General features: G+C 41.1%; 7 protein-coding genes and 2 non-coding genes across 14 annotated transcripts; 6 read left to right on the top strand and 3 right to left on the bottom strand.

Annotated features, from left to right (window-relative positions):
• Positions 1-6,861: 6,861 nt before the first annotated feature.
• On the top strand, positions 6,862-11,134 carry LOC113140453 (cytochrome P450 2K1-like). The gene is made up of 9 exons (XM_026324255.1): positions 6,862-7,219; positions 7,387-7,549; positions 7,626-7,775; positions 8,100-8,260; positions 9,780-9,959; positions 10,051-10,192; positions 10,284-10,468; positions 10,553-10,694; positions 10,775-11,134. The coding sequence occupies exons 1-9, from the start codon at positions 7,028-7,030 to the stop codon at positions 10,960-10,962; spliced, it is 1,503 nt and encodes a 500-aa protein (XP_026180040.1). The 5' UTR covers positions 6,862-7,027; the 3' UTR covers positions 10,963-11,134.
• A 4,884-nt stretch (positions 11,135-16,018) lies between these two features.
• On the bottom strand, positions 16,019-36,866 carry LOC113140518 (piggyBac transposable element-derived protein 3-like). The gene is made up of 4 exons (XM_026324365.2): positions 36,610-36,866; positions 26,197-27,550; positions 24,606-24,648; positions 16,019-16,140 (listed from the first exon to the last, which is right to left on the bottom strand). Exons 1-4 carry the CDS (start codon positions 36,864-36,866, stop codon positions 16,019-16,021), a joined length of 1,776 nt encoding a protein of 591 aa, XP_026180150.2.
• LOC113141710 (U4 spliceosomal RNA) lies at positions 25,361-25,501 on the bottom strand. The gene has a single exon (XR_003296787.1). It is a non-coding gene; the product is annotated as a U4 spliceosomal RNA (small nuclear RNA).
• Positions 29,955-30,095, top strand: LOC113141705 (U4 spliceosomal RNA). Its single transcript, XR_003296782.1, has one exon. It is a non-coding gene; the product is annotated as a U4 spliceosomal RNA (small nuclear RNA).
• A 17,764-nt stretch (positions 36,867-54,630) lies between the features above and the next one.
• On the top strand, positions 54,631-75,250 carry LOC113140514 (mediator of RNA polymerase II transcription subunit 15-like). The gene is made up of 15 exons (XM_026324361.1): positions 54,631-54,739; positions 55,163-55,222; positions 55,399-55,489; positions 55,706-55,748; positions 59,341-59,392; positions 59,817-59,840; positions 60,007-60,171; positions 60,395-60,627; positions 62,183-62,263; positions 62,306-62,569; positions 69,712-69,830; positions 70,008-70,135; positions 70,361-70,495; positions 70,765-70,825; positions 70,928-75,250. Exons 1-15 carry the CDS (start codon positions 54,631-54,633, stop codon positions 71,022-71,024), a joined length of 1,662 nt encoding a protein of 553 aa, XP_026180146.1. The 3' UTR covers positions 71,025-75,250.
• Positions 75,251-78,922: 3,672 nt separating this feature from the next.
• Positions 78,923-84,735, top strand: LOC113140446 (mediator of RNA polymerase II transcription subunit 15-like). Of its 2 annotated transcripts, XM_026324245.1 has the most exons (7): positions 78,923-79,301; positions 80,490-80,577; positions 81,509-81,532; positions 81,699-81,863; positions 83,861-83,986; positions 84,095-84,261; positions 84,552-84,735. In XM_026324245.1, the coding sequence occupies exons 4-7, from the start codon at positions 81,704-81,706 to the stop codon at positions 84,552-84,554; spliced, it is 456 nt and encodes a 151-aa protein (XP_026180030.1). In that variant the 5' UTR covers positions 78,923-79,301; positions 80,490-80,577; positions 81,509-81,532; positions 81,699-81,703; the 3' UTR covers positions 84,555-84,735. The 2 variants fall into 2 exon arrangements, with proteins under 2 accessions (XP_026180030.1, XP_026180029.1); XM_026324244.2 differs by lacking the exons at positions 78,923-79,301; positions 80,490-80,577 and adding an exon at positions 80,867-81,025.
• Positions 84,736-85,651: 916 nt separating this feature from the next.
• On the top strand, positions 85,652-99,601 carry med15 (mediator complex subunit 15). Of its 4 annotated transcripts, none has more exons than XM_026324176.1 (18): positions 85,652-85,798; positions 87,171-87,258; positions 87,445-87,496; positions 88,194-88,217; positions 88,384-88,548; positions 88,772-89,040; positions 90,705-91,193; positions 91,706-91,819; positions 92,619-92,777; positions 94,343-94,461; positions 94,642-94,769; positions 96,026-96,160; positions 96,424-96,487; positions 96,590-96,656; positions 96,892-97,049; positions 97,138-97,304; positions 97,407-97,505; positions 98,397-99,601. In XM_026324176.1, the coding sequence occupies exons 1-18, from the start codon at positions 85,731-85,733 to the stop codon at positions 98,531-98,533; spliced, it is 2,502 nt and encodes an 833-aa protein (XP_026179961.1). In that variant the 5' UTR covers positions 85,652-85,730; the 3' UTR covers positions 98,534-99,601. The 4 variants fall into 4 exon arrangements, with proteins under 4 accessions (XP_026179961.1, XP_026179960.1, XP_026179962.1 ...); XM_026324175.1 differs by having other exon boundaries at positions 91,703-91,819; XM_026324177.1 differs by lacking the exon at positions 91,706-91,819.
• A 243-nt stretch (positions 99,602-99,844) lies between these two features.
• thoc6 (THO complex 6) lies at positions 99,845-106,461 on the bottom strand. Its single transcript, XM_026324231.2, has 13 exons — positions 106,323-106,461; positions 105,185-105,276; positions 105,033-105,097; positions 104,411-104,514; positions 103,775-103,812; positions 103,626-103,674; positions 102,809-102,880; positions 102,477-102,579; positions 102,339-102,388; positions 102,152-102,214; positions 101,237-101,347; positions 100,174-100,302; positions 99,845-100,025 (listed from the first exon to the last, which is right to left on the bottom strand). Exons 1-13 carry the CDS (start codon positions 106,335-106,337, stop codon positions 99,945-99,947), a joined length of 972 nt encoding a protein of 323 aa, XP_026180016.1. The 5' UTR covers positions 106,338-106,461; the 3' UTR covers positions 99,845-99,944.
• Positions 106,462-108,713: 2,252 nt separating this feature from the next.
• Positions 108,714-138,290, top strand: LOC113140415 (zinc finger protein 850). Of its 2 annotated transcripts, none has more exons than XM_026324166.2 (5): positions 108,714-108,869; positions 116,414-119,219; positions 124,475-125,584; positions 126,731-127,590; positions 134,905-138,290. In XM_026324166.2, the coding sequence occupies exons 2-5, from the start codon at positions 116,641-116,643 to the stop codon at positions 135,327-135,329; spliced, it is 4,974 nt and encodes a 1,657-aa protein (XP_026179951.1). In that variant the 5' UTR covers positions 108,714-108,869; positions 116,414-116,640; the 3' UTR covers positions 135,330-138,290. The 2 variants fall into 2 exon arrangements, with proteins under 2 accessions (XP_026179951.1, XP_026179952.1); XM_026324167.1 differs by lacking the exon at positions 108,714-108,869 and adding an exon at positions 113,430-113,470.
• Positions 138,291-143,726: the final 5,436 nt, after the last annotated feature.

Raw genomic sequence — 143,726 nt, 5'->3', positions numbered from 1 at the left:
GCCAATGAGTTGTTAATGTATTTTGGGCCCTCACCACTTGGGGGCAGTATGTGGACATAGGGTTTTTAAGTCGGTGTTTTATCCACGTAGAGGGAGTAGGCTTGGGGGTGGGGAATGCACACAGTTTTTACCACACTTTGGGAAGTTAAGGCATCCACTATTCATCATTGCAAGTATGTATTTTCATTATGTTTAATAAAGCAAAACCTGTGATGCTTCATCAACAGTAAGCAGTGAAATAGGACCTGATGACAGTATTTCAAACGTGTCTACAAAATCCCAATGTAGCAAAGTGTCAAAAGGTTCAGCAAGTACTTGAAAAGACTTAAGAGACAAAAGGAACAACTTATGATGAATGTAAAAATAGCAGCCAACGATGCAAAGTTGTCAGTTTTAAACCCCAGTGATGTTGGAAGCAGTAAAAAGGCATCATGTAATGACTCAAAGCGTAAAAACCCACATTCATTGAACTCTGATTTACAAGTACATCTTCCTGGTAATTCTACTCAAGTTGCAGTGCACCGTACAACTACACAACAAGCTGCAGGCGTACAGGATGGCACAGCTGATGTTCAAAATAATCCCGTCTCACATTAACAAGTACAAGTTTATTCTTTGCAATCTCATGTCCATCAACAAACTGATACAGGACAAAGTATTTTGTATTTGAGTAATGCTCTTGTTACTTTGCAGATCTATGCTCATATTGGGGCCAGAGAACAGGATTGTTCTTTGTCCATTGTGCCAGTACAGGTAAAATCTAAGCTTGGAGATTTTACAGTAACAACATATGCTTTCTTGGATCCAGGGAGCACTGCCACTTTTTGCACCGAAGGCCTTATGCGGAAGCTGAAGATGACCGGGACAAAGAAGTGCATATTGCTTCGAACAATGGGGCACGAAAATGTAGCAAACACAACTGTGCTCACTGGGCTGGAGATCTCAGTGTTATCTGAAGCTAAATTCATGGATTTGCCAGAAGTCTTTGCTCAGAAGACACTACCTGTAAGTAAAGATAATGTGCTTAATCCAGATGATTTATGAAAATGGAGCTATTTGGATAATGTAAAAATTCCCAAACTGGATGCTGAAATTGAATTGTTAATTGGCACAAATGCTCCAAAGCTCTTGGAACCATGGGAGATCATCAATAGTGAAGGTGATGGACCCTATGCCGTCAAGACCATATTGCGGTGGGTCCTAAACGGTCTTGTGAAGGAAACAGATGACAGGAGGAAGATTGGCTTTCAATCAGTCACTGCTAATAGGATTTCTGTTACCAAGCTGGAAGAACTATTGGTTGCTCAGTACAATCATGATTTTGATGAGAAATCTTCAGAGGATGATTTCAAAATGTCTAGAGAAGATCAGAGGTTTATGAAGATAATGGAACAGTCAATTAGCATTGAAAATGGTCACTATGGTATAGACCTACCCTTCAGAAAGACTGATGTCATCATGCCTAATAATAGGTGCGTTGCAGAACAACGTTTAAAGAGCTTGAAAAGGAAGTTCAGTTGCAACCAGGAGTTTCAAGAAGAGTACACTGCTTTTCTTGCTGATGTTATCGATAAGGGGTATGCTGAAGCAGTACCACAAAATCAGTTACTTCGAGATGATAGTAAAGTGTGGTATATCCCACATCATGGGGTATACCATCCTAAAAAGAAGACCATTAGAGTTGTGTTTGATTGCAGTGCAGTTTTCAAAGGAGTGTCCTTGAATTCACAATTGCTACAAGGCCCAAATCTTACCAACACATTGTTGGGTGTTTTGACTAGATTTAGGCAAGAACATGTGACTTTGATGGCAGACATTCAGGCCATGTTCCACCAAGTAAAAGTATCAAAGAAGAACGTGGATTTTCTTTGTTTTTTATAGTGGCCCAACGGTGATACTACGCAAAGCTTCAAAGAATACAGAATGAAAGTCTATTTGTTTGGAGCTATTTAATCACCAGCTTGCAGCAATTTTGCTTTGAGAAAACTTGCCGAAGATCACAAGGATTGCTTTAAAAATAAAGTCTTGAATTCTATCCTGCATAGCTTTTATGTAGATGATTGTTTAATATCTGTTCCCACAGAAGAGGAGGCGCTTCAAATGGTTAAAGACTTAACTACAGTTTGTTCCAAAGGAGGATTTCAGTTATCCAAATGGATAAGTAATAGCCATTAAGTGCTAGCAAATGTTCCAGAAGAACGTCTGTCAAAATCGACGAAAGATCTCAATCTGGAAAAAGACAACCTGCCTGTGGAAAGAGCGCTTGGCTTGCACTGGTGTGTGGAATCTGATGCATTCATGTTCAAGATTGCTTGTTATGACCCTGGGTCATTATGTGTGAGGTTTGTTGTGATTTGTTTGTTGTTAGCTCTCATCCCCAGTTCTTGGTGTGTGTATGTGAGAGAGAGAAAGGAGTGTGCATGGAGTCTAGGTGGATCCATGGGGTTGGTCCATTCAAACGGAATTGATGTTCCAGGATTGGTCCTGTTCTTCCAGGTCGGAAGACTATATGAAGTTCCAACTAACTGCACCCTGAGAGCTCTTCTCCATCTCTGCCACTCCCAAACCAGCACTCTTTGTTGTAGAACTCTGTATTGGTAAAGAAGCCTATCGATGTGTGGAACAAATTGTAACTTTAGAGAAAGGACTTTGTGACTTTAATTGCACTGTAAATATTGAGCACCAGGCAGCATTTTCTTTTAGTAAGAAGCCCAGTTATTTGATTTACATTTTCTCCTGTTTTTGTTAGGAGACCAGGGTAGAATACCTGTCTTTTTGTTGGTTTTTGTTTGGTTAGGTAATAGCAGGGTTGCCTTGGAGTTTTGGTTGTTATTTTGGGCATTGAGTATTTAAAAATGTGGCAAAATAAATTGCTACCTTTACTTGTATTTGGTGTGCTGCTGGTTCTGTTGAGAGTGGGAAAAGCTTGGAGAAAGCTCACATCGTGTTACGTCCCGGTATCCCCTAGGCCGGGCGTAACATGCTGTAAGTGAAAGACCATATACAAGACGAGGTGTTTTGTCAGTTGTTGGTTCTATTTATGATCCCTTGGGATTTCTTTCCCCACTAATACTTCCTTCCAAGTTGCTGTTACAGGAATTGTGCAAAAGAAACATTGGATGGGATAATGAAATGCCACAAACCCTTTCACGCCAATGGTCTGAGTGGCTGCAAGATCTCAACAAGGTAGCTATGGTGAAAGTTGACAGATGTCTCAGGCCAAAGGATTTTGGAACTATCAGGACAGCTCAACTGCATCACTTTTCAAATGCAAGTCAATGTGGTTATGAAACTGTTTCTTACTTGCGTCTGGAAGATGAAAATAAAATGTTAAGACTTTCCTTCATGCTTGGAAAATCCAGAGTTACTCCTTTGAAACAGATAACTATACCAAGACTTGAACTTGCTGCTGCTGTTTTAGCAGTCAGAATTGACAAGATGCTTAAGAAGTTAACTTCAATGGGATCTAGATAAGTCAGTGTTTTGGACAGACAGCCAGACTGTATAGAAGTATATTGCCAATGATGCCAAAAGGTTTCATACATTTGTAGAGTGTCGTTCATCAGGGATGTAACAGACGTTGTACAGTGGAGACATATTGGTACAAAATTGAATCCGGCTGATGATGCCTCTAGAGCAGGGGTATTCAACTAAAATGTAAAGAGGTCCAGTTAGAGAAAATGTCTTGAAGCAATGGTCCAGAAGATCATAATGTCTGACTAGTTAGTGTGATATATATTTAAGTAGCCTAGTAGTTTTATCAACATCTGCATGTAATCAATACCTGACTGTCAAATCAGATGAAGTCATAATCTTTATGTTGTGTCTCATAATGGCGTTTCACATTGGCACTTTTAATAAGTGCCACGGTTTCTGAATATATGAGACACACTGGTTTAGTGTTCCCAGTGGGAAGTATGAACAGAAACTTTTCGTTTTTTGGAGGGCGCCATTTGTTCCTTATTTTTCTCTCCCTTTCTCCGTCTCACTCGGCTGTTTCTCTCCCTTTGTTTTCAACATGTATCGCCTTTTTTCTTTTTCTTTGTAACCGTCTTTTCATGTGTAACTTGCCTCTAGCTCTGTTTACACTGTAGCGTCGTAATGTTTACTGCTGGGAATGCACAGACTTGATTGGCTGAGTGGTATCACGTGGGATGGCTCAACTCGCATGCAATTGGTCTGTGCATTTCCACTACCATGAAGTCTACAAAAGCCGGTGGACATAAAAGCGTCCCGTTAGGTTTTAAATCATAACCTTCTCTAGGTACGGGTCCGTATGGGGCAGCTTTTGGGTCCGCACCCGGACCGCGGTCCGCCTGTTAGTGACCTAGGCTCTAGAGGCATGTCTATTGAAAACTTCTTGAAGTCCAGCAGATGGATACAGGGTCCAGATTTTCTGTTAGAATCTTGAGGATGGCTACAATCCTCTTTTGACCGAGCCTTGATGGATGATCCCGAGGTAAAAAAAGATACAGTGGTAAACGCTGCCATTTCAAACTGTTCTGACAGTGCTACTCATCAACTCCTGAACTATTTTTCTGATTGGACAAAACTGAAAACTGCAGTGGCATGGATTTTAAAGTTCAAAGAAGTTCTTTTGAAGCTCAAGCAACAAAGAAAACACATTCAGTCCTCATTTACTTCTGGAACGAGCAATTCCACTGTAAAGCAGGACAGAGTTAAGGAGGAAATGAGAAGGTTTCGAACTAGATTCTATGGTCAAAGTCTTACACCACATGATCTTTCTCAAGCGGAATCAGCAATTATTGGATTTTCTCAATATGAAGCACTCAAACAAGAAATTTCTTCCTTGCAAAGTGGAACATCTGGAGTTTAAAGGTCTAGTAACATCTACAAGCTTGATCCAGTATTGATGGATGGTTTACTTAGAGTGAGTGGAAGACTGGTAGAGCAGCAATGCCCGAGGAAACAAAACACCAGTTATCTTACCAAAAGAACATCATGTACCTTAGACAGAAAGAACATCATGTATCCAAACATATTATGAAACATGTTCATAAACAACTGGGTCATGCAGGGAGAAATCACATGTTGTCAACATTACGAAAGAGGTACTGGATTATTGATGCAAACTCTGCTTGTAGAAAGGTAATCTCTGAATGTGTTGTGTGTTGACGTTTTCAAGGCAAAATTGGAGAACAGAAAATGGCTGACTTGCCAAAAGAAAGGATCATGCCGGATTTGCCTCCTTTTTCCAACACAGGTGTGGATTACTTTGGACCTGTTGATGTGAAGAAAGGTTGCAGTGTTGTTAAAAGATATGGAGTTTTGTTTACCTGCATGACCAGTCGAGCAGTACACCTTGTACACATCCTACTCTCTGGATACAAATTCCTGCATAAATTGCAGTCGTCGTTTTATGTGCCGTCGTGGCCAAGTATTGCATTTAAGATCTGACAATGGCACAAATTTTATTGGAGCAGAGAGAGAGCTTAGAAATGCTTTAAAGAGTTTGGATCATGATAAAATTCAACGTACTAAACAGCTATAGGTCACACATCAAGGGAAGTGTTATAGAGCAGGTTGAACAAATGTCTGTGCAATATTTAAGTGAATATTATAGACATGTAAAGGTTCTCAAAAAAATAAAGACCTTTTTATTTGAACTATCAACTAAGAATGTTCATTGCTTATTCTGTGACCAGAGCAGGTTCAGGAGGAGCAGACCAGGGTGATCGGAACCGTCAGGTCTGTGTAGATGACCAGAAAAAACATCCTTACACTGATGCTGTCATCCATGAGACACAGAGACTGGCTAATAATGTCTCCATAGCCATTCCTCACAAAACACAATATCCAATTTTGCAACATTTTGTCTTTTCAGGACGTTGGGTGTGTCTTGGAAAGAGTTTGGCAAAGATGGAATTATTCCTTTTTTATGTCTCTCCTCCAGCATTTTTGCTTCACTTTTCCACCTGGAGTCATACAGGATAAACTGCATCTGACACCAGACCACAATGACTTGTGGGCTGTCAGTTGCTAATGAGAAAGAGAGCTGGAGGAGGTACACCATTATTTAGTATGACTTTGTGGCTTTTCATAGGTTGTATCTCTAACCTAATGCTGCTTAATTCAACTCAAATTCAATTCAGTTTTATTTGTATAGTACCAAATCACAATACAATCATCTCAAGGCACTTTACAAAGAAACAAAAACAAAAGCCAACAGCAGCACTTTATGAGCAAGCACTTGGTGACAGTGGAGAGGAAAAACTGCCTTTAACCAAACCTCCTTAGTTTGGGCAGGCACCTGCCTCAACTGGTTCATGAAGCTGTGAGTAAATCACATAAAATTTGCTCCTGACCAAATCTGACTGAAACATAACAGAGTTGTAAAAGAGGATACTCAGGAGACTACATTGGAAAGTAAAGATGAATTCATAACCAAAATGTTTAGAACTGCTGCAGTGGTTGACATTAGTTTCCTAACTCGAAGGCTATTTAGGTTTTTGCATAGGCGGCAATTTGTTGAGTCACTGAATAAACTGCCCAGTTTATCCAGGACTTGTATTAAATAAAAGAACCATCATTCTGCTTACATTAACAATAGATGTGTAGATGTCTTTCAGTGGGTGGATACAGTTGGTAAGGCTGATGTGCAAAGGGTCCAGTTTTTGTGACATTCCACACAAGACAAATATAAAATTTCAGAAAATGTTTTGTTGAGAAAGTAATGAAAATGAGATGGTTTCTTAATCAAGGCTAACAACTAGTGGTACTTTCCACAGTTTCACAAGATCTGTGATTGGCTGGCACAGGAGCTCATTCACACCTACTCAGGACATGACAATCATGTCATTAATATGATTGATGATGATGTGACTGGCCAAGGTATTTCTGAAAGGAGGTGCCAACTCTTGGTTGATAGTTCCGCCCAAATGCAAACTCCTAAATATCTGCAACAATTTTAAACCAAGACATAATAGAAAGTTCTGCCTGGCAACTGCCTTTCATTTCAGCGAAGAGATCTTTGGACTCCCAGTTAGGGCAGCTGTCAGACGTCTGTATGATCATGTTGGAAGTTCTTTTCCAGTCCTCCCTATTTTGGGTCACCGTGTGCCTTCTCGTCTTCCTCTTTCTTCACTCCAACTTCAGCTCCCAAAAAAAGAGGACAGATCCTCCAGGACCCAAACCTCTTGCCCTGCTTGGTAACCTGCTTCATGTGGATTTCAAGAGACTCGACAGTTCGCTTTTTGATGTGAGAAATGTGTTGTCTACAAAAAATGTCATCCTTCCATTGCTCTAATAGGAATGTATTGGTTTTTTTGAGTATATAAGTTACATATACAAACGTGTTCATTATGATTCAGTAAACCTTTTATCTAGTACTGTGACTCTCACTTTTACCTGCCTCTGTGTTTTTAGCTGTCCAAGAAATATGGGCCAGTGTTCACAGTCCACTTTGGACTTAAGAAGGTGTTGGTCCTGGCAGGATACAGAACCGTCAAGCAGGCTCTGATCAACCATGCCAAAGAGTTTGGAGACAGAGAGGTCACACCCATTTTTCATGATTTCAGCAAAGAACATGGTAAGAAAATGTTTTGGGAGTTTTCTTTTACCTGTTTTCGTGCTCATTAAAGCAGTTCGCCCACTTTTGTTTCCAGGCATATTATTTTCCAATGGTGACCTGTGGAAAGAAATGAGACGTTTTGCTCTAACGACACTGAGAAATTTTGGGATGGGCAAGAAGTTAAGTGAAGGGAAAATCATTGAGGAATGTCACTACCTGATTGAAGAATTTGAAAAACAAGAAGGTAACAGAAAGTACTACAGAGATTTCTATACATATCAGCACCCAGTTTAACATTTGAGGTATTTACCCAAATTAAACAGTATATGGCAAAATAATTATACATTATTCTAATACATTCAAACTTTTGTAAAACTTCAATTCCAGGATTTGTCACTAATTGATTACAATAACTACAGTAATTGAAAAAACTTAGTAACACTCCAAACAAGCCACTGTCATCAGCCCTTGACACAAACGCAGCCAGCTTTGAACACATTTCTTAACTATTTAATTAACTCATGTACAGTTTGTGTCTAACTCATGTCCACTACTCTGTTTCTCTCAGGTAAAGCCTTCGACAACACCAAGACAATTGATTACGCAGTTTCAAACATAATATCAGCGATCATGTTTGGAAAGCGGTTTGAATACAAAGACCCTGCATTTCAAACTATGTTGAAAAGAAACCGTGAATCCATCCATCTGACTGGATCAACTTCCATCCTGGTACTATAAACATCAGATGATTATATAAAAACAATTTACATTGCTCTGTATTAAGAACTTGGTAACTGATGGCTTGTGAAATTAAATATACTGCTGTGATAGTCCATTAAATAGTGAATCTTTATTTTAAAGAGCCTAAGTGACAAAACATTACTGAAATAATAGCTTCATAGAGTTGATGTGTAGATGTTTACAATTTGCTCTAACATTTAATATAATATTTAAGTACAAGTACCAGGAATTCATTCAGTGCTGTGGTTAGCACTGACACCTCACAGCAATAAGGTTTCAATCCTATTCGAGCCCAGGAATTATCTGTGTGGACTTTGTTTTTTCCAGGTCTGTGTGTTTCATCTGGGTGCTCTGGCTTCCTAACAGAATCCAAAGCCATGCAGAATGGGTTTAGGGTGACTCTGAATCACTGTGTTAGGGTTTGATTTTTGTGACGTCCGGTATTGGACTTTTATTTTGGTTTATAAGGTAGGTAGCTTTATGTTGATTAGTTAGGATTGGCAGGACACTTGGGTCCTCGCTTCATCCTTCAGTCACCTCCACATAACACTGTGGGTGTGAGTGTTTGTCTGTCTCCTCGTCAACACTGGAATAGACTAGTGATCCGTCTAGGGCAAGGGTCGGCAACCTTAAACACTCAAAGAGCCATTTGGACCCATTTTCCACAGAAAAGAAAACACCGCGAGCCGCAAAACCCTTTTGAAATCTAAAATAAAATAACACAGGATAAAACGTTTCTTGCCTTTATTCTATGTCTTTTAAATATTCTCCGTCTGTGAACGGTTTCCCGAGCCTGGACATTTCATGAGCGGCCACAAAACTAGCGGATGTGGTTGAATTTGCAGATTTCATCCACTTCTTACATTTTTTTTTTGCTCATATCAACCTTCCTCATCAGTTCTGAAACGGCTTTTTTCTCTCATCTCCATCGGGATATTTTTGAGCAAAGGCTGTGTGTTTATTCTGGAAATGTCTTGCAACATTAGACTTTTTGTTGTTTGCCAGTTTCTCATCACATATTAAGCAGACTGGTAAACCAGTCTCGTCAGCGGTGAAAGCAAATGAATGTGCCCACGTAGCATTAAACGTTGTTTTCTTCAGACACTTTTCTTTTCTTAGAGTTCTCCATAGTTGGTTTACCTGGGGTCTAAAAATGACAGAGATCGCGCGCAGGCAGCTGTCGCACATTGGCGGTTGTGACGAATATTAAGAGCGAATTTTTTTATCATGTTTTATTTAGATTTTACAAGATCACCATAATTTTCTAATTTGGAATTACATTTTAAAAACTAACTAAACTAAAATACATTTTAATTAAATACTCGTTTTTTATTTTCCAAGGCCGTAGGGAGCCGCAGCAGAGAGACAAAAGAGCCGCGGGTTTCCGACCCCTGGTCTAGGGTGTAGCCCGCCACCTCTTGCCCAGTGTGAGCTGCGAGTTCATGACTCTCACAAATGAATTTCACAATGAATTTTACAATTTGTTTTGTATTTTGCGTTATTACAGATCTACAACCTGTTTCCTTGGCTGGGCCCTTGTATTAAAAACTGGAGGCGTTTGATGGAGTTTTTGGAGGACTACGAAGTGCAAGTTAAAGGCATAATAGAGGATCTGAAGCAAACTCAGAACCCTGAGTTGTGCAGATGCTTTGTTGATGCGTTCCTGACCCATAAGCAAAATCTGGAGGTAAGGTTTTAGAACTCCAGTGAATCCACTCATAGACTGAAATTACCCATAAGTCAAACAATCATTATCTGTTTTCTGTGTGATTCAATAGGAGTCTGGCATCAAGAATTTACACTACAATGATGACAACCTGCTCTACAGTGTGATGGATTTAATGTTGGCTGGATCTGAGACCACAGGAACTACAATTCAGTGGTGTCTACTTTTCATGGCCAAGTACCCTCATATTCAAGGTGCCAAAAACATGGCAGAATGGTCATCTCAGATAACATGAAATCTGAGTTACATGTTTATCAGATTAACGTCTTATTTCTGTGCCATCAGATAAAGTTCAGGAGGAGCTGGACAGGGTAGTTGGAAGCCGTCAGGTCCAAGTAGAGGACAGGAGGAACCTCCCGTACACTGACGCTGTCATCCATGAGACACAGAGAATGGCCAACATTGGCCCCATGGCCATTCCGCACAAAACCAACCAAGATGTCATGTTCCAAGGATACTTCATCAAAAAAGTCAGAGGACTGTTGGATATGTTCGTCCTTGTGAACAGTTCATTCTAAAACGTATAAGTTATAGTTTTCTTCTTTTGCATACAGGGGACGACAGTGTTTCCTCTTCTCACTTCTGTACTGTATGATGAGAGCGAATGGAAGACCCCATACACTTTTAACCCTTCTCATTTCCTGGATAAAGAGGGCAGATTTATCAGGAGTGATGTCTTCATGGCCTTCTCTGCAGGTAGAACTTTTTTAGGCTTTTGCTCTTTTACTTTACAGATTTTACTGTTGCCCGCACACGACCCAGCTTGTGTCTTGCAGGTCGCAGGATGTGTATTGGAGAGAGTCTGGCCAGAATGGAGCTCTTCCTCTTCATCACGTCCCTCCTCCAGCGCTTTCGTTTCGCTCCTCCACCTGGAGTTTCAGAGGATGAACTGGATGTGACACCACTTGTGGGTTTCACCCTCACTCCTTTACCTCACAAACTGTGTGCTGTTAGTCGCCAGTGAGAACTGGGACCATTATTGTGGCTGAAAATAAGCTTCTCTGGTTGAGTCAAAACTTGTGTCTTCTGCAATAGTTCATTGTAATCTGATCTGCAGAACAGAGAGCAGTATGCTGGCCTGATTAGAAAACAGTTCACATGCTTCCTTAAATATTTTTGCCTTCACTCATGTTGACACGTTTACTTGTTTACTTTGATAAGTGCTTTTATTCATTATATAACTTCATGTTTGAAATGCACCAAACAAATTTCTCTTTATTTCACTGAAAATATGAACAGTCTTAAATTTATGTAAACACCTGCTTCTTTGTAATAACACACGGTACACTATTAATGGTTACACCTTCATTTATTGTATTAAATATGACCAAAAATGACAGAAGCAGCTGATGCGATCGCAGTTTAGTTGTGTGTCGAACTGCCGTGTTTGTGCGTCCTGCATCCATTCCTGTGTTTTCATGTTCATCTCGTTAGAGATTTGAACCATGTAAATAAAGTCTGAATACAAATGTCACATTATAGGTTTTCTTTCTAGTCTGTCAGTTTGTTGTCATGTTTTTCCAAGACTGTATGTTTTCGGATAAAACAGCACATTGTTAGAAAATACACTCAATGACAAAATTTTACAGTGACAGGAAACTGCAGAAGCAGCTGAGTTTTCTCGGTGTGTGAGTGAGAGACAGAGCCTTCCTTATTAAACAGCTGCACTTTCTCTCCTTAAATCTGAACTGAAAACTCTGTTTTCCTCCACATTGTGATTACTTCAACTGAAAACTGACACACTGTGTGGCGGGTTCAGTATTTGATGCTCTGGTTGACTTTCAGTTCGTAATCACCTGCAGAAAACCTCCAAGGTCTGTGCGTAAAAGCAGCGCGGACACGTTTGCGCCCAGGCTGACCCATCGAATCTGTACTGACGTGTTTGTGGGTCTGCGCCCGTTACTGTGTTTTCATGTTCACCCACAAATGATGTTTAATCCAAGTAAATAAGGTTTTAATAAAAATGGCCCAATATACATTTTTTATCTAGTTTGTCATTTTGTTTAATGTTGTAAAGGAAAAACAAACCAACAATATTTCCACATTTTATTCAATGTTTCGTTGACAGAAACAGGTTCCAACATGAGCTCTCACTTTATTCAAGACTGTGTTTCTTAGGAGAAAACAGCTCATTGTTCTAAAATATATTCAGTGACTGAAGTTTACAAAGAGACAGAAGCAGCCGATCTGATCGCAGTTTAGTTGTGTGTGTCTCCTGCTGTCACCGTCATCCGCAGTAAACAAAGTGTGTGTGTTCATGTTGTCGTTGAGGTGGTGAACACGGAGCTTAAAGTCCAGTTCGCTCGGCTCCTCGTCCGTCAGCACAGTGAGTGTTTCATCATATGACAGACTCAGTCTCCGCACAGTCTCTCTCTCTGAAGATGTTCGTGGCAGCAAAGCTCTCACAGAGCGAACACACCGTCCGCGCAGCGACTACAGGCTCCTGCTCTGCTGCTGGAAGACACGCTGCTTCTGGTGCTGCTTTCACACTTTGGTCTGTGTGCGGAAACAGTGGAGCCAATCGCGTTGGAGCAAGTCGCCGCCCCGTTCAGCTCGAAGGGAGACAGCACACACAGATCACTGCGTTGACGCTGCTACTCTGCTCTGTTGCTGTCGAAGATCCTCCTCAGCAGCGGATCGACAGGAGATCACAAGGAGCCTCACTCCGTTGTAGTAAATGACGACAACATAGCGGTTAGGTTCTTCGTAGTCCGGCTGGAGGTGAAACCGGGAGAAGAAGCTCCAGAGAGTCCGCAGGGCAGCGATCATTTTCCCGATGAGTTCACTACTCAGTGTGAGAAAGTGAGATTGACTCTGGATTCAAAATGAGCGACAGCCTGTGTTTCGGAGATTTAGTCAAAACTCTTCGGTCTTAAGTTCGGGACCTTCTTGGCGCGATGCGATTGAAGTGCTGATACAAAATTAGATTGATTAGATTTATGAAGAACTCTTAGCCCAGTTTCTTCGTGCACTCAGACAATCGATGTTTGGTCGGATGAGTTGTCATTGTTGACCAGCACTCTTCACATCCGTCCGACCAACAGTCTTCACATCCGTCCGACCAGCACTCTTCACATCCGTCCGACCAACAGTCTTCACATCCGTCCGACCAGCACTCTTCACATCCGTCCGACCAACAGTCTTCACATCCGTCCGACCAGCACTCTTCACATCCGTCCGACCAGCACTCTTCACATCCGTCCGACCAGCACTCTTCACATCCGTCCGACCAGCAGTCTTCACATCCGTCCGACCAACAGTCTTCACATCCGTCCGACCAGCACTCTTCACATCCGTCCGACCAGCACTCTTCACATCCGTCCGACCAACAGTCTTCACATCCGTCCGACCAACAGTCTTCACATCCGTCCGACCAGCACTCTTCACATCCGTCCGACCAGCACTCTTCACATCCGTCCGACCAGCAGTCTTCACATCCGTCCGACCAGCACTCTTCACATCCGTCCGACCAGCACTCTTCACATCCGTCCGACCAGCACTCTTCACATCCGTCCGACCAACAGTCTTCACATCCGTCCGACCAGCACTCTTCACATCCGTCCGACCAGCACTCTTCACATCCGTCCGACCACAGTCTTCACATCCCACTCTTCACATCCGTCCGACCAGCACTCTTCACATCCGTCCGACCAGCAGTCTTCACATCCGTCCGACCAGCCCTCTTCACATCCGTCCGACCAACACTCTTCACATCCGTCCGACCAACAGTCTTCACATCTGTCCGACCAACACTCTTCGTGTCCCAATGAATTCACTACTCACTGTGAGAAAAAAGCAGACTGACTCTGGATTCAAAATGAGCGACAGCCTGTGTGCCGACGTTTTATTGTAAAAATCTTCGGTCTTCCGAAAATTCCTGACATTCTTGCTGCGATCCGGCCTCCGATCGCCGATTGATGTGCTGAGGTGAATCTTCAACAGTAACAGAGCAGAGTAGCAGAGTGAAGGCAGGGATCTGTGCGAAGGTATCGTCCTTCTCGCTCCACTGTTTCCGCACACAGACCAGTCTTCGTACCTGCTGCTCGATAATAATCGTGTACTTTGAAAAACAAACCTGCGATTGAACCTTCGAGTGAGAGACAGAGCCTTCCTTATTAAACAGCTACACTTTCTCTCTTTAAATCTGACCCGAAAACTCTGTCTTAACAACATTTCCTGTTTTTCTCCACATCCTCTTTGTGATTAATTCAACTGAAAACTGAGACACTGTGTTAGATTTCTTCATTTGTGTCTTTAATAACAAACTGACATGAAATATTTTCTTAGCTATTTTAACTGTGATCTGTAATGATAATTGCCACATTGTGGAGATATTTGAATTAGTTTTCCCCAGAGTTCAGGGTGTCATTCATGCTTCCAGTCTCCGCCTCCAGCCTCCAGTCTGAACCTACACTGCTCCATTGCGGAAGTTGAACCTCAGTCTTCAGCAGCCGCGTTATGAGGATCACCAAGAAGTCCGCGCTGCTCCTCGTAGGTCAGTCTTGTTCAGAGCCGAGCGGAGACATTTCAGAGAGTGTGTCGGAGAAACTGTGTTAGGATGTGTGTCCTCTTTAAAACTCAATAAAACTCGAACTACCGTGTTTGTGCCTCCTGCATCAATTCATGTGGAGTAAATAAGGTTTTAATAAAAATGGCACATTATACATATTTTATCTAGTTTGTCATTTTGAAACAAACTGAACACGTTTGAAATTTTCAAAACAAACCAACTATATTTCAACATTTTATTCAGTGTTTCGTTTTTTAATCACATGTCCTGGTTTTGATCTAATGTAAAAGAACTTCTGCACTGCAGAACTGGGCAGCAGTTTCACAGGATTCATGTTTTCTCACATGGATCAGTAACTGATCTCTTCTTACAAGGGTTTTTGGACAGTAAGGGCAGTGAAAGTGAGAAGATGTCGACAGGACTGTAGACCACATTTAAAAATGGTGAATTCTGCAACATCCAAACAGAAGATAAATTAATATCTTGTTGACATATTGATGCCTGCAAGCAGTGAGCTCACACTTCAAATATGAAAAGGGCAAAACATTATAGTTCTGTCAGCTAAAAGTTAATTCATACTGAAAGACCAATAGTCTATATTAACAACACACTGAACTAGCACGTCGACAGTTTTATAATCACTTGCTATTCCTCACATTTAGTTTCACACAACTTTATGTTGAATCCGAGCATGATTCTTAATGTGGTTCTCAAATTTTGACATCCAGCTCCGTCCATCCAGTCCCGCCCATCCAGCTCCGCCCAATCACATCCAGCGCAGCTCAATGTGTCTCTGTATAACTTCACGTTACATACACACACACACAGTGAACCTGAACTGGCTGTGGCTGTGGTTCCTTGATGGGGTTTCATTATTAATATGTTCTTTTTTTCCGCGAACACAACACATAAACGGATGTTGCAGGACGCACAACCCGCCACATTGTGTCATAGGCCAATGTTAGTGTTGTGATTTTGTAGGTACTTAAATGCAACCTTACCACAATAATAATAATAATTCTTATTAATAATAATAATAATAATAATAATAATATGTATTAATAAATTGATGATATACATTATTATTATGGTTCTCATTATTAATAATTATATTGCCATTAATAATACGTAATAATAATAATTATTATTATCTGTATGTGTAGGGCAGTTTTCGAATCAAAGTGACAAAGTTCTGCACAAGATGTTAAAAACAATGAATAAACTCATGTAACTATAAACCTACAAACAAAAGTAAAGTGCAGTATTATAGATACAGCCACAGCCAAGTACTCATATCAAACCCCACCCAGTTTAAAATGCGACTTTAAAATGCGCCTCGCGTGGAGGCGCCCGCGCCCGCCTCCACGCGAGGCGGCCCGTGAGCGGCTCTGACGGGCGCTGCGGACGCTTCCGTGCGGGGCAGACGCGCCCTCCTCTCGAGGGCCGGCGTCACCAGCGCCTTGCCCAGCTGCTCCAGGAAGAGCATCCTCTTGATGCGCATGCCCGTGAGTCATCCGGGGCTGAGCTCTCGCCATATCAGGAAGGCGTTGTAGCAGGGCACGACAACGACGTTAAGATGAAGGCGAACTGGGGGAGAAGACCTTTCGGTGTACTGCCTGAAAGGACAACGACCTGGTAAAATGGGTGAAGAGAGGAAGACTTAGCGCTGACACGGTTTTCATTCATTTTCAAAAACCACCCTTGGTTCGTCCAAAAACACTGTAATTCAGCTTCACTGGAGAGATAAAGTGTAATCTACCATTTTCATATTTTCTTTATTGTTGTCAGATCATTGTTTCATCAAATAAATGCACATGTTTAAAAGCGTTAAACCGTTTGCAGGCGTTTTTCTTTCTGTCGTATTCTTTGTACCGTGTCTCATCATCTGACATGTAAATTTCTTGGAGTTTTACTCTGAAGCTGTTGGAAGCAGCAGATGATATTTGGAGTCACGAGGTTTCCGTCGCTCTCCGCTCGGTTCAGAAAATCAGGGTGAGTAGTTGCCAAATTTTCCTCCTCTGCAGGATGTGCAGTGAACGATCAGTCCAGTTACAGGATTTTTCTAAGCTTAAGGGGAGGGACTAATTCTAAGAGGCTAGGCGGAGCAGGCCCGGTATTTTGTCCCTTCCTCTTCCTGATTTTCTTTTAAATGATGTTCTTATCAAAATGACGCACCTGGAGACAAACCATAGCAACCGTGGAATCCTTGACCTCCATTTTGTCACATGTGTGTTTCCAGACACATCTGGGATTAAAGTTGGATCCAGTCAGCCCAGAGCTGAGATCAGCTCCATATAGTTACAGATCTGACTGGTCCTCACTCACACTTCCTCCTCATATTATACTGGACCAGCGGATTCTGTTTTCATGGCTCAGCAACAATTATACACCTGATGTGTCTGAATGATCGGCTGGAAAAGAAGAAATCAAACGGTTCAAATTACAGATGTGGCTGCGTCCTCGGTCATATTCTCTGCTAGAAAATTGGTGTCAGTCTTCGTGTGAACATCTGGATTCACAGGCTACGAGTTTTGACAGTGTTTTCATAGAGCAGCTAAACTGCAGCTCATCTGTTACAGACTGGTCATCGGGTATTTTCCATTTTCACTGTATCTGCGTCAGAGTTTCCAGCGTTCAGGTTTATTTTCACCAAACAAACGTCACCGTGTCAGACACGAAGAGAAAACTAGTCCAGGATTCAAAGTTTGGACTTTATTGGTTTTAAAGGTTGTTTCCGCAGACAAGACGCCAGATGTTCTTCCAGCACAGACACTGGTCCATAAACATCACAGAGCGCGCAAAAGCCAATTTGGAGGCTTTAAGTGAAGGAGGCGCGGACACACACACACCAACACTTCTCCAAAACTCCCACAGCACAGGTCATATATGTTCAGTTTAGGCTCTTCCGCTTTGCTCTACAATGATCGGCCTCTGTCCATTTAAATAACTGGTCAGAAAACAACGACATTAATGAGAATTAGCGACACTGTCTTTCACACACTGAGCGTTGTCCGTTTGTTTCCTGCGACTGTTTCTATGAAGTTTTCTTTCCTTTGTGTTTGTCAAACTCTGGCAGCAGCTGGACTGATACAGTGTGTGCGTCTCCGCACTGAGAGAGGCGCCGTGCGCATTTTACGCACGTGGCACAGCACCTATAGGCGACGCATATGAATCATTTCACCCTGCTGCATCAGTGCGGATCTAAACGCGACTGAACAAATGATTATCAATAACATGTTTGTCTGAATGATCAGATAGAAATTTCATTTGTCGCAATAATAATTTGCCTGTTTGGTCATTATCTTATCAAACAGGCAGAACACAGCTCCATAAAAGCTGCATGTGTGCAGTTCGTTTATAGTCGGATCTGTTTTATCGCAGTTCAAGCTTCACTCTAGTTAAAACCATCATCTACATCCAATGCTCTGTGTTAGTCCAGGAGACCTGGCTGTGTGGACAAATAATGAAACTACCCTATAAAGTCTCTTGTGAGAGAACATGAGCAAATTGATGTGCTGACTCCATCAGAAACAAATATTAATGTGTCTTTTTGCTTGCACACTGATATCCAGCTTGTCTACATACACACATGGATGTTTGTTGTGACAGTGGACTCGTTTCTTCATTCTGAAGTGATGAAGAGGAATCATGTTTTTCGTGTAAAGTACTTTTTTTGCAGAGAATTGACCTTTTGTGGACACAGTTGATTTCTATGGACGATAAAACCAAGAGAAAAGTGTTGGGTGATTATGAACAGTTCTCCTCTGGACCAGGTTCACTCAGTGCTGTGGAGAAAACCCCTGGGACTTTACTGAGTCTGTGCTGTTGCATTGACTGGTGTCACTGATGGTCATTGCTCCTCTGGTCCAGGTGGAGGCGCTGTGGGACCAACAAACATGAAGCTGTTGTATCGTGTCCCCACATAAAGTTTGACCGTGAGCGTCGTGTCGGTTGTTTGTTGACCCGTATAAAGAGACCGGGTCCCGCTGTATCACTCAGGCTGCACTACAGCGTCTATTTACAGGCGCGATTCCACTACTGAGCGGCACGGGAGCTTTGACCTGCTTTGTTTCCCACCTGGGCCGGTGCACCCCTCCTTAGACGACCTGGTGGTCCCGGGCTCTCCCAGGAGCACCATATCGATACCGAACTTAGTGCGGACACCCGATCGGCACAGTCCGCTGCAGCTCAGAGCTCCTGAGCTCAAACGATCCTCCAGCCTCAGCCTCCCGTAGCTTGGATTACAGGCGCGCGCCACCGCCCCCGGCGGGAGCTGTCTTCATTCATAGCGGCTGTGAGGGTCACGCACGTGACGTCATCAGGCGTGACCGAGGGTCTCTGGTCCTCTAGTCCAGATGGAGGTGGGTCGGTGTCACCAACAAACAGCTGGTTTCTGAAGGTTTTCACAGAAATAGAGAAACAGCGATGAAGCTGAAGTGTCATGTAAATCCATCAGGGTTCAACCTGTGTCAGGTGTCACAGCTGTTACTGCAGCATCACACTGATGAGCTTTAAAAAGCCCTTTGAAGCTTTTCAGGATTCAGACCTTCTTAGGTGTTGATCAGACTCAGCCTCTGCTTTATTTCCTGTGTGTGTTTGACTCAGGACTGTGTTTGTGTCCACACCAAGCTGCACTAACATCTTCTCACTCCTGTTTCCTTCAGTCTGATCAGCTGCTCCAACTCACAGCTTTAGGGTTTTTGAACCTGCTGTTATGTTGAATAGAAGTTTCCATCCACTATGGCTCAAACTGAGCTGCACTGTTAAATACACTCACAACAACACAAAGACTTTTGAAGTCAGGACATTTTTATTATGGCTTCTTCCAAAACTCAAACTTCACTATACTAAGGATATATCTATATCAAAAAATGAAGTACAAGTATAGTCCAGATACACTGTTGTACAAGCCAAGTACACCTGAATATAAGGAAAAGCACAGGCTGAATGCATTTCAATTTTTTCTGTATACCTGTCAGTATAAGTCAAGTATACTTGAGTATAATTTTGTTTAGTTTATCTCTGACATGTACAAACAAAGTACACGTGAATAATCGTCTTTTTTGTGGGGATGCTCTGATAAATACACTGACAAAAAGAAAGAATCTTCTTAAATCAGAAACACAAAGAGAAGAACTATAAGAAGCAATGATACACAATCTGCACTATATCTGACAACTCTGTTGTTAAACCGTGACAGTTTCATAATTCTATCACCTTAATGACCTTAAACCTTTCTAAAGTGTTCCATCCATCCATCCATTTTGGAGCCTATCCCAGCTCTCTCTCGGGTGGAAGGCAGGGGTACACCCTGGACAGGTCACCAGTCCAGCCACATGTAGACAGACAATCTCACACACTCACTCCTACGGGCAATTTTAGAGTCACCAATCAACCTGACATGCATGTTTTTGGACTGTGGGAGGAAACCGGAGTGCCTGGAGTAAACCCACGCAAGCACAGGGAGAACATGCAAACTCCACACAGAAAGGCCGGGATGCGCACCCACGACCTTCTTGCTGTTAGGCAACAGTGCTAAACTACTAAACTGTTCCATGTTTTCTCATATATTATTGAGTCTGATTAATACATCTGGAGTTGTAAAGTTTCACTGTGGATACATTCATCATAGGTGTTTCTCTGGCATCTACATCCCTTCTCTCGTCCACTGCCCGTGACAGATGTGTGGAAATCACACGTAAATGCCCAACTGGCCTAAGTGGCGGCAAGCGTAACGAAATTGTGGAGGCCACGACCACTGGCCTAAAGAGTTGAACTCGGACCAAAGCAACAAATCAGGTCAATAAGTATTTATCATTATCATTATATATCATTATTATATCTGATATATTACAGCAATAGTCTGTTTGTTCAGGCTGAATCACCAATATTTGATCAAATGAAGCGGGAGAATGTCAGACTGTGAAACTAACTGAAATATTCAAAACCAGCCCGTGAGTCTCCCTGTAGCTGAGCTGCACTTCAAACGCATAGATCACATCCAGGACAGACAGCAGGGTCCGGCGCAGTGCGGCCCTGACAGGTCCTCTGTTCCCATCCATAGTTTGAATGTGCGTAGAAGAAACAGGAATAAACTGTGGCAGGTGTAGAGTTGATCTCAGATGATGTCTGCTCATGAGGAGCTCCAGTGCAGTATACAGGACAGCACGCTTTAGGACGAGCCTTTTATACTAAGTTTCTAAGTTTGATTTTTTAGCGCCATAGGTTGAGCCTATGACATCCCGCTTCCCCGAGTGACTCACACATGCACAACAAGTCGCATTTTAAACTGGGTGGGGTTTGATATGAGTACTTGGCTGTGGCTGTATCTATAATACTGCACTTTACTTTTGTTTGTATGTCTATAGTTACATGAGTTTATTCATTGTTTTTAACGTCTTGTGCAGAACTTTGTCACTTTGATTCGAAAACTGCCCTACACATACAGATAATAATAATTATTATTATTACAACTTGTTAATGACAATATAATTATTAATAATGAGAACCATAATAATAACGTATATCATCAGATTATTAATAAGTATTATTATTGTTATTGTTATTATTGTTGTTCTCATTATCATTATCATTGTCATTGTCATTTAAGCACCTACAAAATCACAACACTAACATTGGCCTATGACACAATATGGCGGGTTGTGCGTCCTGCAACATCCGTTTATATGTTGTGTTCGCGGAAAAAACGAACATATTGATAATGAAACCCCATCAAGAAACCACAGCCAGTTCATGTTCACTGTGTGTGACTGTGTATGTAACGTGACTATACAGAGACATATTGAGCTACGCCGGAAGTGATTGAAATTTGAGAACCACATTAAGAATCATTCTCGGATTCAACATAAAGTTGTGTGAAACTAAATGTGAAGAATAGCAAGTGATTATAAAACTGTCGACGTGAGTCACTTTCCTAGTTAATACTAGTTCAGTGTGTTGTTAATATAGACTATTGGTCTTTCAGTATGAATGAACTTTTAGCTGACAGAACTATAATGTTTTGCCCTTTTCATATTTGAAGTGTGAGCTCACTGCTTGCAGGCATCAATATCTCAACAAGATATTAATTTATCTTCTGTTTGGATGTTGCAGAATTCACCATTTATAAATGTGGTCTACAGTCCTGTCGACAGTCTTCTCACTTTCACTGCCCTTACTGTCCAAAAACCCTTGTAAGAAGAGATCAGTTACTGATCCATGTGAGAAAACATGAATCCTGTGAAACTGCTGCCCACCCAGCGACCACCCTTTAGTCAGTGGAGAAGGAGACCATTACTCTGCCTGACTCCCATGGAAAAACCTCCATGATCCGCGCGATATTTTTAAATTCACAAAATCATTTATAAATATTAAAAACAGCCTCCGTGAGCAGGATCATTTTTGACCTTCCTGCACAAAAGCACAAGCACTATACAGCCATGATTTATCCAATACTGCCCCCCAGTGACTGTACAGTGAAATAACATGTGAAGACATAGAGCTGTAAGTCAGTGGGACATTCTGAACTCTTCTATAAATTTAAAATCAGCCACGGAGGAGCAGAACTATTTATATTTTTATCCCAACATTTCTAACTTAAAAATGTACTGCAGGTGTTTTTATTCATGATGTACAGCACTTTGAGATTTTTTAAATGTAAAGTGCATTACAAATGCACATCTGCATCATCTGCAACTAATTAGGTTAATTGGCAACAGGTCAGTAACATGATTGGGTATGAAAAGTCAAAGATAGACATAGGTTCACCAGTCTGTGAAAAGCTGCATCTACAAATTGCCATAATAATGTTTTTCAACAGAAAACTGCAAAGACTAAATATATCATCATCTACAGTACATAATATCATCAAAAGATTCAGAGAATCTGGGGAAGTCTGTGAAGGGACAAGGCTGAAACACAAGACTGGGTCCTCAGATGGCCCTGCATTAAAAACAGTCATGGTTCTGTGATGGACATCACTGCATGGGCTCAGGAACACTTCCAGAAATCACTGTCTGTGAACACAGTTCACTTTGCCATCCAGAAATGCAAGTTCAAGCTCTATCATGCAAAGAAGCAGCCGTACATGGACCTGATCCAGAAACACCTCCATCTTCTCTGGGCCAGGGCTCATGTAAAATGGTCTGTTTTAAAGTGGAAAATTGTTCTGTGGTCATAGGAATCAAAATCTGACATTCTTTATGGCAACCATGGGCGCTGTGACCTCTGGACTAAAGAGGAGAGGAACCTTAAAGCTTGTTCTCTCAGATCAAAAGCCTGCATCTCTGATGGTATAGGGGGTTCATTAGTGCACGTCTGGAACGGTACCATCAATGCTGAAAGATATATCAGCTTTTAGAGCAGCATATGCTCCAAGTCCTTTTTCAAAGATGGCCTTGGATATTTTAGCAGGACAAAGTTTAACTGCACACTGCATCTGTGACAACAACATGGCTGTGTAGTGGAAGAGTCTGGACCGATTCTATACCACTTTAGAAATATATTCACAATTTCATCCTCCTGCTTCACCGACCTCACGCTTCAGACAGCCAGCAGTTGCAAACATAGTGTTGTTTTTCAGAAGTAGGTCCTTCAGTGACTCCAATGAGGATACATGCTTTACCTAAACACACAGGAGCCCAATACAGGCATATATGGGTGTTGTTCCACATCATTCTGATCAGTCAGACAAACATTTCAAGCTGTGGTACATAAGAGTTGCAGTTTCAGTGAAATGTACAAGACTATGAGTAACACACTGGCCTACAGGTACACTCATTTAATAGTGGAGACATTTTCTGTGTATTTCATCTCTAAAATAAATATAATACTACTACTAATAATATGTATATTAATATATTATATAACTCTCTCCTCTATTCACTCACCCCAAACCACCGTCACCAAGTGCATGCTCATAAGGGGTTTGTTGGGTTTCTGTGGAAAGTGTCTTGAGATGATTGTACTGTGATTTGGTGCTATACAAATAAACTGAATTTAAAATTGAATTGAAATCTGCTGACATTCTTGTGATCTATGCAAACTGCCAGATTTGCAGTTATCTCAGATGTCGACAAAGATTGGTCCTAATGATAGAGATAGAGAATTATGAAATGAAGTTGAAGAGTAGTCCATTCATTTGTGACACCTTTCACAATGTAATTACATTCCCTGAGTCAACATGACTTTTACAAGAGCCCTCATCTGAGTCATCGACCATAGCTGCATATAACTGTGTGTATTTCCTGTAAAATAAAAGCAAAGAAAACATATTGCCTGCATTTGAAACTATACATGAAAAATGAAAAGTACCTATAACGTGTTTCCCTTGCAAAACTAGCTGATATGGAAGATATTTCCTAGTTGTGATTATAGGCAGTAACATCTGTGTTATGGAGATGAATTACTAATCTCACGTTTGCACTTGTGTAAACGGACTAGACATAATCTCAGTTATTCTCTGTGTAACTTCTGTTAAATCCTCCATCCCAGATGACCTGCAGGAAACCTCAGTCCTCTCAGCTTTTGTTAATGTATCATTTTAAAGAATTTGTTTTTTCAGTGGCCTATTAACAGGCCTATGTGTGAACTTTGTCATATCTGCTTGTATTGTAAAAAGGTTTCATGTGAAATCTCAGCTAGCTGCAAATCTAAATATTGTTGAATGGCAGCCAGTCACACAGCGCGTCGTTCTCGGATTGAACGTGTTTCTTGGGAAAAAAAACTGACTTTGGTTTCACACCTTCTCGTTGAAAGAGTTAAAAGTCTGCAGCAGAAACAAATCGACATCTGTCACAGACAAATGTGGTTTTTCCTTTGACAAAGTGGTCCTGGGATGAGTCACATTTGTAGAGACGTTTTCTCTTCTCAGTGTCTATTGTGTCACTTTTCTGCGCTTTCTGCCTGCAGCAAAGTGCTGCCTAATGACTGTGCACACGGATTTTTAAGGCTTTAATTTTCCCTCTCGGTATAACACTAAATTGTCTTAATGGGACATATGTGGCAACTTTGATATAGTTTGACATGTTCAACAATAAAAAGGTTTATGGAATTGCACCTGCATAATATGTTTGCACACAGTGTAGTTACTAACTTACCTTCAGGAGAGGGGAAAACACGCACATACATCACAACACCTATCTGGAGATCAAACGTGAGCACGTTAATCCCTCACACTTTGGTACTCACTGCCAGCAGGAATAATCTCCAGCTTCACAAATTGGTCCAACTTGCCTACACCCCTGTTTGACGCCAGTTCCTCCGCGCCGGTATCTCCACGCGCCGTCTGTCCATCAGACGTAAAACTTTCTCCAGCCCGACAAAAACTCATTATCACTGCTTTCAGACAGAGACGGCGTCCAAGCGACCGCCTCAGTCTAATATTAGTCACAAACTTACCTGGACAGTCAGTTGGCAGAAATGAGGCCTTGTCGTTGACTTGCGGGCAGTATGTGTTTAAGTTTAAAAGTGGTGAAGAAGTGAATCAGCAGAGTCTGATGTTTGGCTCCCTGACACAGACATGGCTTCCATAAACACAGTGTGATCATTTAAACATCTTTTTTCCAGCTACTGATGTGTTTTGGGCAGCAGGTAAAACTGACATGTCTAAGTAAACACAGAAATGGTCAGAGAGGCCAATGTTCTTGACAATAATGTTTGAAATAACATCTTTTGTTAAAACTAAATCCAATGTGTGACCGTGAGTGTGTGTGGGCCTCTCACATGTTGTAGGAAAGTTTGAAGCTCTGCACAGAAATCTGTTGTGAGTTTGTCTTCAGGGTGATCAAGATGGATTTTAAAGTCACCTGTTATCAGAATATGTGACAGAGCTTGATGTTCAGCACATCATCAGTCTCCTTAGAGACCATCAAAAATTGCCATCACCGACTATGTTTCAAGTCGTCAAGGCGGGGTATTGGGTAAAGTTTTCAACTAGCAACAATCGCGCCTCGGACAAACCTCATAGGCTACGATACTGCCACTGAGAAAGGATGAAGAACTAAGACAAACAACAATGGGGTGTCTCAGGGCCGGACCCCTCTCTGTTAGGGTCTGATCTCTTCAACTTAGACTTTGAACTGGTTTATCCTCTTGAGACCCAGAAAAAAAAAAGTGTTGCAATTTCTGTTTTTCCTGGATTAAATACTTGTCTTGGGTGAAAACAGCATGCCACACCAATTTTTTTTCATAGACATTTTTTTATTTTTGTTTTATGAAATGTCCTTTGCAGTAGACAGTGGGACTTTCTTAGAACTGACAAACTGTCTTTTATCCATCATCTTTTATTCCATTTTGCAGAGAGAAACATGAAGTTTTTTTGTAATTAAAACAAAACATAAATCATTTACAACTTAAAACATAGCTTGTAATAATTGTAGCTTTTTGTAATCCTATTTTCAGGTTTATGAACCTCATCAAATGTGGAAAAAACATGGAAAACGTAACACTGAACTTGGACTGAGCGTGTCATAGTTTTGACATTTTGCAATTCTCTTGACGCACTTTTGAACTCTTTTCATATCATGAATGATACTTCAAGAAGCATTTTTTTTTCTTTGACACACACAGATACATGTGACATTTGACACATTTCACAAAGGTTTTGCCACTGCAGCCTGCATTTCTGCATCTAGATGCATTTGTTGCATCAACCATCATTGGCAAATGAACTGAGCCATATTTTTTTACACTGCTGTCAGGGTGTGGCTTCACAAATCTTCTCTTCCGTGGAGAAGGCCTCTCTTCTTCATCATCAGTGCCCTTCACATCACTTTCTTGGCTTGCACCAGATTGTGCCTGGGCAATCAGTTTCTCAGCTAACAGCACCTTAAATTCGATATACTGCAGGATGTCCTTCCTCTGTCTGCCAAAGGCTTGGCTGTCTGACCTGTACTGGATCCAGCTGTTAGTGGCAGACAGATCAACAAAATGGAGTATCGTGCGGATAGTCCACTTTTTAGTTCTGCCTGACATCCGGTAGTAACTGATCATGCGGTCACACAGATCCACTCCTCCCATGTTGTGATTGTACTCAGATACAACTGCAGGTCTCATAACACTGATGTAGCGCTTTTCTTTACTGGACCATCTCATACAACTGCTCTGTGGTTCTGTTCCATGGACTGTAGAAGCCATGACAACTGGTTTGTTGTCCAGCCACTTTGTCACTGCAATTTCCACAGGTTTCCTCACAATCATTTCACAGGTTCCTCTTCCCTTCTTCTGCAGCTGACGATCATTGGACATTTTTGCCTGACATTCTGCTGGGATCCTGTTTTTCATTAAAGTTCCTGTTGCAGGTATACCTTTTGCCTGTAAGACATCAAGTAATTTGACTGAAGTGAAGTACCTGTCGAAGTACAGATGAGTTCCTTTTGGAATAGACTCAGTCATCCGAAGCACTGCATTTCCTCCAATCCCTAACTTCTCATCTTTGAATGTGTTTTTTCCTGCATAGACCTCAAAGTCCAACACCAAGCCACTTGGACTGGCAAGAACAAAGACTTTCAATCCGGTTGGGTTTGGTTTCCCAGGGACAAACTGACGTACAGGACAGCGGCCAGTAAAAGGGATCATTTGTTCATCTATGGACACATTTCTAGGTCTTGGCAGATTCAGACACTCTTGTTGAACTCTTTTCAGCAGAGGCCTAATTTTCCACAGAATGTCATTTTTTACATCCTCCTCAGGCACATCAAGATCATTTGTGACTTTGAGTGAGCTTCTGAGCTTGAAGAAGCAATCTCTTGACATTGACTCAGCAATGATCGGGACCCTGGTCTTTGCAGACCAATACATTCTCAGTCTTGGATATCCAAGGCAAGACATGTACATTGACACGTCAAAGAATGTTTTTATTTCTTCAGGAGTGGTACTGAGGCTGGCACCAGTGACCAGCACCTCTCGCTGGTTTGTAAGTTCAGAGATATCTTCAAAAACTTTGTTATCAATGTACTGCTCAAAGTACTTCCAGAACATCCAGTCTTTGCGGGTTTGGGCACTGTCATCTTGCATAGTTCTCTGCTCCACAGTAGGAATGAATCTTACAGAGAAAAATGAATGTTAAAAGAATGAATGCATAAAGCTAATAAAACATTATAAGAAATAGGACAATGGCAACTAAACAAAATTCAAGGCAGAATACCTACATACAAACTACTTTAGCCCTAAAAGTGGATGAAGATAAACAAAAAACACAGACTTGCATGACAATACATGGTGCTTAATTGCTACGCCGTACATGTTACTCCTAACCCAAAATGGACTACACTGGGCTTCATTTTCCTCATGATTTTCATCCTTCTCATCATCTTCCTCCTCTGAGCTCTCATCCTCATCCTCTATTTCATTTCTGTCTTCCTCATCATCTTCGGAGAGCTCCAGATCTGACCCTCCATCCACAATCCTTAACAAGATTCTTTCTGCTTCTGTCAATCCCCTGTCACCTGAAGTGCCTTGCATTTTATATGAAAACAGATTTAGTAAGTCCCCATGTCCACCACGAAGGACATTGGAAAAAACTGTTGTATTCAGTAAGTTTAAAAAATTTGTATGACACCAAAACACCTCAAAATATAGCTTAAACACTTATGTTTTAAAAAACATCCAATATTCAGCTTTAAAAGCACAACATCTAGATAAATCTGGTAACTTACCTGTCTTGTGCCCATAAAACAAAGTTGTCGGTATGGCAGCCATTTTAGAAAGACGGATCTTCGGTTTAATTGGATGAAATCCCAACAAATCAGATATCACTGGAAAGCCCAGGATGTCCTCTACTTAGCACAAAAGGTTTTATGCTTGCAGACCATTTAGTTTTTTTAGATAAATCTTTGTAAATCATGTCCCCTCCAGAGGACAAAAATACATTGCTCGGTCTCAAGAGGTTATGGGGTGTTTCCCTTTTGAAGGTCCCTGCACTCTAATCTGTGATTAGACGTTTCAGATGTCATATGACTTTAATCACAAAACATCACAGCTTTGTGCTATAACTCATGGTTTCATTGTCCTTCATTAGTTTTAGGAAAACTTACAGGCATTAGAGCTGAAATGTCCCACATTAGGCAGCTACACACTTTAGGACAATTCATTCTATACATAATATTATAGATACTAAAATATAAAACAGACTTTATCATACCCTATGGAAATATACAACATTCCCAGCCATGTATGGCTGTATCGTTGCTTGTGCTTTTGTGCAGGAAGGTCAAAAATGATCCTGCTCACAGAGGCTGTTCTTAATATTTAGAAATGATTTATTGAATTTAGCGTTTTGTCAGAAATATCAGCATATATTATTTCAGAATTAACACAAAAACTAACTTTTTGCTATTTTTGTGTTGACTTGTGTTTCCACAAAACACAGTTTGCAGGTGAGAAATGACCTGTGGCCAACGTTTTTCTAATGAATGAATCATTTTCCAGTGACTGTACAGTGAAATAACATGTGAAGACAATTCTCTGTGTGGCAAAGTCAATATTCAAAACCAGCCCGTGAGTCTCCCTGTAGCTGAGCTGCACTTCAAACGCATAGATCACATCCAGGACAGACAGCAGGGTCCGGCGCAGTGCGGCCCTGACAGGTCCTCTGTTCCCATCCATAGTTTGAATGTGCGTAGAAGAAACAGGAATAAACTGTGGCAGGTGTAGAGTTGATCTCAGATGATGTCTGCTCATGAGGAGCTCCAGTGCAGTATACAGGACAGCACGCTTTAGGACGAGCCTTTTATACTAAGTTTCTAAGTTTGATTTTTTAGCGCCATAGGTTGAGCCTATGATATTAATAATAATAATTATTATTACGGCTTGTTTATAACGATATAATTATTAATAATGAGAACCATAATAATAATGCATATCATCAGATTAATAATAATAATAATAATAATAAATAGTATTATTATTACTATTACTATTATTATTCTTATTATTATTACTATTATTATTATAAGAGTAAGAAGAGATCAGTTACTGGCCCATGTGAGAAAACACGAATCCTGTGAAACTGCTGCCCAGTTCTGCAGTGCAGAAGTTCTTTTACATTAGATCAAAACTAGTACATGTGATTAAAAAACGAAGCTCTGAATAAAATTTTGAAAAATAGTCGGTTTGTTTTTCGTTTATAATCTTAAACAAAATGACAAACTAGAAAAAAATGTATAATGCGCCATTTTTATTAAAACCTAATTTACTCCACATGAATGCCTGTAAGTTTTCCTAAAACTAATGAAGGACAATGAAACCATGAGTTATAGCACAAAGCTGTGATGTTTTGTGATTAAAGTCATATGACATCTGAAACGTCCAATCACAGATTAGAGTGCAGGGACCTTCAAAAGGGAAACACCCCATAAACCAGTTCAAAGTCTAAGTTGAAGAGATCAGACCCTAACAGAGAGGGGTCCGGCCCTGAGAGACCCCATTGTTGTTTGTCTTAGTTCTCCATCCTTTCGCAGTGGTAGTATCGTAGCCTATGAGGTTTGTCCGAGGCGCGATTATTGCTAGTTGAAAACTTTACCCAATACCCCGCCTTGACGACTTGAAACATAGTCGGTGATGGCAATTTTTGATGGTCTCTAAGGAGACTGATGATGTGCTGAACATCAAGCTCTGTCACATATTCTGATAACAGGTGACTTTAACATCCATGTTGATCATCCTGAAGACAAACTCACAACAGATTTCTGTGCAGAGCTTCAAACACTTCTGCAACATGTGAGAGGCCCACACACACTCACGGTCACACACTGGATTTAGTTTTAACAAAAGATGTTATTTCAAACATTATTGTCAAGAACATTGGCCTCTCTGACCATTTCTGTGTTTTCTTTGACATGTCAGTTTTACCTGCTGCCCAAAACACATCAGTAGCTGGAAAAAAGATATTTAAATGATCACACTGTGTTTATGGAAGCCATGTCTGTGTCAGGGAGCCAAACATCAGACTCTGCTGATTCACTTCTTCACCACTTTTAAACTTAAACACATACTGCCCGCAAGTCAACGACAAGGCCTCATTTCTGCCAACTGACTGTCCAGGTAAGTTTGTGACTAATATTAGACTGAGGCGGTCGCTTGGACGCCGTCTCTGTCTGAAAGCAGTGATAATGAGTTTTTGTCGGGCTGGAGAAAGTTTTACGTCTGATGGACAGACGGCGCGTGGAGATACCGGCGCGGAGGAACTGGCGTCAAACAGGGGTGTAGGCAAGTTGGACCAATTTGTGAAGCTGGAGATTATTCCTGCTGGCAGTGAGTACCAAAGTGTGAGGGATTAACGTGCTCACGTTTGATCTCCAGATAGGTGTTGTGATGTATGTGCGTGTTTTCCCCTCTCCTGAAGGTAAGTTAGTAACTACACTGTGTGCAAACATATTATGCAGGTGCAATTCCATAAACCTTTTTATTGTTGAACATGTCAAACTATATCAAAGTTGCCACATATGTCCCATTAAGACAATTTAGTGTTATACCGAGAGGGAAACTTAAAGCCTTAAAAATCCGTGTGCACAGTCATTAGGCAGCACTTTGCTGCAGGCAGAAAGCGCAGAAAAGTGACACAATAGACACTGAGAAGAGAAAACGTCTCTACAAATGTGACTCATCCCAGGACCACTTTGTCAAAGGAAAAACCACATTTGTCTGTGACAGATGTCGATTTGTTTCTGCTGCAGACTTTTAACTCTTTCAACGAGAAGGTGTGAAACCAAAGTCAGTTTTTTTTCCCCAGAAACACGTTCAATCCGAGAACGACGCGCTGTGTGACTGGCTGCCATTCAACAATATTTAGATTTGCAGCTAGCTGAGATTTCACATGAAACCTTTTTACAATACAAGCAGATATGACAAAGTTCACACATAGGCCTGTTAATAGGCCACTGAAAAAACAAATTCTTTAAAATGATACATTAACAAAAGCTGAGAGGACTGAGGTTTCCTGCAGGTCATCTGGGATGGAGGATTTAACAGAAGTTACACAGAGAATAACTGAGATTATGTCTAGTCCGTTTACACAAGTGCAAACGTGAGATTAGTAATTCATCTCCATAACACAGATGTTACTGCCTATAATCACAACTAGGAAATATCTTCCATATCAGCTAGTTTTGCAAGGGAAACACGTTATAGGTACTTTTCATTTTTCATGTATAGTTTCAAATGCAGGCAATATGTTTTCTTTGCTTTTATTTTACAGGAAATACACACAGTTATATGCAGCTATGGTCGATGACTCAGATGAGGGCTCTTGTAAAAGTCATGTTGACTCAGGGAATGTAATTACATTGTGAAAGGTGTCACAAATGAATGGACTACTCTTCAACTTCATTTCATAATTCTCTATCTCTATCATTAGGACCAATCTTTGTCGACATCTGAGATAACTGCAAATCTGGCAGTTTGCATAGATCACAAGAATGTCAGCAGATTTCAATTCAATTTTAAATTCAGTTTATTTGTATAGCACCAAATCACAGTACAATCATCTCAAGACACTTTCCACAGAAACCCAACAAACCCCTTATGAGCATGCACTTGGTGACGGTGGTTTGGGGTGAGTGAATAGAGGAGAGAGTTATATAATATATTAATATACATATTATTAGTAGTAGTATTATATTTATTTTAGAGATGAAATACACAGAAAATGTCTCCACTATTAAATGAGTGTACCTGTAGGCCAGTGTGTTACTCATAGTCTTGTACATTTCACTGAAACTGCAACTCTTATGTACCACAGCTTGAAATGTTTGTCTGACTGATCAGAATGATGTGGAACAACACCCATATATGCCTGTATTGGGCTCCTGTGTGTTTAGGTAAAGCATGTATCCTCATTGGAGTCACTGAAGGACCTACTTCTGAAAAACAACACTATGTTTGCAACTGCTGGCTGTCTGAAGCGTGAGGTCGGTGAAGCAGAAGGATGAAATTGTGAATATATTTCTAAAGTGGTATAGAATCGGTCCAGACTCTTCCACTACACAGCCATGTTGTTGTCACAGATGCAGTGTGCAGTTAAACTTTGTCCTGCTAAAATATCCAAGGCCATCTTTGAAAAAGGACTTGGCGCATATGCTGCTCTAAAAGCTGATATATCTTTCAGCATTGATGGTACCGTTCCAGACGTGCACTAATGAACCCCCTATACCATCAGAGATGCAGGCTTTTGATCTGAGAGAACAAGCTTTAAGGTTCCTCTCCTCTTTAGTCCAGAGGTCACAGCGCCCATGGTTGCCATAAAGAATGTCAGATTTTGATTCCTATGACCACAGAACAATTTTCCACTTTAAAACAGACCATGAGCCCTGGCCCAGAGAAGATGGAGGTGTTTCTGGATCAGGTCCATGTACGGCTGCTTCTTTGCATGATAGAGCTTGAACTTGCATTTCTGGATGGCAAAGTGAACTGTGTTCACAGACAGTGATTTCTGGAAGTGTTCCTGAGCCCATGCAGTGATGTCCATCACAGAACCATGACTGTTTTTAATGCAGTGCCATCTGAGGACCCAGTCTTGTGCTTCAGCCTTGTCCCTTCACAGACTTCCCCAGATTCTCTGAATCTTTTGATGATATTATGTACTGTAGATGATGATATATTTAGTCTTTGCAGTTTTCTGTTGAAAAACATTATTATGGCAATTTGTAGATGCAGCTTTTCACAGACTGGTGAACCTATGTCTATCTTTGACTTTTCATACCCAATCATGTTACTGACCTGTTGCCAATTAACCTAATTAGTTGCAGATGATGCAGATGTGCATTTGTAATGCACTTTACATTTAAAAAATCTCAAAGTGCTGTACATCATGAATAAAAACACCTGCAGTACATTTTTAAGTTAGAAATGTTGGGATAAAAATATAAATAGTTCTGCTCCTCCGTGGCTGATTTTAAATTTATAGAAGAGTTCAGAATGTCCCACTGACTTACAGCTCTATGTCTTCACATGTTATTTCACTGTACAGTCACTGGGGGGCAGTATTGGATAAATCATGGCTGTATAGTGCTTGTGCTTTTGTGCAGGAAGGTCAAGAATGATCCTGCTCACAAAGGCTGTTTTTCATATTTATAAATGATGAATTTAAAAATATCACACGGATCATGGAGGTTTTTCCATGGGAGTCAGGCAGAGTAATGGTCTCCTTCTCCACTGACTAAAGGGTGGTCGCTGGGTGGGCAGCAGTTTCACAGGATTCATGTTTTCTCACATGGATCAGTAACTGATCTCTTCTTACAAGGGTTTTTGGACAGTAAGGGCAGTGAAAGTGAGAAGATGTCGACAGGACTGTAGACCACATTTAAAAATGGTGAATTCTGCAACATCCAAACAGAAGATAAATTAATATCTTGTTGACATATTGATGCCTGCAAGCAGTGAGCTCACACTTCAAATATGAAAAGGGCAAAACATTATAGTTCTGTCAGCTAAAAGTTAATTCATACTGAAAGACCAATAGTCTATATTAACAACACACTGAACTAGCACGTCGACAGTTTTATAATCACTTGCTATTCCTCACATTTAGTTTCACACAACTTTATGTTGAATCCGAGCATGATTCTTAATGTGGTTCTCAAATTTTGACATCCAGCTCCGTCCATCCAGTCCCGCCCATCCAGCTCCGCCCAATCACATCCAGCGCAGCTCAATGTGTCTCTGTATAACTTCACGTTACATACACAGTCACACACAGTGAACCTGAACTGGCTGTGGCTGTGGTTTCTTGATGGGGTTTCGTTATTAATATGTTCTTTTTTTCCGCGAACACAACACATAAACGGATGTTGCAGGACGCACAACCCGCCACATTGTGTCATAGGCCAATGTTAGTGTTGTGATTTTGTAGGTACTTAAATGCAACTATACCACAATAATAATAATAATTCTTATTAATAATAATAATAGTAGTAATAGTAATAATAATAATAATATGTAATAATAAATTGATGATATACATTATAATTATGGTTCTCATTATTAATAATTATATTGTCATTAACAAGTTGTAATAATAATAATTATTATTATCTGTATGTGTAGGGCAGTTTTCGAATCAAAGTGACAAAGTTCTGCACAAGACGTTAAAAACAATGAATAAACTCATGTAACTATAGACATACAAACAAAAGTAAAGTGCAGTATTATAGATACAGCCACAGCCAAGTACTCATATCAAACCCCACCCAGTTTAAAATGCGACTTGTTGTGCATGTGTGAGTCACTCGGGGAAGCGGGATGTCATAGGCTCAACCTATGGCGCTAAAAAATCAAACTTAGAAACTTAGTATAAAAGGCTCGTCCTAAAGCGTGCTGTCCTGTATACTGCACTGGAGCTCCTCATGAGCAGACATCATCTGAGATCAACTCTACACCTGCCACAGTTTATTCCTGTTTCTTCTACGCACATTCAAACTATGGATGGGAACAGAGGACCTGTCAGGGCCGCACTGCGCCGGACCCTGCTGTCTGTCCTGGATGTGATCTATGCGTTTGAAGTGCAGCTCAGCTACAGGGAGACTCACGGGCTGGTTTTGAATATTTCAGTTAGTTTCACAGTCTGACATTCTCCCGTTTCATTTGATCAAATATTGGTGATTCAGCCTGAACAAACAGACTATTGCTGTAATATATCAGATATAATAATGATATATAATGATAATGATAAATACTTATTGACCTGATTTGTTGCTTTGGTCCGAGTTCAACTCTTTAGGCCAGTGGTCGTGGCCTCCACAATTTCGTTACGCTTGCCGCCACTTAGGCCAGTTGGGCATTTACATGTGATTTCCACACATCTGTCACGGGCAGTGGACGAGAGAAGGGATGTAGATGCCAGAGAAACACCTATGATGAATGTATCCACAGTGAAACTTTACAGCTCCAGATGTATTAATCAGACTCTTTCATTGTCAAATTCAAGTGAGCTATGGATGCAGGGCGGATTGTCTTTAATTGTTAACTCAAGAAGGTTTATTCTCTGCAGGAAGCAACAGTCTGCACATGATTTACAAGGTGGATAAGAGACACAGTGTTTCTTAAATCAGTAACATTTGAAAAAATATGTTTTCAAATGCTTAAGCAAATAAAGCCAATGGATCTGCATGCCTGCCGAAATTTGCATGCCGAGATTTGCATGCCCTATTCGGGAATAATGTGTTTTAAAGTCGCTTTGGGAAGGGGATGCATAAAATGGCAAGGCTGATTTCTAACTTGCTTCTGAGACTGAGTCTGTCATATGATGAAACACTCACTGTGCTGACGGACGAGGAGCCGAGCGAACTGGACTTTAAGCTCCGTGTTCACCACCTCAACGACAACATGAACACACACACTTTGTTTACTGCGGATGACGGTGACAGCAGGAGACACACACAACTAAACTGCGATCAGATCGGCTGCATCTGTCTCTTTGTAAACTTCAGTCACTGAATATATTTTAGAACAATGAGCTGTTTTCTCCTAAGAAATACAGTCTTGAATAAAGTGAGAGCTCATGTTGGAACCTGTTTCTGTCAACGAAACACTGAATAAAATGTTGAAATATTGTTGGTTTGTTTTTCCTTTATAACATTAAACAAAATGACAAACTAGGAAAAAATGTATAATGTGCCATTTTTATTAAAACCTTATTTACTTGGTTTAAACATCATTTGTGGGTGAACATGAAAACACAGTAACGGACGCAGACGCACAAACACGTCAGTACAGATTCGATGGGTCAGCCTGGGCGCAAACGTGTCCGCGCTGCTTTTACGCACAGACCTTGGAGGTTTTCTGCAGGTGATTACGAACTGAAAGTCAACCAGAGCATCAAATACTGAACCCGCCACACAGTGTCTCAGTTTTCAGTTGAAGTAATCACAATGTGGAGGAAAAGCAGGAAATCGTGTGAAGACAGAGTTTTCAGTTCAGATTTAAGGAATTCAAGCTCGCCTAGTCCTCACTCTCTTGCTAAACAATATTCCAATACACTTTCTAGTTACTATAAATGAACTTCAGTGAGAACAAAATGTGATGTAGAAAGATAGCGATAATGAGAGAGGTGGCTGCTGTTCGTTTGGTTTCGTTATAAAGCGACTATCTTGAAATGCGCGTTCCCACGACGGGGTACTTTTCACGGATAAGAAAACGCAGGTAAGGACTCGGGCGCGAGCGGAGACTGGGCCCAGGGCTGCTGCTGCTGCGACGAAGGAACACGCGGGCTCCCGGAGCCGGTCATCACACGAGTCAGCCCCGTGAGCGGCTCTGACGAGCCCCGCGGACGCTTCCGTGCTGGGCAGACGCACCCTCCTCTCGAGGGCCGGCGACACCAGCGCCTTGCCCAGCTGCTCCAGGAAGAGCCTCCTCTTGATGCGCATGCCCGTGAGTCAGTCGGGGCTGAGATCTCGCCATATCAGGAAGGCGCGAAACACGGATAAGAACCGCCACTGCGAGGGTAAACGCGGGCTCCCGGGGCTCTTGTTCTGCTCCGCCTAGCCTCTTAGAATTAGTCCCTCCCCTTAAGCTTATAAAAATCGTGTAACGGGACTGATCGTTCGTTGCACATCCTGCAGAGGAGGAGAACTTCGCAATTGCTTACCCTGATTTTCTGAACCGTGCGTAGAGCGACGGAAACCGCGTAACTGGTCACCCTGGTCTTTGGAAGCGTGTGAAGAGCGAAGGAAATCGCGTAACTGGTCAACCTGGTCTTTGGAACCGTGCGAAGAGCGAAGGAAACCGCGTAACTGGTCACCCTGGTCTTTGGAAGCGTGCGAAGAGCGAAGGAAACCGCGTAACTGGTCACCCTGGTCTTTGGAAGCGTGCGAAGAGCGAAGGAAACCGCGTAACTGGTCACCCTGGTCTTTGGAAGCGTGCGAAGAGCGAAGGAAACCGCGTAACTGGTCACACTGGTCTTTGGAACCGTGCAAAGAGCGAAGGAAACCGCGTAACTGGTCACACTGGTCTTTGGAACCGTGCGAAGAGCGAAGGAAACCGCGTAACTGGTCACCCTGGGTTTCGGAACCGAGCGGAGAGCAAAGCTCCACAGCCGTCAGACTTCACGACGACGAAAATGTCTTCGAGACCCGTCCGTCCAGCTCCAACGTACGCCATCATACCGTCGCCTGAGTCGGACCGGACACTGCTGTCTGTCCTGAATGTTGAGCTCAGCTACGGGGAGACTCACGGGCTGGTTTTGACTATCGACGTGGCCAGACAGAGAATTGCTGTGGTGTCCATCAGCAGATTGTTGATGCTGATATTCAACAACATCAGACCAGCGTAGCTCTGTACGCTCGCACCGTCATCTGCCGCTTCCAACAGCTGCAGAGTAAAACTCTGAGAGTGGGAGGAGGGCTGAGCTACGAAGCTCCACCTGCCAGATGATGAAACACAGTATAAAGAATACGACGTAAAGCGAAACGCACTGAAAACGCTTCAACGTCATTAAACATAAATTTACTTGATAGAATAATAGTTTGAAACCAATAAAGACGTTATGAAAATGTCTGTGGTTCCTTAACGTTTAAGTTTACGCACAGGTACGGAGGCTGTGCGGCCCCCTCTGGAGGAGTCGACGGTAAAGGCGGGAAACACGGATACGGACTCGGGCTGAGCGGAGACTGGGACGAAGACTGAGATCGGGATGAGGGTTGAAGACATCCCCGTTGAGGCTGGCTTCACTGTCCGCTCGGTTAACCCTCGTGTTGTCCTTGCATTCCGCACACGGGTCATGTGCTGCGCATCCTCATGAAACGCTGCTGGTGCCGCCGCTGAGAGGGAACGCGCGGGCTCCTGGAGCCGGCCATCACGCGAGGCGGCCCCGTGAGCAGCTCTGACGGGCGCCGCGGACGCTTCCGTGCGGGGCAGACGCGCCCTCCTCTCGAGGGCCGGCGTCACCAGCGCCTTGCCCAGCTGCTCCAGGAAGAGTCTCCTCTTGATGCGCATGCCCGTGAGTCAGTCGGGGCTGAGCTCTCGCCATATCAGGAAGGCGTTGTAGCAGGGCACGACAACCACGTTAAGATGAAGGCGAACTTCGGAGAGAAGACCTTTCGGTGTACTGCCTGAAAGGACAACGACCTGGTAAAATGGGTGAAGAGAGGAAGACTTAGCGCTGACACGGTTTTCATTCATTTATGTCATTCATTTTCAAAAACCACCATCGGTTCTCCAAAAACACTGTAATTCAGCTTCACTGGAGAGATACAGTCTAATCTACCATTTTCATATTTTCTTTATTGTTGTCAGATCATTGTTTCATCAAATAAATGCACATGTTTAAAAGCGTTAAACCGTTTGCAGGCGTTTTTCTTTCTGTCGTATTCTTTGTACCGTGTCTCATCATCTGACATGTACATTTCCTGGAGTTTTACTCTGAAGCTGTTGGAAGCAGCAGATGATATTTGGAGTCACGAGGTTTCCGTCGCTCTCCGCTCGGTTCAGAAAATCAGGGTGAGTAGTTGCCAAGTTTTCCTCCTCTGCAGGATGTGCAGTGAACGATCAGTCCAGTTACAGGATTTTTCTAAGCTTAAGGGGGAGGGACTAATTCTAAGAGGCTAGGCGGAGCAGGCCCGGTATTTTGTCCCTTCCTCTTCCTGATTTTGTTTTAATCGAGCGGAGAGTGAATCCTGCCGTCAAACCTCGAAGGGGATGTCTCCAGCCGTGATCCGAATCTTAGCCCATCCATCCATTTTCTATACCCGCTTTTTCCTGAATCAGGGTCACGGGGATCTGCTGGAGACTATCCCGGCTCTGTCTGGGTGGAAGGCAGGGGTACACCCTGGACAGGTCCGAGTCTTAGCCGTCGTCCTATTTTCCGTCTCTAAACTGCGATTACATCAGCTGCTTCTGTCACTCTGCAAATTGCTCCCATGGAATATATTTTATAACAATATGCTACTTCATCCTAATCAATACAGTCCTGCCCTTGTCCAACGATACTGTGTCATTTTATAAAAAGTTATTTACATGGTTCAAACCCTGTTTCCTCGTGAACATGAAAACACAGTAACGGACACAGACGCACAAACACGTCAGCACAGATTCGATGGGTCAGCCTGGGCGCAAACGTGTCCGCGCTGCTTTTACGCACAGACCATGGAGGTTTTCTGCAGGTGATTACGAACTGAAAGTCAACCAGAGCATCAAATACTGAACCCGCCACACAGTGTGTCAGTTTTCAGTTGAAGTAATCACAATGTGGAGGAAAACAGAGTTTTCAGTTCACATTTAAGGAGAGAAAGTGTAGCTGTTTAATAAGGAAGGCTCTGTCTCTCACTCACACACCGAGAAAACTCAGCTGCTTCTGCAGTTTCCTGTCACTGTAAAATTTTGTCATTGAGTGTATTTTCTAACAATGTGCTGTTTTATCTAAAAACTTACAGTCTTGGAAAAACATGGTCAGCCCAAGAAATGTAATGTTTTTTCCCATTACTATAAATAATACTACTATTGAAATTGTACCAAAATACAAATATCTTGGTACAACTATGTTTGGTGTCCAAACTGACAAACACCAATGTCAAATTCACCACAGCTCAACAGCATCTTTATTTTTGAGAGAAGCTGAATTATACAGGAATTTCTGACAAAATGCTAAATTCAATAAATCATTTATAAATATTAAAAACATCCTCTATGAGCAGGTTCATTTTGACCTTCCTGCACAACAGCACAAGCACTTCTGCCAACGATACCGCCATGATTTATCCAATAGAGCCCCCCAGTGACTGTACAGGGAAACAATCAGCTACAGAGGAGTGGAATCAAACGAATCATCTATTCATTTCTCATTTCTCATTCATATTGTGAATATATCCACAGTATATCAGTATTGATATCCAGCCCCGCCCAATCACATCAACATGCCTCTGCTTGACATCCTGCCTGCATCCACTGCGTCCAGTACGCGGGAGCGCGCACGGTGAAATAGGCAAAGATCAGTGATGATTTTATCAGTGATGATAACTGATCCGATGTTAATTCCTGTCTCTGGAAGTTTAGAGTCATCTGGGTTTTATGGTCCAAACTCTGTTCCAAGTAGCTTTTCCTCCTTAAGATGTGTTTGTTTCAGAAGCCAGACTCTTTGGTGCTTATTAAAATGAGCACAGAAAAGTGTTATCCTATAATCTTTATAGTCAAAGAGGTTTACATGCGGATCATTGAAAGTTTAGGGTCAAATTCACTCTGTGATGTCAAATATGAAAAATATCAACTGATAACACATGATATTGATATTGATAACACATGAACTGATATTAACAATGAAAGAGTCTGATTAATACATCTGGAGCTGTAAAGTTTCACTGTGGATGCATTCATCATAGGTGTTTCTCTGGCATCTACATCCCTTCTCTCGTCCACTGCCCGTGACAGATGTGTGGAAATCACACGTAAATGCCCAACTGGCCTAAAGTGGCGGCAAGCGTAACGAAATTGTGGAGGCCACGACCACTGGCCTAAAGAGTTGAACTCGGACCAAAGCAACAAATCAGGTCAATAAGTATTTATCATTATCATTATATATCATTATTATATCTGATATATTACAGCAATAGTCTGTTTGTTCAGGCTGAATCACCAATATTTGATCAAATGAAGCGGGAGAATGTCAGACTGTGAAACTAACTGAAATATTCAAAACCAGCCCGTGAGTCTCCCTGTAGCTGAGCTGCACTTCAAACGCATAGATCACATCCAGGACAGACAGCAGGGTCCGGCGCAGTGCGGCCCTGACAGGTCCTCTGTTCCCATCCATAGTTTGAATGTGCGTAGAATAAACAGGAATAAACTGTGGCAGGTGTAGAGTTGATCTCAGATGATGTCTGCTCATGAGGAGCTCCAGTGCAGTATACAGGACAGCACGCTTTAGGACGAGCCTTTTATACTAAGTTTCTAAGTTTGATTTTTTAGCGCCATAGGTTGAGCCTATGACATCCCGCTTCCCCGAGTGACTCACACATGCACAACAAGTCGCATTTTAAACTGGGTGGGGTTTGATATGAGTACTTGGCTGTGGCTGTATCTATAATACTGCACTTTACTTTTGTTTGTATGTCTATAGTTACATGAGTTTATTCATTGTTTTTAACGTCTTGTGCAAAACTTTGTCACTTTGATTCGAAAACTGCCCTACACATACAGATAATAATAATTATTATTATTACAACTTGTTAATGACAATATATTTATTAATAATGAGAACCATAATAATAACGTATATCATCAGATTATTAATAAGTATTATTATTGTTATTGTTATTATTGTTGTTCTCATTATCATTGTCATTATCATTTAAGCACCTACAAAATCACAACACTAACATTGGCCTATGACACAATATGGCGGGTTGTGCGTCCTGCAACATCCGTTTATGTGTTGTGTTCGCGGAAAAAACGAACATATTGATAATGAAACCCCATCAAGAAACCACAGCCAGTTCATGTTCACTGTGTGTGACTGTGTATGTAACGTGACTATACAGAGACATATTGAGCTACGCCGGAAGTGATTGAAATTTGAGAACCACATTAAGAATCATTCTCGGATTCAACATAAAGTTGTGTGAAACTAAATGTGAAGAATAGCAAGTGATTATAAAACTGTCGACGTGAGTCACTTTCCTAGTTAATACTAGTTCAGTGTGTTGCTAATATAGACTATTGGTCTTTCAGTATGAATGAACTTTTAGCTGACAGAACTATAATGTTTTGCCCTTTTCATATTTGAAGTGTGAGCTCACTGCTTGCAGGCATCAGTATGTCAACAAGATATTAATTTATCTTCTGTTTGGATGTTGCAGAATTCACCATTTATAAATGTGGTCTACAGTCCTGTCGACATCTTCTCACTTTCACTGCCCTTACTGTCCAAAAACCCTTGTAAGAAGAGATCAGTTACTGATCCATGTGAGAAAACATGAATCCTGTGAAACTGCTGCCCACCCAGCGACCACCCTTTAGTCAGTGGAGAAGGAGACCATTACTCTGCCTGACTCCCATGGAAAAACCTCCATGATCCGTGTGATATTTTTAAATTCACAAAATCATTTATAAATATTAAAAACAGCCTTTGTGAGCAGGATCATTTTTGACCTTCCTGCACAAAAGCACAAGCACTATACAGCCATGATTTATCCAATACTGCCCCCCAGTGACAGTACAGTGAAATAACATGTGAAGACATAGAGCTGTAAGTCAGTGGGACATTCTGAACTCTTCTATAAATTTAAAATCAGCCACGGAGGAGCAGAACTATTTATATTTTTATCCCAACATTTCTAACTTAAAAATGTACTGCAGGTGTTTTTATTCATGATGTACAGCACTTTGAGATTTTTTAAATGTAAAGTGCATTACAAATGAAATGTATTATTATTGTAACCAAACTACAACCCCAATTCCAAAAAAGTTGGGACGCTGTGTAAACTCTACATAAAATCAGAATGCAATGATTTGTAAATCCCATAAACCCATATTTCATTCACAGTAGAACATAGCAAACATATCAAATGTTTAAAGTGACCAAATGTAGTTTGAAGAAAAAATAAGCTAATTTTGAAATTGATGGCAGCAACATGTCTCAAAAATTTGGGACAGAAGCAACAAAAGGCTGGAAAAGGAAGTGGCACTAACAAGGAAGAGCTGGAAGAACATCTGCAACTAATTAGGTTAATTGGCAACAGGTCAGTAACATGATTGGGTATGAAAAGTCAAAGATAGACATAGGTTCACCAGTCTGTGAAAAGCTGCATCTACAAATTGCCATAATAATGTTTTTCAACAGAAAACTGCAAAGACTAAATATATCATCATCTACAGTACATAATATCATCAAAAGATTCAGAGAATCTGGGGAAGTCTGTGAAGGGACAAGGCTGAAACACAAGACTGGGTCCTCAGATGGCCCTGCATTAAAAACAGTCATGGTTCTGTGATGGACATCACTGCATGGGCTCAGGAACACTTCCAGAAATCACTGTCTGGGAACACAGTTCACTTTGCCATCCAGAAATGCAAGTTCAAGCTCTATCATGCAAAGAAGCAGCCGTACATGGACCTGATCCAGAAACACCTCCATCTTCTCTGGGCCAGGGCTCATGTAAAATGGTCTGTTTTAAAGTGGAAAATTGTTCTGTGGTCAGAGGAATCAAAATCTGACATTCTTTATGGCAACCATGGGCGCTGTGACCTCTGGACTAAAGAGGAGAGGAACCTTAAAGCTTGTTCTCTCAGATCAAAAGCCTACATCTCTGATGGTATAGGGGGTTCATTAGTGCACGTCTGGAACGGTACCATCAATGCTGAAAGATATATCAGCTTTTAGAGCAGCATATGCTCCAAGTCCTTTTTCAAAGATGGCCTTGGATATTTTAGCAGGACAAAGTTTAACTGCACACTGCATCTGTGACAACAACATGGCTGTGTAGTGGAAGAGTCTGGACCGATTCTATACCACTTTAGAAATATATTCACAATTTCATCCTCCTGCTTCACCGACCTCACGCTTCAGACAGCCAGCAGTTGCAAACATAGTGTTGTTTTTCAGAAGTAGGTCCTTCAGTGACTCCAATGAGGATACATGCTTTACCTAAACACACAGGAGCCCAATACAGGCATATATGGGTGTTGTTCCACATCATTCTGATCAGTCAGACAAACATTTCAAGCTGTGGTACATAAGAGTTGCAGTTTCAGTGAAATGTACAAGACTATGAGTAACACACTGGCCTACAGGTACACTCATTTAATAGTGGAGACATTTTCTGTGTATTTCATCTCTAAAATAAATATAATACTACTACTAATAATATGTATATTAATATATTATATAACTAATAATATAATAATAAGAAAAGAAGAGATCTAAACGGATGTTTTCATCTTCTGCTGATTGGTTTGCTTTTTCTTGCCTTCTGAAACATTCACCAATCAATTATTGTTGCTGACATTGCACACCCAACTCATAACCTGTATACCTCATTCTGTACTTTCCCTACGTCTTCATCTTCAATGTCTATGATAGTTGCACTGAAGGTCAATTTCACCAACATATGACTGATGAGATCCTTTGACAGGAAATGTGGACCAGACCCTCGTGCACCATGGACAATCATTTTCCCTGCCAGATAGTGCTCATCCTCTCTGACTGCTGCTCACATATAATGTAGTTTAAATTAGTAATTTGCATTAAACAAGTACCAATCCAACACACTGAAAGAAGCACCATACAAAACATTGTACCTGAGGCATTGTAGTCAGGGATAGGGCACAGTAGGCATGACTCTGTGGAGGTGCTTCAAAGATTTGCCAATGTTGCAAGCACTTCACCGGGAGTGTGAGGAACTCTGTTTTAGGCCCGCCTGTATCAATCCCCTCTTCAAATCTGTCAATATCATCAGTGAACTTCACAAGCAAGTCCTTAGACTCAGAAGATGTACTTAGCTTAAATCCTCTGATGGCCCCACCCCAGACATCTGAATGCCTAATTTTGTACCTTCTCTCTCCCGTAGTTTGTCCTCTCTCTCTCACTGTAGCTTCTGCAGGTGTCCCTGGTCCTGGAGCTGAAGTGCAGTTACTGGCCCCACCAACCTGCTCAGTGTTAAGTTGTTGTTTATTGTTGTTGTTCTTTTCTCTCTCTCCTCTATTCACTCACCCCAAACCACCGTCACCAAGTGCATGCTCATAAGGGGTTTGTTGGGTTTCTGTGGAAAGTGTCTTGAGATGATTGTACTGTGATTTGGTGCTATACAAATAAACTGAATTTAAAATTGAATTGAAATCTGCTGACATTCTTGTGATCTATGCAAACTGCCAGATTTGCAGTTATCTCAGATGTCGACAAAGATTGGTCCTAATGATAGAGATAGAGAATTATGAAATGAAGTTGAAGAGTAGTCCATTCATTTGTGACACCTTTCACAATGTAATTACATTCCCTGAGTCAACATGACTTTTACAAGAGCCCTCATCTGAGTCATCGACCATAGCTGCATATAACTGTGTGTATTTCCTGTAAAATAAAAGCAAAGAAAACATATTGCCTGCATTTGAAACTATACATGAAAAATGAAAAGTACCTATAACGTGTTTCCCTTGCAAAACTAGCTGATATGGAAGATATTTCCTAGTTGTGATTATAGGCAGTAACATCTGTGTTATGGAGATGAATTACTAATCTCACGTTTGCACTTGTGTAAACGGACTAGACATAATCTCAGTTATTCTCTGTGTAACTTCTGTTAAATACTCCATCCCAGATGACCTGCAGGAAACCTCAGTCCTCTCAGCTTTTGTTAATGTATCATTTTAAAGAATTTGTTTTTTCAGTGGCCTATTAACAGGCCTATGTGTGAACTTTGTCATATCTGCTTGTATTGTAAAAAGGTTTCATGTGAAATCTCAGCTAGCTGCAAATCTAAATATTGTTGAATGGCAGCCAGTCACACAGCGCGTCGTTCTCGGATTGAACGTGTTTCTGGGGAAAAAAAACTGACTTTGGTTTCACACCTTCTCGTTGAAAGAGTTAAAAGTCTGCAGCAGAAACAAATCGACATCTGTCACAGACAAATGTGGTTTTTCCTTTGACAAAGTGGTCCTGGGATGAGTCACATTTGTAGAGACGTTTTCTCTTCTCAGTGTCTATTGTGTCACTTTTCTGCGCTTTCTGCCTGCAGCAAAGTGCTGCCTAATGACTGTGCACACGGATTTTTAAGGCTTTAAGTTTCCCTCTCGGTATAACACTAAATTGTCTTAATGGGACATATGTGGCAACTTTGATATAGTTTGACATGTTCAACAATAAAAAGGTTTATGGAATTGCACCTGCATAATATGTTTGCACACAGTGTAGTTACTAACTTACCTTCAGGAGAGGGGAAAACACGCACATACATCACAACACCTATCTGGAGATCAAACGTGAGCACGTTAATCCCTCACACTTTGGTACTCACTGCCAGCAGGAATAATCTCCAGCTTCACAAATTGGTCCAACTTGCCTACACCCCTGTTTGACGCCAGTTCCTCCGCGCCGGTATCTCCACACGCCGTCTGTCCATCAGACGTAAAACTTTCTCCAGCCCGACAAAAACTCATTATCACTGCTTTCAGACAGTTTGAAGTGCAGCTCAGCTACAGGGAGACTCACGGGCTGGTTTTGAATATTGACTTTGCCACACAGAGAATTGCTGCGGTGTCCATCAGCAGATTGTGGACGCTGATATTCAACAACGACAGAGCGGAGTAGCTCGGTGCGCTCCCAGCATGACCTGCGGTTGGTCTGTGTGGATTATCTGCTGCTTCCAACAACTTCAGAGTAAAACTCTACGAAAGTGAACCGGCCTGATGATGACAAGCAGCCCAGCAGCAGGGACAGCACGGGACACACACAGCTGTGATCAGATCAGCTACTTCTGTCACTCTGTAAATTTCTGTCCAAACTACTTTGAGTATGTTTTAGAACAATGTGCCGCTCGTCCTTATAAGTCTTGAAAAACCGAATTCTCATGTTGGACCAGATTCTGTCAACAAAACATTAAATAAAATGTTGAAATATTAATATTAAAATATTCTCATTCTTTTACTTTGAACTGAAAACGGAAAATATAAAACTGCATTAATTAGGTCTATTACTGCAACATTTAACACATTTCAGCTTGTTTCACAGTCTGACATTCTCCCGTTTCATTTGATCAAATATTGGTGATTCAGCCTGAACAGACTATTGCTGTAATATATCACAATAGTCATTATTTGTATAATGAATTTATTTATTTATTTAATAACTTATATTATTATTACCTTTTGACTGCCAATAGTTTTATAATGATATATACTTATTGACGTGATATATTGCTTTGGTCCGAGCTCCAGCTGTAGCCATAGGCCATAGGCCAGTGGTCGTGGCCTCCACAGTTTCATTACACTTGCCGGTTCAGCTTTCACATGTGATTTCCACACATCTAAAAGTCACTTGCAGTGGATGAGAAAAATTATGTAGAGGTCAGATAAACACCTACTGACGAACAGATCCACAGTGAAACTTTTTAACTTCAGATTTATGAGGCAAACGCTGTCATTAATAATATAAGATTTTTTGTCGCGACTGAATTTCATAAATTTAGCCTATTGAGTATTCTGCCTCATAGCACCTACCATCAGCCCTGCATCCATAGCTCACACGCCTACTCATACTGAGATTCTTTGATTGTCTTTGCTTCAGACAGAGCGTGTCTCCGCCCCCTGGACGCCCCATATCAAGGGGGCGGAGACACGGGCGGAGACAAATTGAGACTGTACAGATGAAATAATTCTCTCAAAATTCCGTGTCAGCTGAGGGAGGAAGCAAAGGAACTTGGTCATTTAAGTATATTGGACCAGATGGGAACCAACGTCAAAGGCAAGAAAAATGGGCGAACGGTATGTACGAAACCATGAAACAATGTGATGCTTGACATGTTGGAATCACTTGAACTTCCTATTAACACAAAATGTTGATGTTCAGCAGCAGCTAGTTAATGCTAACTGTAGCATGTAGCCTTAGTATCCAAAGTGTTGTTAGGTTACTTTTCATACTTATCTCTGATAACTAATATCATCATGCACTTATTGTAACAGCTGCGGAGTCTATTCCGGCTTGTTATGCCGAGTTCAGCCTGCCGCGATTTGCCCGCACCTCGCCGGAGCGCACTTCACCAAAGCGAAAACTCCCAACCAATAAATTCTGAGGCAAAGGACTGTTTACAGGCATAAGTTGCTTTTTTAGGTTTATCAGCAATGATAACAGATCCCAGCATAATTGTAGTTTCTGAATGTTTAATGTCATCTGTGTTTTATTAGGCTAAACTCTGTTTTAAGTCGTGTTTCCGCGTTAAGAACTCAGGATTTGCCTGAAATCTGCTCGCTTTCCAAAGGCTGCTTGTTGTTAAGAAAAGCGTTATAGACTGATCGTTATGGTAGGATGAGGCTTTTAGGGATGGTCAGTGAATGTTTTGTGTTTAATTCGCATGTAAATATCTGCTCATGAAACACATGTTCAGTTTAAGTGCGAGAGGTGGATGCAGGACAGATTGTTGATATGAGGCTGGATATTATCAAATGTATGAAATGAAGTCATGGTGTCGTACCAAAGTAGTTATCGCCTACAGGAATTGTATCCCCCGCATTCAGAGTGACGGTGGACCTGCGTTGTTGGGCTTGAATTTTAGCTAAACTAACGAAAAAGTAGTTCTTTCTCTCCGCGATGTTTTCTAATGTGTCTTTTAGTTTGTTTATCTTTCTGTCAAAAGTTATTCTAGCCATTGTCAGCGTTATGTCAGGCTGTATCCTATTTGATGTGTTTGTCGAGTTTCTCCAAAGCACTGAGATTGTTAGGTCACTGTTTGGAAGCTACATTCAAACAGGCTGTGATCTGATCTTTCTTTCAATAGAATATACTGAATCAAACAACCTGCACGTTAGACAGCTACAGTAAAATCGAGGTTGACAGGAAGTGTAAACAAGCATAAAATACACTCATCACATTGTCAACAACAATTGTTTGTATAACCGACTTTTAATTGCAAAATAAATGGAGGTCTAGTTTTGGATACTGTTATGAATTACTCTGAATGATCACAATGATCATATTATTGCATAGTATGACGTACAGGGGGATACACATTATTTCAGATGCAGTTTCCCACCTGACGTGAATTGTAACCACCCCCCATGATGTCAAATGATACTCAAACATCCTGAATGTGCTTCACAACACTGGAGAGTTTGGCTACTTTCCTCCACTACAACTAAAGTTACAGGGGGATACACATTATTTCAGAATGGTTTTACAACACCCCTCCATCTACACTACCATAGTGTGTTTATACCCCTTCATATTTCTGATCATGCCATCACCACTGATGAATTTGAACAGATATAAAGTGACACAAAATATTTTAAACTGCATTTTACCTTCCATAATGACAAATTAGGGTGTTTTGTACAGGAATTTTAAGGACAATTTTTTTTGATAGCCAAAATATATAATACTACATTATTTACCAGTGTCTAAGAGACGTGTAACAGCTATTTCAAGCCTGTGTTTGTTGATGACCTCTTTTGTAGCTGGAAAATCTATTGTTTCCTTTTTCAGGAGTTTTTCTGCAAACTACAAAAAAAAATAAAATAAATAAAAATAATTAGGACAATTACACAAATCTGCACCCATTAGTAACAAATTGTATCCCATCTTCCGCATGAATGAGCTAGAGAAAGACAATTTTATTTGTTAATACCAACATTGTCAAGGCCACCTCCTTTTATATACAGTGGGTACGGAAAATATTCAGACCCCTTTAAATTTTTCACTCTTTGTGTCATTGCAGCCATTTGCCAAAATCAAAAAAGTTCATTTTATTTCTCATTAATGTACACTCAGCACCCCATCTTGACAGAAAAAAACAGAAATGTAGAAATTTTTGCAAATTTATTAAAAAAGAAAAACTGAAATATCACATGGTCATAAGTATTCAGACCCTGTGCTCAGGATTGAGTAGAAGCATCCTTTTGAGCTAGTACAGCCATGAGTCTTCTTGGGAATGATGCAACAAGTTTTTCACACCTGGATTTGGGGATCCTCTGCCATTCTTCCTTGCAGATCCTCTCCAGTTCTGTCAGGTTGGATGGTGAACGTTGGTGGACAGCCATTTTCAGGTCTCTCCAGAGATGCTCAATTGGGTTTAGGTCAGGGCTCTGGCTGGGCCAGTCAAGAACGGTCACAGAGTTGTTCCGAAGCCACTCCTTTGTTATTTTAGCTGTGTGCTTAGGGTCATTGTCCTGTTGAAAGGTGAACCTTCGGGCCAGTCTGAGGTCCTGAGCACTTTGGAAGAGGTTTTCTTCCAGGATATCTCTGTACTTGGCCGCATTCATCTTTCCTTCAATTGCAACCAGTCGTCCAGTCCCTGCAGCTGAAAAACACCCCCACAACATGATGCTCCCACCACCATGTTTCACTGTAGGGATTGTATTGGGCAGGTGATGAGCAGTGCCTGGTTTTCTCCACACATACCGCTTAGAATTAACGCCAGAAAGTTCAATCTTGGTCTCATCAGACCAGAGAATCTTATTTCTCATAGTCTGGGAGTCCTTCATTGTTTTTTGGCAAACTCTATGCAGGCTTTCATGTGTCTTGCACTGAGGAGAGGCTTCCGTCGGGCCACTCTGCCATAAAGCCCCGACTGGTGGAGGGCTGCAGTGATAGTTGACTCTGTGGAACTTTCTCCCATCTCCCTACTGCATCTCTGGAGCTCAGCCACAGTGATCTTTGGGTTCTTCTTTACCTCTCTCACCAAGGCTCTTCTCCCACGATTGCTCAGTTTGGCTGGACGGCCAGGTCTAGGAAGAGTTCTGGTCGTCCCAAACTTTTTCCATTTGAGGATTATGGAGGCCACTGGGCTCTTAGGAACCTTAAGTGCTGCAGAAATTCTTTTGTAACCTTGGCCAGATCTGTGCCTTGCCACAATTCTGTCTCTGAGCTCCTTGGGCAGTTCCTTCGACCTCATGATTCTCATTTGCTCTGACATGCACTGTGAGCTGTAAGGTCTTATATAGACAGGTGTGTGCCTTTCCTAATCAAGTCCAATCAGTGTAATTAAACACAGCTGGACTCCAATGAAGGAGCAGAACCATCTCAAGGAGGATCAGAAGAAATGGACAGCATGTGAGTTAAATATGAGTGTCACTGTAAAGGGTCTGAATACTTATGACCATGTGATATTTCAGTTTTTCTTTTTTAATAAATTTGCAAAAATTTCTACATTTCTGTTTTTTTCTGTCAAGATGGGGTGCTGAGTGTACATTAATGAGAAATAAAATGAACTTTTTTGATTTTGGCAAATGGCTGCAATGACACAAAGAGTGAAAAATTTAAAGGGGTCTGAATACTTTCTATACCCACTGTAAATGAAATACTTTTATGGCAATTTTCATTTGATAGGGTACGTTAAAATATGGCACCATATTAACCTTGTTGCTTCCAAGCATCTTTGCATGGTTTGCTTTGACTCCCCCAGCAAATCCAGAAACAGGGTAATCTTTTCTTGCGGGTAGATGACCTACAGATTTTTATTATAATTATAATTAATTTATTAAATATAAACTAAAAATTATAAATAATGTGATTCATGATACATGGAGTGTACTCATTTTATCTTTTATACAACTTCATGTTCACCAAGCACAGATGTCTCCCTTTCATGAACAGAGAAACATCTTGTAGTTTTAAGGTTAACTAACCTGTAGGGGGGTATATTCTGTTGGCTTCTTAATTGTTTCAGCATTACCCTGACATGCTGAACATTGCCTGGTAATTGGCAAAAGTCAACTTATTAACTACATAATTTACAAAGTACAAAATACAGAACAATGAAAGAAATAAAATGTTTAATCTTTCTGTCTGAAACTACATTGAAAGGAATGGGCTCAGACTGATTTCAGCCTAAAATATAGTAATACTCATAAGAATAACAATGAGAAACCTATAAAACCTACAAGTAGCTTCTAATAAACATCGTTTTCTATTAATTTATGTCTGAATATTATGGTTTGTAGTGCTGACTTACCCAGTTGTTGATATCCACAGACATCCCTGGCCAGTAAAATTGTTTTGATATGACCTCACGTGTTTTGATCTTTCCACAATGAGCACCAGTAGGGCTGGCATGAAACTCAATAAATGTGGCATTTGCCTCATCAGCTCCACAAACTACTTTTGTTTTTATTGTTTTTGCAGTGCCTTTATACCACCAATAGTACAGCTCTCCTCCTAAAAAAAGCAATATTATTAATAAGCTAACATGACAATTATAACACCTAGGACATATTTGATACACACTGTTCATAATATAGGTCTATGCAACATTATGTTATAGAAATGTGAATAAGTACGCACGATACTGCTAGAATAAAGCCTTGTAATATTATTTAATAGGCCTCTGTGTAGTTTACAGGTTTCTTGAAATGGCAATAACAAAATTTGCCTATGTTGTGAATTAGTCTGTCATGAGTAGTAACTTAGGTAACCTACATCACGTAAACTATAGGCCTAAGTAATACCATGGTGAAATAGATGATGGCTTGCTTTACAGTTGAGTGTACTGGTCCAAACACTGGGAAAGGTGTTTCACTGCACAACTGTGCCATCAAAAATCTCAACAACATCAATTAGTGGGGCTATGCAGTAGGCCTACAGACTAATAGGCGCAAGTGTCTGCTCACGACCTGTAAATAGCCTGATTGAGAGTAATTACTGGGGTCAAAAGAACCTCCAAGGCAAAAAGAAATTGTTGATACGATACATTTAAGCCATTAATGTGATTTTTCAGGTGCATTTACAAAATGATTATTAAACTTCTCTCTCTTGGTAAAGTCCGCGGGATATTGTTTTTTTATTATGTGTCATTATGTTATCATATTCCTCTGGATCCATGACAATATTTTAAGTAAAACCAAATCAATACACTAACGCAACCAGTGAAACTGCAACATCACGTATAGGCCTATATTCTCAACCTCTGACCTTAACTCATTTGCATAAAAGAATCACGTATCTTTGAAAAACACAATAACAAAGGTAAAACATAAACATTCAGTGCTGACACTTCATTGTTTGCCATTATGGCAAGAGGAAACTTACTTTTTTATAATTAAAAAATGTAGTCTCCAGTCATAATGTCTATTCCCAATAACATTAGACTATCTGACAAATCAAACTTACTGTTCAAAATCACTATATGTTACTAAGCATGAACACAATTTTACACACATGAGGATGGTAAATAAATCTGCATTATGACAAGGGATACAATTCATGTCAGGTGGGAAACTGCATCTGAAATAATGTGTATCCCCCTGTAACTTTAGTTGTAGTGGAGGAAAGTAGCCAAACTCTCCAGTGTTGTGAAGCACATTCAGGATGTTTGAGTATCATTTGACATCATGGGGGGTGGTTACAATTCACGTCAGGTGGGAAACTGCATCTGAAATAATGTGTATCCCCCTGTACGTCATACTATGCAATAATATGATCATTGTGATCATTCAGAGTAATTCATAACAGTATCCAAAACTAGACCTCCATTTATTTTGCAATTAAAAGTCGGTTATACAAACAATTGTTGTTGACAATGTGATGAGTGTATTTTATGCTTGTTTACACTTCCTGTCAACCTCGATTTTACTGTAGCTGTCTAACGTGCAGGTTGTTTGATTCAGTATATTCTATTGAAAGAAAGATCAGATCACAGCCTGTTTGAATGTAGCTTCCAAACAGTGACCTAACAATCTCAGTGCTTTGGAGAAACTCGACAAACACATCAAATAGGATACAGCCTGACATAACGCTGACAATGGCTAGAATAACTTTTGACAGAAAGATAAACAAACTAAAAGACACATTAGAAAACATCGCGGAGAGAAAGAACTACTTTTTCGTTAGTTTAGCTAAAATTCAAGCCCAACAACGCAGGTCCACCGTCACTCTGAATGCGGGGGATACAATTCCTGTAGGTGATAACTACTTTGGCATGACAATACTAATGCTACAACACGTTTCTTTTTGTCTTTCATCAGACTCATGTATCCATTTTTACCAGAGATGAGAAACCTCGTCCTCTCTTGACTGGGTCGACAGAGCATAAATGCCCATTTTGCCTGCATAGTGAGGAACTGCACCAATTTGAATACCACATTGAGATTCATTCTCCGTTTAAACATAAAGGTGTGTGAAACTAAATGTGAAGAATAGCAAGTGATTATAAAACTGTCGATGTGAGTCACTTTCCTAGTTAATACTAGTTCAGTGTGTTGTTAATATAGACTATTGGTCTTTCAGTATGAATTAACTTTTAGCTGACAGAACTATAATGTTTTGCCCTTTTCATATTTGAAGTGTGAGCTCACTGCTTGCAGGCATCAATATGTCAACAAGATATTAATTTATCTTCTGTTTGGATGTTGCAGAATTCACCATTTATAAATGTGGTCTACAGTCCTGTCGCAAGACCCCTCACAACAGAGAGAACAGAGAGAAGGATTCTCACTTTCACTGCCCTTACTGTCCAAACACCATTATAAGAAGGGAACAATTTGGTATCCATGTGAGAAAACATGAATCCTGTGAAACTGCTGCCCAACCAGCGACCACCTCCCAGTCACTGGAGAAGGAGACATCAGAAAACTATGGATGCCAAAAAGAGCAAGGTTGCTCCTTTTGAGTGTGAATACACTGCACCATTAATGGGATAAATGGGTTTAGTTTTGACAGATAATATTGTGACTGCAGTAATAAAAATTTCACTAAAAAGCAAACCAATTACGTTTTCATTTTTTTTAAAACCTTTGCATGTAGTGGTAACATTTAACTTTGTTTTCTTATTTAGCAGTTACAAACAGTAAATATACAGTAAACACCATTACAGTCTTTTACCACACTAGTATGTTGCAGGTTTGGAAAAGCCAAATTTATTAAACCTTGTGCACCAAAATCTTGGGGTTTTCTTCCATTAAGTAAATTGTTAGCATTTCAGTGTTGAGTGTACCAGGGTAACACAGTCATGACTGGTAACAACAGAACATTGAAATAATGTGTTGTGAATCTATTATGTCTCTAAATGGATCATTTTCTTGTTTCATGGTACAGGTCTTACACCTCTATTGGGCGATTCAGGAATCTCTACTGGAGAAAAGGTGAAAGAAAAGGGTAAGGATGTCTTTCACAGCTCCATTTAGTAGAACATTGTTGGAACTGATATTTGCAGCATTGCTAAGTTGTGGTTTTGTGCTGCTTTATTTGCAATTTTGCTGTTGATTTAGAGGAAAGGAAATGATCAAGAGTTTAAAATGTGAAAATCAAAGTATTTCATTATTTGGTTCCAGAGGACACAGCTCTGCAGGAGGCCAGGCGGACCATTGAAAACCAGAGGGGTGAAATTGCCAACTTAAAAAAATGGGCTGATACACTCAAAGAGTACATACATTGCTTTTGGGAGCAACTTGAAGGTTAAGACAAATTGAGTTGCATATAAATTGATTGTAATGACATAGTTACCATTGAAATAAATTCATGTTGATTGTTCTTTAGAACTCAGAAATGAAAAAGAAGAAAAGATGGTTAAATTCTCACGGGTCATACAGGCATCTGGACAGATGAAAGAGGAGTCAGAGGAAGGTGATTCTGAAGCAGAGCCCTCAGAGGACAAAAAAATAAAATTGGGAGAAATTGTGAGGTAAGTACTGAGTCTTAAAAAATACTGTAGTCAGACAGTTGGAAGTAGAACTCTAGTTGCAGCTTTTGTTAACTCACACTCAGCAGCAGCCATTTGTCCAGAAGAAGGAAAAACCAGGCTGCAGGCTGGAAAAACAGAGACAACATTACGGCGTTATTGAAAAAGCTTTCAAAAAATAATTTCTGCAATGGACATCCCCAGACCAGGCAGAACTGCCCACAATTCTTCGTACATAAAATTAATAAAATAAAGCTTAACAAATCATATGGAGTAAGAAACGTTAGATAAAGACACTAAAAGTGAACTCTCCACCCACTACATTTAGTTAATGTTACCATCAGTCATTTATTGTGACTCAGTAGAGCTCAACATATAACAAAGTCTTTGTGTAGCCATTGTATAGGATTAGTTATTTCTTGCTCTCTTCGCTCTTTATTAGCCTGAGTAAGTGCTAGGAGCATTCGCTCAATGTGAGCCATTTTCATTATTCATCCATCCATCCATCCATCCTCTACTTAGGATCACAGGGATCTGCTGGAGCCTATCCCAGCTCTCTTTGGGTGAAAGGCAGGGGTATACCCTGGACAGGTCACCAGTCCATCACAGGGCCACATAGAGACAAACAACCTCACACACTCACACTCACTCCTATGGGCAATTTAGAGTCACCAGTCAACCTGTGTGAGGGTCTGAGCAGGTACACACAGGATGCAGAAAATACATTTAAAACAAAGATGATCAGTTATCAACTAAAGAACTCTAAAAGAGGTTAACAAAGGATAACTCAGAAAAAATATAAACTAAACAGTCATAATGGAGAGCAAACTAACACAAACCAAAACTGACTCACAGGAGAACATATATACTGGCTGGCCAAACCAGTACATGACACAACACAAGATAAACACGACAACTACTAAATAATTTACAAATAAACTCTAAACAAACAATTTCCAAACTAACTTAATTCCTATTAATGAAAAAACAAAATTGACATAACAAATAATATTCCAAAGTAACTATATAAATCAAACTAAACATCACCCATATAGTCCTCCCCCAGCTTCTGGGGCAGCCATTGGTATAGTCCAAATGAGGCAAAAAGTATTTCAATCTCTCCATGGGTTCAGTCCAGTCAGTGCTAATCACTAATCCACCATGCTACCCTATTTTCATTTTTACAGTGGGTACGGAAAGTTTTCAGACCCCTTTAAATTTTTCACTCTTTGTGTCATTGCAGCCATTTGCCAAAATCCAAAAAGTTCATTTTATTTCTCATTAATGTACACTCAGCACCCCATCTTGACAGAAAAAAACAGAAATGTAGAAATTTTTGCAAATTTATTAAAAAAGAAAAACTGAAATATCACATGGTCATAAGTATTCAGACCCTTTGCAGTGACACTCATATTTAACTCACATGCTGTCCATTTCTTCTGATCCTCCTTGAGATGGTTCTGCTCCTTCATTGGAGTCCAGCTGTGTTTAATTAAACTGATTGGACTTGATTAGGAAATGCACACACCTGTCTATATAAGACCTCACAGTGCATGTCAGAGCAAATGAGAATCATGAGGTCGAAGGAACTGCCCAAGGAGCTCAGAGACAGAATTGTGGCAAGGCACAGATCTGGCCAAGGTTACAAAAGAATTTCTGCAGTACTCAAGGTTCCTAAGAGCACAGTGGCCTCCATAATCCTCAAATCGAAAAAGTTTGGGACGACCAGAACTCTTCCTAGACCTGGCCGTCCAGCCAAACTGAGCAGTCGTGGGAGAAGAGCCTTGGTGAGAGAGGTAAAGAAGAACCCAAAGATCACTGTGGCTGAGCTCCAGAGATGCAGTAGGGAGATGGGAGAAAGTTCCACAAAGTCAACTATCACTGCAGCCCTCCACCAGTCGGGGCTTTATGGCAGAGTGGCCCGACGGAAGCCTCTCCTCAGTGCAAGACCCATGAAAGCCTGCATAGAGTTGGCCAAAAAACACATGAAGGACTCCCAGACTATGAGAAATAAGATTCTCTGGTCTGATGAGACCAAGATTGAACTTTTTGGCGTTAATTCTAAGCGGTATGTGTGGAGAAAACCAGGCACTGCTCATCACCTGCCCAATACAATCCCTACAGTGAAACATGGTGGTGGGAGCATCATGTTGTGGGGGTGTTTTTCAGCTGCAGGGACAGGACGACTGGTTGCAATTGAAGGAAAGATGAATATGGCCAAGTACAGAGATATCCTGGAAGAAAACCTCTTCCAGAGTGCTCAGGACCTCAGACTGGGCCGAAGGTTCACCTTTCAACAGGACAATGACCCTAAGCACACAGCTAAAATAACAAAGGAGTGGCTTAGGAACAACTCTGTGACCGTTCTTGACTGGCCCAGCCAGAGCCGTCACCTAAACCCAATTGAGCATCTCTGGAGAGACCTGAAAATGGCTGTCCACCAACGTTCACCATCCAACCTGACAGAACTGGAGAGGATCTGCAAGGAAGAATGGCAGAGGATCCCCAAATCCAGGTGTGAAAAACTTGTTGCATCATTCCCAAGAAGACTCATGGCTGTACTAGCTCAAAAGGGTGCTTCTACTCAATACTGAGCACAGGGTCTGAATACTTATGACCATGTGATATTTCAGTTTTTCTTTTTTAATAAATTTGCAAAAATTTCTACATTTCTGTTTTTTTCTGTCAAGATGGGGTGCTGAGTGTACATTAATGAGAAATAAAATGAACTTTTTTGATTTTGGCAAATGGCTGCAATGACACAAAGTGAAAAATTTAAAGGGGTCTGAATACTTTCCGTACCCACTGTAGATACAACTGAGTGTCATCTGCATAGCAGTGGTAATTAATGGAGTGCTTCCTATTGACCAGTCATATGCTCCAGTCTCTGTAATAAGATGTTGTGGTCGATAGTATCGAATGCAGCACTAAGGTCTAGGAGAACGAGTATAGAAACAAGTCCATTATCTGAGGCTAAGAGAAGATCGTTGGTAACTTTCAACAGTGCTGTTTCTGTACTATGATGTGCTCTACTATACTATACTAGGGATAAATTTACCAAGTCTAATAAAGATGAGTTCATTAATGGCAGGGTGTCTTTAAGCAGTCTAGTCGGGATGGGGTCTAAAAGACACGTAGTTGATTTCGATGAAGCAACTACTGATGTAAATTCAGAGAGATCTATGAGAGAGAAGCAGTCTAAACATAACTGAGGTCCTACAGATGATTCAAGAGCTACTGTAGTAGAAGATTCATTTATTGCAGGTATAGGAAGCATCTGCTGAATTTTATCTCTAATAGTTGTGATTTTATTTGTAAAGAAACTCAAAGTCATCACTGCTGAGAGCTAAGGGAACACTGGGCTCAACAGAGCTTTGACTTTTTGTCACCCTGGCTACAGTGCTGAAAAGAAACCTGGGATTCTCTCAGGTTTTTCAGGCAAACTTTTTATTTTAAGGAAAGGATTCTTTTTATACACCTGTCCTAAAGAATGTGAAACTTAATGTGTACTTAAAGAATGTGAACTCCAAAACACCAGTTCTGTTCATGACGGTCTAAGTGTGTAAGTGTGTAATGTATCTCATTTTGTTTTCAGGAGGAATATTTATCTCGAGTGGAGAGGCTAATCAAACACTTCAGAGACATCCGTAAGTGTTAGAAACAGGACAAAAAGCAGTCTGTGTATTTTTTTTTCTCTAATAGTACTTGAAAAAAATTGTGAAAATAGTAAAATTTGCCAGGTGAAAAATATAGTTTTGGTGTAATTTATTGTTGCACATGCTTTTGTCTCCTCTGTTCTGTGTTTGACTGAGGGTGGGGTCAGAGTCAACGATACCAATGTATTCCAAATAACAACAGCTATGCTTCTTAATGATCATACTTACAGTCCATATGGCATTTTTGTATAAAAATAATTGTCTATAATTTTTTGACCTAGATAATGGACTAATTTGGTCAAGTGTTATGGGAAAATCTGAACATTCACCTTTTTAATCTGGTTTTATATTGTGTTTTGATAGTTAATGGCAAAGAATGGAGTGTGACAGTTCATAATAACTTATGTCTTTACAGATAAGAAGGCCCTTGAAGGTCCAGGTAAGTGGAGTTTTCTTTTTGGTCTCTGTTTGTTTCACTTTTCATTTTGGTTTTTCTTTGCTGTGTTCTGTCCCCTGCTGGACCTGTCAACCTATCATAGTGTTCATGATTTCTGCTGTGCATGTTGGAGCTGCGTAATATTGTCTGTTGTTTACCCTTCTGCTAGATCCCATGAATGCCCTGACTAACCTGACAGGGGTTGGAGGGGGCCCGGGCGCCATTGGTATGGGGCCTCGCCCCACCGGTGCTCCAGTAGGTGGCATGGGGGTCATGGGGCCGATGCAGATAGGCCAGCATGCCATGGCAGGGGTGCCTGGAAACCCACAAGCCAGTGAGTGTGTTTCCTCCATGTGGTGTGTGTTTGCTGTAAATGCACATCTTCAGAGCGTTCAGTGGATGCTGGCTGTGTCTAAATGGCATATTTTGGTGTCAGAGCCAGTCTTATTTTCAGTCTCTGCTTTGGCATGTTGTGTGTTTAAGACTCCAGAGCTCACCTCAGACTGGATCTGAGCTGCAGACCGACTCAGTCCTTTCTCTTCTCACTCACTCTGCAGTAGGTGGCCCAGGCCAGATGCCAATCCAACAGATTGTGCAGCAGCAGCAACAGTTCAATCAGTTCCAGCAAGCCCAGCAGCAGAATGCCATCCAGCAGCAGCAGAACGCTGCCATCCAACAGCAGTTTCAGGTGCAGCAGCAGCTGCAGTACCACCAGAACCAGCACCTCCAGCAGCACCACCAGAACCAGCAGCTCCAGCAGCAGCACCAGAACCAGCAACAGCAGAACCAGGTACACAACAATTCAAACACCATACTGAATAGATCATACAGATGATCAGTGGGTACTTTAGTGCAAATAGTGAACATCCTCATCTGAGCTCTGCTAACTAGCTGCCAACAGCTTGAACACCCATTAACCTGAGGGAGGCAGATTTTCAGCCCTCTGGTTTCACAGTGAGGTTACAGTACATGTTCTGAAATGATCCACTAAATAAATCAGTGCTTCATTTTAATTCTAAAGTCACACATCTTGGCTTAATACTAATACACAATGGAATGTGCCAAATGATGGATGAGCAATCCTATATAAGCTGCATATCCAGACTAAATGATGCATAGCCTATCATGTGGCCCAGTAAAGAAGGACAAGTTGTCTTCAGATAACTCTCCACAGAAGGCAGCACCATTTCCAACCCTGTGATGAAATACCAGTGGTTGCACAGGCACCACTACAGAGTGTGTGGTGCATAGAAATGCACTGGTATGGTTGAATATATTCACTGGCAACTGGTCAGCACAATGTCTGTTTACTGGCAGTTACAATGACTGTCAGTGTTATCACTGTTCAGCCACACTGGTTGTCATGGTGCCTTGAAACCCTGGAGGCGTATGATACCATCCCAAAATGGTTTCTATGTGGGTGTGAGAGTGGAGGTAACAGGGCCATCACACCATCTGAGTACTGGTGTTTTGTTGAGTTTGGGCCATGACATCAACAATGTGTTGCTGTGTCCCAGGACCACCTCCCTCCTCCTTACCTGCACCTACACCACCAACACACTCTTTGATCAAAGCCATCAACCAGTCCTACTGTTAGCAAACAATAAACAATTACTGCTTCCACCTCTGTCAATGTTGGACATTTGACATCCACAGGCTGCTCCGCTTCCACTATGAACTAATAATTAAATGAGATTCTGACTGCCTCTGCTCCCTTTGTGCTTCAGGATGAACAAGCAATGTAACTACGTTACCCAGCAAAGGCTGTGTATTTAATGTGTATTTAAACCTTTTGTTTACCACCTGCCTTCTTTGGTGACACAGGGTATATGGAGGCCCTTAAAATGTTTAAATTGACCAAATTTACCAATAAAAGTCCTAAAAAATATATTGTCTTATATTCAGATTGGTTGGGTTTAAAAAATGAATAATTTTTGGTCGCCTGTATTTCCATCACCAGTTTGTTCTTAAATTTCATTTAAAGTGGTCTCCAAGACTTTAAAATTCCAAGAATCTCCATCTTTTACTGCCTTGCACACACAGAGAAAATAGAGGGTTTACAGTGATTTTATAGTTTGGCATCTTCTTATCTCATATGAGACATGATGTGACTGTGGTTACAGTCCTACCATAATCACCATCAGTTTTTATGACCAAGTAAAGACAAAAACAGAATTAAAGCCTGAAACCTGTCTTGATCACATATGATATTTACCTAGTGTTGTGATGAACAGGTGGAATTTGACACTCAATTAGAATAAAATCTTATTTTTGTGATAATGTGTTCTCTTTCTGACCATGAAGAAAGGAGTTTGCCAACACACTGTTTGCCCCTATATCTGCAGATGCACCAGACCAGGATGCAACAGCAGCAGCAGATGGTGCAGCTGCAGTTACAGCAGCAGCACGCCCAGGCCCAGGCTCAAGCCCAAGCTCAGGCTCAGGCTCAGGCTCAGGCCCAGGCTCAGGCTCAGGCTCAGGCTCAGGCCCAGGCTCAGGCCCAGGCTCAGGCTCAGGCCCAGGCTCAGGCTCAGGCACAGGCTCAGTCCATTCAACACATGGTGCAGCAGCAACAGGTTCAGGGACAGGCTCAGCCTCAGCCAGGTCAGATGCCACCACACTCTCAGCAGCAGCCCGGCATGGTGCCTCAGTCTCTGGCTGGACAGATGACGTCTGCTCAGCATGTTCCCATTAACTCGCTCAGTCAGCAGCAGAGGATACAGGCCTTCCAGGTGAGTTCACTGCAGATACATGCAATGTGTGTATCTATAACACATTAAACCCATGAAACTTTCATATCACCTGCACTTGGTCTGTTCTGTTTCATTAAACCTGTCAAATAATGGGGAGCACGGTGAATGTAGTTTGCTCTGTTTTACAGGAATCATATAAGATTAACACAGTGTATAACAGCTAGGGATGGTTTATCATTTTTTGACATACTGTATGTCTATGTCTGCCAAACTTTGTCTGTAGGGCCCTCCATTTTTAGATAAGAATATTTTCGTGCCTGATTGGTATCAGTATTAGGAAAGAAAAAGATGGGTCTGTGCTTCCGTAATCCCTGTTCTCCTCCCTCAACAGTGAGGAAGTATACAGGGTTTCAGTGGACTTGCTTACCCACTCCTCTGCTTGCATGCTTTGCTCTGTGTGTGTGTGTGTGTGTGTGTGTGTGTGTGCATGTGTGTGTAAGCAGGCCCTTGTCACTTGACCTTGATTGGAGTAGCAAGCCGAGATGAGTGTTAGATGAACTCCAAGGGTAGGTTGTAGGTTGTGAAATACCAATCAGCTGCAGTTCAGGGCGGGATGTTGAAGGAACTTGCTGGGCCAATCACAAAGGAGCATCTGGTGCAGTAGATTTGGACTTTCACATTCAAGGCAGCAGGTGAGAGAACGAGAGGAAGAAAAAGAAACAAAACAAGGCCAGAGGCCGTAACATGCAGGTATGACCAACAGTATTTGAAATTTTAGTGAGTACTGACCAGGGGCCAACTTCAGTACTGACAATCACATCTTATCCCTTTCCAAATCAGCAAACACTTTAAATGGAGGAGATGGGGGGGAGGATGAGGTCTGTCTGTCTTAAAACTAAACCAGACTTATTTTTGACAGATTGGAATGAGGCAACGTGAAATGCGTGTTATGGTTTTGGACTGATCTGAGGTCCCTGAAATAACTAAAGTCTTTATAGTGTTATTCAAATCTAATACTCAATCATTTTTATTATTATAGTAACAAGAGATGTAAAATAGAGCCTTTATTTCTTGACTTAAATACTGTAGTAAATACAGCTGACTGTGGTCTGCTGAATATGTAAAAACTATAATATATAAATATATATAATATATATATATATATATAATATATAAAAACTCGGAGATGAAATCTCCGAAAAACTGTTGGCTCCATTGAGCCAGGACCTTCAGCGTACACTGGGGTGGTTTGCAACCGAGTGTGAAGCGGCTGGGATGAGAATCAGGACCTCCAAGTCCGAGACAATGGTTCTCAACCGGAAAAAGGTGGCTTGCCATCTGCAGGTCAGGGGAGAGATCCTGCCTCAGGTGGAGGAATTTAAGTATCTTGGGATCTTGTTCACAAGTGAGAGAAGGATGGAAGGATGTCTGATTCACAGACAGATCGGTGCATCAGCAGCAGCAGTGTGGTCGATGTGCCGGTCAGTTGTGGTGAAAAAGGAGCTGAGCCAAAAGGCAACACTCTCGATTTACCAGTCAATCTACATTTGGACTCTCACTTGGGTCTCTTGTCAAAGGACAAGATCTTGAATCCAAGCGGCTGAAATGGAGCTTCCTTCACAGAGCTTCCTTCTAAGGGGTGCTCCCTTAAAGATAGGGTGAGGGGGTTGGTCACCTGCAAGGAGCTCAGAGTAGAGCTGAGGTGGCTCGGGCATTTGTATCAGATGTCTCCTGGGTGCCTCCCAGGGGAGGTGTTCCAGACATGTCCCACTGGGAGGAGACCCTGGGGAAGACCCAGGACACGCTGGAGAGACTATGTCTCTTGGCTGGCCTGGGAACGCCTCTGTGTCCCCCCGGATGAGCTGGAGGAAGTGTCTGTGGAAAAGGAAGTCTGGGCATCCCTGCTAAGACTACTGTCCCTGTGACCCAGCCCCAGATAAGCGTAAGAAGATGGATGGATGGATAATCGGTGATACATTGGAGTTCCACTTTTATTATAGAGAATCATGATATTGATTTCAAAGTTAGAGCTGGCTTTTTCTCAGTGTAAGCTTCAGCAAAGATGACAAAACAAGTTGCATTACAACCAGATAGTTCATGGTGATGGAGAAGCTGGGTGTTTTAGTGACGCTGCAGCTGTGTGCCCCCCATTCTGGAGTCAGAAACATCTCTGCCTGTGTGTGTGTGTGTGCGTGTGTGTGTGCGTGTGTGTGTGCGTGCGTGCGTGCGTGCGTGCGTGTGTCTGCACACTGTAATGTACGTCTGCCTTCTCTCTGCTCACCTGTCCTGTTGTGTGTCCTTTTCTGAAGCTGATTTGTCCTGGGATGCAGATTCCTTCCCGGATGCCTCAACCAAAACGCCCCCATCCCTTCTCAAAATCCAGTCACTGGAAGATGGCTGAAGATGGCTGAAGATGGCTCTGCTACCTTACACCTTTTTCCTTTGTCAGACAGTTGGCTGACACTATGTGTAGAAATCGAAGTCTGTTTTTAAACCTATGATGGACCAAACATCACCAGACCTGCATTTTGATGTCAAAGTTAAACCAGTTAAATTGTAATCCTTACCAAACAAAATAAACAGAAATAATCATTATTGGACACTCAAGCAGTCCAAACAACAAACTGTGCTCCACCCGGCAACCCTATTAGTGTGCCTTCAAATGGTCACGTTGGTTTAATAAATCTACAATAGTACTACTGTACTAGTTACAATATGCTACCACATTCTCATTTCTGTTGTCAATTAGTGCCCACTGCTTCATACACACACTGCTTTTCTTCTGTCTCTTAACAATTTCACAACTAAGTATGTTTTAATTCCTTGGGCTGGGTCAGGCTGGAAAACCTGCCAAACTGTCAGTACAGAGACTGCATGTGAGGAAAAAAAAGCAAACGCACATAAGAATCCACAATTAAAGCAACAGAGTTGGATGAGAGTACAGGCTGAACACAGATGCTACTGTTGCGATTCAAGCAATCATTCAGCAAATTCTAAGCATTGAATCTCTAAATAAGATATGCAAATCATGTAGCAAAATTGGACATTTTGCAAAACTCATGCCATTTAACACGGAAGCAAGAGATCAGAAAATTGAAGTCCCTGAACTGACTGTCCTGTACATGTCTACCACATTACATATGTTGTGTAATGTCTGATACTACAATTCAGGAACTAATTGTGGATACAGGATATTCTGTGTCTTTGTTGCCAGAGCCCAGTACTTTTCTGAATTGCTTCTGGAACATGCTGATGTGCGTCTTGTCACATATTCCAAGGATAGCGCATTAACACTCAGACAACACATAGACATTGTTCAGTACCGCTACATTCTATAATTTGGAAAGTGGAAACCCATTAATGGGCATTGACTTAATATCTTCCTTGAATCTGTGCATAAAGGGAAACAGAGGTGTCAAACTCCACAGCAGCAAGTTTTGGCTGTGCAAAGAACTTTGTGCATAAGGTGAAATTGCGTGAAAATGTTTTGCCTGTGCAACAGAAACTGCATCGATTACCGTTTTATGTGAAGGACGCTGTGTCGATAGAACTGAACCACGGCAGAGGTCATTGAAAGAGTAGATGCTTTGTCCTGCTTATCGCCCATTGTAGTGACCCAGATGAAACTGGTAGATGTCAGAATGTGTGTGGACCTCAGGGGACCAAACAAGGTAATTGTTGTGGACAGATACCACATTCCACACACTGAGGAACTGTTTTCGCAGCTGAATTTATATTGTTTGGGTTTTTTTTTTTTTTTCAGAAAAATCATTTACCCCTCCTTGAACCGCCACCTTATCGTGGTGGAGGGGTTTGAGTGCCCGTATGATCCTAGGAGCTATGTTGTCCGGGGCTATATGCCCCTGGCAGGGTCTCCCAAGGCAAACAGGTCCTAGGTGACGGACCAGACTAAGAGCGGTTCAGTGACCTCTTATGGAGCGAAAACCGTGACGTCGCCTGGCATGGCGAAGCCGGGGCCCCACCCTGGAGTCAGGCCTGGGGTTGGGGCCCGTTGGCGAGCGCTTGGTGGCTGGGTCTCCCCCCATGGGGCCCAGCCGGGCAAAGCCCAAAAGAGCGACGTGGGGCCACCCTTCTGTGGACCCACCACCCGCAGGAGGATCCATAAGGGGCCCGTGCATAGTGGATCGGGCAGTGGTCGAGGACGGGGACCTCGGCGACTCGATCCCCGGATGCTGAAACTGGCTCTAGGGACATGGAATGTCACCTCACTGTGGGGGGGAAGGAGCCTGAGCCTGGGCTCTGGAACCCAGCTCCTTGAAAGGGGCTGAACTCTCTTCTACTCTGGAGTTGCTCACAGTGAGCGGCGGCAAGCTGGTGTGGGCTTGCTCATAGCTCCCCAGCTCAGCCGCCACGTGTTGGAGTTTTTCTTCCAGAGTGAAAGGGTCGTTTTCCTGCGCCTTCGGGTTGGGGATAGGTCACTGTTGTCTCGGCCTATGGGGCGAACAACAGTGCAGAGTACCCGGCCTTTTTGGAGTCCCTTGGGGGAGTGCTGAAAGGTGCTCCTACCGGGGACTCCATAATTCTGTTGGGGGACTTCAACGCTCACGTGGGTAGCGACAGTGAAACCTGGAGGGGCGTGATTGGGAAGAACGGCCACCCGATACGAACCCGAGTGGTGTTTTGTTGCTGGACTTCTGTGCTAGTCACAGTTTGTCCATAACAAACACCATGTTCAAGCATAAGGGTGTCCATCAGTGCACATGGCACCAGAACACCCTAGGGGCCGGAGGTCAATGATCGACTTTGTAGTCGTGTCGTCTGACCTTCGGCCATATGTCTTGGACACTCGGGTGAAGAGAGGGGTAGACCTGGCAACTGATCACCACCTGGTGGTGAGTTGGATCCGCTGGCGGAGGAGGAAGCAGGACAGACTTGGCAGGCCCAAACGTACTGTGAGGGTCTGTTGGGAATGTTTGGCCAAACCCGGTGTCAGAGGAGTCTTTAACTCACACCTCCGAGAGAGCTTCTACCAGATCCCGGGGGAGGCTGGGGACATTGAGTCCGAATGGACCATGTTTTCCACCTCCATTGTCAACGCGGCGGCTAGGAGCTGTGGCCGTAAGGTTTTGGGTGCCTGTCGTGGCGGCAATCCCCGAACCCGGTGGTGGACACCGGAGGTAAGGGATGAGGTCAAGCTGAAGAAGGAGTCCTACCGAGCTTGGTTGGCTTGTGGGACTCCCGAAGCAGCTGACAGGTACCGCCGGGCCAAGCGTGCTGCAGCCCAGGAGGTTATGGCGGCAAAAACTCGGGTATGGGAGGAGTTTGGTGAGGCCATGGAGAAGGACTACCTGTCGGCCCCGAAGAGATTCTGGAAAACCGTCCGGCGCCTCAGGAGGGGGAAACAGTGCTCTACCAACACTGTTTACTGTGGAAGTGGGGAGCTGCTGACCTCGACAGGGGATATTGTTGGACGGTGGAAGGAATACTTCGAGGATCTCCTCAATCCCGTCAACACGTCTTCCATAAGGGAAGCAGGGGCCGGGGATTCGGAGGCTGATCCATCCCTCACCCAAGCCGAAGTCACTGAGGTAGTTCGGCGGCTCCTCAGTGGCAAAGCCCCGGGGGTGGATGAGATCCGCCCCGACTACCTCAAGTCTCTGGATGTTGTTGGGCTGTAATGGCTGACACGCCTGTGCAACATTGCGTGGCGTTCGGGGACAGTACCCCTGGATTGGCAGACCGGGGTGGTGGTTCCTCTTTTTCAGAAGGGGGACCGGAGGGTGTGTTCCAACTACAGAGGGATCACACTCCTCAGCCTCCCGGGGAAGGTCTATGCCAGGGTGCTGGAGAGGAGGATCCAGCCGGTGATCGAACCTCGGATCCAGGAGGAACAATGCGGTTTCCGTCCTGGCCGTGGAACACTGGACCAGCTCTACACACTCTCGAGGGTGCTCGAGGGTTCATGGGAGTTTGAAATGAGCTTCTTCCACAGGGTGGCCGGGCGCTCCCTTAGAGATAGGGTGAGGAGCTCAGTCATCCGGGAGGAGCTCGGAGTAGAGGAGACATCGACATCGAGAGGAGTCAGTTGAGGTGGCTCGGGCATCTGTTTCAGATGCCTCCTGGGCACCTCCCTGGGGAGGTGTTCCGGGCATGTCCCACTGGGAGGAGGCCCCGGGGAAGACACAGGACACGTTGGAGGGACTATGTCTCCCGGCTGGCCTGGGAACGCCTTGGTGTCCCCCCGGAAGAGCTGGAGGAAATGTCCAGGGAGAAGGAAGTCTGGGTATCGCTGATTCGACTACTGCCCCCGTGACCCCGCCCCGGATAAGCGGAAGAAGATGGATGGATGGAAAATGACATTTAATGGGCTAAATGTGTTACGCTGTGCACCGATGGTGCAAGAGCCATGGCTGGTTTAAAAAGTGGACTCATCGCGCTTGGAAAAGATGTGGTTCCGCAAGGGATTTGGACATACTGCATTCTACACAGAGTCATTCGTTGCCAAAGGCATGAGTGCTGAATTGTTAGGTGTCATGGACTCGGTCGTAAAAGTCGTCGTGTTGTCACGTGTGTTAGAAGAGTTTTTACTTCTCCAAAAGCACACAGAGTTGGCAGCACTTTTTACTGAAAATGTCATCTTACTGACATTTTCGCTGAGATAAGCAACTTCACAGTTATATGCTATGAGGTGAGGACCAGTTCATCGAGCTATCCACTGACAGTACATTCAGAAACATATATGAACTTAAACCACTCACCCAGTTCTGGATCTCTTGCCAGAAAGACTTTCCACAACTGGCAGCAAAAGCTATGATGAGCCTTATGCCCTTTGCAACAACACATCTTGACGGAAGTGGATTTTCCTCACTCACCTACCTAAAAAAAAAAACCAAATGCAGGTTAAGACTGCAGCCTGAAGCTGATATGACCCTGTGACAGGCTCCATCCATCCAAGGACAGATACGTTGTGTGCTACTGATCACCAATAAAACAATAAAAACATGAATATATGAACGTGTATTATTTGAACAGCTTAACAGTGAATGCACAATAACAAGGTATGTTTATACATGCATAAAGTTTAATACCAGTTTAATATAGTTTCATACAATATAGATAGTAGTGTCCCTGCTCCATCTCTCCATCAGTTTGGGGGTGGCCTGAAAAACATTGAAGCTTTTGGCTAATTTGCCTTCTTTTCTCTCCAATCACCTGCACAGGTACCACAGCATGGAATGATGTCATCACCATCACTGGTACAGGTGCCAACACCACAGTCGATGCCTCCCCCTCACCAGCCTCCACCCCAGCCCCCCACCTCACAGCCAAACTCTGCCAGGTACGATGGGAGCTCACGCTTCTGACGTAAAGTAAACAAACCACTCACACCAACTCGGATCCTGGTTTTTAAAACATTAGCATAGAAGACAGAATTTAATATTTAATAATTATGACTCAAAAGGTTTCCTCAGGGTGACAACTGAGTGTCTCCTCTCTTACCTGCCTCCTGTCTTAGCTTTGGTCCTACTTCATCTCCGGGGGGTTTCCAGCCCAGTCCCTCCCCCCAGCCATCACAGAGCCCTGCCACCAGCAGAACCCCGCAGAACTACGGTGTCCCCTCCCTCGGACCTCTCAATACACCAGGTGAACACGCAATTACAAATTTTTTTATTAACAGAAAGGGTACAAACATGAAGGACAACAGACACTGCAAACAAACAGAAAAAGGTCTAACAAAATAATGCAGATCACAAATACACTATTGTCCTCGTCCAGGACTCATCTAAGGACAGGATTTAGTCTGCAGATTTACTCTGGTCAGCAGTATTAGTAGGAGTAATTAGAAGTGATTTCATACCTGTCTTGCAGGTAACCCCAGCTCAGTGATGAGTCCGGCTGTAGCTACATCTCTGGAGGACCAGCAGTACAAGAAGAAGCTCAAGCAACTCTCCATGTACATCGAACCTCTGCGCAGGATGATCAACAAGATCGACAAAAATAAAGGTCAGGCTATGATGATAGGTGATTAATCGTTCATAAGTAAAAATGCTACATCTTTACATTTAGGATATCACCTAAATGGAGGTTATTATGGGCATATAAGGCACTTCATAGGTAAAATAATGAATAGGTTAACTAAGAAAATAATTGTCAGACTCCATGATTAGATCTTTCTGTTAATGTCTGGGTGCCTATTTTTGTTCATATCCCCTTTTAATAAAGGAGCATTTCATGTTTTTATTACTTTTCCTTTTTGATTTTTATTTTAACAGATACAAATTACTTTATTAAGACAAAGAGACTGCTGAACATCCTGATGGATCCAAACACCAGGTAACTGAGCAAATCATGAATATCACAATAGTTCTGCTTCTCATCGGTGCAGTGATTCACTTGAATTCACCGTGAACTTTTCTGAAATCCTGTGTCCTGCAGATGCCCACTGAAGACTCTGCAGAAATGTGAAATTGCTTTAAAGAAGCTGAACTGCATGAATGACATGGCTGTCTTAAAAAACTTCAGATCCAGCTAAAGGGCTAAGAAGCACATTGAGATCTTTAATAACGTTTTCAAGGACTGAATGAACTTTTACGTTACCATAAAAACAACCTCAAGGATCCCCAGAACCTCCCCAGTGACCTAAAGAATCCTCTGTCACTGAAGCGCCACGTGACAGACCACCCACAATCACCCACAAACTCATATACTTCTGGCACCAGCTAAAGATGGCAGCCACGGTCCTTTGCACTCTTGTACTGTTAGTTTTTGTGTGTTTTTCCTGTTTTTTGCTGCTTCTCTCTGATGACCTACACCAAAGAGAAACTTGGGTCTTGGGACTAGATTCACTGATTACTTTTTCCAAATTTCCATCAACCCAGAGAACTTTTTCACAGAGCTTTTGGTTGCAGGCACAGCTTCTCTCCATGCAGTCCCCCTGAGACGCCGACCTGGGAAGCGTACAGGAGCGCTCATCAAACTCAGACAGACACATCTTGGACAGAGCACTTCCGCTGCCTGGATTCCAGCTTTACTGAGCGGACTGCTGCATGGAGCACTCAGGGAAAATGAAGGGAGGTGAAACCTGCTTCTATGAAAATGACGGTTGATGTACCGTACAGATGTCACAATGATGAAACACAGTCGCACTGCATGTCACAATCATGCATTCCTCACTTAGAGACCCTCTTCATGAACTGCAAACTGTTTTATTCAACACGGGAGTTCGCCTCCTTTGTGCTGGTCGAAGTTTATATCTCACCTCAGGCCTGCATCACCGAGTCGAAACAACAGCTGGGTATGGAGATATTGAATGTAGAGAAACAAGACCCTGACTCCCTGCTCATCATTCTTGGGAATTTTTACAGAGCAAACATCACCCATTAACTTCCCATATACAGACAGCATATTAAATGTCCCAACAGGGACACAAAACGCACTGGACCACTGTTACACAGTATTAAAAGATGCTTATTGCCTTGTTCCCTGTGCTGCTTTTGGACTCTCTGATCACTGTCTGCATTATCTCATCATGACCTACAGGCAGAAGTTATAATCCTCTTAGCCTGTGGTGAGGCTGACTCCAGCGGAGTCAAAGCTGGAGTTACAGGTCTGTTTGACTGCACTGATTGGAGGGTTTTTGAAGCTGCTGCCACAGATCTTAACAAACTCACTCACACTATGACACCTTACATCAGTTTCTGTGAGGACATGCGCTTGCAGACCAAGACCCTCTGCACATGGAGCAACAAACCATGGTTCACAACCAACCTCAGGAAACTGCACCATGCCAAGGACGAGGCCTACAGAAGTGGGGACTGCACCCTTTTCAGTCAGGCCAGGGGAGATCAGGGGAAGAAGAAGAGCTACAATGAGACCAACAGGTTCCTGGGATTCAGAATTTCCCAGGGCCTGAACGGAGCTCCCACATAGATTACATTCAGAAGAAGGGTCAGCAGAGACTGTACTTCCTGCAGAAGCTCTGTTTAACGTACCACTTGAGTCGCTGCACTGCCATCATACAGTCTGTCTTCTGCACTTCAATCACTGTCTGGTTTGGATCGGCCACCAAACTAGTCAGGAACAGACTGCAACAGAAAATCTGGTCTGCAGAGAATCATTAGGGCCGATCTTCCCTTCATCCAAGACCTGTACCGGTCCATGCTCAGGAAATGGGGAAGGAGCATCTCTGCAGACCCCTCATACCTTGGACACAAACTGTTCAGACTCCTTCCCACTGGTAGAGGCTACAGAAGACTACACCAAAACCTTCCAGCACAGAGTCCGTTTCTTTTCCGAGGCTGCTGTTCTGATGAACATTTAATGTCATAGAGTGGTGGAATTTTCACTGTGCAATAATACTGTATGCATATTTGCACATCTGTATTCTTTCTAGTATTCTAGCCTTTTTTTATTAGGCCCGAGCAAGGACCAAAGGGACTATTATAATCGCTCAACGTGCAAGGGACGAATAAGCGGGGTGGGTGGCCCCTATGTACTTGCACTTACTTTGTCAGAACTGTACCAAATTTCGCACAGACCTCCGCGGGGGTCCACTCAAGGACGTGCTCTACTTGGGGGGGTGCGGATAGCGCCCCCTATGCACTTGCACATACTTTGTCAGAACTGTACAAAATTTGGCACAGACCTCCGCGGGGGTCCACTCAAGGATGTGGTGTACTTCGGGGTTTATACCTGATTAATACCCAAATGAGTCCACAATCCACCCTAGAACCCAGAACCTGGTGGAACGTCCCTAACTTCTGATATGATATAATATTCTGTAATAGAAAATGTGCATCAGAGCAACTGCAAAAAATATGAACTTTCTCTCTATAAAGCTGCTTTACGTTTTAAATGAATAGTTAACTAACAGAAAATTCATTACCAAATATTTTAGGAGTGTCAATACTTTTTTCCCTTTTTTTAAGCAAGAAGGTCAAATATTTACTGGCTCCAGCTTTTTTAACCTTTAAAATTTGATTCATTTCTGTGTCATACATGACAGTAAATTTACCAGTAACTACAACAACAGTAAATATTTGGTTGGTTGGTCGGACAAAACATTTGAACACATCAGGTGTTGTGGTCGTCTGTACTCACACCAGGGTTGATGATCATTGAGTTGATTTCTGGGATCTCCAGACTGGATCTGTAGAAAGAAAATACACAGAACCACAAACCTCAGTAGGTGAAGTCAAAAGTGTGGTCCTCTGAGACAGACAGGAAGTAAAACACATGATATTTCTCACTTTTGGTTGGGTCTTTTTGACCACAAAGGTTTGGCATTCTGAGGAAACAAAAAATCAAATATCAGAAAACCCCCCAAAGGACAACTGTCTCTGACTATATATAAAAGAGTAAAATGCTGCTGGAGCACTGATAATCCATTTAACAGTGTAACAATATCAACAACACCTTACAAACTGTCTCACTCACTAAATCACCACCTCACTCACTCACTAATCACCTCACTCACTGAATCACTCACTCCCTCACTAACTCACTCACTCAGTCTCACTCACCAACTACCTCACTCACTCAATCATGGCCTCACTCACTCATTCAGTCACTGCCTCATTCACTCACTCACTCCCTCGTAAACTCACTAACTGCCTCACACACTTGCTGCCTCACTCACTCAATCAGTGCCTCACTAATCTCACTCACGCACTGCTGACAGCCATTCTTGTGCTTGTACTGAGGTGCTTGTATGACCATCATTCCTTGCAAGTACAACTTCTGTATAACTTACTGGAGTTTGTCCTCTGAGTGTATTTGTTGGGATTCAAGGTTGTGTTTTAAATTGGTTTGTATCCTATTTAAAGGATCAAACTTTCTCAGTAGAGACTGGCAAATATTCTTCATCTTGTGCGCCAGTTTTGTATGGGGTTCCACTGGGTTCAATTTTGGGTCCTGTTCTATTTTGTTTATACATGCTTCCTTTGTATGTTATACTTAGCACAACATCTCATACCACTGTTTATGCAGATGATACTCCGTGTTCCCTTGCACCCAAAGTTTACAGTGTCTGTTTGATTGTCTGAGACAGTCTAACAGTGGATGTCTGCCAACTTCCTCCAGTTAATAGGAGTGAGGTTCAATAAGAGTGGGGTCTTCATTTTTGGCTCCCCTGCCAAAAATTGTGGCCAGTAAACTGGGACCTCTATCTGGTAATCTTCATTTACATGTCAGAAACCTAGGTGTTACTTTTGACTCTGCTTGACTTCTGATGAACAGATCAATATTGTGGTTAGAAGTTTTTATCAGCTAAAGAATATTGCAAAGATGAAGGCATTCGTAACATTAAGAGCCATGGAGTGTGTAATACATGCTTTCATCTCATCCAGATTAGATTATTGTAATGTATTGTATTTGGGTGTTTCACAGTCTCTATTGTCATGTCTTCAACTTGTTCAAAATGCTGCTGCTAGATTGTTAACTGTGACCAGGAAAAGGAAATTTCACCAGTGTTAATTTCTCTCCACTGGCTCCCAGTTAAATATCGTATCCATTTTAAAACATGCTTGCTTACTGTTTGTTTACAAGGGTTTGCATGGACCGGCTCTATCATATATCTCTGATCTCTTTATGTCCCACTGTAATGGGATCTTCGATCAACTAGGAGTCTTCTGTTTACTGTTCCAAGGACATGGTTGACATTGAAAGGAGATCGCACCTTTTCAGTGGCTGCTCCCCAGTTTTGGAACAATTTGCCATCCTATATAAGATTTGCACCAACATACTGATTTTAAGTCTCTTCCTAAAACGTATTTGTTCACTGCTGCATATGGACATAATTAAGCGCAGTGGCATAACTGTAGTGCACTATCTGTTGTTGTTTACTTTTGTATTTTGATATATGCTTAAATTTTGTACAGCACTTTGGCTAACAGCTGTTGTTTTTAAATGTTCATATTTATAAATAAGTTTGACTGACTGACTGACTCGCTCACTCACTCCAGACCCTTTTTCAAGCGAAGCAGCTCGAATTAGCAGCCCTAATTCATAATTTTCTTTACTGACAAACACCATACACGCAAAATAAAACAACCACATACAAAGAAACGTGTCATTAAAAAACACAAATTGAGGGAAACAAAGAGGAACCATGATGTGGGAAATAAATGTTTAACGTCGGCACTTAATTGTAGCGGAACAATAAGCAAACCTTCACGCAGCGACGCAATGATTAGTGGGCATAATAATGGATAAATTTGTTACACGGAGCCCTAAAACAGCAGGCGATTCCACGCCGGCAGACAAAAACACGACAGACAGTAAGGTAAATCAAGCAAAAAGCCAGCCAAAAAGAAAATACGATGAAGCCTACCTGGGTCTTGGATTTACAGTGGGGCTGGTGGGGGCAGAGGAGAGACCCATGTGTGTTGTGTGTATTAAACCGCTGGCAGCAGACAGCATGAGACCCAACAAATTAAAAAGACACTTAGAAACAACGCACCCCGATCTCGTCAATAAACCACTCGATTTCGAAGTAATTACACAATTGCACCTTCATTTTATTTATTTTGAACTCTGTATTATTTATTTATAAGTTATTTTGAATAAATTTTAATTTTTAAACATTTTAAATGTGAAATAAGTTTCATTGTCATTTTTTGGGGTGAAGTGGGGCTTGAAACTTTATGCTCGGCCTTAAGAGGGGAATGGCAGGACAAGTTTGAGAACCACTGATTTACAATAAGAGGTAGGGGCAATTTAAAGCCCACTGTTGCGTCATCGAACATAACGTGTCGTATAACGTTTTAAAGGCCCCATCGTTGGCTACAAGATGCGTCAGTAATCATTGACGAACAACACGACTGGCTGATTCTACTGTCAATAGAAGTTAGTCTCTGCCCCCTGACTGGGATTTGCTCTGAGGGTGTGAATTCTATTGGTTTTACGGTTAGTTACGCTGTGAAACGTAACAAGTTTGATTGAGACCTCATGGGATTCACAGAAGCTTGCTATGTCAAACTTTATTGAATAAATGGCGAAATCAACCGTAAAAAGAACCGAATTACAGCTTTTCACGAGGAGGACGATGGTTTTATGGATTTACTGTATAATAAAGTCCGCGCATGAAATGCAATTCAATATTCATATGTAAAATAGACTTTGGGTAATGCCTTTTTACGCTGTTGTTTCTTGGAATGACTTGGTATCACGCAAACGGTTGTCACGTGTTCTCAATATCCAAATCTTACCTTAGACAATGAAGTAAGGATAAAGGAAGTCAGGGGACGGGGCCAGTCACTAAGACCTTCACAGTATAAACCCTGATAATTTTATAACAACAGTCTCGCTAACTCCTTCCACCAGCAGCTGGTCTCGGGACACACATCATGACTTTTAATGCACCAGAACCCAAACATTTTAAATCCTCGGACGGACACGGACAGTGTGAGTCTACATGGTGCTGACACACACACTGAGCCCGTGCTCAGGTACGTTAGCCAGGTAGCTGTTAGCTGTTAGCTTCTGTCTGTTTCGCTGCTCATCAGTGGTGGAAAAAGTACTCGGGACACTTAAGTAAAAGTAATAATATCACAGTGTAGAAATACTCTGCTACAAGTTAAAGTCCTTAATTACAATGTTACTTGAGGAAAAGTACAAATGTTTATGTTTTGAAGCTGTTACTTTTTGTACTTAAGTGCCGGAACTTGAGTAAATGTACTTTGTTACTTTTCACCACTGCGGCTCATTATCATCAGGACTTTTGTAAATACTTGAGAGTTCTGACTTTAGTTTATCCCACACACAGTATGTTTCAGTTAGTTAGTATGTTTCATTTAAACCAGTTCAGTTTCTCCCATTGTTCTTATCATGATGTGAGACAGGCTCATAAAAGCTCTATACTGTAACTGACTGTAGATGAGGAAAAAAAGTCAACACTTCACTCTTTGCTCTGTTTTTATTATTGGCTCACTGATTTCTGATAAACAGAATAGGACTGGGTATATATACGTGCTACATTTACCAACAGAATGGGTAGCCTAAAGCTTTTCAAAGTTCTGTACATAAGCACGTTTTGGTGCAGTGGATTAATCAGCCGACACTGTAAACCAAATGAAAGAAACCTGACTTGGTGTGCAACTTTACTGACTCTCAAAGTGCAGACATGACTGGAGTATGGGTTCATATACAGTAGGAATGTTTTGCTAAAACAGCCCAAGTTTAGTGCAGAACAGTGTTGCACCAGCAGCTGGATGTTGGCAGTTCATGTGTTAGCAACAACACTACACTACACTGCCTCAGTGTAGTGCTTGCCAACAGGCTGTCTCCTCTTCAAGTGCTCTTCCTCTCTGTCTATGCATTCTCTATGTTGCTGTATGTGGATTTTGAAGAGCCCTCCTATCAAACACCCTCTGCCAGGAGCTGTACCTCACCAGGACTTCGGGTCATGTAAAGCACTTGTAGAAATCCAGGACTCAGTAAGTTAAGTGAAAGCAGCTTCATGGACCTGGTGCTGCCCAATGATCAGCTCTAGCTGTGTTTTATCTCATCCTCACACTATCGCTCAAATACCATCTGCAGTCTTGTCTAGGGGTACATGACTTTCACTGCTGACAAAGCTGGACTCTCAACACCGGTGGCTACATGAACGTTGAAAGGCTACAGGCACTCGAACCCATGACCTGGGTTTTCCACCACTGATGAGCAGCTAATCAGACAAGACTGTTGTTATAAAATTATCAGGGTTTATACTGTGAAGGTCTTAGTGACTGGCCCCGCCCCCTTACTTCTTTTATCCTTATTTCATTGTCTAAGGTAGGATTTGGATATTGAGAACACGTGACAACCGTTTGCGTGATACCAAGTCATTCCAAGAAACAACAGTGTAAAAAGGCATTACCCAAAGTCTATTTTACATATGAATATTGAATTGCTGTACTGTAGCCGCTGTGATTATTCAATCCTAAATTGATTTATACCATTTGAATCGTGAGACTTTAAGCTTTTATTAGATATAAAATTTGTTAGACTTTAGACTTTTCAATGGCAATAAATGTATTCATTTAAACAACACATGTCTATGGGATAAATTTATTAAATCAAGTTCGTAGCATAATTTATACTTTTTGAGTTGGCTACAGTAACAAATGACCGGTTGCACTTTGGAAATTATTAACTAATGTCAAGCTGATTAAAACATTACTTTCACCACTATTATCTATCTGGATCAGGGTTCTGGGTCTGTCGGGACCAGGGGGACCCCAGGGGGTTGGGGATTTCTCTCCTCTCTCTGTGTCTGTAACTCACTGTTTTCTTTGGCATGATTTTTCATACACTTGTAAAAGTTTGTTGCATTGCTACTGTGTCTTACAGACTTTTTACAACTTGTACAGCTCGCTGTTGATTCATTATCTGCCAGAACATATAGCCACACTGAGTCACGTGACGGTACATCGTCAAAACACAAGAGGGAGGAGGAGGAGGAGGAGGAGCAAGGTGTCTGCTCCGCACTGTGACAGGAGCAGCACTTACATACCTGTACAGACGCTGTGTGATGAAACGAGCAACACACTGAATGTGAAACTTAAAGTATCGATTAATACCGACACCAACGTTAGTATTGATACTAATGATATTTGGATCGATCCGCCCACCACTAATCGAAACTGTGTCGAGCAGACAGGCTCGAGCGTAGTAGTATCACTGACTCAGAGCGGAAGAAGGAAAAATCAGCGAAAACATTACAGCGTTGTTGAAAAACCTTTCAAAAAGAAATAATTTCTGCGATGGACGTCCCCGGATCAGACAGCGACTGGAGGAGTCCTCAGTTCCGACAAAACGTCGTGGCTCAGATGTGAGATATTTGAGTTCTGTGTTTTGCAGTGGAACTAACTCTCTGTTTCTGTTTCTTCATGAGCTAATTTAAGCTAACATTAGCGCGACAGGAGAGAGCGCCACGCCAAACCTCACTTAAAAAATCGGTGAATTAAAAACAAGTTGTAAAAAGACAGATCTAGCATGAGCTCACAGATGTGGCAGAAAATATATTACGAACGATTCTGGCCCAGTCTATAATTCGGCGTGCATGAAAGGCGCCTCCCAGCACTCACGCAGATTGGGCTAGTTATAATAATAATTATTACCATTATTATTGTTATTTTTATTTTTGATATCATAAATGCTTAGAACTAGATGGTGATAAGCGTGCTTAGGAGAAACATTTTCCATCATGTTAATTTATTTTCTCTTAACACAATTTTTGCTTCCTGTGCTACATATTTCTGCCAGAGTTCAATCAACTTGGTACATAATGTACCATATTTGAATAACCACCAATACTTTCCATACATTTGATTTTGGATATCAGCCATCACTAGTCCTTCATTGGTTAAAAAACTTTTGTTGGCCTGGCTAAACATGAACAACATGTAACTGGTGAATACTTCATCCAAGTCAAAAAAAGTGTGGTTCATGTATGAAGAATTTTTATAGTAAATGAGTGTGTATAGTTTCATTTTCACTAGGTTATGCTACACTAAAAAAAACTGTATACAGACCACTACAACTTCCTCATACTGACAGCAGGAAACATATGTTTGGTTAAGTAATATGTTGAACATTTGTATTCTCCAGCTGATTGATTACCCCAACAGTCACATATATTTTTTCAGATGTCTAATAATCCTAATTAAAATTACTATAGAAAAGTAGAACTTGAGTAAACATTAGTTACTTTTAATCATCAACAACATACATTATACGAGTGTGTGAAATGAATTTCAGCTACTAGGTAGAACTACAGAAATTCAGCATTTTAATTTCCACCGGTTCTCTTTGTTCTGCATTCATACACACATGGTTTGTAGGGAAACAAAAGGATGTGCAGGCCTGAGGGGTGTGGTTTTATACTCTCTTAGGTGTGGCTAATATTGTGAGGTTGTTTAAGATAAATTCAATTAGACTTAAGATTTTACAGACGCATTGATATATTTTCTAGTAGGAGTGTTGGTTAAGAAATAATGGTGAGTGTGTTTTCTTCCAGTGAAGACGCTATGAGGAAGGCAGGAACTGCACACAACAAGTCCAGCAATGACATGGAGAACCATGTTTATGTCAAAGCCAAATCCAGAGTAAGTACTCTCAGGTTTTTCAGGCCTCTGCAAGCTTTTTATTTTAAGGAAAGGATTCTTTTTATACACCTGTCCTAAAGAATGTGAAACTTAATGTGTACTTAAAGAATGTGACCTCCAAAACACCAGTTCTGTTCATGACGGTCTAAGTGTGTAAGTGTGTAATGTATCTCATTTTGTTTTCAGGAGGAATATTTATCTCTAGTGGCGAGGCTAATCATACACTTCAGAGACATTGTGACAGTGTTAGAAACAGGACAAAAAACTGGATGGATTTTTTTTTTTTTTTTTACTTACATACTTGAAAAAAATAGTGGAAAAATACAGTTTTGCTTTTGTGTCCTCTGTTCTGTGTTTGACTGAGGGTGGGGTCAGCTCAGAGTCAAAGATACCATTTAAGCCATGCTTCTTACTGAAGATGCAATAAAACCTTTACAAGCCAGAAAAGGTATTTCATGAAAATTCCTTTTCAGCAAACATAAACCTATAGAAGGTGTTTTCAGCCATTGTACCCGCCATCTTTCTCAGCCAAAAATTATATTAAAAAAATAGGATAGTTACTCCCTGATTAGGTCTAGAGCAGGAATAACTGCTGGATACCAGGTTTATGTCACTTTGTCACATGTCACATGTCAGTTTATGCCACTTTCATCCCTGCACGATGGGGACTATATGTATTTTCCGTCAGCAAAGACATTGAGCTCACGTGTATGTGACAAATAAAATTATAAAACCTGGTGCTAGAGAACTTCTGACATTTTTGTATAAAAATAATTGTCTATAATTTTTTGACTTAGATAATGGACTAATTTGGTCAAGTGTTATGGTAAAATCTAAACTTTCACATTTTTAATCTGGTTTTATATTGTGTTTTGATAGTTAATGGCAAAGAATGGAGTGTGACAGTTCATAACAACTTATGTCTTTACAGATAAGAAGGCCCTTGGAGGTCCAGGTAAGTGGAGTTTTCTTTTTGGTCTCTGTTTGTTTCACTTTTCATTTTGGTTTTTCTTTGCTGTGTTCTGTCCCCTGCTGGACCTGTCAACCTATCATAGTGTTCATGATTTCTGCTGTGCATGTTGGAGCTGCGTAATATTGTCTGTTGTTTACCCTTCTGCTAGATCCCATGAATGCCCTGACTAACCTGACAGGGGTTGGAGGGGGCCCGGGCGCCATTGGTATGGGGCCTCGCCCCACCGGTGCTCCAGTAGGTGGCATGGGGGCCATGGGGCCGATGCAGATAGGCCAGCATGCCATGGCAGGGGTGGCCGGAAACCCACAAGCCAGTGAGTGTGTTTCCTCCATGTGGTGTGTGTTTGCTGTAAATGCACATTACAACATTACAACATCATAAACATACACACAGACCTCTGTGTTTAACTTTTTCCTCTTTCCTCACTTTTCTGCTCTGTGGCTCTGAGCTCTTCAGATTTCTGTCTGTGTTTACTCTGACCTTACTTTAATATCTGATTCTGCTTCATCAGTGATCAACTGTGAACCTGTGATGTCTGTATGTCTGTAAGACAACTCTGCTGATATCACTTCATGCAAGGCCATGTAATGTTTTAACGAGTATGATTTTAAAATCTGTTCTAAATGTTACTGGTAAATAACTACAGCACAAATAACTACGCATTTCCTTAAATGTATAATCAAAGTCAAAGTGTGGAAATACAGCCATTAAATGCTTCTTTGGATTTGTTTTCAAATGACAGTTTTCTACCTCCCCCTACTGGAGATCTATCCAGTCACTGACTATCTCTCCCTCACTGTCTGAGGTTTATAAGTGAGGCCCCTGTTCTCCTCAGTTCTGAGAATTGGGGGGAACTGGGGGAAGGCTGTGAATTAGTGCACATCTGAAAAGTCATACATGAAGCAGCAGCATGCTGTTACAGATATCTTTAATGGACTTTTGACTAGTCATAACTCCATTATCATATATGCTAATCTCTTCAACTGTATTACGACTGTAATTTGACTTTTGACTAGTTAAAATGTAATTATAAATATCTGAAATTCACATTGTGGATAGTTAATATTCAGTTGTAGATATCTGAAAGTAATTTTCCCTTTCAAGTGAATGAGCAATTGTTACTAGTGAGAATGTAGATGCCTTGTCAAGCTTACTGCTACTGAGCCCTGAGGACAGAAGGGACTATGATGCTTTAGTGGGAGCCCTGAGGAGGCGTTTTGGGCTGTGCTCAGCGGCTAGCATACTATGCTCTGAACTGTGCAGCCAGCAGAAAAACGTGGATTCAAATTCACAGGATCGTTATCTAAGGACTCACTGTGTGGATGCAAGGAAAGGTGATTTTGTACGGCAGAAGTCCGTTTACAGTTGATCAAAACCAGTACATGCGATTAAAAAAAGAACTCTTGGTCACAGAGCTGAAAGTGAGTTTACCAAGTGCAGGTTCCATGCAGATTTTGCCAAAAAGAGGAAGGTTGCACCTTTAATGGGATAAATGGGTTTATTTTGACAGATAATAGTGTTTACACAATAAACATTTTAATTTGTCTGAAAACAAAAACCAATTAACCATTTTTTAAAACCTGTCTTAATTCTCTTTTGTTTACTGTTTGTTAGGTAAATTCTTTTAACAAATAGAACTTCAGTTTACGACTCATATTAAAGTAAGGTGGATTAGATCACTTGAGGGTATACATTTTTCTCTAACACTATTGTTTTTTAAGAAATCAAAATATTTTCTTATACGCAGCACGGTGGAGTTAGTGGATAGCACTGTTGCCTCACAGCAAGAAGGTTCCTGGTTTGAAACGCAGCAGGGGCCTTTCTGTGTGGAGTTTGCATGTCCTACAATATGAACCTAAATGTAGCATGTAGTGGTAACATTTAACTTTGTTTTCCTATTTAGCAGTTACAAACAGTAAATACACAGTCAACACCATTACAGTCTTTTACCACACTAGTATGTTGTAGGTCAAACTTTGACCCTGTGTTGATTTCAGAAGATTCCTTCCATTAAGTAAATTGTTAGCATTTCAGTGTTGAGTGTACCAGGGTAAAACACAGTCATGACTGGTAACAACAGAACACTGAAATAATGTGTTGTGAATCTATTAAATCTCTAAATGGAGCATTTTCTTGTTGGATGTCTTTCACAGCTCCATTTAGTAGAACATTGTTGGAACTGATATTTGCAACATTGCTAAGTTGTGGTTTTGTGCTGCTTTATTTGCAATTTTGCTGCTGATTTAGAGGAAAGGAAATGATCAAGAGTTTAAAATGTGAAAATCAAAGTATTTCATTATTTGGTTCCAGAGGACACAGCTCTGCAGGAGGCCAGGCGGACCATTGAAAACCAGAGGGGTGAAATTGCCAACTTAAAAAAACGTGTTGATCAGCTCACAGAGGAGAGAAATTTTCTTCGAGAGAGACTTAAAGAAGGTTAATACAAATTCAATTACATTTAAATTAATTGTAATGACACCGTCACTGTTGAAATAAATTCATGTTGATTGTTTTGTACATCTCTTGCACTCATAAATGAAAAAGAAGAAAAGACGGTAATGCAGGCATCTGCACTGATGAAAGAAGAGTCAGAGGAAATAGATTCTGAAGCAGATACAGAGCCCTCAGAGGACACGAATGCCAGAAAAAAAATCAAGTCAAAGGTCAAATCCAAGTTTGAGCCCAAAAAAATAAAACGGAGAAAATGCGAGGTATGTACCGACTCTTTAAAAAAATACTCAAGTCATACAGTTGGAATTAGTGCTCTAATTGCAGTATGCGGTCACCTTTGTCTATTAATGCATGATATACTCTTGCAGTACACATGTATGAATGTACTGTGTAGTAGTAGGTCGTACAGTACAGTAACAGGTAACTGGTACAGTAGTTACTTTCATCATGATAAAAATATAAAACTAAGTCATCGTGTAGAGCTGCCATTGAAGTGTATGTTTTCATTTGGTTGGATCAAGCTAATTGTGGGCTATTTCTTGTCTTACAGTGAAAACCCCTGACTACTCCATGTTGGTACAACATAATAGTGGAGATGCGCAAAAATTAACAAAGGTTCTTAAATAGCCTAAAAGTTCATAAACATCTTTACTTCTTTTGCACATTATTTTGAGTTGCACATTAATCTGTTCAAGTGCCTTAATTTGTTGGCGAATAAAGTAAATAAAATATCAGCAGTGCATTTTGTGGTCATTGCGTACAAACATGGTGGAATCATGAAAAATGAATGCTTAGTTCATCATGATAACAACATTTGCTCTTGTTGCCACATTGCCATGTGCTCTGCTGTGGCTGCTGTGTTTTTAAGCCAACATCTTTAACTGCAGCCTTAATGAGATGGCATTAATTTGATAGTATAATTTCTGTATAATCCTGAAAACTCATTAAGGACCTAATGAATGAATTCCTTTATGGTTTTAGAAATACACATAGCACTGTTGCATACTCATGTCAAACTGCTGAAACTGATGGATTTCTGCTGACAAAAACAGGTCCACTCCACTATACTGAGAAAAGAAGGTCAGGAAAATCTTTCATGTTTATAACAGTTAATTCTTTATAGCAGTGAGAAAGCACCCTAATGGTTGAGATTATCACCACCTGACACTTCCTCTCGATTTACTCAAAGATGTTCTTGGATCTCTCTTCTGGAATTAATAAAGGTGATCTTATTTCATCTTAAACTGACACTGCTGACTTGTTTTTCCACCATAGGTTGGTATACTTGCACACACACTGTTGCTATATAAATAAATTGATTAATATAATTCTGAACTGTGACCTTTAAACACAAATACAGTACCATTATCAGTCTTGATGCTATTTACCTGTTAAACCTATATGCTAATCTGAGATATAGCAGGGAGTGAAGGGCTGAAATAAACAGATTTGGTTAATGCTTAAAGACTAAATATACGAAAACAGTCATTTGGATATTTGCATTATATGTTTAGCACAATAAAACTATGTGGGAAAGCCTGGATACTTGAAGACTTGGGTTCTTCTGCCTGTGCAGCAGTGAGCAGTTTAGCGCCCAGCCAGCAGGTGGCGGTAGCTTTTATTAACTCACACTCCGCAGCAGCCATTTATCTTTAGAGCGGAAGAAGGAAAATCAGCGAAAACATTACAGCGTTGTTGAAAAACCTTTCAAAAAGAAATAATTTCTGCGATGGACGTCCCCGGATCGGACAGCGACTGGAGGAGCCCTCAGTTCCGACAAAAAGTCGTGGCTCAGATGTGAGATATTTGAGTTCTGTGTTTTGCAGTGGAACTAACTCTCTGTTTCTGTTAGCTTCATGAGCTAATTTAAGCTAACATTAGCGCGACAGGAAAGAGCGCCACGCCAAACCTCACTTAGAAAATCGATGAATTAAAAACAAGTTGTAAAAAGACAAATCTAGCATGAGCTCACAGACGTGGCAGAAAATATATCACGAACGATTCTGGCCCACTCCATAATTCGGCCTGCATAAAATTAATAAAATAATGTTGAATAAATCATATCGAGTTGTACCGTAAGACATGTTAGATACAGACGGTAAAAGTCAACTCTTAACCCGCTGCATTTGGTTAATGTTACCATCAGTCATTTATTGTGACCCAGTAGAGCTCAGCAAATAACATAAATCTTTCTGTAGCCATTGTATGGGATTAGTTATTTCTTGCTGTCTTCGCTCTTTATTGAGGTGCTGGCTTTAAACCGTTATTGATCATTTATTGATCTTTATGACACAGTAACCTAAAAGACATTTGGTCCTAAAAACTCATAAAAAGCACAAGTCAGTTTGGTTAAGTAATATGTTGAGCATATGTAATATCCAGCTGATTGATTAACCCAGCAGCTTGCAGCAGTCGCATGCGTTTTATAATATAATAATATATTATAAATAATAATCTATATATATAATCCAAATTAAAATTACTGTAGTGAAGTAGTACGTGAGTAAACATTAGTTACTTTTACTTAGTGAATATGTGAAGCTGCGACAGGCAGATCTGACATATTTGCTTTTGTCTATACAATAAGGGAATATCAGGTTATTACAATTCAGTATTTCAAAAACAAATAAGAACAAAAATAAAAAATAATTCCAGATAACAAAACCTGTTACTACTGTGGCCCTGTGATGGACTGGTGACCTGTCCAGGGTGGACCCCTGCCTTTCTCCCAAAGAGAGCTGGGATAGGCTCCAGCAGATCCCTGTGACCCTGGTTAGGAATAAGATTATGGATGGATGGAAAACCTGTTACTTTTACTCACTCATGAATGTATCCACCATCTCAAGTGAGTCAAGTGACTCCTTATATATATATGTATATATAGATATACATATATATATATATATATATATTGCATCACAAATAGTCTACATTAGTAGAGATGTGTCAAACAAATGCAGTCAGTTCTGCATTCATACACACATGGTTTGTAGGGAAACAAAAGGATGTGCAGGCCTGAGGGGTGTGGTTTTATACTCTCTTAGGTGTGGCTAATATTGTGAGGTTGTTTAAGATAAATTCAATTAGACTTTAGATTTTACAGACGCATTGATATATTTTCTAGTAGGAGTGTTGGTTAAGAAATAATGGTGAGTGTGTTTTCTTCCAGTGAAGACGCTATGAGGAAGGCAGGAACTGCACACAACAAGTCCAGCAATGACATGGAGAACCATGTTTATGTCAAAGCCAAATCCAGAGTAAGTACTCTCAGGTTTTTCAGGCCTCTGCAAGCTTTTTATTTTAAGGAAAGGATTCTTTTTATACACCTGTCCTAAAGAATGTGAAACTTAATGTGTACTTAAAGAATGTGACCTCCAAAACACCAGTTCTGTTCATGACGGTCTAAGTGTGTAAGTGTGTAATGTATCTCATTTTGTTTTCAGGAGGAATATTTATCTCTAGTGGCGAGGCTAATCATACACTTCAGAGACATCCGTAAGTGTTAGAAACAGGACAAAAAACTGGATGGATTTTTTTTTTTTTTTTTTTTTTTACTTACATACTTGAAAAAAATAGTGGAAAAATACAGTTTTGCTTTTGTGTCCTCTGTTCTGTGTTTGACTGAGGGTGGGGTCAGCTCAGAGTCAAAGATACCATTTAAGCCATGCTTCTTACTGAAGATGCAATAAAACCTTTACAAGCCAGAAAAGGTATTTCATGAAAATTCCTTTTCAGCAAACATAAACCTATAGAAGGTGTTTTCAGCCATTGTACCCGCCATCTTTCTCAGCCAAAAATTATATTAAAAAAATAGGATAGTTACTCCCTGATTAGGTCTAGAGCAGGAATAACTGCTGGATACCAGGTTTATGTCACTTTGTCACATGTCACATGTCAGTTTATGCCACTTTCATCCCTGCACGATGGGACTATATGTATTTTCCGTCAGCAAAGACATTGAGCTCATGTGTATGTGACAAATAAAATTATAAAACCTGGTGCTAGAGAACTTCTGACATTTTTGTATAAAAATAATTGTCTATAATTTTTTGACTTAGATAATGGACTAATTTGGTCAAGTGTTATGGTAAAATCTGAACATTCACCTTTTTAATCTGGTTTTATATTGTGTTTTGATAGTTAATGGCAAAGAATGGAGTGTAACAGTTCATAATAACTTATGTCTTTACAGATAAGAAGGCCCTTGGAGGTCCAGGTAAGTGGAGTTTTCTTTTTGGTCTCTGTTTGTTTCACTTTTCATTTTGGTTTTTCTTTGCTGTGTTCTGTCCCCTGCTGGACCTGTCAACCTATCATAGTGTTCATGATTTCTGCTGTGCATGTTGGAGCTGCGTAATATTGTCTGTTGTTTACCCTTCTGCTAGATCCCATGAATGCCCTGACTAACCTGACAGGGGTTGGAGGGGGCCCGGGCGCCATTGGTATGGGGCCTCGCCCCACCGGTGCTCCAGTAGGTGGCATTGGGGCCATGGGGCCGATGCAGATAGGCCAGCATGCCATGGCAGGGGTGGCTGGAAACCCACAAGCCAGTGAGTGTGTTTCCTCCATGTGGTGTGTGTTTGCTGTAAATGCACATCTTCAGAGCGTTCAGTGGATGCTGGCTGTCTCTAAATGGCATATTTTGGTGTCAGAGCCAGTCTTATTTTCAGTCTCTGCTTTGGCATGTTGTGTGTTTAAGACTCCAGAGCTCACCTCAGACTGGATCTGAGCTGCAGACCGACTTAGTCCTTTCTCTTCTCACTCACTCTGCAGTAGGTGGTCCAGGCCAGATGCCAATGCAACAGATTGTGCAGCAGCAGCAACAGCAGCAACAGTTCAATCAGTTCCAGCAAGCCCAGCAGCAGAACGCCATCCAGCAGCAGCAGAACGCTGCCATCCAACAGCAGTTTCAGGTGCAGCAGCAGCAGCTGAGGGTGCAGCAGCTGCAGCAACAGCAGCAGCAGCACCACCAGAACCAGCAGCTCCAGCAGCAGCACCAGAACCAGCAGCAGCAGGCTCAAAGTCAGCAACAGCAGAACCAGGTACACAACAATTCAAACACCATAATGAATAGATCATACAGATGATCAGTGGGTACTTTAGTGCAAATAGTGAACATCCTCATCTGAGCTCTGCTAACTAGCTGCCAACAGCTTGAACACCCATTAACCTGAGGGAGGCAGATTTTCAGCCCTCTGGTTTCACAGTGAGGTTACAGTACATGTTCTGAAATGATCCACTAAATAAATCAGTGCTTCATTTTAATTCTAAAGTCACACATCTTGGCTTAATACTAATACACAATGGAATGTGCCAAATGATGGATGAGCAATCCTATATACGCTGCATATCCAGACTAAATGATGCATAGCCTATCATGTGGCCCAGTAAAGAAGGACAAGTTGTCTTCAGATAACTCTCCACAGAAGGCAGCACCATTTCCAACCCTGTGATGAAATACCAGTGGTTGCACAGGCACCACTACAGAGTGTGTGGTGCATAGAAATGCACTGGTATGGTTGAATATATTCACTGGCAACTGGTCAGCACAATGTCTGTTTACTGGCAGTTACAATGACTGTCAGTGTTTTCACTGTTCAGCCACACTGGTTGTCATGGTGCCTTGAAACCCTGGAGGCGTATGATACCATCCCAAAATGGTTTCTATGTGGGTGTGAGAGTGGAGGTAACAGGGCCATCACACCATCTGAGTACTGGTGTTTTGTTGAGTTTGGGCCATGACATCAACAATGTGTTGCTGTGTCCCAGGACCACCTCCCTCCTCCTTACCTGCACCTACACCACCAACACACTCTTTGATCAAAGCCATCAACCAGTCCTACTGTTAGCAAACAATAAACAATTACTGCTTCCACCTCTGTCAATGTTGGACATTTGACATCCACAGGCTGCTCCGCTTCCACTATGAACTAATAATTAAATGAGATTCTGACTGCCTCTGCTCCCTTTGTGCTTCAGGATGAACAAGCAATGTAACTACGTTACCCAGCTAAGGCTGTGTATTTAATGTGTATTTAAACCTTTTGTTTACCACCTGCCTTCTTTGGTGACACAGGGTATATGGAGGCCCTTAAAATGTTTAAATTGACCAAATTTACCAATAAAAGACCTAAAAAATATATAATATCTTATATTCAGATTGGATGGTTCTTAAATATTTTAGTCATTTTTGGTCGCCTGTACTTCCATCACCACTTTGTTCTTATATTTCATTTAAAGTGGTGTCCAAGACTCTTAAATTTAACTTGATGCCTACTGAGACTTGAACATTTACCAGTGCTGCTAAAATGGTATAGTTTTAATTTGATAGTGCAAGTCTTTGTGCCCAGATTTAGTTTTTTATTTTTAGTTAACCCATCTTTTACTGCCTGGCTTGCGCACACAGAGAAAATAGATGGCTTACGGTGATTTTGTAGTCTGGCATCTTCTTATCTCATATGAGACATGACGTGACTGTGGTTACAGTCCTACCATAATCATCATCAGTTTTTGTGACCAAGTAAATACAAAAACAGAATTAAAGCCTGATACGTCCTGATCACATATGATATTTACCTAGTGTTGTGATGAACAGGTGGAATTTGACACTCAATTAGAATAAAATCTTATTTTTGTGATAATGTGTTCTCTTTCTGACCATGAAGAAAGGAGTTTGCCAACACACTGTTTGCCCCTATATCTGCAGATGCACCAGACCAGGATGCAACAGCAGCAGCAGATGGTGCAGCTGCAGTTACAGCAGCAGCACGCCCAGGCCCAGGCTCAAGCCCAAGCTCAGGCTCAGGCTCAAGCCCAGGCTCAAGCCCAGGCTCAGGCTCAAGCCCAAGCTCAGGCTCAGGCCCAGGCTCAGGCCCAGGCTCAGGCTCAGGCTCAGGCTCAGGCTCAGGCTCAAGCTCAGGCTCAGGCTCAGGCTCAGGCTCAGGCTCAGGCCCAGGCTCAGGCCCAGGCTCAGGCCCAGGCTCAGGCCCAGGCTCAGGCACAGGCTCAGTCCATTCAACACATGGTGCAGCAGCAACAGGTTCAGGGACAGGCTCAGCCTCAGCCAGGTCAGATGCCACCACACTCTCAGCAGCAGCCCGGCATGGTGCCTCAGTCTCTGGCTGGACAGATGACGTCTGCTCAGCATGTTCCCATTAACTCGCTCAGTCAGCAGCAGAGGATACAGGCCTTCCAGGTGAGTTCACTGCAGATACATGCAATGTGTGTATCTATAACACATTAAACCCATGAAACTTTCATATCACCTGCACTTGGTCTGTTCTGTTTCATTAAACCTGTCAAATAATGGGGAGCACGGTGAATGTAGTTTGCTCTGTTTTACAGGAATCATATAAGATTAACACAGTGTATAACAGCTAGGGATGGTTTATCATTTTTTGACATACTGTATGTCTATGTCTGCCAAACTTTGTCTGTAGGGCCCTCCATTTTTAGATAAGAATATTTTCGTGCCTGATTGGTATCAGTATTAGGAAAGAAAAAGATGGGTCTGTGCTTCCGTAATCCCTGTTCTCCTCCCTCAACAGTGAGGAAGTATACAGGGTTTCAGTGGACTTGCTTACCCACTCCTCTGCTTGCATGCTTTGCTCTGTCTTTGTGTGCGTGCGTGCGTGCGTGTGTGTGCTCGCGCGCGCGCGCGTGTGTGTGTGTGTGTGTGTGTGTGTGTGTGTGTGTGTGTGAAAGCAGGCCCGTGCAGCCTTACAGCAGCAGCAGGCGCAGCAAGCAGCACAACAAGCCCAGCAGGCCGCAGCACAGGCACAGCTCAATGCAGCTACTGCAGCTGCTGCTGGACCTGGCCAGGTGAGACTGTAGACACTGCAGGCGCAAGTGTTTTATGTGTAATAACTCTGAATCAAATCAAATGATGCTGAAGACAGCAAGGAGCAAAGACCTGTCTTTTCACTGGGACTTCAGGTGTTTTGGTTACCAAATTGTTTTTAAAATATGTGCACATGATTTTTAGAATATTTCCAAATGTAACAGATCTTTCCACATAAATTCAAGGGCAAACACTTTGCAAGCACATGCAGGTATGACCAACAGTATTTGAAATTTTAGTGACTACTGACCAGCGGCCAGCTTCAGTACTGACAATCACATCTTATCCCTTTCCAAATCAGCAAACACTTTAAATGGAGGAGATGGGGGGGGGGGGGGGGGGGGGAATTTTTATTATTATAGTAACAAGAGATGTAAAATAGACTTTATTTCTTATCTTCTGTAGTAAATACAGCTGAATATGGTCTGCTGAATATTTTACATACATACTAAAGTCATAATTGGTTCCACTGTTATTACAGAGAATCATGATATTGATTTCAAAGTTAGAGTTGGCTTTTTCTCAGTGTAAGCTTTAGCAAAGATGACAAAACCAGTTGCATTTCAACTGCAACCAGACATCACTCCCATAGTATCTAACGCCATCCTAACCCAATAAGACAGATAGTTCATGGTGACTGAGAAGCTGGGTGTTTTAGTGAAGTTCCAGCTGTGTGTGCCCCCCAATCTGGTGTTAGCAACATTTGTGTGTGTCTGCACGCTGCAATGTACGTCTGCCTTCTCTCTGCTCACCTGTCCTGTTGTGTGTCCTCTTCTGAAGCTGATTCGTCCTGGGATGCAGATTCCTTCCCGAGTGCCTCGAACCATCCAAAATGCCCCCAACCCTTCTCAAAATCCAGCTGCTGTCGCCGCTGCTGCAGCTGCTGCTGCTGCTGCCGCTGCTGCCGCTGCAGTGGGAGGACAACCAATGACACAACAGGTATTTATTACCAGTCTGACCTTGGACCCATGAACCATCCCTGCCCTGTCCACAGTACGCCACGTTAGATCGTAGGCAGAACATCATTGTGTCACAGTGGTCTTCCTGTTTCTGTGGTTCAGCCTGATGAAAAGCAAAAGAAGAGGAGGAGTTAGGTCATTTAAAGCACTAGATTTGTTCTCTTTACCTTCACCGATTTTAAGCAAAAAACATTCCCTAGTGGGAATAATGTTCAATTATAATGTCCTTGTACAGCAGGTGTCTAAACATGACGCCTCATGATCTTTTGGAAGTAAAAGTCCTGCATTCAACATTTTACTATTTTTAACTTTTAACATGTTCATAATTTGAAGTTCTCATACTGCTTATAGCTTATAGCTTTTAAATTCCCACGAGGAATCAGACTTATACTGCATTTAGTATTATAAACCTAATATTGTACAATAAATGTAGTAAAGTAAAAGTGCAATATTTGTGTCTGAACTATAGTGAAGTCCAAGTATGTAGAAGCATAAAAAGAAAATACTCAAAGTAGTAAGAGAGGATCCTGTCTACATGTGACTCGTTTTAAACAGCACAAGATTAACAAGCAGCAGCAAATGCTTTTTAACCAGTTTTTTGACCTGGATTTCATTTGTTAGGTTACATGTAGGTTGTCTCATCTTGTTGCTGAGGGTTGTTGGGACTAGGGCTACCCTTAACACTGACCCTTCAAATTATCAGCATGGCAGGATAACAGCACAACAGGCTGTAAACTTTACAAACTCAGTCTTTTCTCAAATGACCAAACTACAAACTAATTGTGATGGAAACAGAGAACAGGGTGACTTTCAGTTGACAGGATGGCTTGTATAACTGAGCTGTGAGCATGGCACAGTATTGTTGGACCATTGGATGAAACAAGACGTTTGATGATTTCACCTTGTGCTGTGGGAAGCTGATGATATTGTGATTGTGTTTTCCTGTCCCCAATGTTTCACGGACCAATGAATTAACTGAGAAACCTATTTTTATGTGAGTTGATAATAAGAATAATTATTATTTCCAGCCAGTATTGACCACAAGAAGTAAATGTTTTGGTCATTAAAATAATTTTGGCCTCTTCCAGTCAGAAACTCTGTGGATAAATCCCAATTCCACCACTGCATCTTCTCCTCATGTCTTAGTCCCATCCACATAAGATGTAAGAAAAAAATACAAGAAAAAAAACCAAGGGTCATAGAGCTGGGAAACATGTTTTAAGAGACATGAGATATCCTCCGATCCTTAGCGTGCAGTGTCCTCTGACAAAGTGATTTCCTGTAAAGAGCCGTGTCACTTTTTAAGACTTCTGCAAATTCTTCAGTCTTTGATTAGAGCTCCTCCAGGCAGGCTTCTCGCTCCTCCGAGCAGAAATAGAAGCGCTGGCCCTTCACAGTGGACCCGGATGACTTCTGGGTCAACTGAGGAGCAATGAAATAAGAGACTTGAGATTCAGCCTGTGTGTGCATCAGTGTTACTCCAGCCGCTGCAGCCTATCCTCTTTTGGTTAATTTGCCTTCTTTTCTCTCCAATCACCTGCACAGGTATCACAGCATGGAATGATGTCATCACCATCACCGGTACAGGTGCCAACACCACAGTCGATGCCTCCCCCTCCCCAGCCTTCACCCCAGCCCCCCACCTCACAGCCAAACTCTGCCAGGTACGATGGGAGCTCACGCTTCTGATGACGTAAATTAAACAAACCACTCACACCGACTCGGATCCTGGTTATTAAAACATTAGCATAGAAGACAGTATTTAATATTTAATAATTATGACTCAGAAGGTTTCCTCAGGGTGACAACTGAGTGTCTCCTATCTTACCTGCCTCCTGTCTTAGCTCTGGTCCTACTCCATCTCCGGGGGGTTTCCAGCCCAGTCCCTCCCCCCAGCCATCACAGAGCCCTGCCACCGGCAGAACCCCGCAGAACTACGGTGTCCCCTCCCCCGGACCTCTCAATACACCAGGTGAACACGCAATTCCACATTTTTTTATTAACAGAAAGGGTACAAACATGAAGGACAACAGACACTGCAAACAAACAGAAAAAGGTCTAACGAAATAATGCAGATCACAAATACACTATTGTCCTCGTCCAGGACTCATCTAAGGACAGGATTTCCTGACAGAAAGTTTCACCCAAGGTTCATTTCTTGAAGCCTCGTTTAACAGCTCAATAATGATTAATGACATCTAGTGGACAAATTTTGTGTAGCAAACACACTGACATCACATTATTATGGACATGCAACAGCTCGTAATGTGGCAGTCAGTGATGTAAACTGAGGTGTGATAGAAGTTTTTTAGTCAGTCAATGTGCTCCAGTGACATGTGACAGTGTTTGTGTACCTGAGGATTTGTTAGTGTTTTATTTAGAAATAAGAGCTCAGGCACTGTCTCTTTTTGAGAGAACCTCATCTGCTTTGGAAAATGGTTTCACAAAAGTTCAAAAACATTAAAAATAAAACAAAACGCACATCCCAGACTTTGTTCCAGTATCTCATGAAATTATCTATCTTATCCCTGTGATCGACTGGTGACCTGTCCAGGGTGTACCCCTGCCTTTCACCCAAAGAGAGCTGGGATAGGCTCCAGCAGATCCCTGTGACCCTGATTAGGAATAAGCGGGTATAGATGATGAGTAAATAAATATTTATCTTATCGGGAGATATCAGTCTATAATATTCCTGAATAGTGGAAGCCCTCTGCGGCTACATTTCAGAAAAGATGCTGACTGACAAGTGGGTGAGAATGCTGATTGGAGTAGAGACAGTTTTATGTGGGAACAAGCCTTTATTTAGGTAATTTGAAACACATATTGGTCACATGACTCTACCAAAGAAGGTACTTAGTTGTCACTGGACATGTGACAATCAGTGAAATGACACAAGCTTCATGGTGCAGCTTTATTTGGAACCAACCCCTGAGCTTGACACAAGCTTTAAAGATTAGGTGCCACTAGCAAACATCACTATTAATAATCCACTGACTGCATACAGACGTTAGGATTGTTTTTTTGGTTGCTCTAGAACCATAACATTTTTGTGGCATTCAGATCAGTAAGAGCAATGTCATTAAAAAAAATACAAGATTTAAGATCAGACATACTTTTCATTAGATTAACACTCGACTACCCACTTACTCATCCAGAACATGTGAAAAAATATGTGGAGAATTACTGTGAGGTACATAAATGACTCACTTCACCTCACCTGTCTTGCAGGTAACCCCAGCTCAGTGATGAGTCCGGCTGGAGCTACGTCTCTGGAGGACCAGCAGTACATGGAGAAGCTCAAGCAGCTCTCCAAGTACATCGAACCTCTGCGCAGGATGATCAACAAGATCGACAAAAATGAAGGTCAGAGCTGAAATGATTCACACATAAATAATGATAATTGATTAATCGTTCATAAGTAAAAATGCTACATCTTTACATTTAGGATATCACCTTGGAGGTTATTATGGGCATATAAGGCACTTCATAGGTAAAATAATGAATAGGTTAACTAAGAAAATAATTATAACTCCATGATTGGATCTTTCTGTTAATGTCTGGGTGCCTATTTTTGTTCATATCCCCCTTTAATAAAAGAACATTTCATGTTTTTATTACTTTTCCAGACAGAAAGAAGGACTTAAGTAAGATGAAGAGTCTACTGAACATCCTGACTGATCCAAACACCAGGTAACTGAGCAAATCATGAATATCACAATAGTTCTGCTTCTCATCAGTGCAGTGATTCACTTTAATTCACTGTGAACTTTTCTGAAATCCTGTTTCCTGCAGATGCCCACTGAAGACTCTGCAGAAATGTGAAATTGCTTTAGAGAAACTGAAGAATGACATGGCTGTGGTGAGAACGTCTTCTTCTTCCTGAAAATAGTTATTTCTGATTCCTCTCTTCTATCTAAATAACTGATAAACTTATATATATTAATATATAATACTAAAGTTTATCTATATCTTACTTTCATTGAACTCATAGTTTTTAACTTTAACCGGCCGTCAGTCACTGTGTCTTTGTGGTGTTTTAATATTCTGAGATGATGTTGTTGAGGACTAATGGTTTGTTTTCCTGTCTGTTTCAGCCCACTCCCCCGCCCCCTCCGGTAGCTACCAAACAGCAGTATCTGTGTCAGCCTCTGCTGGATGCTGTCATGGCCAACATTCGCTCTCCAGTCTTCAACCACTCTCTGTACCGGACCTTTGCTCCTGCCATGACCGCCATCCATGGACCTCCCATCACGTACGTTTTATACCCACATACACAACTGGAGTCACAGACAGATTAGGTTTAAAGATTCATGGTGGTTGTTTTATACCTCCACCCCCAGGGCTCCCAACATCTCTGGTCGGAAGAGGAAGCATGAGGACGACGAGCGGCACACCATCCCCAACATCCTGCAGGGAGAGGTGGCTCGGCTCGACGTGAAGTTCCAGGTCAACCTGGATCCCTCATATTGCAGCAACAATGGCACTGTGCATCTTGTCTGCAAGCTGGGTGAGACTGAGACTGTCCACATGCTGGCTGAGCCGTTCAGATTTAGTCCCCTTAATGCCAGTAAAGCAGGATGTTTAATGTTATTGTTTGTTCTGTTGACAGATGATAAAAACCTTCCCAGTGTTCCTCCTCTGCAGCTCTCGGTTCCTGCTGACTATCCTGATCAGAGTCCGTACTGGGCCGACGATGGAGAGCAGTACGGTGAGACGACAGCACATGGTCACCTCAGTGAAGACATGATTTATCCCTGAGCAGCCTCACAGTCTGCTGTTGAGAGTAGGAAATGTGGCTGTTTACTCCTTAATTTTTGCATGAGCTTAGAGGGAATCTGTTTTCTACGTAAATACTTTTGTTTTTATAGTCAATTTTTATAAATCACAGGTCTTGACAACAGATAAACTGATATACAGTATGGTGCAAAGCTTCTAGACACTAAAAACACACAGGTGATGCTTTTAACATAAATCTTTTTTCATTTATCAATTAACTTCATATAAAGTGCATTAAATGGAACCAAACCTAAACCTAATCAGTATCTGCAGCTCTCCCCTTTGCCCTTAAAGCAGCAGCAGTTCTTTTTGGTTTGACTACACACAGTTTCTCCTGGTACTGTGCAGCACCTTGAAGAAGCTGCTGCAGTTCTTCTGTAGATTCAGGCTTTCCCAGTGTCTTTTGTCTCTTCATGTGGTCCATGCTACCCAGATCAGGGCTCTGTGGGGATCAGACCATCTGTTGCAGGACTCCTGGTTCTTCATGAACTGTAATGTACTTAATGGGTTTGTTGTCCTGCACAGTGGAATGCAGTATGAATCTGGAATCAATCAGACACCTGATGGTGTTGTGTGATAATAAATAAATAATATCTAAAACATCTAAACTGCCTAAAACTTTCACACAGTACTGTATGTCAAGGTTATACTAGAAGTAACTATAAACTGAAAACTAAAAGATGATTGTTAGAAGTAAAATCATTGTCTATTGAAAGGCCCTGAACCAGCTCTCAATGTGATTAATGTGACACACGTGAACTCTTGATGGAGCAGAGATACCAGAGTAGTGGTTGGTTTGATCACATCTTCTGTGTCTCATCAGGTGCGAACAGTTTCCTCCAGATGGTCCACAGGAACATGACGTCCAAACTGCTGCAGCTGCCGGACAAACACTCGGTCACAGAGCTGCTCAACACGTGGGCTCAGAGTGTCCGCCAAGCCTGTCTGTCTGCAGCCTGAAGCCCTACCCACTGCTCACCTGACATCACCTGCAGCCACAGTAACACCAACTCTGACACAAGCAGTTTACATGGACACCTCAGTCAGATTTGATCTTTGAGACAGGCTTCATCTGTCAAACTGATGACTTTTCACATTTCCACATTGACCTCTGTTATTCCTCACTCATCCCATTTGCTCATACGATGAAACACCAGTCCTCCTTTTCTGAACAATTCTTCTTTATGTACCTTCACTAAACATGGATGGCACCTTATAGTGCATCATGCGAAGTTTCAAAAGTATTTCATGACAGTCTTTTTTAGGGAAATAGGATTTAGGATTCCTAAAATGTCCTCTGATATCCAGCTAAAGGGCTAAGAACCACATCGAGATCTTCAACAACCTCTTCAAGGACTGAATGAACCTTTAAGTTATAAGAAAAACCCCAACGATCCCCAGAACCTATCCCCAGTTCCCTAAAGAAACCTCTGTCACTGAAGCACCACGTTACGGACCACCCACGATCACCCACAAACTCATTAAGAACCCATAAGATTCCACAGTCCAACCTAGAACCAGCTGGAACATCCCCAGTGACACAAATATTATTTTTTCAACAACCACCTCAGTTCTTTAGGAATTATTTTAACAGTTATAAATAACATGCAGAAATCATGCACTTTGTGCCCAGGCCTCCATGACTGTGGATTCCAGAAATCAGAGGTCAGAAGTCCTTTAGTAACAGAACAGATTTTAGTCAGAACTACTAGTTATGTAGTTTGCTTGTATATATTTATACATGTATGTTTCTGGAGCAGCAAGTTGGTTTAAAACTTCAAGACAAGACATATAAAGGGAAAACTGTAAAAGACCAACATGTAAGCACCCAAACTGTCATTTATCCTGATATAGATTCAAGTCTTTCAGTGCAACATGTGTGTTTATTATTTGCGTTTGAGATGTAATTTCAGTTGTGTGCCATAGAAGAGCACTGACTGGAAGTAAGAGGTTTAGACACTTTGATTTTGAAAGTGGAAAACTAAATGCATTTTCTTTACTATGATAAATAAATGTCAACTTTCTAAATCCTGGAAACAGTTTCATTGATGGAAGCAGGCAAACTGAATTTATATCCATAGTCGGCATAAATTTCATATTTCTCTCATCACCAATTTCTGTAAATTGACAGGAATTACTTTAGTTTTAAATGTGAAAAATAATGTTATAACATCTGTTGACAGACTGACAGGTGAGTGAGTTTATTTTGTGACAAAACACGGGTTTGTATAAAATGAGACAAAAATATTTTATTTTCAGTGTAAAAGGTAGAAAAGCTGTGAAGTCACTCTCTAACAAATTAACAATTACTGGGCTTCATCTCACAGACGCACAAACATTCATACACCACTTCCTTCGCTGCCGTGTGTATTCAGAACCTTAGTGAAAAAGCTTTGTATGACAGGTTGGTGAACACGTCGATGTGATCGCTGCTGCCTCCAACTGTCAGCACCTGCACAAACACAAAGTACATTGACTACAACTGGTGTTCTGTCAGATCTGACTGATGTTTAGACTGAAAAACATTTCCTAGTTACAACTGAGGCAGAAAGAATCTAGGGCTCAGTGATTTTTAGGATGTGTTGCATTCAGTGCCTCACCCGGTGCTCGGTGCTGTTGGTGTTGAGCTGCAGGGTATTGAGGCTCTGTGGGGTACAGGGGATCTGAGCTTTGACCTCTCCACCCAACAGACAGTGAGACACAAATGGTCCTTCACCCACAGCCAGGATCTACAGAAAACAAAGATGGGTCTTAAGAATGTACCAAAACCAAATGGAAATAGAAACTTCTGTAAAAAATTATCTGAACCATTTAATCTCAACATCTGAGTATTTTTTAAAATTTTTATTTAACGTGTTTTCTTAAAGTAACATAAAATATCAAATCGCCCCTTGCTTATTTTGCTTATAGCAGCATTGATCAGCCTGCACACTGCCACACTATTGTTTTTCATAATTTTTTTAGTTTTAATAATGTTTTAAAATATGGTTCATAGTGTTATAGACCCGAGGCACAGTAAGTGAAAGTATACAGGCTCAGTTTAAACTGAACATCCTTTTGGTAGAACTGTCCTGTCAGTTGTCTCTTCTGAGGTGAGTCATATACAGTGCATTCAGAAAGTTTTCAGACCCCCTTCACTTTTTTTGCTTTTATATTTCAGCCTGATACAATTCTTTGAATTCTTTTTTTTCCTCAATCTGCAGTCAGTCAAAGTGATGCAGTGGAAAACATGCAGTCATGACAAAGTGAAAACAAAATTTTGCAAATGTTTGTAAATTTATTAAAAAGGAACATTACAGACTTTTCTAAAATTCTGTTTTCACTTTGTCATTATGTGGCACTGAATGTAGATTGATGGGGGGAAAAAGTAAAACAATTGTATCAGGCTGCAACATAATAAAATTGAAAAAAGCGAAAGGGCTCTGTAAATATCCTGCATTAGTAAATCTATAAAGACGACTTCAACAGTTCAACGTGTAATATTTAGAGTTATCTATTAGCAGAAATTCAATATACTGTTCATGAATATGTCGACATTAGTGTGTAATCACTGGAAAATACGAACCACTGCATTTTCTTCACAGAGGCAGCCACGTTGCACTGCCATGTTTTTACAAACCAAACACTGTCTGGTATAACACACATTAGCACAGTGTGTCTCACCATGTCCTGGTAGAAGGTGGCCTGTCTCTGGCAGCCTGTCAAAGGGAAGATGGAGGTCGGGGACAGGGAGCGGAGATGCCACAGAGACAGAGATGGACCTCCACCACACAACTGCACCAAATTATAAATAACACACAGTCAATTCATGATTTCACAGTCACATCTACTAAAAAGCGATTGGATGATGAAAGCAACTTGGGTTCATAATAGAGTGGGGGTAGCCAACCCTGTCCTCAAGAGCCATAGCCCTCCTTATTTTCCAATTATCCATGCCATTCCAGCTTCTGATTGGCTGAACACACCTTATCCTTGTTAATGTGTTGCATCAGTAATTCTATAAAGATAACTTTAACAGTTCAATGTGTAATATGGAATATAGTTATCATAAATATGTTATCAGTGCGTAATCACCAGAAAATACCAGCAATACCTGCATTATCTTAATCTTGGCTAGGGCAGGGATAGTTGGAAATAAGCAGGCCTGTTGGCCACCACTGAGGGCAAGAGAAAGTAAGAAAATGCATTTTTAAGGTGCAAGTTTGAAGGGCATATCTTCATTATATTAATTTGTCGTTTCTTTAAAAAAAAACCAATTCATTTGATATGCATCTCCCCGTATTTCCTTTCTAATGAGGCAACCACTGTAATGTTCCTGAGTGAAGTCTTGGATGAAGTTAGAAACAGGTAAAACTGGGAGAACTGTCAAAAACAAAAGTTTAGCTACACATTGTTTTCTTTTCCCACAGGGTTATTCAAAACAGGAATGTAGAAGTGTCAGGAAGATTGAAGAATTATGCCAAATCTCCAATCAAATCCCCCCCCCCCCCCCCCCCCCCCCCCCAATCTTATTAATAAACACAAAGACAAACAATATATGACCAAAGATAGAGTCAGTGTGTGTTACTGTGTCCTTACCATCCAGTCAGAGTCAGTGGTCAAACAGCTGATCCATTTACCATACTGAGGCCGTGCACAGCTCTGAAACACACCAGACGTTTACACATGGTAACACACCAACTACAGGTGAATTGCAACAGTCATGTCTTCTCTAAAAAGCTGCTTTAAAAGCAGTGGACAATGTGTGCATTTTCAGTCATCTCACCTCATACTTGTAGACCTCAATGCAGTGAGCGCACTGACCCGTCCTGCTGTCTGAAGAAGAGGAGAATAACATGGTTATTTTCACTGTACTCTGGTGTTTTCTGATGAAAGTCTCGCTGAAACGTCCTTCGTCACTCACCCCAGATCCTCACAGCTCCATCCTCCCCCCCAGATAAGATCTCTGCCTCCCTCTCTCTCACGCTCACACAGTGGATGTAGTCTGAGTGACCCTGCAGGACCGACTGAAGAGACAGGTAATGTTTCTCATTAAACTACTTTTTTATATATTGCTGTCATGGCAGCAGTGGTATGCTGCCAATGCAAATCCAGCCAGCAAGGAAATGTTTATCTACAACCCTAACAACTAATTTCAGTTTATTTACTATAATATATTGTCTTCCAAGCTATGGAGAAATATGACTCAGGGTTTCCATGAGCACAGGTAACCCTGATATGAGAACCTTCACAGACCTTGAAGACTCCATGTTCCAGGTCCAGGATGTGGATGTTGTTGTCTCCTCCACCGACTATTAGACTGTTGTCCTGGAATGAAGAACCAGAAAGAGCAGAATGTTTTACTACACGTCACACTATAAATCAGTCACTGTGCAGCATACACACACTACACTTCAACCTTTATGTGCAATTTATCAAACATTTACGATACTAAATCATTTCTACAAATTATTGCCCATAATATGAATGATAACATTTTAAACATACAAGTGAAATGTTGACAAATAAGTCATACATAAAACACTACCTTTCTTATAGCAGAAATGGAGCGCTGTGTTAATCCCATAGAGTTGTACTGTTACAGCTGCTACTTTACAGAACTCCCAAAACAACAATAACCATTACAAGACCTCAAAAAGATACTAAAAGGACTGAATATACACTCCACAATGATATAATATCCTGGAATACACAATGTGCATCAGAGCAAATATAAAAACATGAACGTTCTCTCTATAAAACTGCTGCAGGTCAGTTCAAGGTGAAACTGTGTTACAGGCGTTCAGATTAAAGCTGCAACAATGAGTCAATTAAATGAATAGTTAACTGACAGGAAATTCATCACCAAATGTTTTCAGAATGTGTCAATACTTTAGGCATTTTTTTAAGCAAGGTCAAATATTTCCTGGCTCCAGCTTTTTAACCTTGAAAATTTGATTCTTTTCTGTGTCATACATGACAGTAAATTTACCAGTAACTACAACAACAGTATATATTTGGTTGGTTGGTCGGACATTTGAACACATCAGGTGTTGTGTGTGTCTGTACTCACACCAGGGTTGATGATCATTGAGTTGATTTCTGGGATCTCCAGACTGGATCTGTAGAAAGAAAACACACAGAACCACAAACCTCAGTAGGTGCAGTCAACAGTGTGGTCCTCTGAGACAGACAGGAAGTAAAACACATGATGTTTCTCACTTGTAGTTGGGTCTTTTTGTCCACAAAGGTTTGGCATTCTGAGGAAACAAAAAATCAAATATCTGCATCAAAATTTCACATTTGTTAAACTTTGACCCCCCACCTTTGTCATCACAGCATGTACTGTAACAAATTAACATTATATCTACATCAAAGACACACAGCCTCTTTAATTGGTGAAATATGAGTATTCAGATGCAGCTACTGAAATTGTAAATAAATAAAGAAATAAAAACACTTTGTAAGTTTCTGAAATGTAACAATGTACTGCAAGCAACAGAACAACATAGTAGCTAAGGTGGTGCCATTTTGTACAGTGCTCTCCAGAATTTAAATACTGCCCTGACCAGCATGGATCACACAGCTCAGGGCCATGGTTTTTCCATATAATGTAAAAACTTCAGTTCACTTCAGATAAACTCCTGTATACACAATATTTTGCACAAAACAAGGGCAGCAGATTTCCCCCTCCATCACTTATGCTGAAATCACATTATGAAGGGAGTTTTTATTGTCCATTAGAAACAGGAGTAATGATTAAAGCAGGAAAAAAACAGTTTAAATGCCCATATGGACACCTGACTGTTGTTTTAAGTCAGCAGAAACTGTGAAGCTGTCCTTCAACCTTATCCGTACCTTCTTGATGAGTTCGGCCCAGCTCCAAGCGCTGATTTCTCCATTTCCTGCACTCAGGAGGTGGCAGTCAGCGGAGAGGAGGGAGAAGACTGGACCTTCATGAGCTGAAGATGATGAGAAAAAAATCAAATCCTTATTCTTATTTAAATGACCTCATTTAACAACATGATTAGTAATACTATAACAACTTGTGTTCCTAACAGAGGCTACCAGTCATCTGTAGGTTAGTATCTTTCATTAATACTTGATCCAAAATAATTTAAATGCCAACAAATTTTGATTTACTGTTATATGGCATTGCTTCAAATGTATGTCTGTATAAAAATAAGAGCCCACCAAACTTTTACATAATCTGCCTGGGGGCTCAAGAATGCTGACTGTGTGTTTCCTGTTTGTGCGTTGAGGTGGACAATCTACTCAGAAACTATTTTGATTATATATATATATATACATGTGTGTGTATATATTAGCTCCAGCTTCTCAAAGGTCTGAATTTATGGCGTTTCCGTTTCTTAAACTCACAGTGCAAAAAGATATGTTGGTTGGACAAAACAAGACATTTGAAAATATCACCCTCATAAAAACATCTTTCAATGTAGGCAGGAGAATATTCCTAACTCACCAGTGAAGGTTAGCACAGGTTTCTGACTCAATCCAGTCGCATCTGGACTCAGAGCTGCAGACAGGCTGTAACAGAATCATCAATAATCACACAGCGGCACACCTTCACACCAATGTTTTAATGAGTTCTCTAAGGTGCTTTTTCAGTCTGACCTGAAGATAGCGATCTCTCCGTAGTTGTTTCCAGCTGCCAGGAATCGGCCGCAGGGAGAAAAACTCTGGGAGAAAACTGACATATGTAGGAGCTGCAGAAGAAAAACACAACATCATTACAGTTTAAACTTTGATTTTATTGCTCAGTATCAAAGCTAAATTTTTATTTACCACACTTACAGGGCAGGAGGGTTTAAATGTAAAAAAAAAAAAAAAAAAAAAAAACATTTTGAGGAGGAAAGTGAGCCAGTTGGAAGTTTATAAATCCTGAAGAAAAATATGCTAATGACACATCAACCAAAAACCTATGGTTCTTGCATAAATAAATAAAAAAAAACTAACCTTGATATCTAGACCAATGAATCTGGTCTGATCAAGTTCAGTCTTCAGTCAGTCCAGCTCTGTAATACTGTACTGTATATTTAGCCATTGTATTAAATTGTTTTGATTTGTTGCAGTTTTTGCAGTACTGTAAGTACTGAAAATCATATTCACATCTCACAGAACACTAATGCATAATTAATATTTATGATTAATTTCCAAAACAATAACAACATGTAACAAATCACGATAGAGAGAGAGAGAGAATGCTTGGCTTTCATTCAAGCTCCGACAATCTTTTGTAAACATACGAGGTAAACATACTAGTTGAGCGCTTTCAAATCTCAATGACATGCGTGTTTCTACATTTTACATCAGCCGATTCTTCACTTCAGTGGAGCTGAGTGATTTGGCAATTAGGGATTAGACCAACCGCGAATTATCGAGGACAATCTCTTTAACATGAACATGTATAAAATCTTAATGTACAAGCGAAACATATTTACTAATAGCAACAAAACACAAATCCTGCAGTTTTACACGGAGTGTGGCCGATGTTGCGCTGTGTTCCCCTGAAGGCGGGAACAGGCAGGGGGAAACCGTCAGAAATGATAATAATGGATGCTTAGAAACTTACTGTAAGTGGCCCTTTACAACTTATGAGAAAAACATCTTAACGTTAGTGACTAAAATTTAGATAGCCGAGCCGCACAAAGCGCCACCAGATACGAGCTGCCACAGACTTTAAACTGAAAGGTCAGTGAGCTTCTTTAATTCAAGTCAAAATTGAAAGTTGTATAAAGGCGGTGAACTTTACCTCTACGGGACCCATTCTGCTGGATAACGGCACGCAGCGTCCCCACAAACCTGCCAAATATGGAGTACAACTATAACAATTAAAGCCGTAAAATCACCGGCGGTAGGAAGGTAAGAAGCATTGAACTACGGCGAGGAAGTATGACGTCTCTGTGACGAAATGATTTCTGGGACATGTAGTAAAGAATGGCGGAGTAGGTTTTGATGTTTAAATCATGAAAAAGTTGATGTCTTATTACTCATTCTGTCATGTTCAGGAAGATTTCTCTGTCTCTCTGTGGAAAAACTGAGCTTGTATTCAAGTTCAGCAAATATCCTTCCTGCTGCTGTTAGACTGTACAACCAGCACTGCTCCTATAGTAGACCCCCAGCTGACCTCATCATCTATAGACCTTAAAAACTTGTAAATATACAATTTATCTGGGTGCAATATTGACCTTTTTTACACTTTATATATTTTTTTCATTTTAAATATATTTTTATTGTAAATACACTTTATTCTTACATTTTTTTATCTTGTGCTGCTGTGACGATGTAAATTTCCCCTCTGTGGGAGAAATAAAGGTTCTTCTTATCTCATCTTATCTTCTTATTGTCACAAGAAATAATACATTTTGAGATAACTGTCTAAACATTTGAGGAATTTTGAAAAAAAAAGACAAAAACTGCATTTTCATGGCTCTAACCACTTTCATTTTATTTTCAGCATATAATTTGATTTCTTAGTTAACAGCTAATACATTTATCACATCAATAGCTGATTTGAAATATTGTTTTCTGTCTTCTGTTGCAGTGACACCGTTTTGTCTGATGATTTGGTGATAATGGGACATGACATTTTGATGGCTGTGATAAAATATTACCAGAACAGAACCCTCACAGTAAACTCAAATCCTGTCTGCAGACAAACACAGAATACTTTTTTATATCATTTTAGACAGACATTTTTTTGATACCACGTTCATTATTTCAAACCTCATGCAGTCAGCAGCCAATAAGGATGAAACTGGTTGAATTTTCTTTGCTTTGACACAAAATCCATCCTTCCATCTTACTCTCTATTGTATCTGTTACATGTTTGACTGTCCTGGAAGAGGAATCCATACTCCTGAGGTTTCTGCCATTTTTCTCTCCAGTGAAAGTGTTTTAGAGACAGAGGGGTTTGTATGCTGTACAGATTTTAAAGCCTCTGAAGCAAATCTGTGCTACTGGGTCTATATAAATAAAATCTGACTTGACCTGACTTACTCTCCCTTCGTAAACCCCACAGAGGAGATTTTCTCCTCATGAAGGTGGGGGACCTTCACAAGGTGATAATCATCTGCTTGATTTGATGTCTGTCCAGGACGCAATCAATGCTGCACATCGGGACATACGTGCCAAAGATTGTTAGGCATGGCTCACACATGCACAACTCTTTTCTGAGGGTGCGAGACAGGGCAGAAGATCACATGTGGATAAGAACTTGTGGCCAAATGCAGAAGACAAGATTTATTAACTATAGCTATCCTATAGTGAATATGTAAGGTTTTATATTATTTAATTTTGTGCACTTGGAATTACTCAGCAGCCTACTGCAACATTTCTGATTTATTTACATGGCTGTGTTAGTAGCACAACCTAATAAAGAAGCTGCATTCTCCTGTTATTCCTCCTATTAGTGTGTGGGCCCCGAACAGAACTCGCACCCAAAATGCAGCCAAAGCTGAAGTGGACTGGATGTAGAGAAATGCCTTTTACCAAATGTGGTAATTTTTTAAACACCTACACAGGGACAATAGAGGGTGGAGGTTGAGGAGGTCACTTTGGGCCTAATGGCGAATATTTGTCTTGAGAGCCCTAAACCGATTAAGCTGACCATTGGAAACACTACACAAAATGATCGATGAATTCATTAAAAACGAATGGATCAGTTGATAATGTTTGTTAGCTGTAGCTTGAAAGGCGTAGACCCACTCCTTGGCCATATCCTACAATAAACCCTAACAGAGGGACATTTCTACACCGGACCTCCTTTAATTCGATCCCAGGACGCACATTTGTCTTCGTTTGCTGATAAACTGACCCAGGAGTGTCATTTGCCCTATGATCACCCAGCAGCGGCTTGACTCGGCTCGGCTCGGCTCGGGTATTCCCAGCGGCTGACAGGCCAAGCTGCACCAAGTGCGTCTGTTTGTCTTCGGTCTGCATCAAAATGGACACAAATGGCACAGATGAGCTCTTTGAGACATAGACTAAGACGTTTGCGCTCCCCGAGGAGCTGTAATCCGATGCTGGAAGAGCAAACTTGGTTTTCTGGGGCTGGTGAAATTTTATTCTGCGCATGATGACGCGTAAAAGCGTGCGCTCCGGCTCCGCACGGCTAGCAGCGGCAGCGGCAGGAAGTATGCTGTCGAAGCGGCGGTAGGGGGGAGCGAGCCAAGAACCAAAAGTCGGTGTTTTTAATAGGAGGAGGAAAAAATAACCATGCCTAATCCGTGAAAGTTGCACATTTTGCATCTCCACGCAGTGCATTGTTCACCGTGCGGGCGCAGAGGCCAATTGAGGGGTAAGTGTGGAGCGTAAATCGGCTGAAAAAGCAGGTTTTCCATCAGCGGGGGCCGCGGTGTGTTTGTCGAGATCTTTGTGTAGCTCCGGGCTAGCCTCACATTGCTACGGCTAGCTGGAGCGCTAACCTCCGCCAGCTTTTCCCTCACGTCCATCTCCAACTTTTTCAGGTGGAAATAAAGCTCAGCTGATCTCTAATTCGCGCCCCTCCGTGTTTGGGTTGTTTGTGTGACTGTTTGCCATTTTGTTGTTTTGAACTTCCGTTTTACCCCCTTTCTCTCATCGCAGGGGGCTGCTAACTAGCCAGGTGCTAAGGCTAACGCTAGCTCTGCTGTGTGCCTAGCGTTACCTTCCACCGCTTATCCCCATAACACAGTTTATAGAAACGTGTAAAATGGTCCGGGTTGTTCATGCGGGTATTTTGCATCGTGTTTCCACTAAGCGAACTTTGCTCAGTGCTCAATTGTAGCTGACGCGCCAGCAGGTTGTGTTTGTGGGGCTAAAAAGCGTGGCTAGCCCGTTAGCATGGGGAAAATGGCTTGCTGCTCGAAAGCCATTTTCCGATGGAAATGGGGTCTCGGTGAAAGTGGGCTGATGGCTGTAGGTGTTGTCCCTGCTCGGCTGCTACTATCATGTCGGAAATACACGGTTAGGACTTGAGGATTTTCCACCCTCCGTGCTCTCCCCCACACCTAGCCGGACTCGGGCGTCTCTTCTTCGATTAAATTGGGGGAGTCGGCCGAAGGAAATGTCGGTCGTGTGTCGGCGAAGAGACCCCGCTTTGTCCCGATAAATTTAAGCTGGGGCTGAACCCGACCGAGAGGAGACGGGCCAAGGTCAGGGAGCCCTGCTGCGGCTTGAGCGGCTCTTTCTGAGTCAAAATAAAACGAAATGGTTTTCAGATGTGGAGTTTGACATAAAACACCAACAGCCACGGGTTGAATAGTTGAAACCTTCCTCTGGTTGTCTCCGATCAAAACAAGGCGTGTGAGCAGACCCGGGTTATTTGTGCTCGGGGACGACAACATTTGAATCCCGGCGACCTGAGACGGTTTTAAGGACAGGAACATTTTCGTGCATTGGTCGTCTTTGAATAAAGTGCACTTTAATCAGCCAGCCGCGCTTTTTGCAGCGCAGGCTCGGTTTGTTTACATTATCTGTGCTAGAAACTCGGAGGCAGAAAAAAAAAAGCTGGCAGGGAAAAAGTGAAAGGATCGCGATTGGCTGCTGATGAGAGAGAGCCCTGATTCAAATGTGTTTGTGAATGAGATGCTTCATTTGACACATCTCGGTTGGATTATTTGATCATTTTTTTTCAGTGCACTTGCAGAGTAAGATTTTTTTTATTATTCTTAGGAGGGAAATGTGTCGCTACAGTAACACAATAAACAGAAAAAGTCTTAAATAGTAAAACAATACTAATTATACTAATAACTATACTAATAATATTTAATTTAAGATACTTGAAATTACAAAGCTGTATAGTACACCAGCCCAGTAATATTATGCATGGGCTATCATTTGATTATTTTTGATTATTGATTAATCCCTAAAAGCAAATGCAAACCTAAAGCTATTTGCTGAACTATTGTGTGACATACAAAAGCAGCAAATTCTCACATTTACAAAGCTGCTGATTGTTTTTGCTTAATTACTGAAAAGGCCAAACAGTTTTTGTTAATCTGCTAATCAATTATTGACCAGTTGTTGCAGCTCTAGTGTGGAGAGAGGTCAGTAATGCAGCATTTCCCCTATAGTAGTTCAGGTATAGCATGTCGCCATGCCTTGACAACAGTCCATTTGTTTCTAATACCATCCAGTATACACTAATTTGGAAATAATCATGTGTGTTGGGGGGTCTCTGTCAGGTGCTTCTCTCTGTGTCTCCTCTCTGCTTTAATTCACTTCTGACTTTGGTAGAAAAACAAACAAACAAACCCAGAAATTTATGAAAAACGCAAATGAGTATGACCCGTGAATATCACTTTATTGGATTTCATATTCATTCCATGTTTATGGAAACAAGGTGTTACCTTCGTAAGTGTGTGATATTTTCTAACTGAGCTGAAATGTCACAGCATTTGTCTCCTGTCTGCATTTTCAGTGCATTACACCAATGTTATGTTGTCTCAGTAATCAGTGTCATTATAATAAGATATCTGATCATTAAGTAATGGTCAGAGCAAATTTATGTTATAGTGAAGCTCGAGTAAACATGAGAAGAGTTCCCATAATGCATCTAATGTTAGTTAAAGTTTAGCTATTAACACTAATGTGAGCATGGCACCACCTAACCAGGCATGCACGCTGCTCATGATGAGAAAATGAAGTTTGTTTCATATCAACTTCAGAGTTTATTATAGTTTTGATATGTTTTATGTGTATTTTAACTTTTATTTTTCTTAAACATTGCTTTTCTTTCTTTCATTGTAATTGGTAACTTTGACAGTTATTTGTGTAGAATAAATGCATCTTAAATTAATACTCAACTTGTTTGCCTTGATCTTTACGTGGAAATTGCCAACCACAAGTCTTGTTTTGTGAGAAATAAATATAATTTTAGTTTATGCTCACAAAACCTTTCATCTTCTTGTTACTATGCCAAAAAACCCTACACAGAATTACAATTAATCAGTTATTAATCTTTTAATGAATATTTAGTTTGAATCTATCATATATCAGTCCATCCATGCTAACAAAATCTTGCTTAGTACATAGATGTCCTCTGGGAAAGTCCTTAAGCTTCATCCTCATATCTTTTATTGTAGATTTTTTTTTTTAATGGTTACTTTTATGACTGTATGAATGGTTGTCTATAGGAAAGCAAAAGCACATGCATAAAATGTTGAATATGTCAGATTATAAATGCTTCAGAAAACAATACTTCAGCTTTGTAAAAACAGCAGTAGTGCCTCCATGTGGTTAAATATTTTTAAAACTGTAGCACTGTACATTTTTGCTAATATCTGGTCAACCAAAAATAGTAATGAATAAGTGCACACGGTATCATTTTTGTTTTACCACTAAAAAAAAGAGAGATTATAAATCACAACTCCTACATGTTTACTTAATTTAATTAATAAATGAATTAAACTATATTAATGATTACAAATCTCCACAACTACCACACACTTAGACATATGGTCACTTAAAAATATTGTAACGTTATTAGTGCCACAACCTTGTGGCCAGTAACAAAACCCTACATCTTTTAATTTTCCACCTCTCGTACTCCCGCATCCATACAGCTGGAAATGAGCTTTCACTTCCACATTATCCAGCTGAGTAATTGCCTCAGCAGCAGCAGCAGCCGCTTGCTTTCAGCAATTACATGGCCTTTTCTTCAGGAGACACATTCTGGTTTATTCAGTGAGTTTATTCAGGATGAGGACAAACCAACACAGCAGCTGAATACTGTAGTGAATACTGTTGCTTAACCAGAGGGAAGGAAATATATCCTGTCTAAAATAACATCACACTGACAGCATTTGTGATCCTATTTGTGATATTAGTACAGAATGGCTTGTATAGTGTATACTGTTGTTTAACCTATTGTATGTTACTGGTGAAGGTTAAATTAATGTATTTAAACAACCCTGGCCGAGTCCATATTGTGCTCACATGGAGGACTAGGGTTAAGTCTCTATGTTGCTGTCAAAAGCTCTCACATGACAAGGTGAACATGAGTGACTTTAAAATGATCTAAAATCAGTGTAAATGCTTTTTTAAGTCTTTTTGCTACCAACCTGTGTAAATACAGGTTCAACATTGCATGCTGGTGGATGTGGCTGAAAAATCTTTAGGGCAAACACAGCATCGACTGAACTGATGTGCAGCCAGAAGTCTTAGTAGATAAAACTCAAACTTGTCTGCAAGACTCCTCAACTGCAGGGCTAAAATAAATCATTTGTGATGTTAGTCAGGAAAACTTTAATGAGTTTCAGATTAATTTGTTTTGTTAAACAATATTTACTTTATTTAATATGTTTCTGCTTTTCTTAGTGTGTGTGCGTGTGTGCGCGCGTGAGAGTACCTGGTCTTATTTTCCTCAGCCTTCCTATCTGTCAGACCGCAGCTCATCAGGAGCTTTCCTGCGTGAGTGTTTTCCTCACCCCTCCTCCTCTTCATTCCCTCCCCCTAACATTTTCCTCTCCCGCCAATCAAACCCTCCTCCACACCTTTACTTTCCACTGCCTTCCTTTTTCCTGTCCATTTTTTTCCTTCGTTCTTCGTTCCTAACCAACTACCAGTGAGCACCCCTCCCCCCTTTCTCCATCTTTGTATGTCTGCCTCTGCCTTCCGTTTGTCGCTACAGTTGCTTCAGAAGGTAGACTCCTTTGACTTTTTGCTTACTTCGATTCCTCTTTAATCTTAAGTGAATAAACTTGCAATTTTTTTGAGCTTTTGACATTGAATTAACAAACCATTAGTTGCATATTAATTATGAATAAAAATAGGCATTCAAAATCATTCATTCATTTATTATATTCAGTGTCTTATTGCTTAATTACCAATACATTTTTGTTTGTTTGTTTGTTTTTCTTTTTTTAAATTTCACCAGCAATGTGACCTTATGTTTGCCCCAGGACTGGAAAAAATTAGGTACGAACATATTTAGTTGACACCTGTATTTGAATTATAAATGAACACAAAATTAGGATTTTGTTTAAAATTGTGGAGGTTCCATTTGCATCCTTCACTATTTAATGAGTGAGTAACACAAGTGAAAAGGCATCCAAAAGAAAGAGCTATACTGCAGACTTCAAAGTGCAGGAAATAAAGTATGCAGCTGAAACAAATTTTAGAGTGAGTGTTGCATTTAGGCAACCTGAGAGATGAGGAGGAGAAGCTGCTCTGACTTCTCCCTGACGTTGGCATAGTTGCTTAATGTTATTTGACACAGATGAAAAAATTTTGTAATGCGTTTCTGCTCGTTGTTATACCTAGCCCACGTTCTTGATAGGCACATTTAGACTATAAGTAGTATAATTAGAAATGTGATTTATGTATGTTCTTTTTTTTCTGTTCAATAAGGCCATTTTTGCTAACTAATATTCCAATGGGACTTATACTCTGGAAAATACAGTATGTGTTCTTCACTGTGGTTAATATTTGACCAGCTGCTGGAAGCACCCATTACCTTCTACACATACCCTGGAAAAGTACAAAAACTGTTGTCATTGCTATGTCACATATTCAGTTCATCACTTCTGTGTTGATTATGTTTGATACCTGTTTGACTACTACTTGTCCTGAATGGCAGCACTGAATTTGCAGCATTGCTCTCTGTTGTCTCACACTGAGCCCCAGGCCTGCTGCTCTCTGCTAGTTTAGCTTCAGCATTAGCCTCATGCAACTAAATACCAAACATCCAAAACTCTGGATTTTTTTTTAACGATGTCATGCTGCAATGGTTATCAGCAAGAGTGCCTCACTGAGCTGAGAAAGCCACACTGCCACTTAAATTATCTACAGCACTTAATCAGTAAGCAATGATTGATATTCCTAATTAAAACACTTTCTATACATTATATGAGTTTATTGGATTAAAGCTAGTGGCCCAATTTAACTTCCTGTCACTAATTTACTGTGGCAGATACAGGTTATAAGCAGGCTATTGTAAAATCCATGAAGGTGCTGGACCCCGGTTAGGTTAATCAGGCTGTACTAAGATCACATGTCATAGCAGAAGATTTAAATGATGAATGGTTTTTGAATTAAGGTGTAGTTACGTGTAACGTGTGTGTGTTTGTGTTTCTTAATGTGCCTGGGCAGACTAACATGGCTGCCTACTGTAATCGGTTACAGATTAGTAATTAGTTTAATCCATCACAGCTACTTGCTTTAATTACTCTGGTCCTTAAAGAACTACTGATCTGATTATTGGCTGGTTAGTGAGGGTTGGGTCTGTGTGCTGTGTGAAACACATGCTGAGTGCACTTTGTATTTAATTACTGGGTAATCATTTTTAGGCAAAAATGAATGAAATGACAAACTATGTAAAGGTTATTTTTTTAAGGTCTTAAAGAGGGCAAAAGGCGTCTTTCAGGTTTTGGACTATTGGTCAGACAAATCAAGACATTTAAAGGACACAGATTCTGATGAACAATTAATTGGTTTATCAATAATATAATTGAAGGTTGGAGGTACTGTATAATTATAAACAATTCCTTGTTAAATGCCCCTTTTATTCTGCGTCCACCATGTTGGCAGGTGCAGTGCCCTTCCTCAGTGTCATGTGTTGCCAGGAACAAACAGTGGTGTGTCAATATTAGACCATCAGCAGCCTCAGTGCACTACAGACTGTTTGATTTCCAGCCCAAGCATCAAAAAGCTGGGTTCTTCTTTCTTTTTACTTTTCTTAATGACAAAGGGTGGATATTAGTTGTAAATATTCAGTTCTGTTGTAGAATATGATACTTCACTATACAGAGGAACACTAACTGAGTCTTATACAATGAACAATTTACATTTAATTATAAGATAGTGAGTCAAAAGGTAAATGAAAGAGTGCAGACCAGGTCAGAAAATTATAACACAGTGTATTCCTTGTACCAACCAATTTAACCAAATGTGTGTTGGATTACAAAAACACTGGGCTGCCTTACCTGTTATGAGCCAGTGCCAATTATGTTAAAAATGGCAAACATTTGCTCAAATATGCTGAAATATTTAGAAAAGTTTAACATCAAATGTCTGATCAAATTCATAATATGGGTTTGTTAACTCTGAGCAATTAGTTCCTGATTTAAATTAAGTTCTCCAGTTTTGGACTGGACTACACTAGACTCTAGAAACAGTTAGGGTATGTCTTCCATTTGCTAATGAATTGCTTATTAAGTAAGCAGAATATTATCTTTCCTAATGATTGTTTTATTTACAAAATTCTGGAAATTATAAAATAATAAGTGGCCAGAGTGATATCTTGAAGTTCCCTCTATTTATTTTTCGTCAGTAGTACAATAACCAATGGTATTTAGTTTTATCTTAATTGACAAAAAAATTAAACATCCACAGATATCTGTCCATCTTCAGCCTATCTGCTGCTGCTCTGACAGTACACCAAGTTGTTCTCAGACTTGCACAGTTAGAGTAGTTAATGTCATTTTGATTTCATTGACTTTATTATTGATTAATGGCTTTGTATTCATAATAACTGATGAAATAGGAAGTCTGTGCAACATAAAATGGGTCACAAGCTCTAGTGGTCTGAGGTGACATCTTCACATTGCTGGAAATTTTTTATTTCTGTCAGTTCAAACCACAAAGATATAAAGCAATCCAAAGATGCTCATATTTGGGAAACTGAACCTCAAGAATATTTTTGATAATTGTTTGGATGATATAATAAATTGTGTGTTTAGACTGTGTACTTCTAAAATGTAAAAACAAAAAAAAAAAACAAGTTATAAAAAATATTCTGACAATATTACCTACCCTGCACAAAATTTACTACTTCACTGCTCCAAAGTTTTTAAAAAGCCTTTGTATAGATTGCCATTGGAATTATGTAGAGTAACCCTCTTTTTCTCCATGTCTCCACAGTGATACCTCATTGGCTGGTGTGTCCCCCGCAGGCCCACCACCTCCCAGGTGGGCCCTGATTGGCTGGACTTGCCTGGCTGGATGGCTCCTGGGGAGAATATGGCAACTTTTGTTACCCTCAACTGAAGAGCTAAGCCTCATTGCTTCCTCCACCTACTCCTTGACATCACTGTTCATTGCTCTGTTGTGAACCGTGATTCCCTCCAACAGATTTGCTGTAGAGTACTATGGCAATGCATGATATGAGTCGTGCCAAGGGTTTCCCCTGTAAAGAGTGTGATATGGTTTGCCCGAGTACTCCAAGTCTTCTAGAGCATATGAAAGCACATTATCAGCAAGAAGAAAGTGGACGTTTTGAATGTGAACAGTGTGGTCGAATTTACAAGCACGCAGCTAGCCTAGCAAATCATAAAAAATCTCACGAAGTAGGTTCATTTCAGTGTCCCGTTTGTACCCGTACCCTGCCTAATGCAGTGGCGTTAAAAAACCACCTCCGTATCCATACATTGTCCCCCAGTAGTGCGCACACAGAAGAAGAGAGTGAAGAAGTATCAGAAGAAGCAGGCCCGGACGAGAGGGACTACGGTCTCGCCCAAGACCTCTCTGACGGGTTTGGGCGCTCCCACTTGAATAACAGTGGTATGGGACATAGTGTCCTACAAAGCCACGAGACAGACGACCACGGAAAAAAAGGCTCCCCTGAATCTGACGACGCTTGGGACAGGCCATTCAAGTGTGATCAGTGTGATAGAACCTACCGACACCACGGTAGTTTGGTGAACCACAAGAAGTGTCACCAACAAGGAACTTTTAAGTGTTCTGTGTGTTTCAAACAATTTAGCAATCTGGCTGCCCTAAACAGCCACGAGAGAACTCATTCGAAGTTCAAGACCCCTGGGGCATCCATGGTAAGCAGCAGCAGTAGCAGCAGCAGCCTCCATGATTCGGAGCGCAGCAGCGGCACCCAATCGTCCCAAAGCAACGACACAACCTCGTGTTTCTGCCATTTGTGTCAGGTAGCTCTGCCAAATAAGGCAGACTTCCAAGAGCATATCCTGCTGCACAACACAGCCTCACCCTCCCTTGGCCTGCCACGCAGTTTCCCAGGCATCATGCCACACAATCTGAGTGCGGTTCGATCTCCAGCATACACCCCTGCCCTAGGGGACCCACTTCCCTTGCCACCCCTCCCCAGTGAGAAAAGAGGTCCCTATGATCCCATAATGGGCCCTCCAGTCAACAATCCAATTTATACATGTGCATACTGTGGCGCAGGACACCCTGATTTGGATACCTTGAAAGTCCACTATCTAACCCATGATCCACACCCTGCACCCCATGGCCAAGACAGCTCCCTCCTCAACTCAGACACATTAAGTTCTGGATCACAGGGTTCTGTGTCTTCTCCCTCTGGAGGCCGTGTGCCCCAGGCCAATTCACCTGATGATGGAGAGAGGCGGTTTAAGTGTGGAGAATGTGGCAAAAGTTACCGTCATGCAGGAAGCTTAGTCAATCACAAACGCTGCCATCAGACAGGCCACTATCAGTGCACCATCTGCTGTAAACAGTACCCTCACTTGGCAGCGCTACACAGCCACCTGCGAAGCCACAAAGGTCGTCCCTCAAACCAGTCTATTAATAATGACAGCAATGACTGGCTTTCTCCGGAGCCACTAACTTTAGATTCCCAACAAAGCTACGTGCAGGAGGGTAGTGGTGCCACCACTCCAATCTCACTGCCAGGAAATCTTGGTGATGCTGCCCATTTTGTGCCAGATGGTGGCCACAGCAGTGGGTTAGACTCTCTTGAGTTTCATGATCGCTTTGATGGTAGCTCACTTTCCCAGACCAACTCTACTCACCGTCAGGCCGACAGACATGTGTGCGCCGACTGTGGTGAGATGTATGGGGATGTATCTGGCATCAAATCACACATGTGTCCACGCCGTGGCCAGCAGCAGCCACAACAGCAAGGCAATATGTCCAATGGTTTTATGGGAAACATGAATTATCACAGCTCCAGTGGAACCTCGCTGTCTGCTGGAAGCTCCGGGAGCATGAAAGAAGGTAGCAGCCAACGACAGTACTCCCAAAGTGGAGGCAAGAGAATGGGGAGCAATGACAAAGATGATGATGATGATGGTGAAGTATATCAGTGCTCAGTGTGTGGCAACCACTATGCTAGCCTCAGAGCTCTCAGGAGCCACCTGCGTAGCCATGCTAATAACCCAACAGGGCCAGGACCTTCTAACCTGGGACCTGGGGATTGGAGGATGATCTGCTCCACCTGTGGCCAGAGCTTCTCCAGAAAGCAAGATCTCCTGAATCACCAGTTAGTCCATGGCCCCCAAAGGCCAGATGGTCAGCAACAGGGTATTGGAGGCAGCTCAGCTAATGGCAATGACAAGATGGACGGACGCAACCACATCTGTGTAGACTGTGGCATGTTTTTTGCTGACCGCCACCACCTGATTACCCACCTATGCCCTGGTAAGAATCAGTCCGTCTCACTGAACAAGCAGGGCCTGAATGGAGCCAAAGGTACATCTGGAGGTGATGGCGTAGGTGGTGGAGTTGCCGGAGGAAGCCGTGATGTTGGCAGTGATGGACGTAGGCCTATGGTTGACCAAAGTGACAAACCCCACAAGTGCGACCAATGTGGACGAGGATACAGACACCCCTGCTCACTCCTTAATCACAAGAAGTCCCATAAGACTGGTGTTTTCCGATGCTTGGTGTGCCAGAAACGCTACTACAATCTGCTGGCTCTCAAAAATCACCAAAGGACCCACTTTGATCTAAAGAGGTAAGTCCCAAGTTCCATTTTTGATTGATTCCATGTTCTGAATTTAAAGATAATGCAACATTTTACACATTTTAGTAAACTGAAGTTAATAGTAGACACACAATTAGGAACATAATATATGTTTGGCATTGGGGTAAACGGGTGTTGCTTACGTTTAGAGGTCTACCTATTAATCAGGCCTATTTTCACCATTTTTAAAATAATTAGCATCAGCCAGTGGCTGAGCATTTAAGTGGATTAACAGGCATGCGCATCTGCTGGCAGCCCTGTGTTGTTGTTGTTGTTGTTGTGATCTGTAATAAAAGCAATATAGAAGAAGAAAGTTGCAGTGGAATTCATGGTGGAGATTAAAGCCACAAGTAAGCTGAAAAGGTAACTTTAGCAAATGGAGTTGTTGACTGTTCAGACTATGAATAATGGGTTAAACTTATTCTTAAAGTTAGTAGGCGTAGTTGTGCACTCGCCAGGTAATTAGCTAACTCACTTTAGTTGAAGTAGAGATGAAATAGAAATAACATGCTGTATTGTAAATCACTGCTATTATACTTCTTTGTGAACTACACTTCTGCTTAAGTTTTTACATTAAATGTAATGTTGCTCCACATGGCTAATTTGCATACATCAGCATAAACACATGGCTAAACGTAAACACTGCTAAGTTACTAATCAAATTACATATATTTGCTGTTACACAAGGATGTAAATTTACTATACATTTATGGATAGTGAATTAGGCAAACCTTCACGAACTTTTTTTTTTTTTTTTTTTTTCTTCCCCCCCAAAGAAAACAACCAGGTTCACATGAGAAAGTAGTGTCAGATGGTATTGTCTGACTGCATTACCCATAGTAACTCATTAAGCAGTTAGAATTATACAGTGGGTACGGAAAGTATTCAGACCCCTTTAAATTTTTCACTCTTTGTCATTGCAGCCATTTGCCAAAATCAAAAAAGTTAATTTTATTTCTCATTAATGTACACTCAGCACCCCATCTTGACAGAAAAAACCAGAAATGTAGAAATTTTTGCAAATTTATTAAAAAAGAAAAACTGAAATATCACATGGTCATAAGTATTCAGACCCTGTGCTCAGTAGTGAGTAGAAGCACCCTTTTGAGCTAGTACAGCCATGAGTCTTCTTGGGAATGATGCAACAAGTTTTTCACACCTGGATTTGGGGATCCTCTGCCATTCTTCATTGCAGATCCTCTCCAGTTCTGTCAGGTTGGATGGTGAATGTTGGTGGACAGCCATTTTCAGGTCTCTCCAGAGATGCTCAATTGGGTTTAGGTCAGGGCTCTGGCTGGACCAGTCAAGAACGGTCACAGAGTTGTTCCGAAGCCACTCCTTTGTTATTTTAGCTGTGTGCTTAGGGTCATTGTCCTGTTGAAAGGTGAACCTTCGGTCCAGCCTGAGGTCCTGAGCACTTTGGAAGAGGTTTTCTTCCAGGATATCTCTGTACTTGGCCGCATTCATCTTTCCTTCAATTGCAACCAGTCGTCCTGTCCCTGCAGCTGATAAACACCCCCACAACATGATGCTCCCACCACCATGTTTCACTGTAGGGATTGTATTGGGCAGGTGATGAGCAGTGCCTGGTTTTCTCCACACATACCGCTCACAATTAACGCCAAAAAGTTCAATCTTGGTCTCATCAGACCAGAGAATCTTATTTCTCATGGTCTGGGAGTCCTTCATGTGTTTTTTGGCAAACTCTATGCGGGCTTTCATGTGTCTTGCACTGAGGAGAGGCTTCCGTCGGGCCACTCTGCCATAAAGCCCCGACTGGTGGAGGGCTGCAGTGATAGTTGACTTTGTGGAACTTTCTCCCATCTCCCTACTGCATCTCTGGAGCTCAGCCACAGTGATCTTTGGGTTCTTCTTTACCTCTCTCACCAAGGCTCTTCTCCCACGACTGCTCAGTTTGGCTGGACGGCCAGGTCTAGGAAGAGTTCTGGTCGTCCCAAACTTTTTCCATTTGAGGATTATGGAGGCCACTGTGCTCTTAGGAACCTTGAGTGCTGCAGAAATTCTTTTGTAACCTTGGCCAGATCTGTGCCTTGCCACAATTCTGTCTCTGAGCTCCTTGGGCAGTTCCTTTGACCTCATGATTCTCATTTGCTCTGACATGCACTGTGAGCTGTAAGGTCTTATATAGACAGGTGTGTGCCTTTCCTAATCAAGTCCAATCAGTTTAATTAAACACAGCTGGACTCCAATGAAGGAGCAGAACCATCTCAAGGAGGATCAGAAGAAATGGACAGCATGTGAGTTAAATATGAGTGTCACTGCAAAGGGTCTGAATACTTATGACCATGTGATATTTCAGTTTTTCTTTTTTAATAAATTTGCAAAAATTTCTACATTTCTGTTTTTTTCTGTCAAGATGGGGTGCTGAGTGTACATTAATGAGAAATAAAATGAGCTTTTTTGATTTTGGCAAATGGTTGCAATGACACAAAGAGTGAAAAATTTAAAGGGGTCTGAATACTTTCTGTACCCACTGTATTTTAAATCAAATGGATCAAGTTATACCTTTTTTGGATCATAGATTCTGTGATTGGATCATAAGTCTGCTATTTGGTTGACAGCATAAGGAAGTAGAGAGGGAGAGAAATGGAGAGAGCAAGATGGAGTCAGCAGAAAGAGCACTTTTATAAGGCACTGTATAAATGTCACATTCTGCTTAGGAGCGGAGGACACATACAAGTCTGATCCTAGAGTTCTGCTTGTTTTTTTGACAGAAAGAGTAAATACCCACTAAAAGAAAGTTGTCCCAACATATTGGCCAAAAAGCAGTGGCATCATAAATTGGACTTCGGCTGCACTGCTCTTTAATAATCGGCATAGGCCATAGGAAAAACCCATATAGGACTCTTGTCCTAGAAATTAGGGATGCGCCCATACCACTTTTTTTCCCCAGACGAAGTTTGAGTACCTGCATTTAGTACTTGCTGATACAGAGCACCAGAAAAAGTACCTAATAATGCTTCTAAAAATACTGTTACCATAAATGTGCATGGACCTTACAGTTAGTTTGTTTTGAGCTTTACTTTCTCACTGTAATTGGATTAATTATATAACAGGTGTCTGTGCAAATTAACTTAAAACAATGGTGGCAACTTCACCTTGTTTCATACTTTCACCATGTCAGGTAAGCACTTTCAGATTTGAATTAGCAGGGCCCATGATCTTCCAATAAACTAGCAGCTTCTGTGGCATCATCCTCTCATCTCTGCTGACAACAGCATCCCATCTGCTGGACAGGTGCTTGATTAGAGGGCCAGTCTTTAAAGTCTAATTCAAATTTTTATATACAGGTCTCATTGCACTCAAGTCGTACCTACATACATTTACCTTTTTTTTTTCTTTTTTTTTTCTTCACATTCACGAGACTTCACTACAATCAGAATAACATGCATTGTACAGGTTTAACTGAGTGAACAGAGCACCAGGTATTTGCTTTTCCTTAAGTTTGTGTTTTGCTTGTTCACCAGGTGTTGTAAGGGAAAAAAACAAAACAAAACAGAAATACCACAATGTAATATTACTCTGTTGCAGGTAAAAGTCTTCATTCTAAATTTTGCGTAAGTACAAAATATCAGAATCAGAATGAGCTTTATTGCCAGGCGTGTTTACACATACAAGGAGTTTGTTTTTGTAACAGAAGCAGAAGCTTCCACAGTGCAACAAGATGACAGTAACGGGACAAAAAAAACAGATTAAAGAATAAAAATAGAAGTAAATAGGGAATAATAATGTACAAATTGACAATTGTCTGGACAGGTATATTATCATAGACAGTTTTGTTAGTACAAGTATATTATGTGCAAATTCAAAATGTAAACTAAGTATGTGTGTTACATAAATAAGTGTATAAATGTATAAATAGTAATGTATAAAAAATGGATTGCCTGAAGGAAGAAACTGTTTCTGTGCCTGGCCATTCTAGTGAGCGGTGCTCTGTAGGGTCCACCAGACAGAAACAGTTCAAAGAGGGAGTGGGCTGGATGTGAGGGGTCCAGAGTGATTTTCTTAGCCCTTTTGCTCAGTAAACAAAAGTTCACACAGTTGCTCACATAAGTACAGTTCTTGGGGAGTAGGTAGTGTTGTACCAGTGATTTGCTCAGCAGTGCGGACTATCCGATATAGTCTTCTGAGGTCAGATTTGGTAGCTGAGCTGAACCAGACAGTTATAGAAGTTCAGGGGATGGATTCAGTGATGGCAGAGTAGAGCTGTTTCAGCAGCTCCTGTGGCAGGTTGAACTTCCTCAGTTGGTGAAGGAAGCTAGCATCAAAAGCTACTAAGTAGCAAAAGTAAAAATAGTCATTGTGCAGAATGGCATATATCACATTTATCTGAATCCCCTTAGGGATTAATAAAGTTTATCTTAATATCTTATTTTATTTTACATGAATGTATAAAATATTATTGGATTATGACAAGTAAAATTAAACAACTCTGCCAACATCGAGCACGAGTGAGCTGCAGCGGAGTGTCCTCCTGAATGCCAACACTCACTCCAAAATTTATTTCACCTGCAGACTTTATTACCTGCACGTTGAAGTCTGCAGTATAGCTCTTTTTTTTTTGGGTAGCATTTTCACTTGTGTTACACTAGGAGTTGTAGTTTAGTGTGAATATAAACGTTTTACTGTGGTGGGCTGGTGTACCCTGCCTTGCACCCAAATAAATGTAGTGGAGTAAAAGTACGATAGTGTCCTCTGAAATGTAGTGAAGACAGTGTAAAGTAGCAGAAATGAAAATATTCAAGTAAAGAACACCTGAAAATTGGCCTTAAGTACAGTACTTGAGTATATGTACTTAGTTACCTTTCACCATTGTTAAAATACGACATGAGCATAGAGGACTAGACTGTGGTATTTGTGCATGAAACAAATACAAAAAAAAAAAGATACATTTTTGGGCATTTGATATTGTGGACACATAGAAAGCACAACTGATGCATCACTTTGGCTGATAAAGTATTAAAAGTATTTAAGTTTTCATCTTTCACCATTGTAGTTTTTTGAGTTTCAGTTCAGTTGTCGATTGGCGATACTTGAGAACAATTTGGAGATGAATGGTGTAGGGAATTTTGTCTTTTTTTTTTCTTCTGCAGAATGCTTAAAATAGTCACTTCCACAAACTTCAATATCTAATATCGCTCCTACCCTGATATTAGTTGAAGTTTATTAAATCATTTATTTACAGATATTCTGTTGTTTTCTTTTTCTGCTCATTCCTGCAACAGGCACAAGTGTGAAGAATGCGGGAAGGCCTTCAAGATCCAAAAGCAACTGATCAACCACCTCCGTCTTCATGAGGAGCATCGGGCCAAAGGTCTTGTTCGGACTGGCCCCAATGGTTCCCGATTCCAGCAGCCAGACCCCTCTCAAATGCAGACTATGAGAGGCGAGTCATCGAAGGGACAGGTAATGGGAGTCAAATACAGCCATCAGGGTTTCAAAAAGCCCTATTCTTCAGCTGGAACTTCCAGACCCCAGAAGTTTGACCCAGCTGAAAGTGGACGTCGACCTTTTGCCTGTGAGGAATGTGGTAAGACATACCGCCATGCAGGCAGCTTGGCCAATCACAAGAACCTTCACAAAATTGGGGAATACCACTGCAATGTTTGCAATTCTACATACCCCAACAGACTGGCAATGAAAAACCACCTACGTCTACACTTTGCCCAGAAAAAACACAACTGCCAAGAGTGTGGCAAGGGCTTCCGCACCCAGAGGCAGCTAGCTACCCACACTACAGCTGGCCTGTGTAAAGGCCCACAAGGGCCTGGGGCCCAGATGGATTTTGAGTGTGATGGCTGCTGTGAGGGATTTGCCACAGCTGATGAGCTTTCAGCCCACGACTGTCCAGCCCAGCACCTGCCCTCATCCTCCTCCACCAACAGTTCCACCAACATCAGTATGGAGAGAAGCTCTGTGGACCTGGACTCTGATGAGAGACCCTATGCCTGTGACCTGTGCAGCTGTGCCTACAAACATGCAAGCTCGTTGCTGAACCACAAGCACACACACAAGACTGGCAACTTCCGGTGCAACTTTTGTGACAAGCCCTACACCAACTACATGGCACTACGCAACCACATGCGCATCCACACACAGCGAAAGAAGCACATCTGCCACACTTGTGGGAAAGCCTTCCGGCTGGCCAGGTTCCTCCGCAATCACCAGAAGGTCCACGAGGAGGGTGCTACACCCTTTGGCTGCCCCACCTGTGGGAAGAGTTTCCAGGGGAGATCCGGTCTGGCCAGGCACCGCTGCGGGGACAACCAGGTAGGCATGGAAGTCAGGAGGAAGGCCACTGCACCCACGGGAGAGGGCGAAGAGTGTCGGTACACGTGAGTTCTCGTCAGTTGTTTGTGATTCTTCGAAGTTGGAAAGAAAAAAAAAAGTAGTGAAGATAAATTTAGGTCTCTACATGTCTATTACAGGTATATGATCTCCAATCCGGCTTCCTTGGGACCATACGCGTGCCGGAATTCGGATTTTTCTGAAGTTTGGACAAATTGAATTAGTGGAGAGACCAGATAAGTCAACCCCGTTTGCTTTCAGTTAGCATATATCACACACTTCAGTTTTTTTAGGCTACCTACAAACACTTCATGTTGAGATGTAATGTTTTTATGCTTTTGTTTTGTTAGCAATCTTTGACACAGATTTAAGTATTTTTTTGTGTGAAGCATATTAGCAAAATTTCAAGTATTGATGTTGTGTGCTCTTTATTTTTGTTATGATTTTGATTGTAGTCTTTGATTTGTTTGTGTTTGTTTTCTTCAGGTAGTCTCATGCTGCTAGCCAGTTATAAGACTAGAAATTGCAGTTATGTGATGGGGCTCTTGCATTTTGATGTTGTGGCAAACTGAAATCACAGGGAGCGTAGGAAGTATTTGGAGCTAGCTGCACTGCACGTCTAGAGGTTACTATTTGTAAGAGTTAATGCCAGCGCAGTAGCTGCAAGTAACTACAGTCTGACATGGTTCTTTGGGCATGTTTGTTTTTCATCCCTACATTTGGAATTTAGTATTCCCCCAAAAGAAAGCTTTGACAGAAGGTTTTTTGAAATGCTTTCAGATGTGAAAGAAGCTGTTTAATGCTTGTGTCTACTTGTGCAGTGCAGGGAGCGGCAGATACCTTCCAGTTCCCTACAAGAATCTGAGTTGTTTGTAGTTTCTCCCATGTTCCTCCCAACCCCCACCCAGCAGTCTTTCCCCATGACCTGTCTTGAGCTCGTAACTTTAAATGGTACACCACTTTGTAGTAGTCTTTAAAACGTTTAAGCCGGATTTCAGATCATATACCTGTATGTGCAACATCTTAAATTAGTAGTTAAAATTTGCAGTAATTTAAAAAAAAAAAGTGGTAACCAGTTACTTAGAACATTGAAAACAAGCTACTATCTACTGTTTCTAATCTCCCTTTTTCTTTCCTTTTTCTCCTCTTCTTATCCCCTTGTGCCTCTTGTTTTTTTGTTTGTCTCTGCACAGATGTGATCAGTGCGGTCGCTCCTACCGCCATGCCAGCTCCCTCCTCAACCACAAGAACACCCACACTGTTGGCATCTACCACTGCGCTGTGTGTCTCAAGACCTACTCTAACCTCCTTGCCCTGAAGAACCACCGCCGCATACACTCTGAGACGCGGCGCCACCGTTGCCATGACTGCGGCAAGGCCTTTCGCGTTTCCTCCCAGCTTTACAACCACCGACGCGTCCACCAGAAACAGCGGGAGCTGACATGCCGGTCCTGCCAAAGAGCCTTTCCTACACAGGCCAGCTTCAGGCTCCACATGGAGATCACCCATGGACAAGCACCACAGCCACGTCAGCCCAGATCCCAGCAGCCTCGACCGGGGGGCTCCCAGGAGCTGGGCTGGGGGTCAGGCCTAGACCTCACCTTGATGCAAGAGCAAGGACTCAACCCAGGCAGCATGGCCAGAACCTGCAGCCGTGGGGGCAACAGTGAGGTCAAGTCCCATGTCTGTGACCAGTGTGGACGGTCTTACCGCCACGCCAGCTCCCTGCTCAACCACAAGAACAGCCACAAGACCGGGACCTACTTCTGCAGCTCCTGCCAGAAGGAGTTCCCCAACCTGATGTCTCTCAAAAACCACAGACGGATCCACACTGAGCCCAAACGCTACCAGTGCCCTGACTGCGGCAAATCCTTCCGTGTCTCCACCCAACTCATCTGCCACCGCCGGATCCACACCAAGGAGAAGCCGTTTTCCTGCCAGCAGTGTGACAAACGCTTCTCCTCCAAGTCCAACCTGAGGCACCACATGAAGGTGCACTGGAGCAGCTCAACGGCGCCCCCTCCCATGGCCATGAGTGCGCCCAACTTTCTGGGTATGCCCGGCGGCCCCTTCATATAAGCTAAGGGATGGGGGGAGGGGGTTTGGGCAAGTCAAGGGGAGGGAGGGAGCCAGTCATATGCCAAGGTTGCTGGAGGTGCAAAAACCTTTCCTCTTGCTCACCCTCCTCTTCCTCATTTCCATGTGTGGCTGTAGTGTGTGTGAAGAAAAAGGTGCTTAGACTCAGTCCAAATCCTACATGACAGACCATAGACTGACAGCAGGAGGGAGAAAACAAAATGGATGCTGCACACACAGAAAATGGAGGATGTATACACACACATACACTGTCGCTGACACACATTCAGCATCTTTCCTAAGCTTTCTCAAACTGAGCAGCCTTCATTGATGTTCTCACAAGGCTCTGGTTATACAACTGTCTTGACTGTTCAGACTGACTAAGAGGCAAATGGGCAGACAGACGTGGACTGTAGACAGACCTGATCTAGTGTTTAAGAGCTGCATGGACTTCAGTACACCTGCCTTACTCCCTACTGCATGTTGCCCTGTAAAGTTGAGGTTCCTGAACCTTTCTTGCTCTGGAGACATTGATGTGAAATTTGATGGCAGGGCTCCCACATCTGCAGAGACTGAGCTGTAATCAGACTGTTTATTATAAAGACCAGCTCCTAAAGACTCCTGTGGTAATGACTTTATGACAGGCTGACTGTCGGGGCAGAGCTGCTGTGAGCGTCCACATGAAGGTATGAGGAGGTTGCGTACTGAGCTATCTTTTCCATTTCACTCACAGGAGGTAATTGGTCCAGTGTTTCAGTTGATTTGTCTGTTTCCACCCTCAGCCTGTTTCTGATACTGTTTATAGGGAGTTTTGTGTTGTTGAAATCCTTTCTCATGGCCTTTGTCAGTGTTTTCTAACCGTATTCAGTCTACATAAGGTCTTTGTTTTTAGTGACCAACATGCAGGTGCAGTGGATATGCTGGTGAAGGTGGGTTTTTTTTTTTTTTTCCTTTTCCCCCCTTGCTTTTTTGTACCTTAATGGATTCCTGGGAGCTTTTCAAACTGAAGACAGAACATTTCAGTCTGGTTAAAGGCAGCTGTGTTTTTGTGTGTGTGTCTTGCAGCACCAAGATGAAGTTCATATTCTTGTAGCTTCCCTGTCATACCACTCCCTGACACCTCATTCACATATACAGGTTGAATATTAACAGTGTAACCTGCATGCCTGGCTCTGAATGAGCAGCTGGATGTTGTTTCATCACTACACTGGCATAGAGTAGAACAGGTTTCTCATTTCCTGAGTGATGTATTTTCATACATTGTTTTCCCCCTCATATCTCAGTAGTTATTTTTCAGAAAACTGTGAAGCCATTAACGGTGACAGTCTCTTTCATCAAAAATTACATGTTCAACACAAATTGGACAGCTCTCCAGAGTTGCTACTACACTGCCGTTTGACAAAGATTTTCAGAACTGTTTCCAAGCAAAAGGTCATTTTGCTCTTGATAAAATGTGATCACTTCGGGTACATGTTGACCTTGACAGTACAGCTCAGTCTAATTTGGGCGCCTCACATCTAATCAAATAGGCTTGCACCAGTCTATAGTACTTTAGACAATCAACTAGTTTCAACTGGTGCAAGTGACTTGAATTTAAAGCTACCTGTTTGCAGGGCAATTAGATCATTTATCGACAAGCTGGATTTCTAATGACAGAAGGGACGCGGTGGGCTGTGGTGAGCACAAGGACAATAACAGAAGTTAGGGGGAGCAAAGTGATATGAACCTTTTAGAATCTGCAACTCTGAACTTTCTTATGGTTTGCTAGCATCACAATTTTAATCACACTACTCTAGCAGCTTTCTGCCAGCAAAATCTGCTGACTGCATCATTTCTGTCAAATCCAGACCACTTGTTAACACCACTGACCATCAGCTTTAATCCATCCAGTTTTATGTAAAACAACTGCTTCAGTTTCACCAGGGAATCCAAACAAATGCTGTTGGTTGTCACTCCACCAGAGCACATCTGCATTAATCCAGACCCCAGACCCCCACCCCACCTTGGGACATGAACTATTTCTGTCTTGGTGGGTGGCACCAGCTTTTTTCTATGACCAACATTGTGAGTCAGTATGTGTGAACGAGTGGTGAATCTCTCTCTTCACCATTACATTTACAGACCCCCCCCCCCCCACCTCTTCTCGCCCGCCCTGATCTGTCTCAAACTTGTTACTGTACTACTCAAAAACCAGCTGCACGTGGTTGTAGGCTAAAAAAAAGGAGGCACAGACCGAAACCACATGGATGACTAAAAACACAACTAAAGAAAGTTGTATATTCTTCGGCCTGAGCCGACATGTTTTGTTTGATCCCGTATTGTAATCGTATTTCTGACTGTATTATCTACAGTAACTCTTTTATAAGAAGGAAAAAAGACGACAGATCATTGTAGTAATGCATTTATTTATATTATGATTATTAACACTTGTAATGGACGGCGCTAGTCTTTAGGATGTGTGAGTTTAGAGCTGTGTTGATGTAAAACACCCACCTGACCCCCCCCCCCCCAACCCCCTCTACCCACAATCCCCCGTTCTGTGGAGATGGACTGTTGAAAACTGGGCTCCACTGAGATGTTACTTTGTTCTAATGTGTGAAAATTTAAGGAACTGTAACTACACAATGGAAAGTGTTTTTCTTGCCTTTTACCTGATGTTGTGATGGTATTTCTCAGTCAAGCCCTCTCTTCCATATTTATATCTTCTCCAAGCCCTTCACTTCCTCGTCCTTCCCTCTTTTCTTTTTCACAAAAATCAAACTCACACTGATAGACGACGACTCGGTGATTCTCCTCTTTATTTGGAGCGCATTCAGTCCTCAACATTTGAACCTTTTTTTTTTTTATGTTACACTCTTATGGTAACCTCTTGTATTTATTGGTGATATTTTTCCCCTTTTTTTATTTAAATGCATTTTTTTGGCTATTTGGAAGCCTCTGTGTGTGTTTTAAAAAAAAAAACAAAAAAAAAACACGGTTTGTCAGCATTTTCAGGAGCACTGGTGCTAGTTTTAAAAAAAGAGAAAAAGTCAAAGCCGTGCAGTGACCGTCAAGTGCTGTAGGAGTCAATGTGATATTGATCTAGAACACAGAAATAATAACTGTACATTTTCTATTTTTATTTTTGCATTTCCACCACCATGTTTGATTTTTTTTTTTTTTTTTTTTTTTTTAAGTTTTTCAGAGTGGACACCTGCATTTCAAGTAGTTTTTAAAGAAGTTTGGTTTGGAACAACTATAACCCCTTTTATGTTTTAAGTTCTAACTTTTTGTTTCTTTGCATATATATATGTAATGCTTACTATACACTTTTATAAACTATGTTTTGATAATTCATTTCTTAACAGAAAAACTTGTCCATATACTATAACCCTTACTGCTGAGTACTGAAAATAAATAGCTGAAAAAAAGCCAGTGGAGGTCAGTGTTTTCAATCCATTCTCCTTCGACAGCATTGGCCGTTGTATGATTCAATATTACATCTGCATCTTACGTCAGGTACATAGCATGTGACCAAACTTGACAAACTCAATAGATCAGTCCTGCTGACAGCAACAGAAACATAGTTCATCCAAAATATCAAGACAAAATGCTTGTTAAAAGAAAATTGGGAGTCTTGGGTGACGGGGTGAGCTTTTATAAGGGATATTAAAGGTTTGTAAATGCTCATGAGTTTCTCACTTTCTAATAAGCCCTATGAACTTATGTCATAGACCATTAGCCATTAAAACAGCTATAACCATTAGTTACAACTTTAGTAGAACTTACTGAGAAGGAGCCAAATGTTTTGTTTTTTTTTGTTTGTTTTTTTACATGATATTTTTAGATTCAGTGAATGACTCATCTGCATTTTATCAGCAATAAATTCTAAAGCTAAAGTTAAAAAGGTAACTTGGTGGAAAATGACTGATCTGGAGCTAATATGTGCTTCTCAGACTTCACATGTTGTATGTAACATATTTTGGATGATTTTGTCTCTAGAGGTTTAGGTCTCTAGATGAACCTTCTTGGTCACATGATGTGTATCTGATGAAAACACGATGTTCAAATACTGTAGCTTGGGCAACCTTTTCTCATCTGGCCCCAATACTCAAGAATTGTTTTTGACTTTTTACCGACTTAGTTGAAAGAATATTTAAAAGTGCGAACACTAAAATATATTGAAGCTCAAATACAGTTGCAGGCTGACAGAAGGTTTTACAAAGATCAGGCCGGTGAAACAATTACAACATATTTAAAATATAAAATTGGATATCATGTGTCATCTCTAAACTTAAGAGTGGTTTCCAAGGTAACCATGCAGAAAATGGAGGAAGTGACAGTTCTGCTTGTGGTCGAGCTTGATTCAAGTCAAATTCATACAGTACTGACAATTTTGACAATACCAATCATCAGTCGATGTTTATCCATCCAAGTGGAAGTTTTAAAAAAAAAATCTTGTAAGCTTTTGAATGGGAGGCAAGGCGCTATTTGACATTGTACTAATTCATAATTATCCACAATTTAATGTATGTATTTTAAAAATTTGAGAACACAAATTATTATGAAAAGGGATAAGATATAACTTTAATCACTTAAATGCAACCTTTACAGGTCTTTAGATTCCAGGTATTTAGTCCTGCTTCATGATTCTCTAAGAAGCAGCTACAGGCAGTTTTTAGACGAGTTAGCACTTCATCCTCACAAACCCTGTATATGTTCAGCTGCTTCACAGTGAAACTGGTCCAGCTGCTTAGCATCTGACACATCAAGAAAAAGTATGTGACACTGCAGGACTTCTACTGTGAAAGAGCCCAGGAAGTTTATGTTTGCATTAGAGAATCTCGTATCGCCATCACAAAACCCAACGAGTTCCTAATGTATAAAAAGTCCAGGGCACTTTTATGAAGATAGATCTCATCTGAGCTGACTGAGCTGTCCACTTCATTAGTGTCTCATCAGAAATCTGCAGAGAAACAGACAAAATGAGATTTCTATGTGCTACAGTCCAGCTGGGTGACAATAGAAATGTCACTGTAATTTCTTATTAAGCAGGAGGCTTTAATGCATCTGTTGGGGACTACTTTAGTGTAGGATTAATCCATCTTTGGTGGTGTTGTGAATGTTTTTATATGGGACTAAAGACCAGTGTTGATGGATTATCTCATGTAGATAGATTTTTAATATAAATGAAGTGACGCCAGTTTCCAGAAGAACTGATGAATGAATGAGGTGATTGTTGGACATTGGCAGTGATGTGGTTACTGGGCCAATACACTGGTATGACCCTTTTATAAGATGTTCTACAGATATTGATTATATATTCTTCTCACTTTCTTTTTTGTGCTAATTGTTTTTGGGAAATTAATGACCTGAGGAGAACTTTAGCTTGTACAGTTGACAGAGTATACAAATTTGAAAAGAAAATTCTGGTATTTTCATTTGACTCTAATTATTTGATTGATTCTGGCAATAAATAAAGTAAATAAACATGCACTTTTTTTTTTCTCTGCAAGATCAAGTTAGTGAGTTGAGGTCTAAATCAGCACCCAAGTGACCAGTAACCAATAAGTATTGAAATGAAATAATATCTACAGATGTCTAGTTTGTAGCTGGTCAAACTATTTTTAAAAGCAGCCACACAAAACCCATGAGCATTTCATAAATCCTGTTAGTGTCCTGTTCTTTTCTCTGTAGGTGAGACAAAAAATAAAAGCTTTCACCCCTGCCCATTAAGATATCAGACACACTAACAGAGTTTTTTTGGCTTGTAAGTTTTATTCAATTGCTAAAAGTAGTTTAAGGTCTGAGAGAAGCTGTTAAATCAAACCTGGACTTCCCAGAATGACAGAACCAATAACTGCAACTCAGTGTGGTCAACAAGTGGCCCTGGCCCTTCACGGTCCTGAAGAGCACATCTGAAGAACTACAGGACTGTGGACACCAGCGGGACTGTCATGTCAACAGTATTTGGAATTCCATATTACAAACAACTATTGTTCATTCCAGTTTTAAAGGATCAAATTATGGCTTATGGCAAGAGTGAATGTAAGGTTTATTGATACTGGTTGACTTGGATTGAATATTGGCTCCATGTTAGTGAGCAAACATTCAAACTAAATTAAAACCCTGTTACCCTGAATACTGGGAAACTGGCTCATTAATCATGTTAATAGAACAAAATAAAAAATAAAATAATAAAATGAAAGTATGATTCAGCTTTATTTATTCATTTTGCTAAATCAGTTCAGTTTGTTTGTGACACAATATCTCCTGATCCCAGTACCTCCAAATTTTCCATCAGTTGTTACTTTGGTTTTGTTGAAGTCAACCATGTAATTTGAGTGTAATAACCCTTTATGGTAAATTTCCCACACATATCTTGAGGTCATGGGTAGTGAAGTGAAAATGAAAATCCTTCCGTCACACAGCTTAAATCCAGCCAGCAGACAGCGTCTCACGAGACTCAAACCTTGTCAAAAATTATCAGTTTATTGTGATTTTGTTGTAACTGAAACGTTCATTAATATTCGCTAACAAGCCGATCTCTGTTTTATTCTGAAAAGACAAATTAAACCTGTTTCATGGCAGCCGAGCGTTAGACCTCCTGAGACTGAAACATCGTTGTCTCTTTTCATTGAACTGGAATGTTGTTTTTTAAACATTAGATCATTTGTAGTATTATAGAATATGTGGAATAGCTTTGAATGATTTTTTATGGGTTTTATTTATGTTTGTTTGTTTTGGGGGGAGGGGTCCATGATGATGTTTTTTGGCCCATTATGATGTCCATATTTTCTGACCTTGTGATTCTGTATTTGTATTAGATATATGCATGTTATTGGTCTTTTTTATCATCTTTTAAATATGAGGTCTGTGGTAGAGAGCTTTCAATGTTGTACTTTCTTTTTTTTTGTAATGTTGTATTGTAATTTAATATGGACTTTGCAAGAGTGAAATTCTGAAATATATGTTGTAATTGTTGAAGTCTTTCTTAGTTAATACTGATTAATTATGAGACACAGAAAGCTTGAGCTGGTTGAGAACTGCTGAGGCTGTAGACCTATGAAGCCCAGTGAGACGTTTTTGCTTCACAAACAAATTGGACTTGGTCTGACTTGACTGGACTTTGGATATGTGCTTGTTTTAGGAAGTGTAGTGTTTTTTATCATGACAGCAGTCAGCCCCTCTGAGGCCTTTTTAGTTCTTTCCAAATCAGTTTCCTGTCTGTCAAACTGTTTTTCTCTGTGCCTGTTTCCAATCTGAACTGGATTTAGTCTGAACTAAAACCCCCATGTATCTCCTCTCTTAGATCTGAGTCCAGCGAGTTCAAGCAGCAGCTCCAGGAGCTTCGTCTGCAGTCAGTGTGGACGGTCTTACCGCCACGCCAGCTCCCTTCTCAACCACAAAAACAGCCACAAGACCGGGACCTACTTCTGCAGCTCCTGCCAGAAGGAGTTCCCCAACTTGATGTCGCTCAAGAACCACAGACGGATCCACACTGAGCCTAAACGCTACCAGTGCCCTGACTGCGGCAAATCCTTCAGAGTGTCCACGGCCCTTGTCTGCCACCGCCGCATCCACACCAAGGAGAAGCCGTTCTCCTGCCAGCAGTGTGACAAACACTTCTCCTCCAGGTCCAACCTGAGGCACCACATGAAGGTGCACTGGAGAGGTCCACTGCTGTCCAGAGGCACAGCATCCTCTTTTTCCACTGTCCACTCCAGACCTTTCTAAACATCCTACCCGAAGCTTCAGTCACTGCCTTTTGTTGCCCTGAGGAAAAACACCATTTCTACCTGGAACCTGGATCTCTCCTGATGGAAATGTCATATAAGTCGACTTTTTGAAGCTCTCGGTTTCTCAGCTGTCTGTAGATGATGAGTGGACACTCAGATTTTCTTCACTGAACTGACGGTTCTGATAGTTTTACCAGTGTCTATATTGTTGGCTGTGACCAGTTCTGTGTTGTCCCATGAACACTGTTATACTACCAGCCAGCAAACTGCCTCTGTGACAGTAAATGGAAGGTTATTTCCTTTGATGATCAGTGTGCCGGTGGCAAAACAGCATAAACAGAAGAGTGAAGGTGGATTCTGGGTCTTGTTTTCCTTCCATGGTTGTCTCTTGTGATCATCAGTATTACATTTGAGACTACTTTTATCTTCAGGATGTCAACATGGACCAAAAAAGGAGATTTTTGTGTGAGGAATTTATCAAAACTCTTAACCTTGTTTTTACATGTTGAACTACTGAAGTCCTTATCTTCCCACTGAAGGAGCGTTGAGGTCACAGCAGGACTTTTGGATGTGGTGTCAAAACTTGTAAGTATTTCCACCTTTTCCTTTAAGGACATAAGGTGGCCGGACACACTGGTAGGACATTTCTGGACAGTTGGAGTTGCAGAATATCTGGTTCTTCATGGAGAGCTGTAGTTTCACAGATTTCAAAAAAGCTGCTCTTTGGATTGAAATAAATCAACATTTCTGACACATTTCTGTTGAGCTTCAGTGTTAACGTCTATAGAGTTTTAGAAACTCATGTCTGCCACTCGAAAAAAATCCTCCACCAAATATAGTGTTTTAGTATCTTGTAGTAATTTTGTTTAATTGTTGTTTTTTTTTTCATAGTGATGACAGTATCTAGTAAATAAACCTCAAAGGTTCTTCACGGTTCCTTAAAAGTTTAATTGTGTGCAGAGTATTTGAAACTGCCTCATATGAATTGTGTTTTATAAACAAATTGTTCACTTAGTATGTAGCAGTTTTTCATCACGATGAAAAAGAAAGTCATTATTATGAGTAGTGTTTCTGAAAATTGTCAATCATGAAATATAGTGAAGAGAAACTTTCTCATAATTATGGATTATTGAATAAAAAGTAAGAGTTCCTCATTGACTTGACAAAGTATCTTATAATAATGATATAGACATTTGCAAAGAACATCTTCACATTTTTTTTACAATTTTTTTCATAGGTTTTGTAATTAGGAATTAGACCCTAAGTAGTTATGAAAGTAACATATTTGTGACCAAGTTTCTAATAACTGAGAAACTTCATCCTGAGACAAACAATTTCATGATTTCAAGAAATGTTAGCAACTATGAAAGTTTTTATATAATAGATACTATTTCACTTTTATTTTGAAGGTTTCTTTTAAATATAAGAATATTTGTCTATTTATTAGGACTTACCTTATAATCAAATCTGACTTATGACATACTAAGTCATACCTCTACTAATGTGAACCAACCATTAATCAGGAGAATCTCATACTTAATTGATCCTGTATGTCTCACAGCTATGTCTCAGTTATGAGACAGCATCTCTTAATTATGCATTAAATGTTTTTGTATTTCTCAAAGATGGTTCCTAATAATAACAAAAATGTTTTCATAATGATAAACTCAATTATGACTTAGTTTCACAGGATGATCACATGCAACCTCATCGGTCTGAGACACTAAATTTTGAGAACGTTTGTTTTAAATATGTAGTCCTAATTGAGGGTTTGTTTCTTACAGGATCCAGAGTGACATCACTTCTCCTACATATATTTTAAGTGTATTATAAATTCTAAAGCATTACTTTTATGACTTATGACTCTTTTGAGGGACAAACTCTTAATGTTAACATCACATTACAACAAATCATGACAATAAAAAACAAACCATTAATGAAAACCAACCCAATTTCACTGTCGTCTTACTATTTAGTAACCGTTATCCACACACCTCATAACTATAGCTCTGTAGGGCCCACTACACCTGCTGGAGGCAATGAGAGCCAGTGGCAATTAGCAGCATCAGCATGGAAATAAACACAGTTGAGGAGGTTGTTATGATTGATTTATTGTTCACCCATGGTTACTGGTGGTCTCTGGTGGTTGTAGACTGATGTAACACAAGTCACAACCTGTTGCTAAACATCACCAAGACATTTTAATGGCTAAATATAGCTCAGCTGTTTTAATACCTAAACACACCTGAGTGGTTGCTGTGCTTAAACATAAGGATGTAATGTATGTAATGATGAGAATGAACCTCTATGAGATGATAACGACCTACTGAACCTCCCAATAGGTTCCAGTGAGTGAGTGGGGACCTACTGAGCCATAACTACTGTAGAAGCCCAAACACGCTATTGAATAGCGCGACAACAAATGTTTTTCCCAAAGTGGCAGAAATGAGCTTCCATAACCAGCTACCAGATGGCCGACCTGATCCCCAGATGAGATACGCTGTTTTTAAATCTCTAATTATTTTTCTCTGTAGATTTCTTTAATTCACAAAGCTAATGGTGGGAGCCATTTTGCCTCTGACAAAGCTCATAAATAAAATACAGACGTCAGGTTTATTATACACAAGCCTGCAGACCAGCAGCGTCTTCATCAGACGAGTTCATTATGTCAGTGATTTAGCCCTCCTCTATGTTCTTCTGCAACTGTATATCATGTAATCATTTTGTTTTTTCTGTATTTTCTGACTGTGCCTGATTGCTCATATATATCGGTAGTTAAAGGGTTGTGCTACAAACTAAAGATAAGTAGAATTTTTAAAAAAAAACTAATGATGTGACGATTGTGTTTCCTGTCACTTGATCACAATCTTCAGCTGTTTTCACTTATGAGAGCTGCAAACTTTTACTTTTGTGAAAAAAAAGTGACATGAGTGGTGGGTGAAGGGTTAAAGGGGTGGTTCATCTAATGTAAAAAAACAAAAAACAAACCTGTAGCTTTGTAGATTGATTATAAATGAATGAAACTATGGCAGTCACAGTGATGGCCGTTTTGTCTCTTCCTCAAACCCGTATTTCTACAGCTCAATGTATTCACCAAAGGGAGAAGGAAATTAGAAGGTTTTCTCATATTTGTAACTTTGTTTATCATTATTATGAGATCCATACCTTAGTATTATATTACAGTTCACATTTACACAATATGTGTCTAGTAAATAGGACATTTTTTGTCAGTTACGAAATTTTTTTCTCAGTGACCACATTTTGCAGTTATCAGAAAGTAAAGATCTCATGATTGTGACAAAATTACAAGTCAACAAGAGCAAAGTTCTCATAATCACTGGACGCAGATCTTGGTAAATTCCTGATCTAGTAGTTATGAGATACTAATTCAAATAGAAGGGAAATGTGTTTAACTGTTGTCTTTTGTGAATGCAGTATACTTCCATACATTCCTGTCATCTTAGACTTTGGGATTTTCTAACACATAATAAGGTAAAAAGTTGTTTGCTGTGCAGATGGTCAGAATCATCTGGTTTCGTTGAAATTGGGGATGCAAAATGGCGCTGTAGAAAAAGTAAAAACAGTAGTAACAGCAGTAGATTCTTGGTGCTGTTTGGTTAGATTGTGTATTGTTATTGTACCTCTGTATCATAACCTCTGTATGACCTTTTATATACAAACAGATAACTGTACAATGCCTTGATTTGTATCAACATGTAATGAATGGCTCTTATTAGATAAATAGTGTGAAAATGTCACAGAGAAGCATTAAAATTTAATTTTCAGACACTAAGAACGGGAGAAGTAACACTTTTTAAAAATTAGGTTGCAGTATTTTTCCTTCTTGGTAGTATGTATGATTTTGTTTTGTTTTTTTGAGTATTTAATAAAACTGAACATTACTAAGAACTACAAGGATAAATAAAAGATAGGACAAATACTGCAGTTTATTCTGGCTCATTCCTACATACACCGTCCTGCTGCCCAGAATACTACAGTATACAGTCGTTAAATCAGAAAATTTTGATTGATCTAAACACCAGACTGTTCCTTTAACACACTTCACACAACAGTTCTGTACAAACCTTAAAGAAGCTGATAAAAAAACAAAAAGAAACATAAGCTGTGTGTTCAGCTGCAGCTCTGATGATCCTAAAGCCACACACCTGAGCCTATGCACCTGCTGGTTCATGTGAATGTGTCAGGGCATGGCTCTCTACTGGGTTTATATATTTTTCCTTTATATTTCCTTAGAGGAAAAACAGTTTGATAACACAGCAAAAACATTACCATGTTAAAACTGAAGCTAAATGAGAAATTAAATAAAAATGAAATCTTTTTTTTTTTTTTTACTTTTCTGTTTCATGTAATGTTTCAATTTGCATTAATGATAATTGCAGTTTCACTGAGCCGATAAGAAAAGCCTGCTGTAGATTGCAGCAGATGAAGCTGCTCTGTAATAGTTGGTGAAAAGCTGCTGCAGGGGCCTTCATCTCTGCATGCTGAAGCCAACTAATGAGACAAGCCTGGTTGAGGAGTTAAAGGTTAATTCCAATTTCTTCCATATTTTTGTCCACCATTTCTATCAATAATAACAACACTGTATTCACCTTGTCTTTAAAACGAAGTCAGTAAAGTCAGACCATCACTCAGCTGTGGTGTGTCCCAGTTATACTACATACAAACTATACTATATAACTCATCTTTATAGATTTATGTTTTTGATGTTACCTTTCTTGAATTGTTTTATACCAAGAACAAACAATACAAACACCGTCAGATGTTAGTCTAAATGTGGCACTGAAATGCCAGTTAAACTTCACAAAAGGAAAGAAAACTATAAAAATCCATGTTTGTTGTTGGCCTGATAGTAACAATGTTACTGAATTTATTATGTTTGACTTTATATTAGCGTACAGATGCATCGTCTTCAATGTTTTCACCAGGCCGTCATAAGATCTGACTTACATATGAATACCACAAAAACAAGGATTTGATAAGAGATGGGAATGTGAAGGTGATTAAAAGACACAAAGCAATAAAGATCCTGGCAGGCAATGAGAGTACACTGAACAATCCTTTTCTTTATTCATTTTTTGTTATCATTTCAATATTTCTGTCAGGGTTTGTTTTTTTAAGTTTTTATTTTAAATTAAAATTTTGACACATTTATAAAAGACAGCATCTGCATAGAGTTGTCATCTTAAAGATCCATGAAGAGAGAGAGAGAGAGAGGGGGGAGGCGGAGAGAGAGAGATTAAGAGAGAGAGAAGTGGGAGTGGGGAAGGGCAAGAGGGTGAGGGTGGGAGGCAAATAGGTAAAGAAGGGGCAAGGGGAATACTGGCACGTCACATGAACTAAACAGAACAGCCAACAGCAGTACGAGAGAGGAGGGAGGAGGGGGGAGACAGGGCTGGAAGGGAGGGAGACGGGTCCTGAGGGGAAAGGGTGTTCTTATTTGGATGGGGAAGGCCAGGTGGGTGGGGGGTAGGGACAGATCGCTTTTACATTACGCTACGCACACATACACACACACAAAAAAAACGGGACACAAGTTGCATTTCCGGTCAAAGTTACATCCAAGGAGCGAATGCCCTGTCCTCTTTTTTTGTTCATGTATTTTAAATTTTGGAAATATTATTTTTTCTCTGGTCTGCCATTTTCCCCCGAGACAGCATGTGACTTTATTAGCCTGTCTACTGGTAAAAACAATGAGGTTTCCCTACTCTGGCATGTTGCAGAAAGGCCTTTGTAGATGAGTGAAGTAATGAGTAGTAATGAGTAAAATGAGTGAATTTGTTAATGGAGTTCCTGCAGGAGGTTCATGTCATTGCCCGGGCCTGAACGCCTCTGCATGATAAAGAAAGCCCTTGTTTCTCTGTATATTGCACGCTTTGTTATGGTAGGCCTGTGTGAAACTATAGAGACCGGGCCCAGAATTAGGTGGCGACTCTGATAGGACCGTGTTTCTCAAATCCATCGAAGCCAGACTAATTTCGTGATCATTCATTACATTTTCTTGGCACAAATCTGAGCTACTGAGCGGGTAAAACCATACAGTCGTTTCATTTTCATAAAGACTCAAGTTGCTCTGATCTGTTTGTCACAAAGACCTTTAAATCCAATTTTCTGTTCGACCTTTGAGTGATCTCTTGTGCTTCGAAGCCTTTGAGAAACTAATGCCAAGACCTCCTCCAGGAACCCAACAAGGAGCAAATAGTGGAAACAGCCACATAAAAGGAAGACTGTGGCGGCGTTTAGGGGTCTGAGCGCATCTGAGCATATGTAGAAAGTTAAGGTTTAAAACTACTCTGTGTCCCTGTTTTCGAGAAGGCAGATAATCTCAGCCCTTAGCATAAAATTTGGACTAAGATCATGTTACTTAGAAATTATGTGTTTTACAGCCATTGTAGATGAAGATGAAGGCTTTGTGCTAGCTGATGGATGGATTATTACTGAAAAGGCTTCAGGCTCTAAACAATAACAGACGTAGATTCACCCCTAATCTTGGCGTTAGGACCATTCAGTTTCAGGGAATCGGACTGATAGCTTAATGGGTATAAGCAGCATGGCACCATGACACTTCTTTGTCACAACAGCTAAATTCATTGCCATATGAAGGCTGCCTATGCCCGTCAAACTGCAGTCCAGCAGGCTGTTTAGCACAGGCTGTTTTGGTACTTGCATTTCAGGATGTGGCTACTAACTGGCAGGGAATGTGGTTTTGTGAGGACTGGTGAAAACTAAACTCAGGGGAAAACAGGTAAAGAGAGTTTTAAGAGTCTAATTTGGCTTTGTAGCTGTGGTTGAGAGACACACAATCAAACAAAGAGAAAGAGTTTGGAAACTACTAGCAGGGCTTCAGAGAGATGAGGGTGTGTGGCCTGGAAAGCCCTGGAGATGGGGTCATTTTCCTAATATGGAGGGAAGCACTTTCATCAGAGGAGCCAGTGGATGGAGCCTCTGGATCCGGGGTGATGTAAGGACGTGTGATTGTGGCTGTGTTAACACCACAAAGGCAAAAAATATTACCCGCTGACGCACAAGAGTTTTTCATTTCCATCCTAATATCATGGATTTGTCCTTGTTTTAGACAGAAATGAAGAGACTTGATTGACAGAAAAAGTATAATATTTCATCTCACTACTTCTAAAAGCACTATCATACCTTTTCTGTCTACATGTGTGAAAATAAGATTTCAGCAGGCTGGTGTAAACACAGCTTATGAACAGAGCATGCGGACGAAGACGCTGGAAGCTATGTTTCTCTTTCTCTCTGTTGTCATCTCTCAGCCACATAGAAAGAATAAAAGGACTGTCGAGATGGGAGGGCAGGGGCGTGGAGGTGAGGATGGCTGATGTTTGAAGGGGTAAGCGAAAGTGGCAAAAAAGGACAGAGATCGAACTACATGTCAACTTTGACAGGAATAGATATCTCAGTAGATTTATACATAGACATGCAAGTCATTTTTTCTCTCTTTGAAGTTATTTACAATAATTACATAACACAAAGAATCCAGTTTCAGTTTGACAAAATTGCGAGCATTCAATATTCAATATTACTATTATTTATGATAACATAACTCCTTTTGTACTTTAGATCATTGCTATTATAGAATCGTCACAACCTCCCTTTTTTAAAGTTTTTGTGTTTGTTTGATCACTTTGTGTGAAGCCGTTCGTTCTCTCTCTGGGTTTTTGCAAATGTTTTACTGCATTTTTCTTTGTCATTCATGGTAATAATAATAATAGTAATAATAACCATAATAACCCTAATAACAGTAATGATAATAATGTTATTTAAGTGTCTTTCCTACTTTCTATGGCGGATACCATGTGGGTGTGGTCTATCTTCATGCCCCTCCCCCGACTCCTCCCACCCCTCCTACTTGGGGTGAAAAAAAAAAACACTGACAAATCCAAATACTGTCTCGTACAATGAGAGAGTAAAAAGACATACGTGGAGCATGAACTAAATCATAATCAGTAACAATAATATCAAGTTGCAGCTGCTACTGCTGACAAGAGCAGATTGAAGCCACAACAAACATTTTCATTTTAACATCATCTAGAGCAGGGCACTGAACAGGTTTTGGTTTTTGAAAATTGTTTCAGGAAGACAAAAATCATAATAGAGAAGAGTTTAACCGTCCGACAACAAAGGAACAAAAAAAGGCAATAACTTGTATCCTCACAAATCCTCGGTGTCTGTTGAGTACAAACTTGGAAGACAGACACTTGTCTGCAGACGCTGTACTTCTGGTTAACGCTAAAAAATTTCATTTGCTGAAATAACTACATGTTGTGCCCACAGGGGTGTTTGTTTTCAATGCATGCGTGAAACAACACGCCAAATTACTATCATACGCAGGCTAATGGCTAATGGCTAACAGTAA

This window comes from Mastacembelus armatus, chromosome 8 (assembly GCF_900324485.2).
Source record: "Mastacembelus armatus chromosome 8, fMasArm1.2, whole genome shotgun sequence".
Classification (NCBI taxonomy): domain Eukaryota; kingdom Metazoa; phylum Chordata; class Actinopteri; order Synbranchiformes; family Mastacembelidae; genus Mastacembelus; species Mastacembelus armatus.
The sequence above is the reverse complement of the archived record's forward strand: the minus strand, read 5'-3'. Positions and strand labels throughout refer to the sequence as shown.

Coding starts and splice junctions, on each gene's coding strand:
- LOC113140518 (XM_026324365.2), bottom strand. CDS start 36,866: ATGCGCATCAAGAGGAGGCTCTTCCTGGAGCAGCTGGGCAAGGCGCTG. Junction 27,551..36,609: donor TCCGTGAAAAGTACCCCGTC/GTGGGAACGCGC, acceptor TTTCTCTGTAAG/ATTCATTCCTACTGTGGAGC. Junction 16,141..24,605: donor TGTTTTCCCCTCTCCTGAAG/GTAAGTTAGTAA, acceptor CCATTTTACCAG/GTCGTTGTCCTTTCAGGCAG.
- LOC113140453 (XM_026324255.1), top strand. CDS start 7,028: ATGATCATGTTGGAAGTTCTTTTCCAGTCCTCCCTATTTTGGGTCACC. Junction 7,550..7,625: donor TGATTTCAGCAAAGAACATG/GTAAGAAAATGT, acceptor TTTTGTTTCCAG/GCATATTATTTTCCAATGGT. Junction 10,193..10,283: donor CAAGTACCCTCATATTCAAG/GTGCCAAAAACA, acceptor CTGTGCCATCAG/ATAAAGTTCAGGAGGAGCTG.
- med15 (XM_026324175.1), top strand. CDS start 85,731: ATGGACGTCCCCGGATCGGACAGCGACTGGAGGAGCCCTCAGTTCCGA. Junction 94,462..94,641: donor TCACAGCCAAACTCTGCCAG/GTACGATGGGAG, acceptor CTCCTGTCTTAG/CTCTGGTCCTACTCCATCTC. Junction 96,488..96,589: donor CTGACTGATCCAAACACCAG/GTAACTGAGCAA, acceptor TGTTTCCTGCAG/ATGCCCACTGAAGACTCTGC.
- LOC113140446 (XM_026324244.2), top strand. CDS start 80,980: ATGCTTCTTACTGAAGATGCAATAAAACCTTTACAAGCCAGAAAAG. Junction 81,026..81,508: donor ACCTTTACAAGCCAGAAAAG/GTATTTCATGAA, acceptor ATGTCTTTACAG/ATAAGAAGGCCCTTGGAGGT. Junction 81,864..83,860: donor GGCCGGAAACCCACAAGCCA/GTGAGTGTGTTT, acceptor ATTTGGTTCCAG/AGGACACAGCTCTGCAGGAG.
- LOC113140415 (XM_026324166.2), top strand. CDS start 116,641: ATGGCAATGCATGATATGAGTCGTGCCAAGGGTTTCCCCTGTAAAGAG. Junction 119,220..124,474: donor ACCCACTTTGATCTAAAGAG/GTAAGTCCCAAG, acceptor TTCCTGCAACAG/GCACAAGTGTGAAGAATGCG. Junction 127,591..134,904: donor GAGTGCGCCCAACTTTCTGG/GTATGCCCGGCG, acceptor CTCCTCTCTTAG/ATCTGAGTCCAGCGAGTTCA.
- thoc6 (XM_026324231.2), bottom strand. Junction 105,098..105,184: donor GGAGAGATCGCTATCTTCAG/GTCAGACTGAAA, acceptor ATTCTGTTACAG/CCTGTCTGCAGCTCTGAGTC. Junction 104,515..105,032: donor ACCTGTGCTAACCTTCACTG/GTGAGTTAGGAA, acceptor CATCATCTTCAG/CTCATGAAGGTCCAGTCTTC.
- LOC113140514 (XM_026324361.1), top strand. CDS start 54,631: ATGAATCCTGTGAAACTGCTGCCCAACCAGCGACCACCTCCCAGTCAC. Junction 55,749..59,340: donor AAATTGGGAGAAATTGTGAG/GTAAGTACTGAG, acceptor TTTTGTTTTCAG/GAGGAATATTTATCTCGAGT. Junction 69,831..70,007: donor TCACAGCCAAACTCTGCCAG/GTACGATGGGAG, acceptor CTCCTGTCTTAG/CTTTGGTCCTACTTCATCTC.